Raw genomic sequence first — 144,179 nt, 5'->3', positions numbered from 1 at the left:
ACCCTCAGGGGCCCTTCTCCCACCCCTCCTCCCACCCCCCACCAAGGCTCAGCCTGCTCCCACTTGGGGGGGCCATTTCATGGCCTCCCCAAGTAGGTGCTCTAATCTCTACCACTGACAGCTGGGGGAGGCTTGTGTTGCCAGGGGTGGCATTTTGCATGCAAAATGCCCCCCAACCCTCTGGGGCCCTTCTCCCACCCCTCCTCCCACCCCCCACCAAGGCTCAGCCTGCTCCCACTTGGGGGGGCCATTTCATGGCCTCCCCAAGTAGGTGCTCTAATCTCTACCACTGACAGCTGGGGGAGGCTTGTGTTGCCAGGGGTGGCATTTTGCATGCAAAATGCCCCCCAGCCCTCTGGGGCCCTTCTCCCACCCTTCCTCCCACCCCACACCAAGGCTCAGACTGCTCCCACTTGGGGGGGCCATTTCATGGCCTCCCCAAGTAGGTCCTCTCAGCCCCTAAAGTCCACCCCTTACAGCCCCACACAAACCCAATTCCCCCCCAGCTGCCGCACACAGACCCAAATCCCCACATTAGCCCCTCACAGACCCAAATCCACCCCCACCTGCCCCACACCCATAACCCCAGGAACAGGCTGGCAAAGGCCAGCCCTCTCCCTTTGTTCCCTATGCTGGGAACTTCTAAACTCTCTTTCCCTGGGCAATTCTGCACAGCCCAGGGGTGCCACAATGGTGGGCACACTTCTGAGTGCCAGCTGGTCCCTGTGAAAGAACACCTGAACCACAGACACCCTCCCTCAAATTCCCCCACCACCTACAGAGATAGCTGGCCAGCCAGCCCCATTGTTCCCTATGATGGGAACCAACTGCACAACAAAGAATAAAACAAGAACAACACAAAATAAAGTTTTTAAAAAATTATTTTCTCCCTTCCAAAGTACAAGTAGGCAAAGCATTATGACACATTACACCAGCAGTCCCCCACACAGAAAAATAACACAACTCACTTAACATCAGAGAATCACAAAAGCACAATTCCTGACAAAAACACTTTATTTCTTGAACAGCTTTAGGCTACACAGCAGGGGGGGGACACCAAAGGGCATGGAAGCAGTATCTTACACAAAAATAACACAACTCACTTAACATCAGAGAATCACAAAAACACAATTCCTGGCAAAAACACTTTATTTCTTGAACAGCTTTAGGTTACACAGCAGGGGGGGAACACCAAAGGGCATGGAAGCAGTATCTTACACAAAAATAACACAACTCACTTAACATCAGAGAATCACAAAAACACAATTCCTGGCAAAAACACTTTATTTCTTGAACAGCTTTAGGTTACACAGTAGGAGGGCACAAAAGGGCATGATAGCAATGTACTACAAAAAATAATACAACCCACTTCACCGTTTTTGACAGCAATTGTGTTTGTGTGATTCTCTGATGTGAAGTGAGTTGTGTTATTTTTGTGTAGTACACTGCTTTCCTGCTCTGTGGTGCCTTCCTACTGTGTAACCTAAAGCAGTTACAGAAATAAAGTGCTTTTGACAGCAATTTTTTGGGGTGATTCTTTAATGTGAAGTGAGTTGTGTTATTTTTGTGTAAGATACTGCTTCCATGCCCTTTGGTGTCCCCCCCCCCTGCTGTGTAGCCTAAAGCTGTTCAAGAAATAAAGTGTTTTTGACAGGAATTGTGCTTTTGTGATTCTCTGATGTTAAGTGAGTTGTGTTATTTTTGTGTAAGATACTGCTGCCATGCCCTTTGGTGTTCCCCCCCTGCTGTGTAGCCTAAAGCTGTTCAAGAAATAAAGTGTTTTTGACAGGAATCGTGCTTTGTGATTCTCTGATGTTAAGTGAGTTGTGTTATTTTTCTGTGTGGGGGACTGCTGGTGTTATGTGTCATAATGCTTTGCCTACTTGTACTTTGGAAGGGAGAAAATAATTTTTTAAAAACTTTATTTTGTGTTGTTCTTGTTTTATTCTTTGTTGTGCAGTTGGTTCCCATCATAGGGAACAATGGGGCTGGCTGGCCAGCCATCTCTGTAGGTGGTGGGGGAATTTGAGGGAGGGTGTCTGTGGTTCAGGTGCTCTTTCACAGGGACCAGCTGGCACTCAGAAGTGTGCCCACCATTGTGGCACCCCTGGGCTGTGCAGAATTGCCCAGGGAAAGAGAGTTTAGAAGTTCCCAGCATAGGGAACAAAGGGAGAGGGCTGGCCTTTGCCAGCCTGTTCCTGGGGTTATGGGTGTGGGGCAGGTGGGGGTGGATTTGGGTCTGTGAGGGGCTAATGTGGGGATTTGGGTCTGTGTGTGGCAGCTGGGGGGAATTGGGTTTGTGTGGAGCTGTAAGGGGTGGAATTTAGGGGCTGAGAGGACCTACTTGGGGAGGCCATGAAATGGCCCCCCCAAGTGGGAGCAGGCTGAGCCTTGGTGGGGGGTGGGAGGAGGGGTGGGAGAAGGGCCCCAGAGGGTTGGGGGGCATTTTGCATGCAAAATGCCACCCCTGGCAACACAAGCCTCCCCCAGCTGTCAGTGGTAGAGATTAGAGCACCTACTTGGGGAGGCCATGAAATGGCCCCCCCAAGTGGGAGCAGGCTGAGCCTTGGTGGGGGGTGGGAGGAGGGGTGGGAGAAGGGCCCCTGAGGGTAAGGGGGCATTTTGCATGCAAAATGCCACCCCTGGCAAAGGAAGCCTGCTTCTTCATTTTTTCCCCATAGGAAATAATGAAGAAGATGCTCCTTTATGGGAGGATGGGGGGACCTGCTTTGGGGGGCCATAACATGGCCCCCCAAAGTCCAATCTGTCTGAAACTTGGGTGGTTGTTAGAGAAGGGTTAGAGGAAGGTCCCCACCAATTTTGGGCTTATTCGGTGGGAAGATGCCTCCCCCAGACGTCCGGGAAGACGGAGGCATTTTCCCATTGAAAAGCCGAATGAAAGACGAAAGAATCCCAAAACGTTTCGGCTTTTTTCTTTCGGCTACCCGAAACGTTTCGGGATTCCCCGAAACGTTTCGGCATTCCCTGAAAGAAGCCGAAACACTTTTGTTTCGGCATTCTTTCGGCATTCTGAATGCCGAAACGCACATCCCTATTCAGAAGTTTATATAGCACATTTGCTTTGATTTGTGTATTTGACAATCTGCCAAAGGGATTCTCTATGGAAAGAGAGTGAGGTGTTTCGTGAAGGCTGTTTTTCTGTTTTATCCTGCTACTGCCTATATAAATGTAGTTTTATTTTAAAGGCCTGTCAAGAAAAGCCACAGGATGTCTCTTACACTACTATTCCTTTCCTACACATTCTTTAATTTACAGCTCATTCTGTTGAAATTTTTGCCTATCCCTTGTTGACAAAACAAGCAAATATTGTTTATTAACTGCGTTAGAGAAAGGTCATTGTTTAATTCAGTATGGGCTACTGGCTTTGTCATACTGAGGGATAATATAATTTCTTTCATACTTGTGACAGTTTCTGCATTTTTTGTTCTGAAATGTTAGCAATGTACTCTCCCTGATATTCCCAAATTTGCCAAATCTATACCATATTGGATAATCCCATCCTTTTATGACTGATTGCAAAATGTGCCCTTTAATGGTTTCATTAGAAGAAAACAGTGAACAAGTAAATACATTGTTTGAAGTCCTGCTGCATTAAACTCCAGCTAAGCTTGACAAAATGGAAGTTGTTGTGCTTTCCCCTGCTGTTATTTTCTGGCAGTCATGAATGAACCTGGCCTGGGTGCTGGTTTCTGTTTATTAAATCATAATCAGGGTAATGATTCCCTTTTGAAAATCTGTTACAAATTAAAACCAGAATAGATTTTTCTTTGCTCTGCTATTAAGCAGCAGCTATTGCAGTATTGATAGAGCTGCATAGAAAAGAGCACAGCACTAAATTAATCCCCTTTGCTATCAAGCTGCCTTCATAGCCTGCTTCTTGGGTAAACAAAGCTTGGAAATACACCTTCTGTGTAGTTTAATATCCATTACTGCTTTTCAGCTGCCAACATCACTAACCACATCAGTATTGCAGAAATATAGAAGAAGGCGTAGCTTGCTCCAGTGTGTGGTTTTCTGGTCCTGTTTCCCCAGACAGTTGGCAGTTATGGGCAGCCTTTCCAGAGGGGCAAAGCAGTCCTATGATCCAACTACATCCATGGAATAATGTTGTACTGCCATTGCTACCATGTTATATCAGATAGAATCCTAATACCAATATATCTAGGGGAGTGTTAGGACAAAGGTAACAAACACTCTAAACAGAATAACCAACCATAGGATGATACTATGAGCTCCTTCTTTGGAAGAAAGTGTCCTGAAGACATGATGTCTTCAGAATAATCAGGTTTTCCAAATGTACATGTTAAGTATGTTGGAAGTGAAGTACAGTGTAACATCTCTTTGCAGCAAGCACACAAGTACTGGAGGAGGGAGGCAGATGTCAAGGTAGACAAGTCAAATCCTTCTGTCTGTTTTCCTCATCTGCCCTGCCACGATCCCTTTGTTACTTACACTGCCTTTCTCTTTCTCCAGCCTCCAAGAAGGCAACATGTGCTCTCCGCCTCTTCCTATCCCAATATGGGTTTCTTCTTCAATACTGTCAGGCAGGCAAGCCAGCCTGCCTGCCATACCTGTGAATGTATTTCTGCTGGGGGGATGGGTAGTAGGGTAGCTTTCCTCCTTCACTGTATCTTGGCTTTGTTTTGCTTGGGCGGAGTGGTGTCATCGGTGCAGCTGGAGCAGCATGTCTGGGAACAGACCTTGGGAACAGACCCTGGGAATTTCAGCTCTGCATCTCTTTCAGGACTTTTGTGCCAACTTCAACTGACTCTTGTTTGGACAAGAGTGAGGGGACTGGAGGTATCATGTATGCCAGCATACCTGCCATGATTGCATTCTGCATTTTATGCTGGTCAATGCTGTTTGCCAGAATTATATGCTGTATTCTGTGTAGATCTGTGTAGATCATCTGAGAGTGTCTTAACTTCTGATATTAATTGCAGGAGAGCCAGTGGGCCCCTCCATCATCTGTTGAAAATATGGATGTTCACTTCTTCCAGCAAGTGTCCTTGAGGAGAGCTGCTAGCAGCGAACATTGTAACTTTCCCAGAGACTGGGATATTTTCCATTGTACTTCATGTAGTCTAAACTAATCTGTTCCCATGCAACCTCTTTGGGGTTTCGCGCCAGTATGTCAACAGACCCCGGAGGGCAGGAAATTTCCCTATAATTAGTAATGCCTTTGTTTGAATTGTCACTTCTTGCTATCAAAACTCTTTTGTACGTGGTCCTGTTCTTCGGCTTCGTTTCATTTTGTTTGGGACCACCCCCTCTTGGATTTGCTCTTGAATTGTCACTTCTGCCAATTGCCACCTTCGGGTGAACACCTGTACTGTATGGATCTCAATAAAGCTACTTCAGCTGGAACACCTGCGTGTTAACTGTTGAGGGCTTGAGGGACCTAACTGCCAGGGACTGACATTAAGTATGACCTCTCGGAGAAGACTTGGCTTTGGCATTCCAGGCAATTACTCTGTACTTGTGTACTACTAGGGTGCATTTTCTAATAAAGACCTTTAACTCATACAACCATGGTTGATGAAGTGGAGAGTCTGAGAGAATCCCCTAGCCGGGCCTGACAAATACACAATATCTTTTCTTTTCTTAAAGCAACAAACCTCATGTAGGCTAAAGCAGCCTCCCCTCCACTTGCACGCAGCCAGCTTGAGCTAGCAAAATAAGTGTTAGAGGGAGTAAGAGGCAGTATTAGGTCAACTATACCATCAATACCATGCAATAAAAAGCCTATTCCTTCATCCCTAAAAAAGCAAACAAACAAAAGCAAAAAAACCCTGTTGGTCCCTCTGCCAGCTCAGACGACTAGTCTCAGCCATGAGAGGTGGTTGTGATGCAAGGTATATCGAAGATGCTTGGAACAATGGGTTTCTTGTTAAATCCAGTTATCCATTCATGTTATTATGATAACTTTGCTGGATTCAACTAATGGCCTCTCTAGTCCAGTATCTTGTCTCACACAGTGTCCAAGCAGATGTTCCAGAAAGCCTACAGCAGGGGCCAAAACTTCTCCTTGCTGTTGTTCCTGATCACCTGGCAATCAGAAGTATCAAGTCTTTTTTTCTGGGGAAAGAGGTGGGGAACTCTCACCCAGGGCAACTCCCGGGAGGAGGTGGTGCAGCTCTCAATACATGCTCCTGGGACTGCATTATGACATAACTTCCGGGAAGTGATGTCATCATGCAGGTGTGACTGCCCCCTGGTAGCGATCCTGTGCTCTGGGGGGGGGGTTTCCAATTCGGACCGGAATGGACCACTCCACCGCAGGGGAGCACTCCCCTGCCCAGCAGTGGCCGGATCTGGGCCATTTCGGGCACAAAATGGGCCAAATGGGCCCAAAATGGCCCAGAGCAGCCTGTTCCAGGCTGTGGCCACACAGGAGAACACTCCCCCGCAGGCCAGCAGCCTGATCCTAGCCAGGATCAGGCAGGGAAGTGTTTCCTCACATGGCAGAGGCCCAATCCTGTGCTCCGGGGGTGAGGTTTCCAATTCGAATGGGAACAGACTGCTCCACTGTATGAGAGCACTCCCCTGCCCAGCAGTGGCCGCATCTGGGCCATTTCGGGCCCAAATTGGGCCCAAACAGGCCCAAAATGTCCCGGATCAGCCTAGAACGGGCTGCTGCCACATGGGCAGGGAAGTGTTCCCTCACCTGGCAGAGGCCCAATTCTGACCATTTCAGGCCCAATCCTGGCCATTTAGGGCCCAAATTGGGCCCAAAATGGCAAAAAAAGCTCAAAATGGCCAAGACTGGGCCACTGCACAGGTGAGGGAGTGTTCCCCCACCCATCAAAGACCCAATCCTGGCAGGTTCGGGCCTGATCCTGGCCATTTCGGGCCTGAATTGGGCTCCAAATAGCCAAATTGGGCTCAAAATGGCAAGGATCAGGCCACTGCCGGGTGGGGGAGTGTTCCCCTGCCTGGCAGAGGCCCAATCCTGGCCATTTTGTGCCCAAATCCTGGGTATTTTAAAGAGCTGCTGGAACGCCATTCCGGGGAGTTCTGGCTCAAAAAAGCCCTGAGAAGTATACAGGACCCTTTTTTATGTCCAAAATAAGAACCAGACCACATCAAAGCCCAAGAGAGAATCACTCTGCCACACTGAAATAAGGTATGAACTTCAATTGGACAACATTTCTAAAGAATGTGACACTTTGTCATGGGTATAGGCAGAAATATAGTGGAACTGTTGCTGTATTTGACCAAAAAGATTGTAGAGGATATGTCTGCATGGAGGAATAGGACTAGACTGGCCTAGAGTTGCCAGGTCCCCTTACTCTCCCAGTACAAGGGAGGGGACGTGGTGCTTACCTTTTTGTTGCTCCCAGCATTTGCATGTGTGGGGCTCCACACGAACATGATGATGTCACTTCTGGGAAGTGACATCATCCCACACGTGTGGGAGCGCTCTAGGGGCTGGGAGATGACATCAGTGATGTTGTCGTGCTGGGCCCAGAAGTGTGCTCTGAAAGCCTATTCCCTGCCTTTCCCCCTGGCCAGGTAAGCAGTGGTGGAGCAGAGAATCCCCTGCCCACACTGGAGAATGGGATCCCTAGCCTGGCCCCACAGCTAGACATGTCAGAAAGAGAGCCTAGAGGCCCAAAATAGAAGAACCTTGGATTAGGGCATGAAACAAGGGAGTAAAACAATTGTATGGCCTTGTCTAGATTAGAAGAGCCATCTAACACATATCAATAGATACTATGTGTTGAGGCCCAGGTGCAGAAAGGCAGGAATGTCTAACTTCACAGTGATAAACATGTGATTCAAGGATGAGTGTATTGGTTGAGGGACAAAAGATTTATAATCATTCTTTTTATATTTGTTAAGATAAAATGTAGCAAGAATGAACGAAACATTTTCATATAATTTAAAATATTTCACATATCGATAAACTTTAAAGTTATAACTAGTTAGCCAAGAATGTGTGACTTTTTCAAGAAGGACAGTTAGCTGTTGGCCATTTCCACATGTCCTTAAATGGACAGCCCACTTACCGAATGCTGACAGCTTTTCCCCTTTACTCTACATATCCCCGATGTCAAAACAGTACCAGGCTGTTTGGCTTCCATTTTTTCAGTGCCTTTTCTGAGAATGCACTTTCCCACAGACCCCCAAAAGGCACTGACAAAACAGAAGCCAAACGGCCATTGTTAGGAGAGCTGATGCTTAAATCCTATAAATATGTGAAGATGCTTTGACAGTAAGCTTCTTTTTAGAAGGGGCTCCTTGCCTGTGATATGATTTTCAGTTGATTTAACTAATATTAAAAATGCTCAATAATAATCTTTTACTAAAGGCTTAGAAAGGAACCAGAGATTCTGTAATAGTATTTACTTGTGTTCTATATCCGGTAATGAACCTAAAATGTTCTTGAGATGTACCTCTTGCCTGGAGTGAAATGATCTGATATAGGAAAGCTAATAGACATTTAGGGTTTCTTAAGTGCACACCTGAGGAGCCCCGTGGCACAGAGTGGTAAGCTGCAGTACTGCAGACCAAGCTCTGCTCACGACCTGAGTTTGATCCTGGCGGAAGCCGGGTTCAGATAGCCAGCTCAAGGTTGACTCAGCCTTCCATCCTTCCAAGGTCGGTAAAATAAGTACCCAGTTTCCTGGGGGTAAAGTGTAGATGACTGGAGAAGGCAATGGCAAACCACCCCGTAAAAGTCTGCCAAGAAAACGTCATGATGCGATGTCCCCCCATGCAGGGCCGGCGCCAGAGGTTTCAGCGCCTGCGGCGGCGGGCGCGCACGCGCCCCACGGGAGGCGTGATGACGTCATCGCAGACGTCATCACGCACCACAGGGGGGCTGGGCTGCGCGCGGACCGCCGAGCACAGAAGCTGCGGGCTGCTGTTGGAGCAGCGCGTGGAGGCTGCTCCGTGCGCTGCCCCAGCAGCAGCTCACAGCTTCTGCGTTCAGCTGGGGCGGAGGAGCGCGCAGCTGAGCTGGCGTGGCTGGCTGCAGCAGTAGCTGTAGCCAGCCAGGCAGCCTCGTGCCGCCGCCGCCACATGCCCCAGCCGAGTGCAGAAGCTGCGGGCTGCTGCTGTAGCGGCGCGCGGAGGCTGCTCCGTGCACCGCCCCAGCAGCAGCTCACGGCTTCTGCGCCCGGCTGGGGCGGAGGAGCGCGCAGCTGAACTGGCGTGGCTGGCTACAGCTGCTGCTGCAGCCAGCCAGCTCCGTGCTGCCGCCGCCGCGCGCCCCAGCTGGGCGCAGAAGCCGCGAGCTGCTGCTCGAACGGCACACAGAGGCTGCGCCCGGCTGAGGTGTGTGGCGGCGGCGGCGGCAGCAAGGGGCTGGCTGGCTGGCTGGCTGGCTGCAGCAGTAGCTACAGGCAGCCCTGCCCCCAACACCCCCTCCAGCGCCCCTCCAGTGCCCGCGCGCCCGAGGCCACCGCCTACCTGGCCTCCATGGGCGCGCCGGCCCTGCCCCATGGGTCAGTAATGACTCGGTGCTTGCACAGGGGACTACCTTTACCTTTACCTTAAGTGCACACCTATATCTGAATCAGGCATAACCAGAGTCATGCAGAACAATATAATTATGACAAAGAATGAAATAAATTGTGAAGAACTTGGTATGTTTTTAAAATATAATACTTATATGATTTTATTTCTGTTTTAAAGTGTATATATTTTCATGTTTTATATTGTATGCAATCTGCCCTGAGCCTGCTATAGCGGGGAGGGCGGAATATAAATCGAATCAATCAAACAAACAAACAAACAAATAAATAAAAGTGCTTTGTTTGCCATGAAGAACATACCCAATATCTATATTGTAGAAATACAGATTATTAGAGGAAAGTGGTCATCTACTGATTTTCTTAATTGCAGATTGGCAAGTAAGATTTAAAATTATAATCAGAGTTGGCCTTCAGCTTCAGCTCCAAACAAATCACAATCAGATTTCCTGAAATAATCATTTCTGCACCTTTCAATCTGAACATCCTATGTTTTGAACAAAATCTCTTTACGTTAGAAAATGATCTTCAATGGAATATCATTTTTTTAACTTAAACTGTTTTTTGAGTCCTATATGCAAAGTATCTCTTTAGTATGTCTTTCAGAAAGATAAAACTATAGAATATGACCTGTTCACTGGGATAAATAAGGAGCAAATATTCCTAAGAAAATTAGAAAATCTGTGACTATTTTGAACAGGATAGACAAGAAAGAAAGAATCTGAGTTGTATTTTTGCATCAACCTTCATACCATTTCTTTTTTGTAAAATAAATCATGGGCAGTAGCATCTTTCATTCCCCTGTGCAGTATGTTAGCTTCTACAAGGACGACAGCATGAAAATGTTCCTTTTCAATTTGTTCTATCCTTTTTCTCTGTTGAGCACACACTTGAGTCACTATCAGAAAGAGATGATTTGTCCAGACTATAAGGTAATATATTACAATAAGAAAAGAGGAAGAATAAGTTATTTAAAAATAAATCATGTGCACTTTTTTAAAAACCACATATCTTCACCCACACATGGAAAATATGCCATCTTTTCCATTATTGTTCTCTCTGTATTGGCTAATGGAAATTTTTGTGTGTGTTTGTAATTGATCAATAGCCCTTTTAGGCAAGGAGACATTTATGCAGATCTTCTGCGATGTTTCCAATGTTGATTCATTGTTTAGTGTATTGATACTAAATAGTTAGCTGCTGAATGATGGTTCAGAATGAACAGCTAATTTTTCTCAATGGCCTCTAGCTTGTAGGGTTCCCAGATGTCTCCTACTGTTGGGCAAACTCCTGGTAGTTTGCCCTGGTGCCCACCAATTGCTGGGAGTTGGTGGGAGGTGACAAGCCACCCAGCAGTCACTTGCCATCAGCAGGCAACCTGAGCAAGCATGCAGTGGGTGCACTCCCAGCAGGGTGCAATGATGTCGCTTCCTGAAGTGATGTCACTTCCTGAAGTTGCACTGACCACAGGAGTGCTCCCATGCTTTGCAGGGGCCGGTTTTGACCTCTGACTCTGAAAGAACTGGCCTCACAAGAAGCACAGGAGCAGTCATGCAGCTCGCACAATTATGTTACTTCCAGAATCATCTTGTAGGGCTCCAGAGGGTACAATCTTATCTCCCATGTTATTCAGCCTCTATGTAAAGCCTTTGGAAGAAATCATTCGTAGCTATGGAATTATATGTCATCAGTATGCAGATGACACCTAGCTCTATATTTCTCTATCCAAATCCTCTGGTGATGCAGTAGAGGTCCTAAGTCACTGCCTGACAGCTGTGGTCAAATAGCTGAAAGCAAACAAATTGAAACGGAACCCAGACAAGATAGAAGTGATGCTAGTTGGGAAGGCAGAGATCTTGAAAGACATTGTGCTTTCTTCTTTCAATGGAGTTCAGTTGATCCTTGCAGACTGAGTCAAGACCAGAGCCTAGGCTGAGGTTTTACTGGATCCAGCACTGCTGCTAGAGAAGCAAATACATACAACTGCAAAAAAAGCCTTCTCCCACTCAAGTGCCTGTATAATGACCCCTTGCCTTGACACTGCTGATCTGGCTACCTGGATTCATGACACAGTAATATTGAACTACTGTAGTGCAGTCTACATAAGTCTCCCCTCAAAGTCAGTTTGGAGAGTCCAACTGTTTCCAAACTCCACAGCTTAATTATTATCAGGAGCTAGGCAGGGCATACATATTATTCCCATTCTGCAGTCATTCCATCAGTTACCAGGCTCAGTTCAAGGTTTTCGCTATCACATACAAAGCCTTTCACGACCATGGCCCCTCATATCTGAGGGATTGCCTCTCTCTCTATGCTCCACCATGGCAGCTTTGTTCATCTACACAGGGCCTTTTGCAGATAGTACCCTGCAAATGGGCAAAATCTACAGATGATTGTACATGTGGATTCTCTGTGGAAGCCCCCACTTTACGGAATGGTCTGCCTGAAGAAGTCAGGTAAACTTCTGCTCTCTTGACTTTCCACAAACTATGCAAAACTGAGTTATTCTGGAGAGCTCTTAACTCAGGAAATAGGCCTGTCCTGTAAGAAATGGATCTAGCAGATATCTTGGTAAAGTGACAGGGCCTTTAGACTAATACTACTACCAGTATTAGTATTACCCAGTACTACTGGGTACTAATACTACTGAGAGCCAGTTTGGTGTAGTAGTTATGAGCGTGGGACTCTAATCTGGAGAGCTGGGTTTGATTCTCCACTCCTTCACTTGAAGCCAGCTGGGTGACCTTGGGCTAGTCACAGTTCTCTGGAGCTCTCTCAGGGCCAAGCTACAAGTGACGAATAACACTTGAACGGCAAGTGGATCATGTGGAGCACAAGTGGAGGGCAAGTGAACAGGGAGAAATACACTTGCCGTTCAAGTGTCATTCGTCACTTGTAGCTTGGCCGTCTGTCCCACCCACCTCACAGGGTGTTTTGTCGTGGGGATAATAATGACATACTTTGTAAACCGCTCTGAGTGGACATTAAGTTGTCCTGAAGGGCAGTATATGAGTCAAATGTTGTTATCACTATTATTATTATTACTATCTGTTGGTGTAGATATGCTCCTACTGAGAGTTCATGTCAAATTAGTTATGTTTAGTTTCTGCAGTGTTTCATATCTGCATTCAATTCTGTGCTTGTTTTCAAATTTCTGCAATAGAAACCTCAATGTATTGTTTGTTTAATGTACCAGCCATTGATCATATTGATTTATACTGTGTAATCTGCCTTGAGTATCAGAGAGAAAGGAGGATTATAAATAACATAAATAATAAATAAACCTGCATGACTCATCCAGGATTGGCTGCTTGCTACTGTTCAACAGCAGCCACCCCACAAAAGCCAATGTGGTGTAGTGCTTAGCTTTTCAGACTAAAATCTGGGAGACCCAGGTTTGAATCACTACTCTGTCGAGGAAATTCACAGCGTGAGCTTGGCCCAATTATACATACATATATGTATATTCCAGATCAGATTCAAGGTTCTGGTTATGACCCTGACCTGAGTGGACAGGGACCAGCATACCTGCTGGACCACCTCTTGCCATATGTACCTCGGAGAGCACTTAGATCTGCTGACAAACAATTACTGGGGGTCCCTGGCCCCAGGAAGGTTTGACAGGCCTCAACCAGAGCCAGGGCCTTTTCAGTCCTGGCTCCAACTTGGTGGAACTCTCTGTCTGTAAACACTCGGGCCTGCCAAGACCTTCTATCTTTTTGGTGGGCCTGTAAGACAGAGATGTTCTTCCAGGCATATGATTGAGGCCGTTCTGTGTTATCTGGTGAGCCTCCCTACCAGTCTCCTGTTGGGAGGGGGCTGTATTATCATCCTGGCCCCCCATAAAGAAGAAAACAGGGACAGGTGAGGATAAGAAGTTTGCCAGGAGGAAGGAAAGAGGAAACAATGTGATGAAAGGGATTGTCCTTGAAGACTCCCCATAGGGATTTCAATTCATGCTTGGGATATAACTGGAGATTTGGGGGTGGAGCCTGGAGGAGGTGGGGTTGGGGGAGGGTTGGGACATCTGCAGGTATAAAGCTACAGAATCCACCCTCCAAAGCAGCCAGTTTCACCAGGCAAACTGATCTCTGTCAGCTGGAAATCATTTGTAATTCTGGAAGATCTCCAGTCCTAGTTTTCCGCTGTGCAGCTGGGCCCTTAAAGGTGGCTTGTACTGTGTAACTGGCACATCATTTTCATAGGTGGAGGCTGCTAGGGGGAGGGAAAGCAGAAGATGGGGAGGCAGATAAAGTAAGTTGGCTGGGGAGTGAGAAGGGGAGAAGCAGGAAAAGGGGAGGGGCTATGAAGGCTTTTAGGGACGAGAAAAAGGAAATAGCGAGAGAGGGAAAATAAGATGTCCCCGAAAATCCCTGCAGATCACCCAATTGTAGCATTATATTCCCAAGTCAAGTCTCAGGATCTCTGACTTTATACCTAAAAATATACTACACTATTCATATTTTTCATACATACCTTTGATAGCTACCTGTCAGATAAGGCAAGCAGATAGCGAGTCTTTAATAAAAGCGGTAATCAGTTATTTGGGAACCAAACGAAACAGAACACCAGGGGGAGCAAAGTTATCAGTATGGCAGAATTTATTTGTAGATTAGTTTTCTCTATAAACTGAGGGGCAAGATTACTTTTTGCTAGGCAGAAAGATTTGCTTGTGTATTTACATTTCATTTATGCACATTTTGGCAAAGGATTCAAAAGTATTCATTTGATTAAAAATATAGGGGAGAATTTATAGAAGGACATAGGTTGAGTACTGTTTCCATAGCAACAGCATCATCTTGTACTTGGTAAGAAAAATAGCTTTCAAGTCAGATGGTCAAACTAATCTATGTTGTATTAGCTGGCAAATTATTAGGATATTAGCAGAATCCCATAAGGATTTAATATTTATTTAGATAGTCATACCTCACATTGCTTCTGAATAGGGACTCAAAGTGTCTTACAACAGCATTCCAACAACAGTCCTGGAGGTAGATGAGGCTGTAACTGGGCCGAAACAGAGTGTGGGTTCAAACCCAGTTCTTCCAGAACCACTGCACCAATAACGGTCCTCTCAGTGCTCACCTAGTCAACCCAGGGTCAATCCCAAGACTTCAATGATTTCTGCCAGACTTATTCAGGTATTCTAAAATGTCTTGAGACATGGATGGGGATATATTATCGAGGATGAGGATACACTACTGTGAATCATAGAAAGGGAAAGAACACAAGCCCACAATCGCTACAAATTTGCCTAATTTGCTTAGAAAAAATTGACGGGCTGCTGGTTATCTTTGCTGGGGAAAAAAAGGCTGCCAAGAGTGGTGGTGGTCATGGTGGCTTCCCATGTCTGATTCTACTGATTAAAAACACACAACCCATACTTATAGAAGAGCAGATGAATATTAGATTGTACATACTATTGTTCGCCACACTTCATCGCTTACAAGAGTACTGATACAGAGAATCAAGTACCTTGAGTTTAGTCTGTTCAAAAGTCTGCCTCCAAACCTAAATTGGAAATGATTGTCTAGGAGACAGAGCTATTAGCCTGTAAGTCCCGGGTTCAAATCTTGCCTCTAACATGAAGTCACAATGTGGCCTTAAGCACAGTACTAGGTTTTTTTTACTTAAAATATGAGGCCAATAATATTTAAATATCACAGACACAAAAGTGCTGCTGTGACAGACTACACTTTTTAAAAGCTTAGAAGTGCTGTACAAACAGTGAATGGACTGTAAAGGCTTAATTCTTCACAGAAACAGAGAGCATTGAGTGGCAGGCTACTCCAAGGAATCTGATTGGGTAGCATGCGCTGAACAGAAAAAAGACTTCTGAACTGGATGCTGGTGGAGAAGGGAGCCTGATTTCAGTCCTAGCTGAGAGGAGTCGAGTACTGACAGTCTGGAGATTCAGCCTTGACTGAGAGCAGTTTAACACAGACAGGAGAACTGGAGGGGAAGTTGGCAAGGAAGTTTGGGGAAGTAGGCAAAGACAAAGTAGGCAAAGAGAATTTCCCTATCCTGATAAACAGGGAATTAGTTCTGAAGAGTGAAATCCATGATCTAGTGTAGTTAGAAACTGCCTTTGGAGACCTTAAGAATCAGTTAAAAACTCAAGATGTGAATTGGTGTTTCAAGAGAAGGGGTTTGAGTACTGGAAAGAGTGTACCAGCCATCTTGAAACCAAAAGAGTAAGAGAATACTCAAAGAAAGTGTACTAGAGTGTTTGGGAAAACACTGGGAAAAAAGACTCTCATAAAGATTTAAGTATCTGTGAAGAGCTTAAGAAACTGTCATTAGTCTGAAACATAAGAACTAAATTCTGTGCATGTACTGATTTTACCTCAGAGTTATCTATATTGTGTTACCACAGAAATTTTTAACCTCTGATTTCTCCTAACCTTTCCCCTCTATGCTAAATATTAATTTTGAATTTAGAAACACCTCTAGTGCCATTTTAGTTTACGTTAAAAAGGGGAGGGGCATCATATATAAATGCTAAACACTATTAAGCATTAGTTTAGTTCAATATTCAGTGGAGCAAATTTCAGAATTCTCTTACAAATTTACTAGAAATTGAGCAAGCAGGTTTTACTCAAGGCTGCTCAACTCTAGACCATTGTTTAGTCCTAGATTATCTTATCTACAAATATGCAAAGGCTCCCAGGAGCAATCTATATGCAGCATTTGTGGACCTTAGGGCAGCCTTTAACACTATTTTTCATGGAAGGTTATGGGCAAAGCTGAGAGGTACCGCCATTGACAAAAGGTTGTTACATTTGATGATTAAACTGCATGAGAACAATAGTCTTCAGATAAGATATATAAGGTAAATTATCCCAAAAAAATTCTGGTACAAAAGGGAGTCAGACAAGGCTGTCTCCTTGCACCCTTCCTATTTAACATCTATGTGAATACTTTGATCCGGTATCTACAGATGTTCACACTCCTCACCTCTCAGGAGGGAAAAAGGTGCCAGTTTTGATGTATGCAGATGATGCTGTACTTCTGACACAAACTAAAATTGGCCTAAAGTGTGCTCTTAAAAAATTTAGTGATCGATGTGATCTAGAATTGCTAACAATTAATTATTCGAAAACGAAAATCTTACATTTTAGCAGACACTTTAGGAGGGTTAATTGGAAAATCAATGGCAATACCATTGATCAGATTAAGACATTCCAATACCTAGGAGTTAATTTTACACATAATGATAATTTTATGGCACACATGGTTTCATCAGCCAATGCTGCCGAAAAGAGTGCTAACGCTATTCTTACATTTTTTGGGAAAGAGGGCTCAGGCTTTATACCTATGGCACTAAAGCTTTTTCAAGCAAAATCTTTACCTCAACTTTTATATGAATTAGACATGAGCACGAACAGAAAAAAAAATGAACATGGTGTTCGTTGTTCATTGCCATCCACGAACAACAAACAATGAACATTGACGAACCTGACCTCTAATGTTGGCCTTAGGCAAGAAGTTGGTTTACCCAGAGTAGAACTAAAAATTTGGGAATATGCAACTTGTTATTAGCTAAAGGCACATCTTAACACAAAGGATCTAATTCCCCTTCTTTTAGCTTCTGACCCCCCATATGGTCCACAAGGATAGCTGATAAAATTAGAATGATTGGTTTGAATCCAGATTTTTTTTTTTATTAAATAAGGCAAAAACTCTGATTTTACAAAGATTGACTGATATAGTCTCTCAAAATGATGAAGCAATACTTCCCATAAATTATAATAGTTTAAAAATGTGGCCAAATTATGCAGCAGCCTCATATCTTTCAGATATTATGTACGAGAGATACAGATAGGCCTTCTCAAGAGCACACTTTGATGCACTTCCTGCTGCAGTATTCCATGGCACATTCCTTCAGCTGTATTGCAGCAACGTTGTTGTCCCTGCTCTGAAAAAGCAATTGAGTCAGTTCAAATTCTGTTGCGTTGTGAATTATATCAAGAAGAAAGGTCTTGGTTGTTGGGGGTTTTCCGGGCTGTATTGCCGTGGTCTTGGCATTGTAGTTCCTGACGTTTCGCCAGCAGCTATGGCTGGCATCTTCAGAGGTGTAGCACCAAAAGACAGAGATCTCTCAGTGTCACAGTGTGGAAAAGATGTAGGTCATTTGTATCTACTCAGGAGGGGTGGGGTTGAGCTGAGTCATTCTGTAAGAGTTTCCCAGGGTGTGGAATGCTAATGGCGGGAGGCTTCACTGAGTCATTCTGTAAGAGTTTCCCAGGGTGTGGAATGCTAATGGAGGGAGGCTTCACTATATCCTGAGGAGGTTCTTTTGCATATGGATTGGTGCTTGATGTGCTAATCTTCTCTGCAGGGCTATTGTCGGGTGTGGAGTGTTTTGTTGGCCTGGTGTTTTTCAGAACTGGAGCCCATGCTCTGTTCATTCTTAAGGTTTCTTCTTTCCTGTTGAAGTTTTGCTTATGCTTGTGAATTTCAATGGCTTCCCTGTGCAGTCTGACAAAGTAGTTGGAAGTGTTGTCCAGTATTTTGGTGTCCTGGAATAAGATACTGTGCCCTGTTTGAGTTAGGCTATGTTCAGCCACTGCTGATTTTCCAGGCTGTCCAAGTCTGCAGTGTCTTTCATGTTCTTTTATTCTTGTCTGGATGCTACGCTTTGTGGTCCCGATGTAAACTTGTCCACAGCTGCAGGGTATACGGTATACTCCTGCAGAGGTGAGGGGGTCTCTGCTGTCTTTTGCTGATCGTAGCATCTGTTGTATTTTTCGGGTGGGTCTGAATACTGCTTGAAGGTTATGCTTTTTCATAAGCTTTCCCATCTGATCAGTAATTCCTTTGATATATGGCAAAAACACTTTTCCTGTAGGTGACTGTTTTTCCTTGGTTGTTTGATTCATCCTGGGTTTGATTGCTCTTCGGATTTCACTTCTGGAGTAGCCATTTGCCTGAAGTGCGTGGTTTAGATGATTAATTTCCTCATTGAGAAAGCGCGGCTCACATATCCGTCTTGCACGATCCACTAATGTTTTCATTATGCCTCTTTTCTGTCGGGGGTGGTGATTGGAGTTTTTGTGTAAGTACCGATCAGTGTGAGTTGGTTTCCTGTAGACCTTGTGACCTAACTGAGAGTTTGCTTTGCGGATGACCAAGGTATCCAGGAATGAGAGTTTTCCCTCACTTTCTTTCTCCATTGTGAATTGTATGTTCAGGTGGATGTTGTTGAGATGATTCAAAAACTCCATCAATTCTTCCTCCCCATGGCTCCAAATGATGAATGTATCATCCACAAACCGGAACCATACACTGGGTTTGTGGGGTGCTGATTCTAGAGCTGTTTTTTCAAAATGTTCCATGTAGAAGTTTGCTATAACTGGGCTGAGTGGGCTCCCCATGGCCACCCCATCCATCTGTTCATAGAATTCGTTGTCCCATTGGAAGTAACTGGTTGTCAGACAATGATGGAATAAGGCTGTTACATCCTCTGGGAAAATCTGATTAATCAGTGCAATAGTGTCTTTTACTGGAACCTTGGTAAACAGGGATACAACATCAAAACTGACAAGTATGTCTTGTGGATTGAGTTTCAGAGAACTGATTTTGTTGATGAAATCTGCTGAATCTTTGATGTAAGACGAGGTTTTCCCGATGTGGTCCTGCAGGAGATCTGCCAGATGTCTAGCTAATTCATATGTCGGTGAACCAATGGCACTCACAATGGGTCGGAGTGGGACTGAATCTTTATGTATTTTGGGGAGTCCATATAGTCTAGGTGGCTGTGCTTCAGTCTTGGTTGTGGATCCTTCCCTCTGGAATGAATTACAGAAAAGACTCACTCTCTCTGGGATTTGTTGAAATTCTGGAGGGTTTGCAAAGTAGAGATGTTTTGTCTGGCATTTGGATGCTGATATTGATATTGTCATTGGCTTGACTGCACATGATTGATCTGTTATCGACAATGGGCATGGGTATGATATAGTGATGGCACTGTTTTTTGTGATTTATGGGTTTTAATGTTTGTACTATTGTATTATTATAGGAGTCAATGTTTGTATTTATGCTATTTTAATATTGTATTGTTTATTGTATCTTAGACTATTTATTTTTAAGTATTGGTTATTTATATCTGATGTCTGCCTCAAGCACTAAACATGGTGGAGAGATGGTATAGAAGTCAAACAAACAGACCAAGTGGTGGCATATTCTTCTTGGGTACATTTGCAGCATCCTTGTTAATGCCACAAGGCTATCTTTGACTTTTCAAACAAGATCCCCCTTCGAGGAATAGATTACGTTTATTTGCTTGTTTGTTTATGAGGTTGTAGCTCAGAAGTTCATCAAGTAATTACGGAAAGTGATGGACGGAACTAGGGAAGCATGGGAACTCCTTTTTAAATTGTGAGCTTCTATTCCATTTTGCTCCTGCCTTTATCAAAAGCCCCCCTGCCTTCACTGATTGCTGCAGCCTGCAAGCACAGAGGAGGCTGCTAGTACAGATTGCTAGTATAAAGAGGTTAACTTCAGGCATAGGACTGCGGTCTTTGGTAAGATTTTATTTTTAAAAATGTTACTTCATTTCTTCCCAATTGGGACCCAAAGCAGCTCATATCTTTCTCCTCTCCTCCACACAACAACCCTAAGAGGCAGGTCAGTCTGACAGAATATTACTAGCCCAGGTCACCCAGTGAGCTTCCATGGCAGAGCGGAGTTTCGAACCTGCGTCTCTTAGATCCTACTCTGACACTCATGATACTGGTCCTCTCATGAGACATGCCACAGGGCTGCAGACAGCTGCACTGGGAACTACACTTTGTGTATATCTGTCTACAGAAGAGAAATTGGTTTAATTTATCAGAGGTAGCTTAAAGATTCTCTTGGAAGTTCAACTAAAGGGATAACAACCACATCCTCTTCACTGGATAGTGGCTTACACATTATGCCATGTTCTGTAATAAATTTGTAGCCTGTTTAATCATTGCAACTGGAGTCCTTATTTCATTCCCTTGCTACAACAAGCCCTATGAACTTTAAATGCTATATAAAACTCAGGAAGAAATCCGCATACGTACATGGGCATTCCTCTAAATTTGGTGTGTTTTCTTAATGAGTTTTTAACTCAATATATCAATGCGAAGGTTATGTGCACGTTGCGTAATTGTAGACCAGAAGCAAAGAAACCTTACAGAAAGTGCGTGGGTGGGTTTGTGCATAATATATAAAAATATTCCACCTATTAGCTTTCTTACCTTTCATTTTTTTTTGGTTTTTCCTTATTCATTCTACTCACTCTTTGTTCGTAGTGCCTTTAATTTTCTAATTAACAGAACGTTACTATTTTGGTTTTGGTGAAACTACATTAACTATGATTAGCCTGTGGTTCAACCTACACATGAAATATTCCATAACCCTAATATTCCATGACTCTAATTAGCCAGCATCTAAGTAGAAGGATGTGCAGAGACAGACTGCTTAACTCTTTCCTCTCTAGTCATTTTTCAGCTCAAAATTGGCCTCATCAAGCTGCTTTTTCATTAGGGATAGTCAGCGTTTTCCCCCTATGGTGAGAATGATTTTGAGGTGAAAAAGTGGGGATGTGGAGAAGCATAGCGCTCTCTTTCTCTCTCAGCATATCTTTCATCTGCTCAATTTTTTCCTACCAATGAGGCTTTGGATTTATGAAAATGGAGAAAATAATCACATAATTCCACACAACTTATAGCTTGAACCTGTTAAACAAGCTCCTCTCTGAAAATATACTGAGGTGAAAAGATTTATGGCTTGGCACACTATGTGTGTTAAAATTAACTTAGCAATGAGAGAAGAAAGAGACATTCTGATGACATGAGTTGGCTTGCTTTACATAGTGTTTTGTCTTCTCATTTTAATGGGCATGTCAGGGTAGGAGGAGGGTGCCTCTAAAATGTTCATGCTCCTTTCAAGCACAGGGCTACTAGGTTTCCTGTTATAGTGGGAGACTGACCAGTAACAGCCTGGACCTCACCACTATTCAGTCAGGCTGTGTGGTGATGTGAGTAAAAAATTGCTGTTGAGTCAACCATGCGACATTGATTCCAGGGGCAAACCTGGTAAAACCATAAAGCAGGGGTCCCCAACCTTTTCCAGCCTGCAGACACCTTTAGAATTCTGTTGGGGGCAAGGGATCTCCCACTCCCACCTTCCACCACCTGTCCTCGCTTACCTGGCTGGCAGGGGGGGAGGAATGCACCTCTTGGCCACTTGGCCATGTCTGCTTTCTAAAAACACTTGATGAGTGCCAGGAAAGGTGCAAGTGGATGCCATGGTGCCCATGGGCACCAAGTTAGGGATCCCTGCAGCACATTTTCCAATGAATGCTACAGCTTTTGTTAGACTTATGGACGAGGCCTAAAGATCAAATCTATAGGCTTTGATATAATCATGCTGCTCTGTAATCATGCTGCTCTGTAGAATTGATTTTTGTTGCACAGTAAGCAACCTTTGTTCTGAAAACGGGCCACGCCAAACAGTTGACGGATATTATTGACAGAAGACTTAGCCAAGCAGTTACTGTGACCTGGCAGAGAGTCATGGCCACAGTTGAAATGTGGAGTGGCTTGAATTTGCTTTGGTGGGTGGCCTGGAAGAACTTTGGCAGCTTAAAACTCCGAATAAAGTTCATGGTTTTTGAAAAACAGACCTTTACTTTAATAGGGTTCTGGAGGGACCCCTAATGATGGCTGAGGGGACTGGATTGAGAGAAAATGAGGACAATCTTAATAGTTTGCTTTTTTCCTCTCTGCAATCTTTAAGAGTCATACTTATCAAAGTTGCACAATCAATAAAATCTATTTCATCGGAAATCCCCAGTTTGTTTGCTGACACACATACACAGGAAGGGAGTGGAACAGCTAAATGAGCACTTATTATTGTTAGGAAAGTCCCAAAGTTATAAAGAGTATCTCTTTCTGTTAGGTTTGGGGTCCTTTCTTTGCACAAAGAAAAGCTCTTTAGTCCAAACTCATAATAGAAAGAGCCCAGTTCCTTTTTCAGGTTGCTAAACTTCACTTAGAATTAAAGGAATCAGTTAGTTATAGAGTCATGATGATCACTAATACAAGTTATAAGCGCAACCATTCACTTACACATATATATATATCAATATAGAATCATATAGTAACCATATATCCAAGTATATTCATACTTACCTATAAGCTACCAAGATAGCAGTTATATAGTAGATGTAGTTATATGAATAGATGGAGTTATGATAGGATGTTATTCACACAGTCACATTTAAAGTCATTTAAAGTAGGGGCATATGTTCAGGATGCTGCAATGGAGCATAGTTGGCTTGAGGAATGGGTCAAATCAACCCAGAGAATTCATTGATGTATTTGAGATGAGTTGTCATAATTTGAGCACCAACAGCAAATTCTGAGATACCCAAAGTTACCCAAAGAAGAGAAGTGGCCTAAATCCCAGAACAGGGGAAACCCAGAGAAGGTCATACAGTTGTTTTGCAAATTTTGTTGATTACAGGACTCTTCCTGCTAAAGATGAGATAGAATCCAGGAGATCTGATTGGTTGAGAGAGGTGGGCAGATGTGCCCCAAAAAGTATAAAGATGGACATGAAACCTGATGGAAGTAAGAAGGGGGAAGGAAGGAAACTACTTTCCTCACTACTTCACCTCTATTTTGTAGGTATGCTGTCCAGAAGGAAAAGGTGAAACTCTCCCTCTCTTCAATAAAGACTTCTTGGATTGGTGAGACCCTGCTACGCTATGACAGTATATATTTTAAGTATTGCTACATTTGCTTCTGCTGCTCTTTTATTAATAGAAATAAACTGAGTCCTAGGTTTCTACTCTATGTAATTCACATTTTTCCACGTTACAATCTGGTCTCTTAGAGCTCTGTATTACGATTTTTGAAGAGGCTTGGTCTGAATAAATTTTTTAACCTTACGAGTTGGCTGTTTGATTTCTTTCTTTCTCCTCGGAGGTTATCTTGCCAGAACAAACTAGTAAAAGATTCTCTCTTGCAGGCAAGGCTTAACTTGGTCATAGAAGGCCAGTTAACACTTTGCATCAGTGACATGAACATCACGTCCAGGTTCACACTTGGAAATGATCCCTTCAACATGCTGGCACTCCCCCGCTCAGGTTCCCCTGCCCCCCATCTGATAACTCTATTCAAGCATCAACCAAGGACCTGCCAGGTCTTTGCCAGCCATGGCACTCTGGGTGGAGCATCACCCCTTGGCATTCCATCTTTGCACAAGACAAACTGACCTGACAGGAAGAAGGAAAAATGTGGAGCACAGGCATGGCTTATTGCATATTATTAAGGCTAAAGAGGGAGTCAGCTACAGAGGAGACTTTCTGAATCCTGATCTATGTGACACCAGTTGAAAACAGAGAATAGGAAGGTCTATGTAATATGAACCCCCTCCAAGTCTGAGGCCAAGGAGCCTGACAGATAAGTCCATCTAGCAGACCACAGCTCATAGAGAACTGGGGCCCCTTCCAGACAGCAGGGTAAAAAACACTTCACATATAAATGCATTGCCCTCTCTTGTGCTCTCTCTCTCCATCAACTTCATACAAGCTCAGATATGATTGGCATCGTGATAATATCCCATTCATTGTGTGATCTAAATACATAGAATTATACAGTCAACCATGGGTGCATGAAACACCAATTTTTCTGGTGTTGCTGTCCGTTCCAACAGGACTCTGAAAGATCATTCTGGGGGTTGTGATACTCACACAGAGGAACAGTTGAGTTGGTCAAGGTGCTGCAGGGAGGAGAGAAAAGGGATTAATATTGCTCGTCTTCTGCAAATGGAGCTCCAGTGATGGAAGAGCAAGGAAAGTGATTTCACCCCCTATCCCTTCCTTACTGCAACAGCTTTGATTGAATCCAAAATGCCTGGCACAATTATCTGAAGACCATCCACTACCTAGTTGAATCAGTGCCATTTTGTAGCACCCCTGGCTGGAAAACATTCAGGCTCCACATGTTTTCTTCTAAAGTATCTGAAGAAGGGTCTTTGACTCTCAAAAGCTTATACCCTGAAAATCTTGTTTATCTCTAAGGAGCCACTGATCTCAAATCCTGCATATTTTCCTTCTATATGCCCACCTGCTTGCTCCTTTAACTTGTAAGTAGCGCAAAATTGCATTTGGGGATCAGAGTGAGTGATAATAGGCCAACAAGTTGGGAATTCACATGAGGACTGAAACAGAAGATGCCACAAAATGGAGTCCTTGTAAGGAGTTCATGGTAACACCAGTGCCTTCCAGTTTTCTTTGACCATCCCAGACAACCTATCAGGCCTCTCAGCTTCTCCCCCTGCCCCCCTCCAAATACAGAAAAACTTGGTAGTTTGGTACAAAGAGAACAGAAATGCTGAACTTGACCCAGAGCTATTGAAATCATGGGATTAAGTTTAACGGAAATATTTCCCAAGCCAGTACTATTTGATCTACTCATTTCAACCTATGAGATTAGATGGGCACGCTTTCTACGCGTGCATAACTAAAGCATCTGAAAAATGCCTGTCGCTATAGTATTCGTCCTCTGATGCAAAGAAATCAAAGAGCTGGGTCTGGTTTTTCTCATTGCACAGCCTAAGATCTGGTAGGTAGAATGACACACTTGGGGCTACTTCAAAGATACAGAAATGGCTTGCTCACATTTTACTGAAAACACAGTGCATTAAGAAGAGTTCTACTTCCATCCAGTTTATTTCATAGTTATTCTGTGCAGAGTAATTTTTGTACTTGTACAAGCATGTATAATCTCATCGTGACAAAAAAAATAAGTACAACTATTTGCAAAGTGAAAATTAAATTTAAAAAAAATGCAAGGAGCATGAATATGTGTGTTGAGAGAATGCTGTGATGTTTTGCAAAAGCTTTCAATGTAGAATGGTAAAATATTTGTTAATGAACTGACTGTGGTTCCTTGTTTCAAATGTTGTTCAAATTACCTGTTTTATTTCACTTAGATTCTACTAAGAGAAAAATATAAACAGCTTGTAATGAAAAAGAAGTCCATATTCAATAAATATATTTCCAGTGCTAGGACAAATCAGATGTATTCTTACAAACTGCCCTCTAAAGGTAAGTAATATATCCCTAGTTTATTATATTTTTCACAGCTATGGCACTGTAACTCATACAATGTACTTAGGAATTACTTTTCGATATGAACACTTAGAACAGACATCATAAGTACCTGCAGCCAGGTGAAGAGAGAGAGAGAAAGAGAGAGAGAGAGAGAAATTTAAGGATTAAAAATATCAATCCTGCTGTCTGTCTCTGAAGATCAAATCATTAAGTCCTGGCTCACAGAAAATTCTTATTAAACGCTAATGTACCTCTGGAGTGAACAATAAATTCTACATTCTATTCTAGTAATGTGCTATATTAAACTATCCTAGATTTATTTTTTCTGATGTAAGAGTCTAATATGTGGCTCTTAGATTTAGCAGGTGGAACAAAGTATCAACGTGTAAAACTGCATATTTTATTGACTTTTAGGGGGCTAATGCATTGCTAGGGTTACCAACCTCTAGATGGAGGCTGGAGATCTCCCAGAATTACACCTGATCTCCAGACTACAGAGGTCAGTTCAACTAGAGGAAATGACTGCTTTGAAGGGTGAACTTTACGGCATTATACTCCTCTGAGATACTTCTCCTACCCAAGCCCCACCCTCCCCAAGCTTTACCCCCAAATCTCCTGGAATTTTGCAACCCAGAGCTGGCAATGCTATCCATTACACACCTTTTGAACAAAATCCACCTTGAACTTTTCTTGTACAAGATTAATTGAAGTGAAGAGGCTCTCTGCAAATGAACTTACAAGGGCAGATGATCTCATTTGAAGCCACTGGTGCAATTCCCACTGTAAAATTCAAATAACTTTTCTATAATTTTGAAAAGACATATTATTAATCTCTTAAAAAGTAAACTTGCTCACATCCATAAAGTGGAGAAGTGCTCATGTAGTGACCAACAAAGTAGCTCTTTAACTCAACAGGAATTCCTCCACAACCTTTTAGGATTCTTTCAAACATTACTCAATGGTAGCAACATTCAGTTTCTTTTCTGCAGTATGCTCCCCCCCTTTACTCCCTTCTCTTTTCTCCCGATTTTTAAAAAATTCTGTTCTATGTATAGTGTCAGAAATGTTTCCTTGAACTGTCTGCCAAAACCTAGCCCTGGTTCTCACAATAAGGAGATAAACATTTTCTTGATTCTGCTGACTACAGGGAAGGAAATACACGAGTACTCCTGCATACCAAACCAGTACCTTGCATGTTACAGGAGCCAGCAGGAGACTAGACATGGGCACGAACCAAAAAAATTTAATGAACCAGTGTTTTGTGGTTCGGTGTCAATGACGAACCTGAACCAGCGAACTGAAATGAACATTTCCTGCTGACGAACCGGTTTAAGGTTTGTGGTTCGTGGGCATCAGAACAGCCCCCGTTGGACTTAGAGAGCCCATATTCCCAGGGAGTGTTTAGCAGGCTCTCCTCCAGCCAGCAACCAAGTTTGGTCAAGATTGCAATAGGGATCTTGGAGTTATACCCTCTCCAATTCAAGGCCCCCAGGAAACTCCCATTCAATACCATTAAGAGCCACCAGTTGACATTAGCCCAGTGTACAAGGGGTTGGTCATCAGAACTGCCTATCAGGGTTTGCAGGGATGAGATTGGAGTGCCCATGGCTACAGAACAACCCCCTCCCCCTCTCTCCCCCTGGGTGTCTTCTCCCATGTAACCAATTGTAACCAATTTGCAGCTCCATGGTTGGAAGGAAGACCCGCCGATCAAGGTAAGCTGGGCTTCAATTTGAGTTTCCAGGGCGACAGAAGGAGTGCAGACAGAGTTCAGGCATTCCCCCAGCTCCGTTTCCAAGGAAATTGATTGATGGTGCCTGACTGTCTGGCTTCATGAACCGTGGGCGAATGCAACGAACTGGGCTTCCAACGAATGCTGGTTCATTGGCCATGGACCTTCATGAATCGCCGGTTCGCGGACAGAAAATCGGGCGGTTCATGGGTTTTTTTGGTTTGTAATGCGGTTTGTGGCCATGTCTACAGGAGACCTCCTATCCTGCCCCCCCCCCATTCCCTGCTTTTGCTCGAGAGGCTGGCAGGGGGGAAATGGGAGACTCTTTCACATTGCACTAACATGTGACATCACTTCCAGTGCAAAGCCAGAGGTGATGTCATTGAGCAAGGGTAATACTCTAGGATTTACCCAAATCTCTATGGTTTAATCATAGAGATGGGTGAATTTTGAAGTGTCATCTCAATACGTCATGGTCTGGTGCTGTAAGTGCTGTTGCTTGTCAGTGCAATGCCAAAGAAAGTCTCCACCCTCCAAATGTTCCCAATAACAACCCTATTACATGTAGAAAACTAAATGTCATGGAGGAAGATTCCAGCTTTGCTTTCTGCATGCTATACTAGTATGCTTTGTACAGGAGAAAACTATGAATATGGAAAAATATGCAGCCATGTGAGTCCCTACCTGCAGCATGAAGTGGTACTCTTCAGAAACAGTCTCACCTCTTCAACTGTTGTTTAGTAGGCCCAATTTAGGCATGACACACATGGGCAAGAAATATCCATGAGACTTAGTACACTCGCAAACTAGGCTGGTAGGCTGGAATCCTACCTCATATGCAACATTAGCAAGCTAATACGCCATGCACTCTGACACTGCACACTGTGTATGGCCACGGCTCAGTGGAAGAGCATCTGCTTTGCATGCAGAAGGTCCCAGGTTCTATCCACAGCATCTCCAGTTAAAAATATCAGGTAGTAGGTGATGGGAAAGATCCCTGGAGAGCTTCTGCCAGTCAGGTTAGACAACATTGACCTTGAGAGACTAGTGACTCAAGTATTAGGCAGATTCATATGTTCACACACCATAGTCAAGGGTTTAGCTTAAATAAGACGTGTGCATATCAGTTCTTGCCCATCAGCATTTTATTTCACTCGGGCCTGAGCTTTAGGACTTTATCATTGTCAGAAAAGAAATAAGACTGTTTGGGAATGTACAGATATTGGGAGGAAAATCAAACTTGGAGACTTATAGTCAACAATGAACTTAACTAAAAGATTCATGAAACAATAAACAATGCAAACTGTATGCATATAGTTGCAAGAAGGAAAAGCATGTTAATTATCTATCGCAATCCTAAACAGAGATACATACAGGACTTTTTTTCAGGTGGAACGTGGTGGAACGGAGTTCCATCACCTCTTGAAAATGATAGCATGGCCTGTGGCCCTGCCCCCCAATCTCCAGACAGAGGGGAGTTGAGATTGCCCTCTGTGCCAGCAGTGTGGAGGGAAATCTAAACTCTCCTATGTCTGGAGATCAGGGGGTGGGGCCACCAGCCATGTGACCATTTTCACTGAGGGCAATTTAAACTTTAAAATACTCTCCCCTTGTTCCAGCAGACCCAAAGTGACGTCATTGTGCAGTCCTGAGTTCCACCACTGAGTTCCACCACCTCGTTACCCAGAAAAAAGCCCTGGATACATTCATCTAAGCCCAGTAACTTCAATGAACGTAGACAGGTGTAACTGTGCTTAGACTGGCACTTTAAGTAAATCTACAGGCTATTCATCCATATACTTTTAATAATTCTTCCCCATGTCCTTACCTGAAAAGTCAAGGTGGTTTCTACCAACAAAGAGCTAAAATTAAGGGGCTTATATATGTTTCATTGTAACAGGAACAACACTTAGTAAGTCACAATAACAAAATCACACATTTTGAATTTGCTTACATTTTTTAAAAATTGTTCAAAATTCTGTACTTTTCCAGTGAGTTTTTTGGACCAAACATATATTTGTTCTTTTCTCTTTAAACATTTAATTTGCTATATTTTCTCATTAATTATTATAATTATTACATTTTGGGTCAAAAACTATGGAAATGTGAGTTTAAAAGGTTAGACAATCAAAATAAGCATTTTTGTTTGGAATAGGCTTTTAGAGGTGCAGCTGCCAGATACTTAGCCCTAAGTAAAAATAATTTTAAATAGTTGGGAAATTAATGGTTTTTCTAATTAGAACTGCAACTAATGGTGTGATAAGCCATGGTTTGAAAACCCATTAATGAGAACCATCTCTTTTACGCTAGCACTGTTCTTTAGATATCTGCGAGCTGACATATGAAACAAAAGAATTAAAACCACTTAAAAGACCATTTTTGTTCATTATGCCCTCCCCCCACTCAGCAGATGATCAGATTGGATTGCCACAATGAAAAACAATCTTCATTTTCTCTTTTAAAATTAGAAGTTTTATTTCCATCACTTTCTAAGTTAGTGAAGATTTTCACAGGATGCAAAGCTTTTCACAGGATGCAAAGAATTACTCTGTATTATGGATCATATGTGTGAAATTTTAACTAAGGAGAGAAAATTATTTCTGATTTCAAATTAGGTTCTAGGAGACTTCCTAAGCAATCCTATAAAATCCTGTACAATCCTACACAGAAGAGTTACTCCAGCCAAGTCCGGTAATTTCAATGGATTTTGACTAGAGTAACTCCATATTGAACTGTGCTGTAAACCGACCACACAATACCAGATAATGCTCATCTTAGAATGGATTGAATGGAGTAGAGTGGTATGGAGCCCTGTGGCACAGAGTGGAGCCCTGTGGCGTGGAGCAGTAAGCCACAGTACTGCAGCCCAAACTCTGCTCATGACCTGAGTTCGATCCCGGAAGAAGCTGGGTTTAAGTTGCTGGCTCAAGGTTGACTCAGCCTTCCATCCTTCCGAGGTCGGTAAAATGAGTACCCAAAGTGTAGATGACTGAGGAAGGCAATGGTAAACCACCCCATAACAAAAGTCTACCAAGAAAACATCATGATGCGACGTCCCCCCATGGGTCAGTAACGATTCAGTGCTTGCACAGGGGACTACCTTTATCTAGAATGGATTGATGTAACTTTTTCCCCAGCCTGAGTGTACAGAATAATAGCTTGTGCTGAAGCCTAGCCTACTTGAGATGTTTCTGAACGTGTATCATTGAGAATTATCTGGATGTAGTATGTTAGACAAGAACTGAGGAGGCTCACCTTCAAATTCTCACCTGGGCACAAAGTAACCTTGGGTTTGTCAGTCTTTCTCAGAGTTTTTATGAGTGTAAAATGGAAAAGATAACAATCATGTATGCTGCCGAGCTCCTTGAAAAAGGAAGCATTTTAAAAGTGTCCACAAAACTATAGTGAGATCCATGGGGACTGCACTTTCAAAACAACATTTTCATTGTTTTGGACCCTAGAATTTCCAGGGGCAGTATGGAGGAGAGGATTTTTTACCAATTCTCCGATGCTTCTGATTCCCACCTGTCACAGCTGCTGGTGCCCAGGGTAGCTGTCTGTAGGCCGCCACCACTCTGGTACAGGTTTCCGAAAGAAGGGCCCAGAGCACCCCACTAACACCTTTTGTTGATTCTTTCTCAGTAGGTTTGATTTAGTACATGACCAAATGAGGCATGAGGACCCAGGCAGAATAATAAAGAATTTTATTTAAAAGGTTTATTAATAACGGTTCTTAAACTTGGTAGATTAAAGAACATAGTAAAGGTTGGTGAACAAACAAAAATAAAATACCCTAATGCGTCTAACTAGACTGCTCTTAACTGTCCTCTGGTTACTGGCTTCCAACTGTCTCACCCCTTCTGGATGAGGGAACACTCCGTCTGCAGCAGCCTCTCCTCAACTGTGCTCCCTAGAAGTGAACACCCTCCCCCTGTGATGAGACCTTTTATCTCTTCTCTCAGGAACCATCTCCCTCCTTTCCTATTGGTGCAATTTTCCCCTCAGAATCCCCTCTTACCCAATCACAGGGGCCAAAGGGAACCTGGGAAATGTAGGCCTTGCAGTAACTTGAGTGCAGGCTTCCCCAGAGCCACTAGGCCTCACTAGGCCGAGGCTCATAACGCCACCAAAGATATTCCTCAGGGTCTTCTGTTCTCTAGGAGCAGCATTTCAGTGGACATTTGGGACTGCTGCAGGAGGGAAGAATCAGCATAAATCACCCCTCCTTATTGCATCTGTGGAAATTCTACGTGGGACTGAAGACAATGTCTGTACATAGCATATGGTCAGAACTCAGTAGCTGACTATAGAGACAAAGGCCCTGGTTAAAGTTCTAATCAGACTCACCCCTCCATAGGAAGACAGCACAAAGCTCTCTTATTGGTCAATAGGTGCTAAGTGGAGGTTGGCTGAGTCTGAAAAAACTTCCAGAGCTGCTCATAGAAACAGAAAAGGACAACTGTCACACAAAAATTTGAGTTTCTGATATTCAAATGAAAACTACCATTTGATGTATTGTCGAAGGCTTTCACGGCCGGAGAACGATGGTTGTTGTGGGTTTTCCGGGCTGTATTGCCGTGGTCTTGGCATTGTAGTTCCTGACGTTTCGCCAGCAGCTGTGGCTGGCATCTTCAGAGGTGTAGCACCAAAAGACAGAGATCTCTCAGTGTCACAGTGTGGAAAAGATGTTGGCAGGTCATACAGGATGACTCTTACAGGATGACTCAGCTCAACCCCACCCCTCCTGAGTAGATATAAATGACCTGCCAATATGCTTTCCACACTGTGACACTGAGAGATCTCTGTCTTTTGGTGCTACACCTCTGAAGATGCCAGCCACAGCTGCTGATGAAACGTCAGGAACTACAATGCCAAGACCACGGCAATACAGCCCGGAAAACCCACAACAACCAACTACCATTTGGTCTATCTCCATGGTGAAATCCTTGCATTGAAAAATTGAAAGAAAATTAGTTCATGTTTGTATCTGAAGTAGGATGACTGTGACTGTACCTCCTTTGTGCTACTCAGCCAATCAGAGATGCTAGGGCTCAGCCATTGGATCCTGGTAACCAATTAGCATGCTTTCTGACTAGTGTTCTATGGTAATTTAGAAGCTGTGGGAGAAGCTATTTTTGTCCCTTGAGATGCACAGTCCCTGTCTCCATTCCTAGAAAACTGAAGTGGCTCCATTGTCATGTTGTCCAACTGGGTGTGAACAACAAGTCCATACAAAGACTTCTGCAAGTCCATACAAAGAACTTGAACACCTCCTGGACTACTGGGGTGGTGGGGAGGGGGAGTCCATGGATGCTCATTTAAGAAATGCTGTCGTGGGGCGTGGCGTCGGCTCCGACAGGGATGGACGCTTGAAGCGCGGGCTCCCTCTCAGCTCCACCTTGAAGCCTCTTTAACCTTCCATGGTTTGCGTTCCTAACATCTTAATATGAAGGGTAAGCACGATCAGAATATTAAAAAACAGAATTTAAAAGCTACAAAGTGCTTACAAAGCTTTTTCACAGCGTCACAGCAATCGGCTCTTACGGGAGAGGCAGAGGAAGCAGCAGATAACATGGCGGCCGCGGGAAGCGCGGCAGCTGCTCAAGAAGTCCTCGCCTTTGATCCAGCATTAAAAGTTATGCTGAAGGATTTAGAAAAGAGCATTTTGGATAAAATATCAGTTATGTTAAACCCCTTAACTGAACAAATAAACGAGCTTACTATGGCAATGAATACTGTTATCCAAAAAACGGACTGTGCGTTAGATCAATCCGTGGCATTACAAGAAGATATACGAGTGCTACAAAAAGAAAGTGACAGTGCTCAGTCCACGATTTTGTATCTTGAACTCCAGGTCCGGAGCCAGAATTTGAAGTTCAGGGGTTTGGATGAATCTATTACTGCAAAGTTCGATCTCTCCCATTTTCTATCTACTTGGCTGGCGGAATTGCTGCAGCTGGAGGAGGGTGCAGTTCCAGTCATATCTAAGGCTTACAGGGTTGGTCCTGTGAAGTCAGAAAAACGAAAAGGCCCTAGGGATATAATAGCGGTTTTTACTGACTGGAGGTTAAGGAAGAAAATCTTGGAGATGGCAAGGACACAGAAATCGTTAACATACAAGGAAATGAGAGTGTCTGTGTATACTGATTTACCCAAGGAAGTTTTAGAAAAAAGGAAAAGACTTAAACAAATAACTGATGAGCTGCAAAAAGCCCATATGGAATATCGCTGGGTGAATCTTTGTAATCTCCGTGTCAAGTTTAATGGCAAGATATTTTATGCTTCTGATCTGGATTCAGGTTTTCTTCTCTTACAACAAGTTGGAATATCACCTGCAATGGAACTGGAACTTACATCTCAAAAAAGAAAAAGGAGCCAGCCTTTAACCCCTCAGAAGGGTAGTAAAATTCCAGTTCTTAATAACTAATACTTACTATTGATGTCTGTGGATATAAGAATGTATATGGAACGTGACTCTTTTAATTTGCTTTGTATGATCATGAGGCTTGTGGGTGGAGTTGAGATGTTTAAGCCTGCCTAATAGCCTCTGAAGAGACAGTCCTTTTTGTTAGGTTTTTATACGATAACTTCAGTGAGAAGACCTTCTTGCTGGGTTATTAAGGGCTGTTTAGTATTTTCTTTAGATTTCATAACTATATACACGAATTGATAATATTGTTATTTAATAAGTAATTAATATATAGTAGTTTATTAGCTTGTTATATTTAGAATTTATAAGGTAGTTAAGTTGTATTCTTAAGATTAGGTGTAAATCCTTTAGATAAGTTTTTTTTTCTTTTTTGTTTGTTTGTTTGTTAAGATTTTCCAAATTGTAGCTTTGTTAAATTGTAATAGTTTACACACATTAGGAGTAGTATTTCCACTTTTAAGAAGTTTTTCAGAGTAACATAGACAAATTTAACTTAAGGGGGGAAGAAAGGGGGGGAAACTTTACTGTTAAGAATTTTGGTTATAACATATTTGGAATAAGTGTTGTCATATCAGATTAAGGATTTTGTTTATTAAAGACTTTTTTGGTGTTGTTAATTCACGATTGCTGAATTAAATTTGTTCATTTAAAACCCTAAAAAAGAGAGAGAGAGAGAGAGAGAGAGAGAGAGAGAGAGAGAGAGAAGCGAGGAGTAAGGGGGAGAAGAAAGGTCAATTGGCTAGAGACAGTGTGTAGTTGATATAACAAGGAAAGCATTTGATTTGCCTTATATCAGGGTCTGAATACATAGGAATGGCTACTATTTCGAATCTAAATATTATTTCTCAGAATGTTCGTGGTTTAAATAATTTAGTTAAGAGAAAACGTATTATGTCCAATCTGTCAAAAATTAATACGGATATAGTTTTCTTACAAGAAACTCATCTTCATGCGACAAATGAAGCAGAACTTAAAGCTGCATGGTTGCAATATCAATATCACGCTAAAGGATCCTCAAAGTCTAGGGGAGTTGCAATCTTGTTGTCTAAAAATATTCAATTTTTCCATAAAGCTACATTAAAGGACACGAGAGGGCGATATTTATTTGTCAAAGGACAGATCAATGGTCATTTATACACCTTAGTATCGATGTATGCACCCAATGATAACCAATTGGCATTTATAGAGGATACATTTCAAAAATTAAAAAAATTTCAGGAGGGTTCTGTCATAGTGGGTGGAGACCTTAACTATATAGCAAACTATACTATGGATAAATCTCATTTCAAAAATAGGAAATTTAAAAATTCTAAACAAGACACACGACTACCTGCAATATTTAATCAATTTCATTTAGTAGACATTTGGAGGGAACAAAACAAATTAGAAAAAGATTTCACTTATTTTTCGCCTCGCCATAATATTTACACTAGATTTTTTGAATGAAACATAGTATTATATCGGTAGTAATTGTATCAATCTATAGTGTTGTATTGGAAATTTTATCACCACCACTGTTTAGCTATATGATCTTTGTTATGATAACACTGTACGGTAAAGCGATCATTTCTTTATTTATTGTATTTTTTTTCCTTAATAAAAATTAAAATTAAAAAAAAAAAGGATGGTATAGCACCACAAATGTCTGTTGTTTCTAACAATAAAGCAGGAATTTGAAGGGGGAAAAAAAAAAGAAATGCTGTCGTAGACTATTCAAATGAACGACATTACCTTGTCTTTAAAATATTAAACATTTAAATGCTTATAGTTAAAAATGAGCTTATAAATACATTTCAGGCAAATTAGACATACTCCCCAATCAGGCATTTCAAAGATGTCCCATGCGTCTCTAATTTAATTGAAATGAGTGAGAGGTTAAACGCAGCAGATCTGAAAGGATTGTATTATTTAGTTACCTACTTACTAAATTGATTTATAGGACATCAGTGTGCTTTCTAGATGCACCCCCTCCAATACAAAACAGAAGAAAAATCAACGGGACTCCAGTCCTCTGTATTTTCATTCTGACAGCATCCACATTTGGCAGGTAGTGGTGCTTCTCTTTTAATTCCTAAACAATTATTTGGTAGCCTTGCTGCTACCAAATTTAATGGAGAGTCTTGTTTTCCATTTATTGCAATGACTCAACTGCCATTGCTTTTTTCTCTTTGATTTTGTGATAATCAAAGCCACCTGAGACAACGGAGTGAATGAAAAATAGGACTTGCTGGCAAATTGATGGGTTGACAGGATTTACCCATTTATAAAAATCTGTTAATCAAGGTGGGGAGAAAAAGACAAAAACATGGCCTTCCTAGGTAGGGTTCCCAGTTGCCCACTGGTGGTGGGCAATCTCCCAGTGGTTTACTCTATTGCTTACTGATTGCTGACAATTGGCAGGAGGTAGCAAAGTGCCTGGTGACTGACCACCATCAGCTGGCAACCCAGGCAAGCCTGCAGCAGGTGTCCTCCTAGCGGGGTACATCAATGGGCTAAATTGGCCCTGTGCAAAGCATCCGAGCATGCCTGCTGCCAGTGTAGTGATATCACTTCTAGAAGATCATTGTCAGGATGAGTGCCTACCGAGTCCACCCCTGCCCCCAGCCAGGAAGTTATAGGGACCTGACAATCCTATTCCTAGGGCACATGGAGCCAGTGAAAAGGACTGACACACACACACACACCCCAGCTGTGGCTTCCATTGGTAAAAACAGGGTCAACCTCCTTTTCCCTACGGCTGCCAAGCCCCCATTGGGCCCCCATTGTCTGCCATCTCTCGGAGCAGTGGGAGGAGAAAAATAAAAGAAATGCAATATTGTGTGTGGCATCATGTCACTTCCAGTAAGAAAACAGAAGTGACACGGGCAGCTCTAGGAATCATTAGAAGCCTTATGGTAAAATTTATGAATAGCTCTAGGAATCACTGGGTAAAACCATAGAGATTCTGACAATTGCTAGAGCAAGCTGTCGCTTCTAGTTTGTTTTTACCAGAGGTGATGTGACACTGCAGCCAGAGTTGCAGGCCCCGTATCCTTCCCACAGCCCTCCTGCTGGTTACCAGGCAGTGCCTGAGAACCTCGTCTCCCCCTTCATGGCACCAAGCGAATGAGCGCCATTTAAGATGAGGTCCCCGGTTACAAGTATGGTTGTTCACTTGTTATTTGAGCCCTTGGTTGGTATCTTAAGGCTCTCCAGCCTGGGTTCTCCCCTAGCATGTGTGTAACGTTATTCTAGCAAGAAACCCTGGTGCAAATATCAATCCACTGAATAAAAGAAACATATTGCAATGGAATTTCTCCCAACCATCTCCACAGACATAGTAACAGTTGTCTTTTCCTGAGGGGAGGAGGGAGAGGAGAAAGAAAAGGAGGGAAAACTGAAACTAGAGGTCTGAAGAACTACGGCCAGGGACAGGCCTGTGAGAGCTGGGAGGACATCAGTAGAAACTGAAGGAAAAAACTTTTCTGAGTCTGGCTACCAGACTGAAGCTGAAAGTGGCTTTATCGACTGTGTTAAGAGAGCCCGGGGAAGAAGGGCCTGCAACCAATGCATTCCTACTGCTTACCAGCAAGCACGAAAGGCCTTGTTAGAGCCTTGGAACCCAGTTATTATTTGTTAGAGCCTTGGAACCCAGAAGCGGAAGCTTCCCTGTTTACTTACTTCATTAATTTTCATATTGCTATTAACTGCATATCACTACAGTTGTTGGAATCCACCAGGATGGACAATAGAAGTGCCAGCCCTGACGTGCCTTTAGCACATGCCTCAGTCCTTATTACTAGAGGCACTCTACTCATTTGTACTGATAATACAATTTGACTGCTGATAGCAACTAGCAAACAGAGTGTTAGCCAATCCAGTAGGTGATCAAGCATCCCCCCCCCCCAGGAACTTTTGTTGTTTCATCACATTGAGGTGGATCTAACCATCCTCTGAGAAGTTTCCTCCAGCTTATGCAGTTTTTCTTCCAATGGAAGAGACACTTAACATTGGAGGAAGAGTCTTTAGACTGGAGGAAGGAAAGCTCCCACTCTCCTGGCTTTTCACAAACAATGCAAAACTGATTTATTCAAGAGGGCATTTTAATTTGGAGGGATGTCAGATAAGGAAGCAGTTTTCAAAAGTTGCATCAGTAAAGGGATAATGAGTGACTATAAATGTTACTAATACTGCTGTAAATAGCATGGACTGTAGACTTTACTACTATTGCTCTAAGCAGGGCTTTTTTCTGGGAAAAGAGGTGGTAGAACTCAGTGGGTTGCCAGCACAGGACCACACAATGACATCACTTTGGGTCATCTGGAATAAGGGGAGTGTTTTTTAAAGTTTAAATAAAAAATGGTCGCATGGCTGGAGGCTCCGCCCCCTGATCTCCAGACAGAGGGGAGTTTAGATTGCCCACCGCGCTGCTTGGCACAGAGGGCAATCTAAACTCCCCTCTGTCTGGAGATCAGGGGGTGGGGCCACCAGCCATGTGACCATTTTCAAGAGGTTCCGGAACTCTGTTCCACCGCGTTCCAGCTGAAAAATAGCCCTGGCTCTAAGTATGATCTTACAGGGTAGTTCCTATATTCTTTAATATGTCAGAATTGCTTATACTTTCTTTCAGCATTTCTTGAACTCTGTAGTGGATTTCTGCTGGTTTAAATCTGAAAATTTGCATTTATATACCTTATTACATGTGTATTGAAATATCTTTGGAATTGACTGTACTGACTCACACTGTGTAATCTGCCTTGAGTCTCAGTGAGAAAGGTGAACTATAAATAATGTAAATAAATAAAAATGAATACAATAAAACTTGAGCCAAAAGGAAACATGAGGTATAAGTTTTTTAATTACAAAAATATGTAAATAAACTTTGCTCACTGGACTGGGAGGATAGGGTTGGGATCTATTCCACTGTCTCTGCATTTCAGTTCTTTCGATGGTTTCTTGCAAATGTTTTATGTTTTTATTTACTCCAGTCCTGATATAAAATTCTATCTTGTTCCCAGGGTGTTTGATATGGGATGTGAAATGAAAGAGAAATCCTGTTCTTAAAAGAGAAAAAATTGAACGGGAGTAATCAATGGCTGTATCTAAAAAAGTGAATTTAGGAAAAACAAATTCCCCACCCCATAACAACCCTAACCTGCAGTCAGAGCTGAGGACACAGCAGCAGCAGTCTGAAGGTGTGGCTGGAAGTCAGGACCAGGCAGAGAGAAGCCTTGTTCAATGAAAGATCTAGGCAAAGGTTTAAGCTGGAGGAAGCAGTCCTGATAGAAGAGCTGTATCAAGCTGTTTATATTGGAAAGGAAAAAGATGTTCTCCAAGAATCTATGGGCCAAGCTACAAGTGAAAAATGACACAGGTCAGCTTCCCTCAAGTTTTGATGGGAAATGTAGGCATCCTGGTCTTGCAGCTTGGCTCTCCGACTGCTGTCCAATGGACTTTTCAACTGTCACTTTTCCAACATTCCGCCAAGCTGCCTACATTTCCCATCAAAATGTGAAGGAAGCTGACAAGTGTCATTTGTCACTTGTAGTTTGGCCCTATGTTGATACAAGAAATGGAGAACTGAAAGCCATCGAGAACAAATAATGAGTGAAACGAAGGGATAGGGATCCCAGTTGTGCTATGTGTGTTCATGGGGTTCCTTCTGCTGGCAGGCAATATCCCAGCGATTTACCTGCTTGCCCATATGTTACTGGAGACCGACAGGAGGTTCTGGGCCGCCTAGGATTTTTTTTTCCAAAATCTACTTTTTAAGATACAGCCATTGATTTCTCCTGTTCATTTTTTTTCTTCTAAGAGAAGGATTTCTCTTTAATTTCTTTTCAAAGAGAAATTAAGGCACCTTTTGTAACCTCAAGGAAGGTTTGCAAGTTCACTTTCCTTGTAAGAAGTACTACTAGAAATGTACGGTTTTTTGTAATATGTTTATCTGCCAATACATACAGGGAGAAATATCTTGCTTACAATTTGCAGTGTTAGTTTTAAAGCATCGTTAAAAGCTGCTGCATATCTTTGAACAAAATTCCCAAGCTGTTTTGTCCTCAACTAATTTCAAACTTTATTTTTTTCCCTGTAACATTCAAAACGTAGCTCTTTTCCAACACACAATGTACTTCTCTGGGACAATTTACTTTGCCAGATCAGGCATGTTACTTTGTCCTTTGAGAAATGTATTGTAAGCAGATAAAAAATGTTGAATTAGATGGAGGGTATACAAGAAATCACACTTTAATTATTATTTCAACTCTAGGGAGTCTTTCCAACTGTTCCCTCTTTAAGCAAATTTTTAATGTTTTTTTATCGGGTCAAAGATTTTAGGTCATATCTATCTTGAGGCAGAACAGCATTTTAAAAATGTTCTTTTTCAAATGTTTACTCTTTGACTTTGTCATGCTCCCTCATCTCTCCAACTCACTGGCTCACTTCCAACTACTCATAACTGGCTCCTTGTTCCTGTCCACCTTTATAGGCCCCCCTTGGCACCCTCCCCCAGTCAAGGAGATGTTCTTGGGGACACAGGAATATTCTTTTGAAGGAAAGGACAGAGACAGTCTATGAGAAGAGGTAAATCATGGGAGGAAGAAGATGTTCTTCGGAGAGACAGGATATTCTTGGAGAGGAAAAGAAAAAGGCAATCCATGAGTGGAGGTTAATCCTGGGGCGAAGCAGACCTTGGGGGAACAGCATTCCATTCCATAATGAGGAGCCCCTAAGCTTGGCAGTCGCAGAGGGGCTGGGCTGGGGTCGAAGCCATGATAACCCCAGACAGCTGTTGGGGCCGTTAACTTCCAATGTGGAGGAACCTGGATCTTCTATCCCCAAGGTGTGGTAAGGGGTAGCCCAACAAGGGGAGGTTGAACTTTATGAAGGCTGATTGATCCACCAGGGCCGGGTCCAGATGTGAGCAGCGGGCACCAAGCAAGTCTCCTAGGTGGGAGAATACTCACTCTGGTCACGGGGGGGGGGGCAAGAGAGAAAGTTCATGGCCACAGATGACAAGTCAGGCCAGATGTCAGCTTTGTGTGCCCAGTATTCCAGGGGATCGGAGTTGGGGGGCTGGTGGAGTTTGGCAAGGTACTTTTGCACCATCACTTCCACTGAGTCATCTGCAAGGGCACGCATGGGCTCCCTGATGCCACCAACCCCCCAGCTCACCACCAAGGACCAGTAGGAGGTTGTTGGGTGGGCCCTCATGGCCTGGGGCACTGGGCTGATCAGCCTCCTCAGCTGCTGCCAACAGTACCTCTTCCATGCCCTCTTCCCTCTGGCCAGATCCTTTTGCCTAGAAACTGCACACCTCTTTGCAGAGCTCCTGCATTCATAGCTGGATCTCAGAACTGCAGAAGGTGATGCTGCCCTTTATATGGGGATTGCACATGCAGGCTAGTCTGTACACCCCATCTTGGCAAAGAGGATGTAAGCAGACAGCCACACCTGCCTGCTATCTCCTCCCTGACCCTGAAGAGAAGGGCTTCTCCCTACTCCAGTTCTTTGGTCAGCGCCTGGTCCAGTAATCTTTCTTTTTCTTTCTTTCTTCACTGATGTAATTATATCCATTATATAGTCTCAAGCTACTAGTTGTCACTATTATTAAGACCATGAATGAATTGTCTATTCAATTAATCTGCTTAGATACAGATTTTAAAAACAGCTCTTTTTCCTTCCACAGTTCATGTCTAGCTTTTCCCTGCATTGACAACCCATCGGCCAGTAAACCGAATGCTGTTTCAGTCATCTTTCTTTCTTCATGCATCTGTGGACCATCAGTTTTTTATCATTTTAAAGTGTAGCACAAATATTCATTCATTTGATCCTTTTGTTTAGTGCTTTTCAAAAACATTGAGAATCAGTTATTAAAAATGCATCTTTATATGGGTCAGCCAATCTGCATAACCATCTTCTGATGAAAATAGAAAAAAACCCAAGTAATACTAGTGTCCTCTGGTTAATTCTGAAGTAAAGACTATATATTTGTTCAAAATTCATTGGATAGGCTTCCCCAGTAGCCTCACCATTCAGATTATTCTTGTTGCTTCACAGCCTGGGACTTCTGTACAATTCTATATTTAGTAGTTATTTTGGGCTATGAATTACTATGCCTTGACCTGGATAGCCCAGGCAAACCCAACCTTGCTAGATCTTGGAAGCAAAGCAGGATTGACCTTGGTTAGTGATGGATGGCAGACCTCCAATGAAGATCAAGGTTGCAGAGGGAGGCAATGGCATAGCACCTCTGTTAGTCCCTTGCCATGGAAACTCCTCCAGGGGTCGCCATAAGTCAGCTATGACTTGATGGTTCTCTCTACCACCACTACCAACAAAAATCGAATGTTATTATGTTATTATTATGTTATAACAACACCATGCCTTACTACAGTTCTTTCCATACTTTATTTCTGAATCCTAAAATCAATACAGTTATATTTACATCTGGAATTATTTTACAAACATAGTTAATCAAATATTGATAAAGCAAAGTTAATTAACCATTGATTAAAATGCAAATGCATATTCATCAATTCATTAACTTGGTTAGCAATTCTAAGTAAATGATCTATGTATACCATTATACTAACTATCTTGTTTCATTAAATCACCATTCCTTTTGATTGATAAACTTCGTAACTCAATAATCAATTCAGTTTTATTTCTTGTTCATTAGTAAAAATGTTTGTGAATGTAATTACAATAAATTCTGATGAAGTCTCCTATATCTCTCCCACATTGTTCAGCCTGTAATTCATTTCTTATTCCATTACATTTTAATCCTTAATATATAACTTAATGAGCTAGTTCATTAAACAAAGTCTCAAACAACATATTTACTAAGTAAATTGTTTAACAGTCTTTGAAATTAATAGATCATCCTAATATTTAATGAAAAACAAGTATGTTACACAGATGGACAACACTTTATAGGATGCAATTAGCAGATTTGCAAAGTTTATTTTTCTATTTACTACTTTTAATGCATATTTCAGACATTTCAGATAAAAGGATTAGAGTCACCTTTTCTTCAAACCAAAACTAAAAAAATGAAAATAGTGAAGTTCTTGTCTTTTTGCGTCTTAATTAAAGAGAGCACAACCCTTACATATTAACACCAAGACACAGTAGCTGGAACCCACTAAAAATCTCCATGAATGGAAGGATTTCAGAGTGTGAATGTTCTGCCTTCCCCCCTTCTTGTTGCAGCTCAAAATACTCCTGAAATGTTGCTTCTGGGGGACAGGGACCCCCAGGAACAGCCATGGAAGGGGGTATCAATGAAAATCACCTACACACACACACACACGGTAATGATAGATGGGATCCAACCCAGTATGCTAGGAGATTTCCACAGAAGAGCACGTGCAAAGAACTGCAGCAGTGGAGCTGCCTTCTCTACTAAAACGAATACGTGTGTGGTGGCATGGATGTGTTTCTGTTTCTTCAGGATTCTTAAACTAATTGTTGGATCATGGTGTTCTAAGATAAGAAGTAAGATTACTTTCTTGTTGGTTTCCAAGGATTATGGTAATAAATTGACAGTCTGTTGTTAAACTAGCCAGAGAGAAGGTGATGGAGTTAAGTCCTTACCTTAAAGGATTTATTGTAAAACTGCTGAGGTATGAATATACTTTGAGCACATAGGGAAGTGCTTAGGGTTGCCAGCTCTAGGGTGTGAAATTCCTGGAGATGTAGGGATGGAGCCTGGAAAGGGCAGAAGCTCAGCAAGGATGTGATATCATGGAGTCCACCCTGCCATCTTCTCCAAGGGGACTGATCCCTGTAGTTTGGGTATCAGTTATAACAAGTGGAAGAACCGCAATGATTTGCAAGGGGGGGCATTTCATTTCCCCCTCCTCCACCATGTCCTCTTTCCCTTCCATGCCCCCCATAGCCTCTCCCCCCTTTTCCTGCTTCCTTCTCTCCTTCTCAACCACCTTTGTCTACCCCCCCTGACTTCATCTCCCCTATGGCCAAGTTGTGTGGTGCTAGCTGAGCCTGGCCCAGTTGCACCATAGGGAACCTCCAAGGACTTGCTGGGGAGCATTTCACATTCCCTTGTATCCCCTTCCCCACGCTATTTCCTCTTTCTCACCTCCTGGCAACCACCATATGCTCACCTTTGCCTTCGTCCTTCTCTCCTTCAAACCAAATAGACAACTTACCTTTCACCTTCCCCCATCTTTACTTATATATTTTTTTAGTTTACTACCTCATTTATATACTGCTTTTCTCCCCAAAGCAGCTTATATCATTCTCCTTGCATCTGTTTTATCCTCAAAACCACCTTGAGAGGTAGGTTACACTGAAAGTGTGTGGCTGGATCAAAGGTTGCCTAGCAACAGCCAGTGAGGGCATCTGATTAAAGCTATAGGTGCTCCTTATATAATTTGGGCCTTTTAAAAACCCTGTATTTTTTTTTAGATTTTAAATTTTTCTATATTTTTCAGGTGTGTAGAAATTCCCTTGTATCCCCTTCCCCACAGTATTTCTTCTTTCCCACCTGTCTTGTCTGTTCATGGCTTCAGTCTCCAGATTTATGTATCCACAAATCAGAGCCACTTGGCTATTAATATATAAGATTACAGGACAACTCCAGGCCCCCACCTGTAGGTTGGTAATGCTAGAAGTGCTACATAAATATTAGTATGGATTGTTTACACATATGGCATGTGTTTTAAAAAGTGATATTCAGGTCAGCCTTTAGCTTCCTTTCATTTTGATCCTTGCATTCTTTGACACAGGGGAGGTATCTCTTGCAAGAGTTACACCTAAATCCCACAGAGGGCAGAGAGACGATAAGCAGCCAAACTGCGCACAGAATCATAGCCCAAATATCTTGCTGTGATCTTATCCTTTCCTAGGGCCAGTGCGTACATCCTTCAGATCTTGTCCAACATTTGTTTCTCTGATGAATTGCCGCAGCTTTGCCTGCCTGGGTCCAAATTTTCCCCAGTATTTTCAGCCAGCAAATACGACTATCATTCCAGTCTTTAATATGGCAATCTGTCAGAGACAGAGACATTGTCTCTTCATGAAACCCCCCTTTAGATGTATTCCATCTTGTGCTGGCTGGCTGCAAAACTATTCTGTCTTCCTTTAGCACTTCAGCTGGGTAATTGTTGCCATTTAAAGCTGTCTGATGCCCTGGAAATGTATTTTAGGACTCATGTCCTTTAAATTATTACCCAAGATCAGCTTATTTTGCAGAATGGCTGGTTTTTTAACCAGGATTACCTTATCAGTAGCAGAAACCTGCTACATACCTGTTTATCTGTTGGCATCATCCATATGTTCCTATGACATTGCATTCACTAGTTTTCATGACTGCAGAATAATTACAAGGAGTATATATGAAGTGCACTCACACCTGATATTTAGGATACTTCGAGTGGCTTGTGTATCACACACATTGTAACAGTTGATATATATCGATTAGGATTGCCAGGCTCCATTGCAGGCTGAGGATCCCCAGCCCCCAGTTGCTGTCCCTCGCCATTGCTCAGCTGGCCAGCAGGGGAGAAATAGATGGTGAAATGTGAGCAATTGACTGGGTCCTTACTGGTGACATTGGCCGATTCCACATGGCTTACTTGAAGCCGGGACGTTGCGCTACGTTGCAAATCATGTCGGGAAAAACGTGAAATATCGCGTTTTCTTGCGCGAGTTTTGCATGACGTCACGCAAAACTCATGTGAGAAAATGTGATATTTCGCGTTTTTTCTGGCATGATCTGCAACGTAGTGCAACGTCCCGGCTTCAGGTAAGCCGTGCGGAATCAGCCATTGTCTACGTGAGGCTGCCCCTGAAGACAACCGGAAAACTACAAATGAGAGAGCAAACCAGGCAACACTCCATCGTTATTATACCAACTGGGTGACATGAGACTGACTGGATAAAAGTTGCATTTGATGTTCTGCTAGTTTATGAGCCTTTGATAAAGTTTAATTACAAAATGGGAAGTAAATGCTGGCAATGCCCATTAGGCTCCGTCTATCAACAGCTATGAATTAATCATCAGATTTTTCATCTTGGAGAACCTCTGGGAATTATCCTTGTTGTTTGAGCAACATCCTTGTACCTGAAAAGAAGAAAAAAACCAGTGAACAAAGATTTGGGATTAGTTACTTACCTTCATAGATTCTTCTGGAACTTTTCTTCACCAACTGGACTTGTATCTAGTTGTGTTTCTGAACAGTATATATTTTGTACTGAAGTATTTATTGATGATAAGGACCTTTATAAAAGTTTGTATTTCAATCTGTATTTATTGTATTTGTAATATTTATTGAACTTAGCACTTACAGCACATCGCACTTTTCAAATTTAAAAAGATATTTATAAAAATAAATAAAACAATATATTTAGACATAGTGAAACTGTTTTCAACCCTCCAGCAGGTTGTTCCTTCTTTTGTTAGTAATTGGAAAACTACAGCAATCCCAAATGCAGCAGCCCAAATACTGTCAGGGCTAGCTGCCAGGAATATATGTTACCCGTCTTGAAACAGCAACATTGGCTTCCAGTTTGTTTATGAGTTCAAGTCAAGGTGCTGGTCATGACCTTTAAAGCCCTTTATGACCTGGGACACACATGTTTGAAAGATTGTTTTCTTCCATACGTCCCAGGGTGCCAACTACAATCCTTAGGCAGCCATTTTGGGGCTGTGTCTGAGTGGTCCCTCTGGCATCGACTGGAGGCCAGGACTTTTCCACCATGTGGAATGGGCTCCCTGAGGACATGGGGGAGCCCCCTCCTTGGAGACATTCAGGATGCACTGCAAGGCTTGCTTATTTGTCGTGGCATTTGAGGGGTGTGTGAAGGGCAGGTGTCGTTTAAGGGGGAGGGAAAGATTTTTCTTGGTTTTAATTTGGAAAAAAAATCATTTTGGAGTATAAACACTTAACTAACGAACTAACTAACTAACCAACCAACCAACCAACCAACCAACTAACTAAATAAATAAATATTCATTTGCACCCAGAAGGGACATCATCATGTCAGCAGTGAAGCCACAGTTTGGGTGCAAAACCCAGACACTCTCTTCCCCCAAACCAGAGCAGTTCCTTCCAGCATGGCGATGGTGTGATGACATCATCTCCAGAAGTAGTGTTATGTTGCCAGCAAGGGCCTGTGGCAGCAGGTAAATCCCATCCCCTGCCCTGCATGTTTCCCCCCATCAGTTTCCAGGGGGTACTCTTCCCTAGTCCATCACTAGCCCAGGGCAAGCCATCAAGCCACTGCCCACTCTTTGTCAAAGAGGTCTGAGCCAGCCTGCTACTCAGGCAACTCAGTCATCCCGCCCAGTTGCCCCCTTTTTGCCTCACCTAGCATGCCCATATTTGGTGCCCAAATATCCTCTTCCTGAGTTCAGCACCCCAAATTTAAATGTACCAATGGGAAACCAGACCATGCACCATCAATCCTATCGCATTGTGGAATGTAATTCCCTTGCTGAAGTCTAGCTACTTCAAATCCTATTAAAAAAGCATCTCAAGCTTTGTAGTTGGCTCTGCACCTGAACCTTCTTCACCAAATTTGCAGTTGTTTTGCTTCCTGGATCTTTGCCATCGTTGCTGGATCACTGAATCCCCTTCTTTTGGCTCCTGGACTTTCATTTCTCCTGTGATACCCAACTTTGTTGCTGATTTGTACCCAAGCCTGCTCCTCAACTTCACATTTGGCTTGTTTTCCAGACTTTCACCTCATTTTGGATCCCCCGTTTAGCTGGTTTCTGTTTGGATTTTTCCTTCACTCCAGACTGGCTTCCTTTCTCTTCTGCCCTGGATCACAGACCTATGGACTCTTCAGGACAAAAGCAGCATATGTTTTCTTTTCACCCTTTTCTTTCCCTTTATATTCCCTATTCCTCTCAATCAATCAACCAACCACAAAGGGAGCATTTCTAGAATTGCATTACTACAATGCAATGTTTCATGTTTTTGCTTTTCCTTGCATTTAATCTTTCTAACCTTGTATCTTGTTTGGGGAATTAAGATAATTTACTTTTGAGATTCTCTTTCTGTCTCGTTTCCCCTTAATAACCAGAGAGCTGTGCTAAATTGGGATTCACGTATACACCAGACTGTTTAACCCCAAAATAGTTGCCACCAGTTATGTGGCCCAACCCTGTATGTGTGAACTGTGTTTTGCACATTATGAGCCTGACATGCAGACCTATTTGGGTAACATCTTGAATATAAAATGATTCAGTCTCTCTGCTTTGCAGAGTTTATAATACATGCAGGATTTGCACAATTGTTCCTATTTATTCCAGTTCATCAATACATTTGATTCAGTTTGCCACCAAAAGTGCTTTGAGGCAGGATTGTGACAAAGCCAGGCTCTTGGGATTATGTCAGGCCAAACCTAAAGTGAAATACATTAATAGACAGCAGTAACAAGGTGGAATGTATAAAATTGTATAAAATGGAATGTATAAAAATTGACATCCACAAAGCCACCTTAATGTGGCATGTATTTATTTACTTAGCACATTTTCCCTATATCCCACCTTTTTCCAGACACAAGCAGGACCCAAGATAGGAGACAATAAATAAAATACAAAAATATTAGTATTATTAATTAATAATATAGTTAAAATGGGTAATGAAAAAGATAACTTAAAAACTAGTTAAGCCTAGAGCCCATTCAAGCTGCCCCGTAAGTTCTTTTAAATAATTTCATGTTTAGATAATTCTGCAAACTTATTAACACCAGTGTTGCATCCATGTTGAGTATGTCCTAACAAAAAGCATGATTGTCACATGGAGATTCAGGAACCAAATTTGCTTTTTTGGCAAATACTCGGCTTCATCAATGGAATTTCTGGAGTTTCCTTCAATGTAGAAATGTAGGCAGGTCAGCAGGAACGTTGACAGTGCCATCCTTAACAGAAGTGAGCTGTGACTTATGAAAGCTCATACTTTACCACAAATTTTGTTAGTCTTACAGGCAGGGCTTTTTTTCTGGGAAAACAGATGGTGGAACTCAATGGGTTGCCCTAGGAGAAAATGGTCACATGGCTGGTGGCCCCGCCCCCTGATCTCCAGACAGAGGGGAGTTTAGATTGCAGCAGCGCGGAGGGCAATCAAAACTCCCCTCTGTCTGGAGATCAGGGGGCGGGGCCATCAGCCATGTGACCATTTTCAAGAGGTTCCGGAACTCCGTTCCACCTCGTTCCTGCTGAAAAAAAGCCCTGCTTACAGGTGTTACTCGACTGTTGTTCTTTTCTACTGCTACAGAGAACTAACATGGCTAGCCATCTTGATCCTAAACAGAGTAATTCCATTCTAAACCCACTAATTTCAGTGGTCTTAGGCTGGAGTAACTTTGCATAGCATTGTGTGGTGAGCCCATTAATGCATCAGCTAGCATATGAATTTTATAGCACTATTAAAAGTGAACAGATTAATCCTCTATTAAAAAGGAATATAAGTTTAATGGCTAAAGAGAAGGTCATTTAGCATCTCTTTGTACAGCAGGAGAGGTACAATATTTGCTGGCTTCTGCACACAGAGCTATGAAAACCAAAAGGACTAAAATAAATGGACTACATTGGTTAGTTCTTTAATTACCTCGTGAAACAATTTTAATTAATATTTATCATTTTGGTTAGTTCTTTAATTACCTCATGAAACAATTTTAATTAATATTTATCATTTTAAAGGATCTGATATCATTGACTTTTGCTTTAGGACATAGAAGTATTTTTAGAGACAAAGCTCGTCCTGCAAGTAGAACATTTCATGATTGATCCTTAAATATTTATAAATACTAATTAACACCATCACTGTATATTTAAAACTATGAGGCGTTTCCTATTCTGTTCTGATTTTGTAATTATATGAAACTAAGTCAGTGAGTATTACTGCTTTCTCCTCACTGAGAAGTAGCCAGGTGACCTTCCCCATATCCATGAAATATTCTTCTTTTTTAATGGAGTATTAACTTTCAGTGTTAACAATGGTATAAAAACCACATGCTAGCAGAAGTGGTAATGAGTAAAAGCTCCTAAATAACGACTTTTGGAAGAATGTTCTCAGGAATTTTACCTAAGAGAATAGGACATAGATATTCTTTCCACAGAGAAAGAACAAAACAAAACATTGATAAGAGGCATGACTGACTACTAAAAAAACCTCCATATTTACCAGAATACATGCTGCATATATTGAAGTAATGTGGTCAGGTGGCATTCTTGTTTTCTGCAACATGATACCCCAGTACTTGGTTGGAGAGGACTCAACCTCATAAAGGCAAACTCATGCAAACAATTTGGCGTATAGAAGGCAGTTCATATAAAATCTGGAACATAATGTAGCAATCATGTGGTTTCTTCATAGTATGAGGACATAGGAGATTCCGGACTCATACAATCTTAGTACAGGGTGGCGCTCCATCAGATCCTCTACGAAAGGTGGAGGTTGGTTGATTCTTCCCATGTATTATGTGCAGGGCTTTTTTTTCTGGGAAAAGAGGTGGTGGAACTCAGTGGGTTGCCCTCGGAGAAAATGGTCACATGGCTGGTGGCCCCACCCCCTGATCTCCAGACAGAGGGGAGTTTAGATTGCTCTCCGCACCGCCGAGCGGTGCGGAGAGCAATCTAAGCTCCCCTCTGTCTGGAGATCAGGGAGTGGGGCCACCAGCCATGTGACCATTTTCAAGAGGTGCCGGGACTCCGTTCCCCCACGTTCCCCCTGAAAAAAAGCCCTGATTATGTGCCTCAAACACTGATCCTACTACTTGCTGATGGGCAAGGAGATGATGCTTGCATAGAAAAAAATTAAGAACATTTAGAAAAAGTGACAACTAAGGGAACATGATAGAAGTTTTATTAAGTTACACATGGTGTGAATAAAAGTGATAAAAAACTCCCTCTCCCATAAAACTAGGAGCATCCATTAGTCAATGACTCATTAGTCAATTAGACCATCTGCTGCCAGTAGATGTAAAGGGAAGGATGACGGATAAGTCCCACAATGACTACTAGCCATGGCGTCTAAAGGAAAACTTCATTGTCAGAGGCAGCAAACCTCTAAATACCAGTTCTATGAAGCAATGTTATGGAAGGCCATGGCCTCTGTGCCCTGTTTGTCCTTCAGGGCAATTGGTTGGCCACTGCTTGAAACAGGATATTGGACTAGATGGACCACAAGTCTGATCCAGCAGGGCTCTTTTTACATTGTTATGACGTCACTGGTTAGTTAGCACTTCTTTGCATGTGCTTACATAAGTGGATCATAAATAAATGTTTGTTACCTCACATAGAAAATACTTACCCAGATGAATTCCTATCATGACTAACAGTGTGAATAAAGGCAAGTGAATGGATAATGATTTGAAGGGCTGAATAGATGATGTAACACTTTAAAAGTCCCCTACATGGTTTTGATTCATATACAGAATACTTAAAATGCTCAATTTCTAAAAAAGATCTTGCCTAGATAGGTGCATTTCTGATGCCTCAGACAGAGTTTGCCCTGCAGCCAGCTGACAGGACTTTTGATTTCCTTTCCTTTTGTACAAAAGTGCTTCTATTTCTCAAACAAATGTATAAAACAGGAGATTTGCAGGCTCTATGATATGAAAACACTGGGTGAGCAGGCCTTCCATGCCGAACAGGTTTTTGTATTCTTTGGTTAGGTTTCACACCTTGGAGAGCAAAAAGAGATGCTCGTGCTAGATTCTAAAAGCAGTGTATCTAGCATAACTTGCATTTGCTTTTATTTCTCACTAGTTAAGTAACCAACACCATAATACAAACTATTTCTCATAAAAGTGAATGAAAAGTGACTCTAGCAGACACTTATCAGCCAGGAGAGATATTTCCCTCACCTCAGCAGCCCACCCCCAATAGCAGCCTGGTCAGATTATTATGTAAAAATCAATGGTTGCTATAAGATAAAGAGATGCATCTGGAGATACCATTGGAAGGCAAACCTACTTTCTAACCCAGAAACAGGTAATCCTCATACCACAGTAGCTGTCCGCTTATATTAGAGGCAACTATTGTATGCTCATGACCTGAGTTCAATCCTTACACAGGAGGCAAAGTTTGCCTCAGTTTGTCTCTCTCACATTTTAGAAGATTAGGGTGCAGGTCACTTTGGCCCTACATTGAGGAGAGAATGTCAACAATTTCCCTTGTTTTCACTTCGTAATCAAGTATAAGCCTTGGAAAAGCAGTCTCCCAGGAAAGTTGTATACCCATAACAAAATTATGGCTCCAGACATTTCCATGTTTATACTACAGTGAGATTTGATTGTCCCGTCAATCAGGCCTGTTGGGTGCCATGTATCCTGGGGAATGTAATTCTGAAGAAGTATTTGTATTAACCTTTTGATCGTTCATTCTGTAAACAATTAGCAGTAAGGGTATTTAAGATTGATGGTTGTTGTGGATTTTCCAGGCTGTATAGTATCACTGTGACACTGAGAGATCTCTGCCTTTTGGTGCTACACTCTGAAGATGCCAGCCACAGCTGCTGTTGAAACGTCAGGAACTACAACACCAAGACCACGGCTATACAGCCCGGAAAATCCACAACAACCATCGTTCTCTGGCTGTGAAAGCCTTCGACAGTATTTAAGATTCTCTGATTGACTGGTTTTTACACATATGTGTCTAAAGAGAGGTGATATGTGTCTGGGCTTATTTAATAACAATAAACCCATATTTCTTTGAAGATCACTGCTTTTGGTGTCTTGATGATGTGTGAAGTTATTTGGCTGAAAGGGGTTCTTGAAATGCAGAGTGCTTTAAAATAAATTCCCTTTCAATAATCATTAAATGGACACAGCTACCTCCATGATTACATACAATCCTTCCCTCCTCTCTATTATAGCTCCTTACATTTCTTCTTTTAGAAGTTATAACTACTCTGCAACTCATTGCCACACAAGTATATTAACCTCCCACGCCAGCCCCATCCTTATTATGCTGCACTTGTAGTATAAATATAGGCATTTGAGAACAGATGTGGAGAGCGCAGTAGTAAAACGAATTAGAACAAATTGGGTTATTTCTAAAACAGGAATCCAGTGGTACTTGATAGGCCAACAAAATTTATTCTAGTGTAAGCTTTCATGCATCAAAGCTCACTTTAATGCATCTGATGAAGTTAGCTTTGACTCAGGAAAGCTGTTGCTTGGATAAATTTTGTCAGTCTTTAAGGTGCTACTGGACTCTTATCTTGCTGCTTCTAACATGACTACCCCCGTTATTTGTGGCTATAGTACATGATGTCATAGCTTTATATGTTTTGATGGTATGGATGAAGCATTTAGGTGAACTGGTGGGCCATTCTAACATTCAGGCTTCCTTGTTTTTGATGTGCATTATTTTATTTTATTTTATTTTATGGGTTTAAGATTTGATTACAGGTGCATTTGATTTTTTCTCCTGTACCACTGAGGCACAATTACAGTTTGATTTCAGTAATGAAAATGGTGGTGGCCATGTCCTTTTGACCAGCACTAGGGCGTGAGATATTGATGAAGTATGTTTATTTAACATAAACATTGCCCTGCCAGATTCACATCCTGGTACACTGCCTTGTAGTCAACACTGTGTTTGATTTCTCACTGGAAGGATCAATACCGTACTGTTGAACTGCGCTATTTCTTAAATACAGTAATTATTTTACCATTATGTGCCTTGGTTCCTAGAGTGAATTATATTTGTGCCTTATAATGCACTTTGTCCTCCAGAGATACCCTTTTGAATATTAAAAACCCAGCCATTTTATTGGAGAATGGAGAACTTTTCCACATGTTAAATGTCAGGGTCCAATGCTGTTGGGAAGGGGGAGTTTTTTCCTCCCCCCCCCTCATTGTGCACCTTCCAGGTTCTTCCTTCAAATCCCAAATCTTTCCTAAAATTGAATTATCATTGTATCATTATGATATATAACCATGTGTCCTCCAGCTTCCTTTTTAAAAAAGGCAGGTCTCTAGTTCTTTTCATTGCAGAGATATGACATTGTCCTTCTATCTCTGCATCTGACCTGGATGGCTTTTATGTAGCCTTGTCATATCAGATCGGAAGCTAAGCAAGGTCAGCCCTGGTTAGTGCTTAGATGGTAGCCCATCAAGGAAGTCATGATGCAGAGACAGTCAATGGCAAACCACCTCTGACTCTTGCCTTGAAAACCCTACAGGGTGCCATGACTTGGTTGTAAATTGACAGCACTTTATCTGCACAAAAGGCCTAGAGACTTACTTAAAAAAGGAAAGCTGGAAATTCAGATAACTGGATTTACATATTAATAGCAGTATAACTATTTAGGTAAAGGTAAAGATAGTCCCCCTGTGCAAGCACTGAGTCATTACTGACCCATGGGGGAACGTTGCATCATGACATTTTCTTGGTAGACTTTTTATGGGGTGGTTTGCCATTGCCTTCCCCAGTCATCTGCACTTTACCCCCAGGAAACTGGGTATTCATTTTACCAACCTTGGAAGGATAGAAGGCTGAGTCAACCTTGAGCCAGCCACCTGAACCCTGCTTCCACCAGGATCAAACTCAGGTCATGAGCAGAGCTTGGACTGCAGTACTGCAGCTTACCACACTGCACCACAGGGCTCCCTCTATAACTATTTAAGTGCTGATTTGTTTTTTTTAAAGAACAACCCCAACCCCAAACCCCAAACTAACTGCCCACGCCCTAATCAGGGGCTGACTTTACCTACTGCCCTCTCTTGGGCGTGCGTCCTACTGGAGTTCCCTCTTCTTTCCAAGCGGGTCGAGCCATTCCTCGCTCCAAGCGCCAAAAGGCTTAGGCCAGTTCTTGAACGGTTATCCTTTCAGTCCTCCCTGAAGGGAGAAGCCCAGAAAGCGCAAGCCAGAGGGGAAGGGAGTCTATCGCCACCTGTTGCGTTGCCCAGCGAGCAACGGCCAGGCGCTCTTGCAAGCGACAATTTCTTCCCGGCGGTGCCTCCCGGGTAGGGAAGGAAGCCGGGGGGGTGGGGCGGGGGGAGACAGAAAAGACCTCCGGGTAGCATCTTGGTTCCCCCGCGTGCTCTTGGGTTGCATTGGCGTCGCTTCTATCGATTAGATCGTTGCCTAGTTATCTCCCCATTGAAGTAGATGGGGGCACTGATACCTGGAGAAAACAGAGGAAAGAAATAGGGGTGCAAATGGGGTGGGGAGGGTGGTTCGGCGGGCACGAAAGGAATGCTTCCATTCGCAGGTATGAGAGGCAGATGCCTCCTGACAGGTTCTCCCCTCCCACCCCCGCATTCAAAAACGGTGAGAGGGGAATTGAGCTGCGCACACACGATTCCCGAGTGAGCTTGAAAGATAAAAGATGCATCACCGGCAATGAGACTGCTGGATCGACGGGGGGAGGGGGGAGACGTTGCAGAGGTGTGGCTGCTGCCGGCTTAGTGTTCCAAAATGGACAACGAGGCAAAATCGCATCTCCTCTTCCAGGGCTGGCACGTTCAGCCCAAAGGGGACGTTGGGGGATTTCCTAAGTGGCAGAAGCACAAGCCGGTGAGCGAGAGCAACAGGAGCAGGAGTTTGCTGGGCGTCACGAAGAACTGCATCAAAGCTGGAAAAGGGCTGGGCTGGCACGAGCAGGTGAACGGCGCAGTCCTAAACAGAGTTGCCCCTTCTGAATCCAGTGGATTGAGAAAAGTGCAACTCCGTTTGGGATTGCACTGTACAGACAAGCAAAACAAAGGTGGCAGCGACGGGTGGGTGGCCGGCCGGGGTGGGGGTAGGATTCGAAACCCTGCAAGCAAATCCCTCACAAGGCTGCAGCACGTTTAGAAAGAACGCCAGATTTAGTCGAGGAGAGACTCGGAGGGAAACACATGGGCACCGCAGGGAACGTCTTCTTGAAAGAGGCGTTTGGAGGACTCGCAGGGCGGAGCAGAGCCCACGGGGAGAGAAGAGACGCCAGCTAACCCGATGACCTTTCCGGGGCGGAATCCTGGGATGCCCGTTTAGGGGGGGAGGCTGTGGCTGCGCTCGGCCTCCTCTCCGCCTGCAGTCGCTTCCAGCGTGGGGACAGGAGCGCGCCCAGCAGCTGCTCGGAGCCGGCGTCTCTTTTCCCTGCACGTCTAATAAACGGCAACTACCCCTCCAACGCGAGGCAGCTCCCTCTCGGGCAGAGGCTGCGTGCGCGCCTCGCCAGCCCGCGGGGAAGCAGCTTAAGGCTTCTCGCTGCTCCCCTCCCTCCCGCCTCCCGCGGAATGCCAAGTCCCCCGGGGCGGGCAGGAGAGGGCGGGGGCTGCAACAGCCAGAAGCCCCTCCCCGATCGCCGCCGCGGCAGCACCTGTGGAGCACGAGGCCATCGGGGCCCCGCCGCCTCCCTGGCGCAGAGCGGAGCCGAGGCGTCCCCGGGTTCGGCAGGCGTCTCTCGCGCCGAGGCGCCGCTTTTCCTTCGGTGCCACGCCCGGGTTTGCAGGGCGCCGCCGAGCTGCTGATCAGCATTCGAGGGGCGAGAGGAGCGAAGGGCCGGAGCGACTGGGACGTGCCCGCCGGCTGGCAGCGCAACATGAGGCGAAGAGCGGACGAGCTGCCGAGCCGAGCGGCGGGGAGTGCCTCGGATCGCTTGCGGATCTCTCCGCACTGAAAGACTGGGGACCCTGCTCGGTTGCTACGGCGCGGCTCCCGAGACTCGCCGGGATGGGGCGGAAAGGCTCTTCCTAAATGTCTCGCTTACGGCTTCCCCGAGCAGGCGAGCAACAAATGGCAGCCGGGGCTGGGATCCGGGCTGCAGTCGCAGCGGCGGCGACTCCCAGGTGAGGCTCCGAGGCTCCGGGGTCCAAGCCGCAGCTCTTCATGCGCCTCGCCTCCCCGCTGCACCTGGTAAGGCTCTCGCAACTCGTTCCCTGTCACGCGCGGGGGTGCGTGGGGTGGGCTTGGTGCCTTCGCTGGGCTTCCCGGTACGCATAGAGCCCTCGGGCAACTTCAGACCCCCGGGCTCTCTTCGTGGATCGGTCACATTTCGGCAAGCCTCCTGTCCCTCTTTGGGAAGAGGCTCCAGGATGTAGCAAGGGTGAGGAGTTCGTGTCGAGATCCGACGGTGATGCAGGAAAAAATTATATGTACAAGGCGGTGGGATGCCCTGATCGGATACTGGCCGCGACCTTAAAACGTGAGGCTGAGATGAGCAATTTCATGGCTCGTCTGGAGTGGTGTAGAGAGCCTCAGGAAGTGCTGCTAACTGGCAATTTGTGCCTCTGTGTGCATTTCTCTGTATGGACTGGGTAGGGTGGTACCACCACCCTAGCATCTTTTTAGCAAATGAAATTCCACATCCTTTTTAAAACACTGGTGCATGTGCAAGTGAATATAATGGATTCTCACATGGTCTTTGGAGACAATTGGAAAATATCACACCAAATCAAATGTTTGAATTGGTCCAGTGCTTAACTCAGAGGGAAACGATGGCCAAACAATATAAGGAAATTGGCATGTTCTGGAGCGGGAGGGGAAAGGTTCTAGGAAATACTCCCAAGGGAAAGAGCGTGGTAGGAAAGCTTGGAATGGAACACATTCTGGTGTCAGGTGCGTGGCGAAGATGTTCTTCGTGATAGGACGTTCACAGCCTTAACTTTTGCTTATGACTTCATGGTGGGACTGTAAATAACAGGTGCAGAATGAGCATGTGGTTTGATATCAAAGTTTAGAATATATAAGCAGTATTATAAATTGAGTCTCCAGTACCTTTTCCATGCTCAACAGAGTATCAGTTTCTGATATCCCAGGGTTAGGTTTAATTTACTAGTATTCTGGCTCAGAGTGTCAGAACAATTGTAGGAATAATTGGATGTGTTCTGCAGCCCTTGGTGCTCTAAATAAGCCCTGATGTCATTGAAAAGATTTGTGTAAATAAGTTTTGCTTACAGGCTTGGCCTCTTAAAGTGGTAATGGAACAGAGGTGGGATCCATTAATGTAAATGGGAGATTTGCCACTGACTGACTTGCATCCAAAATTAAATTTGGAACCAGCCCTCCTGACATTTCTGAAGTTGGTGAGAAATATCGCCTTTGACCACCAATAGGAAAAAAAAGGTCAGATCCAAATCCAAGTTAAATTTCCATTGCCTTTGTACTACTGATAGGTTCTTAGGAATCATTTAGCAGTTTGTGGTTCTTGGGGCCTTTAGGAATCTTGCATTGGCTATTGCAGGAAAAATCGTTGCTTCTAGATGCGGAGAAAGATGGTTACTGGTAAGCTGCATGTGCTGGGAAGATAATGAACATAAAGACTTTGTTCGAAGCCCTTTTGAAAAGGAAACTGGTCTTGGACCAGTTTGTACCTCTCTTGCTTGTATGCTAAGGCAGCCTCTTCACATCCAGCATCTGAAACCACTTTGGAAAGCAAGGCCTTGTTTACATGCTCAGTTATCGAAGGATAACAGCCCATTCACTCACTTCAGCTCCTGGTTTGTTTATCCATTCAAGGGATGAAGTGGAGGATGAAGTGAGTTGAAACCCTAGAGTCAGGCACTGTTGACCCTCCTTTCTTTTAACTCAGGGGTAAGTGATCATTTAAACAACAGCAGGGTCCTTATCTTGGCTAGGCAAATGGGTGGAGTTATGTGTTTCATGCAAACACTCTGGTGATGTATGTGTAATATGAGATGTTTTGCGAAAACATCCCGGATTTCCGTGTCGTTGCTTCAGGATGATAGTCCCAAGTCAACGCTGTCAGAAAGCCCTGTGGTACGTTCTGAGAATGTCACCAGAGAGCTGGAGTTAAACAGAGGGCAAGAAATAATTGTAGGAATTGGCAAAATTGTGAAAATCCTACTAAGAAACTAAATTGGTCACATTTCTCTTTGGGGGGAAAATAGGATACTTAAGTGGTTTGCCCACTTTTGGATTCACATCATTGTGCTTTGTCTTATTTTTGAAAAAATATGCATTGATTGTAGTGGAATTAGTTGTGTCGACAAAGCAAGGAGGATGGAGCATCTCACCATTCATTTTCTGAAAGCTGGTATATTCTTGGATTTAAATGCTGTTTTAAGCCAAATGGTTCATATTTGCTGAACTGGATGCCCAAGCCATCCCCAAATGGTGCTGTTTTAGATTTCACTAGTTTCAATGGAAGAGTTGAAATCAAAGGGAATTAAAAGTGCTTAGCTTGGCTGGATAATGCCTTTGGATAGTAGCAGGGTGCAGAAAGGGAATGAATAACTTTTTAGAGGTGTAAAAGCTCTTTTAATGGAAGAACAGGATAAAAATGTGTTCGATAGATAAAATGCCTGTTTAGAAGGGGTGGCCTGGCCAAGAATCCAACTTCATTGGTTCTAGAACTCATTGGTTCTTGAATCCAACTTCATTGGTTCTAGATCAATACAAAACCTTGTTTTTAACCTTTGCAAAATTGTAACCTTTTAAATCTAAGACAAGGCCTAAATAAAGAGAGAATAATTGGTAGGCAGTTTTTAAAAATATAAAACCAATTAGAACAATTTCTGATGCAAATGCATCTGGAAAGCTTCGGCAAGACTTTTTAAAGTCGTTAATAAAAAGCAATTTATCTTAATTTAATGAGGAAACATACTTTTGTGCTCATCCTTCTCAACCTGCTGTTTGGGGGAGGGGGGAGGGGGAGAAAGAGCACGTAAACATATTCAGCACCAAGGGAACCCACGCAGCACTTGTGAGCTACCTACAGAGGGATACAAATTGTTTGCACACACTGTTAGCACTTGCTAGAGATGTATTAGTGACCAGCAGTCTAACAGAGAACTAGGGGCTCCCAACACAAGCTTCTTAAGAGATCAAGCTTCATGGAAACAGACATGAAGAGTAAGTAGACAAGTGGAGATTGTAAGACAAGGAGCTTCCCAACAAAGGTACAATTTTCATAAGCCTGAGAGAACATAAGGAGAGTCCTGTGGATCCAGTATCTTGTTTTCTGCAGTGGCCAGCCAGGTACCTCAGAAGGTCTCCAACCAGAGCACAGAATCCAGATCCTTTTTCTGTTGCTGTTCCCTGGAACGAGATGGATTAATATGAAAGTACCATTTAGTCATAATGGCTGAATAATAGCCAAATAGCCAGTAATTACTTGCATAAATAGTTTTTAAAGGCACTACACTTGCAGCTATTACTACATCCTGTAGCAGTGATTCCCATAAGTAACTTAATGTGTTGTTTGAAGAAGTATTTTTGTTGTTGTCATGAATCAACTGCTGAATTGGTTCCACCCCCCCCCCCCCAGTTCTAGTACTTTGTGACAAGAGAAGAAATATCACTTTATTTTCTCTTCACTGTATATAACTCTATAAATCTCTGGCCATTTCCACACAGCTTACCTTCTCTCGGAACGACCTGGAACATCGCGCAAAAACTATGAAAGATCGTGTTTTCTTGAGCGAGATAACGTGATCTTCTGGGTTTTTTGCTCAATGTTCCGGGTTGTTCCGAGGGAAGGTAAGCCATGTGGAAACGGCCTCTGTCATGTCCCTTATAATTTTTTTCTTAAAGTCAAAAGCCCTAAATTCTTTAACCTTTTCCAGCTGGAAAGGTACTCTAAGATGTCGAACATGTAGTTTGCTCCCCCCCCCCCGCCTTTTTTCTGGTTCGACAATGTCCTTTTTGAGATAAGCTGGCCGCTACTCAGAACTGAACGTGGCATCCAACTGAGGTGCCTCTGTAGGTTTATAGAAGGGCATTGTGGTGTTTGCTGTTTTATTTTCAGTCCCTTTCCTAATCATCTCTGGAATCGGCCCTTTTCACCACTGTCCCACAGAGCAACCCTGAGCAGGTCTATTCAGAATTCAGTTCAGGTCTATTCAGTGGGGCTTGCTTCCAGAAAAGTGTTGTTAGGTTTGCAGTTAGTTGTTACTTTCACCAAGGCCATCACCGTGACCCCAAGATCTCTTCCCTGGTCAGCCACTACAGTTTTAGACCCCTTCAGTGATTATATAAAGGGTTTATTGAGTGACATTCTTGTGGGTGAAGAAGAAATGCAAATTATATTTCAAAACTATAAAATTATATTTCAAAACATCCCTTGCTCAGTTGGCAGTACAGCTGTGCTATACGCAGCATGCGTCAGCAAGAGTTATGGGTTCTTTCCGTAGCCTGATAAAGTGTACCTTCTCCAGGTTGGTTATGGGAAACCGTCCCTCAATGATGTTCATGTTACAAAGAGTTGTGTGTTCAGCTCATGATTAAGAGAAGTTTTGACATGTTCATTGAGACACAATGTCAAGTAACAAGTTCCTCTTTGAAAAGCACAGGGCTGAGTTTTTAAACATCCCATTTTGCTGAGTCATTAGGAGCTATTTTGCCAAAGTGAAGCCCATAGCCTGTAGTTATATAAAGCGTTTTACATTATGCTGTCCTTGATATGACATAATGGTATACTAATTCTTTTCTATGCACAGCAGCTTAACCACCTGTTTTGGGAGGAAACCCATAACCCCAGGCAACCCCATTCCCTGGAATGTGATCAGAGTTGACAGAACCATTTGTTCAGCAGGAGAGATCCTTGTACACTGCAGCATGTGTTCATAGCATTTTTGTGTATGAGGATCTATAGATTGGGGCTATTGCATTCAGAGACACAACATGGCGGAAGAAAAAAATGGAAGAGTGGTTTCATGATATGATTTCAGTGAATTGTGGACGTTTCTACATAATTATCTGCAAATTAAAAAATATATATTTTAAAGTAGTGCTATTACATGTGCAGAGTGGAGGAGCTGCAAACCATGTACACTGCCTCAAGCACCTTGGAGGAAGGATGCGATAAAAATGTGACTGACAGAAAGAACGACCAAGCAGAACTGCCTCTCTTTCTAACAATATGGTCCTATTCTGGAATGTTCTAATTTCAGTCTATTTCCTTTGAAATCTCCATTAAGCCCCCTTCCTGTTAATGTTTTAGTTTCCTCTTATTTGTGGAATTTTTACTGGTGTGAAAAAAGGTTACATTTTCGGCAGCAATTGCCTCATCTTGTGTTTTATTGCAGTCCTTGCTTTAGAGAGCTGCCAAGCCCAAAGCTTGTTAACTTGTTTAACAACAACTAAGGGAATAGGTCTTAATGTTCATACAAAAGTTGTTTCTGATTATGGTGAGTGTCTTGGTTTGGAGTTCCATAGCTGAGCTGGACCACAAACGTCCACCTTTGATTGTACTGGAACAGCCGTGCATGGGATAGGTGTGGGTATTTTTGGCTCTCAAACATACAAATTTTATTTATTTATATTCCTCCTACTTCTGGCTTTACCTGTTGTTAACACTATGTGGTATCCAACAATATCTGCTCATGGAAGAGGTAAATTCTGCTTTTCCCTTCCACTCCAGTATCCCAAGCCTGTGGAATTTTGTTCCTGGTCTCACTGGAGCTTCAGGTATCGCATAGGCGGCAAAGGGGGGGGGTCTCCAGTGAGGGGCAAATGGAGTGAAATTGCCTCTCCCTTTTTCAAAGGCAGATCTTTCAGAATTGTATGGCTGGCACACTGAGATGTGTTCCTTCCGTAACTCCAAACAGTTGAATTCTCCCCACCAAGGGAGAAGCAGTGGTCCTCAGACTGCTCTTCAGAATGGGTAGCGAAATAGAAAGGGATATGCTGGGGGACTATTGGACTCACAAGGGAGGGAAATCCTATCCCCTCACACTGGTCCCACTCTGTTCCTCCCAGGCTTTTCTTCTCCCTTGTTTCCCCCCTCTCCCTATTCTTATCTCTACTTCCTCTCCCATTTTACACTCATACACTCTCTCCCACCCAGCTGTTCTCCTTCTTCCCTATTTTCCACTCTATCTCTCCCTTTCTCCAAGGCTTAGCTCCACTTTCTTTCCTCCTCTGTTTTCCTCTGTCTCTCTCTCTCCCCTTTCTATTCCCAGCCTTTACTGTCTTCCACTCCCTATTTTACACACACTTCCTCTGTCTTCACTGCTTTTGCCCGACAGCCTGTCCTTTCGGAATTGCTTAGGCCCAGGCTGCAGTGCCTTGGTTCCTTTGCCTCCTCACAGGTCTGATGTGATTTCACCAGTTCTCACTAGCATTTTCCACTCTAAGGGAATTTTAATGGCTTCTTTTTAAAAAAAATGTTTTGGATTTTCCTGGAAACCTGGAGATTCCCCCAGATGTTATGCAATGTCCCCTCTGTCTGAACATGGTCCCATTGCTCAGATTTTTTGGTCTTCATTTTTGAGCTATCGTCAGAATTAAATGTATGGATGAAAAAAATTAGAGGCATATCAAGGATAGAGAAAATACTGGCTAGGCAAGCAAGCAAGAAGGAAGTGTGGCATGATACATTGCATCCTTTATTGTTCTTTGGTGCCAGGTTTAGGAAATCCTAGTGTGATTGAATCTGTTTCTGCCAGATCATGACAGGGCGTTAGAAAACGTCATAGTATTTTTGATTGACTTGACTCCTGTGTCCTTTGGTCAAAAGAGAGGGAGACATGTTCAGCATTTGTGCCGGGGTTTACCCTCTGTACCTGTCTTTAATCTCCAGGATTGGCTATGGAGACATGTGGGTCTTTGTGTCTGTTTTCATTCACTGGGAGTTTCATGCAAGTCTTCCCGATGATGTTTTCCTGGCCAAGCTGAGCCCCAGCATCTCTCTGTTTAGAAATACAAGGCAATGTTTGCAATATTTATTCATGTTGCAGCTCTCTTCTAACAGATGGCCTATCCTTCAGGCCTGCTGTGGCAGAGCAGTGGAATGTTCTGCTATTGTGGCACAAGCCATGTTCTGATTTGCACTTCCTGGGGGTTGGCTTTGTTGCACTGGCATTGCTGAACATGCCGAAAGGTACCTTTGATTTGATTTGTTTTTCTTGAGGTGCATGATAGTCAAAGATATTTTAAAAGAAAGATATGATTTTGAAGATATCAACAACCTGAGCCCCGAATCCACAAAATCTTTGGGGGGTTGAGGGGGTAGGGAATGCACAGGCTTCGAGCTGCTGATTTATTCATTAGTCTTAGGGCAACACAGAGCCTTATACACATTTGGCTTACCAAATCAAATACAGCCCACCAGCCATGACCCATGGATTACTGAGTTCCTGACATAGTATTCATCTCAGTTGGTCAGTGCCCATGTTACGTAAACTTGGTTTTAAAGTACTCATCTAAAAATGTTATGTATGCCAGTGACCAAAGTGCCAGTTGTTGTGTTAATTCAGTCACTTATGGACACTTTGGGTGGGGGATATGTTATAAGACTTGCAAAGGCATTTCAAGCTGGGACAGAAATGGCATGTGTATATATATATTCCTTAGAGTTATTTTTGAAGGCAGTAATGAAACATATGACTAGAAGCATACAGTTGTTTGAAAAGCTAATAAAGCATCACTTTCTGTTTTATAATAAGAACTAGATTGTGCTTCCTGCTAAGCCTTCAAATGGTTGTAAATTCTGTATTCTGTGGCAGATATCATATGGTCTTTAAAGATGTATAGATTTTCAGCATTCAATATATACAGTTTCACTAATTGTCACAGTGAGATTTGGTGGGCTAAAATCGGTAGCTTCATATGACATATTACCATAGTGGTGGAGATTGAGTTTGGCAAGTGTAAGAGCCTAGATTCATGGCTGTGGTGAGATTGGAATTCCTAGGGGCACAGATGAAAGTCTATTTATACTGTAAAACTACTACAAAGTAGTTAATTAGCCGTTCACTGATTCTGTGTAAATTGCTTGTAAGTTTCTATAGAACCAAAAGCAGCATTAAAATCAAAACTTATTGCCTTGCCTTGAATATAGGATTTGAAAATCTTGCTTGGAGAAGTAAGCAAAGAATATACCATTATTGCATTTATGATATCCTTGTGAGACACATGACTCCCCCCCCCCCCCCTATTTTCTCCTCAATTCATTGAACACTTTCAGGGCTTTTGCAGCATGCTGCAATTTTGTGTTGTTTTGTGATGTTGACAAGCAGGAAACTGCTGCTTTCAGAACTAGAAATCTTTTGTTACACTTTGCCACGAACTGTTACTTTAGGTTCCTAAGAGTGCAGTCTTAAGGACAGCTACACCCTTCTTCTAAGCTCACTGACCTCAGTGGACTTAGACGGGTGCTACTCCGTTTAGGGTGGCGCTGTAAGGCTTCTGATCATGGCAGCAGTAATGAAACAAATGACTAGAAGCATACAGCTGTTTTTTTCTTCCCAAGTTCAAATTCTACGTTGCCGGGCCTCAGGAGACCACTGTCTTGTTTGTCTTCTGAGTTTGTCTGTAAGCCCAGGAAGAGTTGTTTCCAGAATTACTGCTTTTTTAATGCTATCCGGGTCTGCTCCTAAGTTCTGGCGTGCTATCACACTGCTCTTGTCCCTAGAGCTCTGTTTATCTCTTTCCACTTCCTCATTATATTCTCATCAGCTATGCCTTACTTGCTAATTGGTCTCCAGGTGCAACCACATCTAACAGAAGAGTTCCAGTGAGGACTGGGATAGAGATGTAGGAGAATCTTTCCTCAGTATATGTTCTCCTGGATAACTCATCACGCCAGACAGAGGAGGTCATAGATGCATTGGCACCAATATTTGATTTTTCTAAGGGGTATGATGGGGGCCTTTAAATAAGGATGATTAAGATCATGCTGATGAATCCACAGAGTTATGACAGGAAGAGAGAATCACTGAATGAAGAAAGAGGCTGAAACTTGAACACATTTATGAGCTGCAAAGTAGACTAGTGTTAAGCTTATCTGTAATGGGCGTAAGTACTTTTCAGTTCCATTAACATCAGTTGGAGAGCTAAGAATATACTGAAATCTTCCATACTGAAATCAGCAGGGCTGAAAGGGGCTGAAATTTGGCTAGACCCTGCACAATATGTTTTATATCCATTGTTAAATAATAGAGAGGATAGAGTGGAAGACAAATATAGTGTAAAGAAAAAATTGTAGAGTAAAATGGGAAGCATTAAGCAATATGGCCATAAGTTTAGATCCCACAGAGAATTTTAGAGCATTGGTGCATTGCATAATGCTCCTTGTAGGATAAACATCTTTAGGTGCCTCATGTTAGCCAGGCTGTATTCCCACTCCCTCTTTCTAGTCAGGTTGTCCAATGGGAAAAAATTCTTCTGCACCCAAATACAGAAAACAGCAACTTGCATGAAAATGCTGTAACAAACTCTGGGTTATGAACCTGGCAATCTTTACAATTGTCTTCACAATCCACCTAGGTATTTTGCTTCTCCAAGATAAAGCCATAATGTTTTCTCTGTGACCTTAGGCATATGATGGCTTCCCATACATTTTTCATTCTCCTGTGAGAAATTTTATTTTAGTCACTTGGTGCAATGATGCCATGTTGGCCTAAGAACAGCTCATGGCTCAACATGCATTCTTAGTTGAGTGTTGAGCTAAACTTAGGTTGGTCATTGTTTTGAACATGCAATGAAACAATTTCAAGATTAGAATAGGGATAGAATCTCACTGTGAAGTGACTACCAGCAGTTACAACATAGGGAACATGGTGGTCAGTACATCCATACCAACATGACCTGCACAGGCCTTGTGGAATGACCATAGTTGAATTGTTTCTGTATAGGTGCAAAATGAATTGCATTTTGGATTGTGGTGAAGGTGTTGGGAGTTACGTGAAAACATTTGCTCCTTTGGCATCCAACATTTTGTCTGTTGATGGGTATCTTTTTTTTTTTTTTAGGAAGGACTGCTTATTTTTTTAGAATATTTTAAGATTAGTATTTTGCAAATCTTTCAGGGTTACAGAGATTAACAGCACAGTGCTAAACACTCTCTCTGAACAGCATAAGATACTAACTAAACCCTGTACCAGCATAGCACCAACATATGGTGGCGCCCTTCAAAGGTGTGCCAGTGTATGTGGAGATACACTGGTGGCATGTTGGAATGTTGGTGCCACGTCAGTGCTGTGCTGGTGTAAACCTAGTGCTGGGACTGGATGGTTAGAATCAGGGGTGTTTCAGGAGAAGAGTGGGGCTTAGTTGGTATCCTGAATACTCTTGACTGCTTCCCAGTCTGTTATCCCAGTGCCAACTCCAGAACACCCGCCCCTTCCTCAGCCTTGCGTGACACAGCTTCAAACCATGGCACAACTTATTATACTGACTAGGCTTGCAGTCAGTCACAGCTCTCCGAAGTGCTATATAAACTTCAGCCATAATGCCTGTATCTCAGATATAAAAGGTAGAGGTGGCGCAGCATGGGGCTTCATCTCTGTAGACTTACACGGGGGAGACCATGGTGATGGAAACCTCCCAGAACAGGCATTGTTGCTCAAAAAGGGGAAACGCTTTGCACAAAAAAACAAGGAAGATAACAAACAACACAGCCAACTGTTGCATGTGACTGCTGTGCCAGTCCTCTTGTTCTAGCCTGGATCCTGCACCTTTGCAGGCTCTTTAACAGACCATTGTTGACCAGCCTAGTTGTCTCTCTTATGGGTGTGCAGCGGCAGGATCTAACTCTGTCAGTGTGGCTTTTAAAAGCACAAGGCTCATACTGGAACCCAAAAAAGGGCCATTCTCGTTGCTTTCAGTACTCCATGTCTGGTGCTGCTCAGTAAATAGGTTGATTTGTGCCGCAGCTGTGTCTCTGTTTGATAGGAGCTTGGTAAGGACAGATTGGTTTCCACTCCCCTGTATTCCCTATTGTCCTCAGCCATCCTCAGTACAGAATTCACACTTGGAGGGGGCATCCTCCACTGTTTGTTGAGCAGTACAAAGGGGAGAGGAAGTCTCTAATTCCCTTGATCACTGCTGGTGTCATGTAAGACATGCAGTTTGTATGATGGGGCTAAAGAAGGGGGAGAGATGCAGTAAACGAGTTTCTGGGATGGCTAGAAGCAGGTGGCTGAAACAAACCCCTTGAATGCAACAGAGGGATGGTGCATGGGGGATTGCCGGCTAAAAATATTGGCATGAGAACTCCAGTCAGCACAATCCGAATGTTTGTGTTTGATGGCACAAATCCTCTGATGTGCCTGGATTTCTTTCCAGGGCTGTCCAATAGCTAGTTCCATGTGGCCCTTGAACCGTGGACCCTGGATATTCTGTAGCTGGGCAATTGCACTTTGCGATGCCTTTTTCTACAACCCTTCTTGGTGTGGTATGGTTAGTTTCAACATCACAGCTGCATGCTGATTCCTGATGATCTATGCAGTGTGTTGGGCATATAATTAGAGAACTGTTCTTGCATGTGTATGTGGTGTGAGTTTATTTATTTACTTCACCTTCAAGGTGGATTACAATTTTTTTTAAAAATTATATAATAAAAACACTACAATAAATATGATAGTAACTAACTACTCATAAATAGAATAAAAACCACCTAGAAAATTTCCACAAACATCAAGACTACACAATATATTCTTTATTAAATGCTATTCTTAATAATTCTGGACAATAGGAGTGTGGGAGCCCCCTCAGGCAGGGCATTCCAACAGAGTGGGGGAGGTCACAGAAGAGAATGCTCCGGTATGGTCAGCTGTTGAGCTTTCCTATTTGTTGGGTGGTTTTTCAAAAGGCCTCACACAGACGAGTGAAGCTTTTGGAGGAGAACATATCAAGAGAGGCAGTCCTGCAGATATATGAGTCCAATTCATTAAGAAAATGTAGAAAATAACCAGCACCTTGAACTGCACCCAGAAACTAATTGGCAACCCATGGAGAAACTGCCGAATAGGTGTAACTTGCCCCACCTAGCTCCTGCTAGTAATGGAGCAGCGATGTTGTATATCAGCTGAGGTTTTTGAGTTGTTTTCAAGGGCAGTCCCATATACAGTGCGCTGATATAGCTTCAGAGTTATTGTGGTATGAATCCATGTGGCCAGATGAGCTGCAGAGGTCTTGGGCATTCTGCCAAGTGAGCTACAGAGGTTCGTGTGTGATGAGGTCAAAACATTTCCTTCAGTGTGTGTTTGTCTGGCAAAAGGAAGCATGGTTGCTGGAGTTGACTCAGAGCCAAGCTACAAGTGACGAATGACACTTGAACAGCAAGTGAACAGACTCACGTGATCAAGTGGAGTGCAAGTGAACAGGGAGGAATACACGTGAGTCTGTTCACTTGCTGTTCAAGTGTCATTCGTCACTTGTAGCTTGGCCCTCAGCCTGCTTCTGCAGAGTTCCCTGGAGTGTGTTCATTCCAGGACTCCTACTGGCCACGCTACAGACCTCCTGATGACAGAAGATGCTGCATTCCCTTTGCTTCCTCCGTTATTTGTGTTCTATGGGTGGGTGGCAGTGGGTTAACATCAGGGAGGCATGCCAGCATTAGCGTGCTTTGGTGGACTACTTCCACATATGGGTGACGTGGGCATTGCTGGCAGGCTGCTTCATGATTAGTGGGTTGTGACAGGGTTGCTATTGACGCTGTTGCAAATACTGTGTTCTTGACACGGTTGATTCTTTTTTTTTATTGCTGAATAAGCAGAGGATATCCATTGCCTGTGCATGCCCCAGTGTCCTCTCTGAGCCCAGCAAGCTTTGCAAGAAGACAAAAAGAGGGACAGATTCCTGCAGCTGCTCCTCCAGTGTCCTCAAACCGAGGCATGCCAGTAGCATCAGTTGTGCCGCTGCCTTGTGCTACCAACGTCTCCTGTTAAAGTCAAGTCGTTGTTAAGGCAAAGAAAGTGAGGCAGAGAGCGTGCATCATACTCTAAAATGGCACTGGCCGCTCTCAGCCCCTCATCCCAGGCAAGAGAGGAGCAAGGTTAGAAGACTGCTCTGTTGCCTTCAAGAAAATATTTTTTAAAAGATCACGAATTTTAAGATGTTACTGAAGACACTTGGTGCCAGAACAGTTTCCTTGATACTTTTTTTGCTTCCTGCTTTCAAGTGAGGTGCAAAGTTTGTTGTAAGCAGAAACATTTTCAGCCCAAAGGTAATGGTAGTTCGCTGTGAGATGACATGTACGTGGATCTTATCGGGCACAAGCAGAGCTGTGTTACATGAACAGCAAAAGTGGCACCTTTCCACCCCCCTGCCTCCGCAGTCCTTTTTTAACCTCCAGAGTTGTTGGATTCCCAGGAACACCATGCGGGTCAATGTGTGGAGCTGTAGTGAGGGAGGAATCAGCAAAGTCACCCTCCCCCTCTTATATGAGCAGAAATAATGAGTGCAAATGGAAAGGGAGCTTAAGAACCAAGCCAACATGTCTGTTGAACACGATCAAACATTTTATACACATTGTGTAGTGATTATTATACAATTGCTTATATTACAGTAAGTATATGTGCTTCAAAGTTGCTGCAGATTGTAGATTCCTGCAGCATATATCTTGAGCAAATTGATACGGACATTCTTCCCAAAAGATGATCTATGGTACATTTTTCTACATGGTTTTTTTTCCCTACATGGGATTGATCTGATTAGGAAAAGTCACTTGTAAAATGTCCTTGTAGACCGCCTTTTCCTACCAATTCTGTTACAGTATCTGATACTAAAACTACAGAGAACATGTACAAGGTGGTTTATGAAGTGGATTGTATTGGAGTTTATGGACTGAAGAGGTTATTACCCAGTTCATAAAGATTTTAAAATTGCCGTGCTATTTGAATATTGGTTCTGAAGAGTCTAATTGTATTGGAGTGTGTGTGTGTGTGTGGGGGGGAGTTTTTAGTACAACTACTAGGTGTTTAAAATGCAACAACTGTATTAATGTAGTGAACTATCTGACTGATTATATGATTCTCAGATGAATCAGGAGCTGTTCTAGAGAAAACAGCTCCATCCACACAGCCATTCTCTTAACCACAGACGTGTAGTTTTCCAGTGTACGTGTTGATTATGATTAAACTTAAACAGGGTTTTCCATAAACCAATGCCTGGTGATAGGATTTTGTAATTATTTCTGTGTACTCTAAATGTTTAAGGGCTAGTTAGATTTTAGGTTGCCATAAAAGTAAAAGTTGTATGCAGGCACCACTAATGTGTTTTTAAATGAAATTGTGAGCTTTTAAAACCATAGCAGATGAGGTAATTGCTTCAGACACAGTATGAAAATCTCAGTCTGAAAATGTATGAAAATTCATCCCAGTATGAAAACGTATGAAATATGACCTTTCATAGATTTCTTTGAAAACCCCCATTTCAGTGTTAATGAAGATGAGCTATCCATTTCATCAGAAGGTTCGAAATCTTGTGTAAAGAAAGATACCATTACCCTTTAAAGGAGCATCCACTTTCTGTTGTAGAGCAATCTTTGTTTAAACAAATCTTGCTTGCATTTCCGTTGATCATGATATATAATTGGATAGTTAAATAGGGGTCAAATTTGGGTGGTGTCCTTGATTGTTCCTGTGGTGGATTCTGTCAGCAAAGCTGCTTTTAATTAGCGGCCACAAGGTTACTCGAAGAGGTCCTTTGGAGGCTGACAGGCATTGAGATACAAATCACTGTGTTTGGGTTGTAAAGTTAGTTCTTCAGCTCTTGTGCATCCAGAATCTACTTGACTAAGTTTAATTTTGAGGGTCTAATACAAAGAAAAGTCACAACTAGAAATATAAAATGGGTATATATGTATTGTACATTTATTGTTAAAATACTCGATTGTGGTTTAGGATTTGGACAGATTGAAAAAATGTTCATGAAAAGCAGGGGTAGGGCAGGAAAGAGGGGAAAAAGCAAGTGACAGTGTAAAGATGAAACATATAAACCCAGCTTCAGCTAGAGGGACTGTTGTCTCCCAATCCATCATCTGTTTGGTAGCTTCAGAAATTGAAACCCTTGCTCTTCCCTTTAAAGCCCATTGTGTAGATTTGAGGGGGTGGGGAAAATTGGAAAAAATGGAAATGGAAGAAACCCTTTCTTCTTTTTATTTCCCCCATTTTTAATTTTTTTCATTGGAAATATTCCGGAGCGCTTTTAAAAAGGCAATGAAATGTTTTCTCTTTCAGAATGTGTGAAATGCTTTTAAAGACAAGGTGTTACTCACCCAACGTAGGTGGTATGAAGTTTTTTTTAAATGTAAGACAATCTACAACATTAGGTAATAATTACTATGTATACTGTAGACATGTACAGCATATGTTGAAAGCTATGTTAATTGTTTAAATGCTCACAGTTAATATGCTGTAATGTGTGTGATGATGAGACAACCTATTACTACACTGTGTTTTCAATGTAATAAAATTTAATTTGACATTCAAACACACCACTATTGTGACTGTATGAAATTGTTTTCTTTCAAAATCATACACTTTCTTTTATTTGCTATGAAAGTTGTTTCCTATTTTAGCGTTTGTCTTTTACTGACCCTCAGACGGCAAAAGCTAAGATACGTGAGCTAAGGCAGCACAGAGTGCAGCAGTCTGCAGCTCTGTCTCACGTATTGGGTATAGTCATATTGCTTATAGAACATGAAGATCTTTTTACTTTTAAATTACATAAATATGCCACATGGCTAAGTAAGTAATAAATGATTAATTGTATGCAGTTCAAGTAATTTAAGCTTATGTTCCATAAGGAAGTATTACATAAAGTTCAGTTTCCCTCCCAAATTTCTGAGTTTTTTCCTTTTTAAAAAAACTCATTTTCTTCATAGCTTCAACATTTCTAGAAAGATTACATCTCTAGCCCATTTACAAAAGTAACAATATAAAAGGATCTCATTCTGTTAGGAACAGAACATACTTCTCTTTCTTACTGGCTACCTGGAATTGAAGGCATTTGTTGTTAGACATCTTTAACAGAATTACAGCCCTTTTAAGTCATATATGTAGGAGTGTATAACGCTGCTTAGGGTGGCACCATCAATCCACTGTAATTTCTTTTAAATGCTTGGGTCCTTTTTTCCTTTTAGTTTACATGCTGTAATTTTGAAGACACCACCAAGGCAATAAAAAGAATCCAGCTCTCTGAATCAAAATTGTATTCTTCAGTTGCATAGCAATCCTGTTCAGACAACAAGGCTATGATGGAAGGTGATGAAGTGAAGCAAAGGTTATATTAAGATGCAGCATACCAAAACTGCTGGTATCAGCATCAGCCATTTTTTATCTACCGTACATTTGAATGACATCCAAAATGCCGTTCCTTTATAAATTCCCTTTCTCTTCACCCCAACTCCGGCTGAATAAATTTATAGCAAACTAATTTTTATCAATTTTTTTGTTAAAGTTGCTGAGCAGGGGAATAAATTTTAGAAGTTAGGAGTAAATTATTTGTATTTTCAGTTTTTAATCATCAGTGCGGAACAGCATGTGAAGAAAGTTAGATGAACTCAAACTGCTGTACTGCTGTTAGTGTTTTAACAGACATTTGCATGTGTGAAAAGTTTGGTTTAGCCTAAGATAAAATGTGTTACTTATTTTGAGGGGTTGAAGAATTTTATTTTTAAGATGGAAGGTTTGGTTGCTGTTTCAGATTACTTTGAACCAGTTTATATTCCATTTTACCATTTTGTTTAAAAATTCATAGTGGTTTCTATTTCGTTGCTTTGGAGATACCCCTCCCCAACATGTTCAGCTCAGAGTGTTGGCAGTGTTTTCTAAATAAAAGATCTGGTGCATGCAAAAGCAGTCTTCAGGATTGTGATGAGTAGATGGAGAATATCTTAAATGGGTGAAAGGATATATCACTCCCTTTCTGCAGATACTCTATTAATTCCTGATCAGTTCCTGATCAGTTACCAGATTCACTTAAAAGTTCTATCACCTACAAAGCCCTTAAAAGCATTTGACCCACATACCTGCGAGACCACCTTTCTTTCTGTGTTCCACTGTGACAGCTTAGCTCATCCTGTAAGGTCTTCTTAAGGTACTCCCCTACAGACAGGGAAAATTGGCAGCTGCCTATTCACATACTATCTTTGTGATGGCTCCTAGATGTGGAATGGTCGATCTGCGGCTATTAGGAAGGCCTCTACACTTCTATTATTTTGCAAAATGTGCCAAATAGAGTTGTTCAGGAGGGCATTATTGTAGAGGGAATAAAGCTATGATGTAATGGAGCAGTTCAGGAGGTGAGTTCTATTATGCATATTTTTTTCCTACGCTGATTGTCCTGTTGTCTTAAATAGACATCTTTGCTCATATTGCTCTTGTTCCCCCACCCCCATCCTGTTGTACAATCCCAGCCCAGCTACATTTTTTTTTACTAAGAACCTTTGCTGTTAGATTCAAATATTGTCATCATATCTTGTAATCCACTTCCTGATTGACTGATGTTATCATATTTTGTAATCCATTTACTCATGGACTGAAAAGTTTTATCATACTTGTAATCTACCTTGAGTCTCAGTGAGAAAAGCAGACTATAAATAAAAATAATACAGCAATAGCAATAATAACAATAAAGCTTATGTATTTGGGAGGCAGTACATACTTTGAACACAATAGTAGAAGTCACCGATGCTTGAGCAAGCAGCATTTGGTAAGGAAATATAAAGAATTGCTATAACCTACATGTTACTACATAGTCTCTATTAATGTCCTCTGAGGTAAATGGAATAATGCATTAGGTGCACCTGTATGTAAATAGCTTCCCCAGAGCTTTGGTATGGGTCACATCAATATACTTTCACTACGAAATATAGAAGCAGTTTAGATTTTTGTTGATTCTACTTGGTTTGGTGTAGTGGTTAAGACTACACTTGGGCACGAACCAGAAAAAAACCAAACCATGGGGTTTGTGGTTCGTGGGGTTTCCACGAACCATGAACTGGCACGGAACTGGTCCAGTTACTAACCAGTTCGTGGTTTGTAGGTTTTAAATGCCCCTTTCAGGCAGGGAAAGGGGCATTTAATCGTTTAAAGGTCCCTTTCCTGCCGCTTGCAAGGGGCAGGACATACTTTGTAAATCCTCTGAGTGGGTGTTAAGTGGTCCTGAAGGGTAGTATATACATCAAATGTTATTATTTATTATTATTGAAGTTAATAATGTGTCTCTAAAATTATAGTGTTGTGATACATTGCAAAAAAAGGAAAGAAAAAAAAGCCCAAATCCTTTGGAGATAGTCTGTAAAATTTTATGAAATTTGGAAGTTTTCCTAACTTTGCTTCAGACAACTAATGGTGAAATCCTAAGCAGAGTTACTCCAGTCTAAGCCCATTGATTGCAGTGGGTTTAGACTAGAATAACTCTGCTTAGGATTTCACTGTAAAAGATTAAAGAAATATTTCATACAATATTTTTTCTAGTTATGAACTCTGTCTTGATTCTGAGAATTAAAGAGTGATACCTGGAGTACAAAGAAGTTCCTAAATTATCATTCTTTTTATATATTCCAGAGATGTTCTAATAGGAAGGAGTTTGAACAGCAAAGGTTACTTATGTGGGCTCTTGCAACCAGCATGTACTCAGAAATAATTATAGTAAATGTGCTGGCAGGTTCAAATACTCAGAACTTGCAGTTGTTTAAGGTTTGCGTACCCTACAATCCTAAAGAGATAATCTTCCTATCTCTTAGCATATGTTTATCTAAACCTGTCTTTTGTGAGCTTCATTACAAATAATGCTGTAATAAATAAAATTATTCAACAAGAGAATTTGAGTAAAATGAATTAGAAATTTTTAAACAAATTAAATTTAAAATTCTCTGGATTTTGTTTAATTGTTTGCCTGATTTTATTCTTTTTGTAGACAGTTTCTTACTTAATACAGAAAGATGCCTACAAGTGATAATTTTCCTGGTAATTTGATTAATCTGTTTTTAAAATTTGAAGTAAATAAAGTTTATTTAAAAACTTAAACTCTGGAATTAGCTGTTTATTTAAATGTGAGGCATGAGGGGGGAAATGAACAGAACAGAATGTGACAACAGTGTTCAAAATATACATAGATCTCTCAAATTCCATCTTTAAGCCACTTGACACGTTTTAAAGGTATGGTCCTAAGTGACATACCAGTGTGACAAAGACTGCAGACTTAAGCACTCTTATTAGGGAATATGCTCCATTGAATTCAGTAGGCTTCTAAGTAAACATGTTTAGGATTGCACTGAAATTTATGTCTTGTATAGGCACACTCTTATAGAGTACATAGATATTGTCATCTAGATCTGGGTCCCCACCCTTTTTGAGCCTGTGAGCACCTTTGGAATTCTGACTGGGTGGTAAGTGCAACTATAAAATGGCTCTGCAGGAGGCAGAGTCAGCCATAAAAAGTCTGTGTGAGGTGGAGCCTCACACATAGAGGAAGCTCAAGTGCAGGGGAAAAGAGGGGTAATTAAAAAGTACACTGGGAAAGAGGGGTGGTAGAATAAAATAAACACTGTAGTGGCAGCTGCCACTGAAACGATGTTATTTTAATCTGGATATCTGATCAGATCTTCAGTGGCCAATCAGAAGCACTGTTGTGCAAGAGCCCCACCTGGCCCCACCCATTTTCTAAAAACATTTGATGGGTACCAAGAATAGTGTCGGTGGGCCTCATGGCACCAACAGTCACCCTTTTGGGGACCCCTGGTCTAGAGAAACACTCCGTTGAATGTATGTCTGATGGCAAACCTGAAATTGCTTCTGTGTAATGTGTGAAATATCACTTACTCAAAAGTTACCTAAGTAAAGTAAACATGAGCCTTTTCCCTCCAGTTATAATTTATGAGTTAAGCATCGAATACTTGGATTATTGCTTTTAATTAATCCCTTGAGAATTATGTGACAGTGATGAAAATACCAGATGAATGGTCTAATTCAGAATATACCGTGAGATTTATACTTAGCCAAGAGGAAATTCACTGAGTCACTGTTGGATGGTTTAGCTAATTCTAGTGATTTAGTCAAAATAATTCACCTTCTGTCTAGCAGAGAGAAATGTGTTGCTTTCAAGATTGTAAGATTTGCTCTAGTTGCACAGAAAACGAAAACAGAATTTATTGCAACAAATACTGTAAACTCTAAATATGTACATATATATTAAGATACGCCTTTAAATATGAAATACCAGCATGCACTTTGCTTCTTTTTCCTTGCTTGTTTTTTTTAACCTTTAACTCGGCTTTATCTAATCCTTGATTTTATTTGCATTCATTGAGGCTGAAGTCTTGCAATAACTTAATTGGTTGCATTTTTGACTGACAAATCAGAATGGCAGGATGATGTAGAATGTGATGGGCCAGAAAAGATTCAATACATTCATGTCAAACTGTCAAATAGCTGTGTGGTTTCTTGAATATAGGTTACAGCAATCTGTTAATAACATGAACAAAGGATGGACAGGGAAGGAACCTTACTGATTTAATAACTCAAAAGGCCTTGACCCAAGTTATAATCAGTTCCAGTCCTTCATTGGAAGATATTTTGTATCAGAGACATGAAAAGACTTCTTTAGTTTTTAATATCTTCTGGCCAGAAGCAGGCTGAATAGGGGTGGGAAGGGGCCTGGAACATTTTTTAAAGCTGCTCGTAGACAAAGGACAATCATCACACAGCTGAATTTCAGCTGGTGTTCAGCTGAAAACTATCATTGGCTATTTTTGTCTGCGTATGCAGAGAGGCATCTTTCTATGGGGAAATCTTTTGCATTAGAAAACACAGTGAAAACCAGTATAATTATATACTTGAAATAACTATGATTGTATTAGGATGGTACCTTCTTAGTGCCACACAGACAGTTATAATCCCTAGGGCTGAACTATAGGTCCTAGATCTGCAACAAATCAGTGCATTTTCTGTCTAGTGCTGTAAAGTGAGCCTCTGGAACTAGGGTTGCCAGGTCTCTTGCTGTGGCAGGAAATTCCCTGCCGGCAACACCTACTGCCCGCCACCACTTCATTAGCTGATGGAATAAAAAGACATTTAAAAATGGCCATTTAAGCAATGGCATTACATCACTCCTAGGGAAAACCTGGAAGTGATGTCACATCACTCTTGGAATTGCCATAGAGTTTCCATCAGTTCCTAGAATGGCAGTAGTCTGGTACATACTTTACTTTCTTTTGAGCACAAGGCCAAATCACTTCTTTTCTCTAGGCTTTTAATTAGAGGCTTTATCTTACCAGCTTTTTAAATGGCCTGCTTCTGTTTTATGAATAATTTTTTGCTGTTTATATCCAATGGCTTGTTTTTAATGACTTGTTTTTATATTAATATGCTGCTTTAATTGTAACTGATACACTGTACACTGATCTAACCACTAGGTACAACATTACACTGCATGTCAGCACAAATTCCATGAATCTAAGATCACGGTAGTGGATATGATCCAGGAACCTTATACTTCAGATAGCCCCAGAAAGTTGCTCCAACTAGAAACGAACTGGATATTCAAATTAAAGAGTTTGGCACCATATGGACTCAATAATGAGATTGATTATTCCTGTTTCTTAGGGTAGTAAGTCCTAGTGGTTAGATCAGTGTATTTTGCCTTTTCTCATTATGGCTATACTACAGAGGATGTTTAGCTATGCAAATTGATTCAATAATATGATTGTTTATTCTGTTGCTTAAGACAGTAAGTCCTAGTGGTTAGATCAGTGTGTTTTGCCTTTTCTCTTAATGGCTATATCACAGAGAGTATCTAGTTATGTAAATTGAGCCCTTGTTGTATGTTTGCATATTGATGCTTGTTGGATGATGGATGTAATTGTATCTTTAAAAGATGTTATGTCCTAAATGGAACTAATTAGTTAATTACGTCAGCTTCTGTATATATATTGGAGTCCTCTCTCGCTGTAACAAATGTCTGTTGCGCTGAAATGGTGGTTCATGCCAGTAATGAAAATATCATGTGGTGAGCTGTTCTAATTGAAGACCGTTAGGAAGGTGTACAGTGAGTTATATATTTTCTAATATGAGATGCAATTTCTAATCTTCTACATGTGATAATATACATTTAATACACATTGACTTTATGTCCACAGTCCAATAACTGTGCCCAGGAAGAAGTTGTGTATACGAAACGGGAATGGTATAATATGCAAGCATAATCCCGTCGGCACATCAATATTTTCATTTGATCTGGATTGTGGTCACCCTTCCCTGTGGGACTTTCTGCCTACATTCCTAAGAAGGCTCTACTTCAGCTCTCACCCAGACGTTTCTCTATGAATATTACAAAAACACGGACAAACAACTGTTACCTTGTATAATTGTTACCTTGTATTTATTATATATTTATTACTTGTATGAAATTGTATTTATTGTTGACACTTTGCACTTTTGCACACTTTGCACCAATATATTGTTATAAAAATCAAAAATTCCTTTGACTGTATATCCCCAGTATTGTTTCTTGTAGCCTTTGACTACCCAGGGTTTCCCTGCTTTGTTTAGGTCTCTTGCTGTGGCAGGAAATTCCCTGCTGGCAACACCTACTGCTCGCCACCACTTCGTTAGCTGATGGGATAAAAAGACATTTAAAAATGGCTGTTTAAGCAATGGCATTACATCACTCCTAGGGAAAACCTGGAAGTGATGTCACATCACTCTTGGAATTGCCATAGAGTTTCCATCAGTTCCTAGAATGGCAGTAGTCTGGTACATACTTTACTTTTGAGCACAAGGCCAAATCACTTCTTTTCTCCAGGCTTTTAATTAGAGGTTTTATCTTGCCAGCTTTTTAAATGGCCTGCTTCTGTTTTATGAATAATTTTTTGCTGTTTATATCCAATGGCTTGTTTTTAATGACTTGTTTTTATATTAATATGTTGCTTTAATTGTAACCTGCCTCAATCAGAACTCTGAAAAGGTGGCGTAGAACTATCCTAGATAAATAAATAATTAAATAAATAAATAAATAAATAAATAAATAAATAGTCTAGAAGCTAGGTGACTGCAGGTCACAACAGCTCTACAGGTTTACACCATTTGAAAGAATGGGGAGCCAATTTTTCTCTAGGGCAGAGTCCCTTCCTCCATTTCTACAAAGCAGATAGGATTCCGTTTTCACAGTAACTGGAGGAGTATTAGAAGGATATGCCCACTGCCCTTTCAAAGGGTTTGTAGACCTGCAGGAGTTCTGGGCTTCCATTTGAGAAATACTGGTGTATGCCAAGAATGTTTGCAAAATGTAGTGAATGTGTTAAAAATAAAATCCTCAGAGACAGATTTTGGAATTTGATAACATAGTTGTTTCTAATCCTGAGAATTATGTTCTGTGGAAGCTTTGGGACTTAACATTAGTCAGGACTAACTTGTCCCATTAACTTCAATATGGGTGTCTAAGACTTAGTTCTTGCTGAGGTGGGATATATAAAAATGTGTTTGTGTTTATATCTGTATATCAACACATTTTGATAATTAAAGTATCCTTTTCTGTTCTTAAGAAAACCTGGCAGTTTAAAAATACTTGGCCACTGTTAGATACTCTAGAACCATAATTTGACCACTCAGGTAACCAAATCCATTGGGGGGAGTGCTTCTAATAATTCCCAACCCTAACTCTGTCAATCTACCTACTTGCTTACTGTTACTATGCCCTTTCAATCCTCTCGTCGCCAAGTTTGGAAAAGTTAATAATTCTTGGATGTCTATTGCATGAAATGGCTACCCACTTTCCCCTCATACTTCTGAACTGTACATGAAGTGGCTATCCCACTTACCTTCCTTTCTGAATTGTACTTTGCTGACTTTCTCCCACTGGTAGAAGAGGAGCAGAAGACAGTGATAAGAGATGAAAATAGCTTGGGCAGCTGTAGGGTTGCCATTCCCCTGCTGGAGGCAGGGGATGCCCCGCTCCCACTCTCCACCCCCCGCCCCCGCTTACCTGGCTGGTTGGGGAGGCACGGGCCTCAACGGTGTGCTCCTGGGCTGCGTGTCACGCTTCTGTGGGCCCCAAACAGCTTGGATCGGGCCCGAAACAGCCCAGGTCGGGCTGCTGCAGCATGGGAGAGCGCTCCCCCACGCGGCAGCAGCCCATTCCAGGCTGCTTAGGACCCAATGCAGGCCATTTCAGGAGTGCTCCCCCATGCCGCCCATTCCAGGCTGATTCAGACCTGATCTGGGCTGAATTTGTCCTGATTCAGGCCGAATCGGGCCCGAATTGGACCCTTCATGGAGCGCAGGTGCGCTCCAGGAGTGACCATGGCCTGTATGATGATATCACTTCCCGAAAGTGATGTCATTATGCAGGCCCGGGGGCATGCACACATTTTGCACGCATTAAGGAAAGAACCAAAAGGTAGGTGCCAGGGCCCCTACCTTCTGCTGGGAGAACAGAGACCTGGCAGAGGAGCAAAACTGACTGAACTAGTGTTTGACCAACAAGCTTATCTTTGACCGACAAGCTTCACATTTAGTGGCAAAACTGGGTTTACACTGAAACTGAAGAATGTGTTAAGGTTTCTTTTTAGATTAGCCCAAACAATGCATGGTGCAGATATATCACCGAAGCTACACTTGTCTCAATGTAGATCAACAGGTTTTGGTTGGGACGTCCTTCTGCACTATGTAATGGGGTTTGATATGATTGCAACAAACATACAAATCCTCTAAATACTTACAGTTTGCCATGTGTGCCACTGCAGAACTTAATATGTTTATTTGGGAAGAGGTCCTCTGGAAATTGGTGAAACTTAAATTTTCTTGGGTTTTGGTTTATTTGTTCCTGTTAGACAGTTGGTTTTTACTAGGGTTAGAATACTGGTCATAGCCTTCGACATGATAGTAATGTTCCAAGAATAGGAGCGTCACCCTGCTCTATTGTATCACCATGTTCTTGGCTGTAGATCAGTTTTTAATTCACTGGAGTCTCCTGAAAGGCTTATTGTTACTTACTGGTAGTAATTCACATCTGCTGTAGTCTTGTACTTTGGGGTCATGTTTCTTTGGTTCAGTGAGAGAGACGCTTTGAATGAACGTTGTCTGCTGCTGTGACCTTTGTTGTGTAATGTTCGCATGATACGAAGTGTCCTTTCCTTAATTTTTAATAGGCCAAATGGTTCTGCAGTAAAGCTATGATAAATCTTTAAAGAAGCATTAAGCCATTTGATACATAAAGCTAGAGTTTGCCTTGAGTTCTGTTTTTGTCATTGGCAGTAGCATGTTGAAGACAGGAGCTAGGCCCAGTTGGTTATAGGCATGGTTATTCATGTTTGCAACATGGTTAGCTCCCCACCCAGGAGTGCCATATTGCCCCAAATTTACTGCAGATAGAAATCATTTAATGAAAAGGAAACAAATCATACTGATTTTCCAGGGTGATTATTTCTTTAATACTGAGACTCAGTATGGTATAGTAGTAACAGACTAGGATATGGTAGACCCAGGTTTGAATCCTTGCTCTGCCATGCAAGCTTAGTGAGTGAACTTGGGCCAGTCACATACTCTCAGCCTAACCTAGCTCAAAGTGTAGTGAGGATAAAATGGAGAAGAAAAGAATGACATAAGCTACTTTGGATGCCTATGGGGAGAAAAATAGGGGTATAAATGAAAAAAAAGTTTACGTTTGCCTCCTCTATGTATAACTAACTACAGTTTTAAAAAAAACATCAGTATACCTTAAAACCATAGGATTGGATCCAACGTTTTCTTCCACTTGTGAAAGTACTATCAGAGAAGGAAAGTCCTCGGTCCCCCCTCCCCCCGCAGACATTGATGGGCCACACTTCAATTTCCACCCTGAAGTTACATTGAGGGAAAGAAGGGGCAGGGAGGCTGGATGGGGCACCACTTGAAACATTTGCGGGGATGTGGGAGAGGACATTCTGACAGGGAGTTGAGAGGGTGGCTACTGGAAATGTCAGGCAGGCATGCAAAAACAGAAGTTTGTTTTTTTTCAACTCGTTTTATTAAACTGGAAAAAGTTCCAATGTCCCTTGGCTGGAAAGGGAGCCAAGGCATTTTGCGCCGCCCTCGTTCTGCACTCCAAGGGGTGAGGCTGAGATGCGGACTGCCTTGAGATATTGCTCCTCTTCGCCGCCAAGCCTCACCTGAAAAGGCTAGCAGTCAGGTGAGTTCAGGTGATGGAGCAGCCAGCACAAATCAGTGAGCCGCTCCTTCTTACCTGTAAGTGCTGCCTCGCTCCTTACTGAGATGGAACTTCAGAGTCAGATAACCTGCAAGGAAATTTGAGTGCTTATTGTTAGTTAGTCAGACATTCTGGACTTTGCCCTTCTTCTCTTGAGCGGGTGCAAAGTCCTCCCAGTTTTCTTGCCTCCCAGTTCACTCACTGCCTGCCACCGTGAGTACCCTCTCTCCCACCTTGTGCTCAAAGTACCCATGGCAGAAGGCTGACGGGCAGTGCTTTCGGCCGTGTGCTCACTTACCTGAGGTCATGAGCAGTGCAGCCGGACTTTTGTAGGGTGCGTCTGCAGGTGATTGGGTGCGGGAAGGGGGGCTTGCCCACCCTGGAAGTGGACATGGATTGGCTCCCGTGGTAGTTCCCATCCTATGCTCCTTTGGGCCGTGGGGGGCGGGGCTGGATGCCGAGAGAGGGGCTCGAGTTTTCCCATTCAATGGGCACCTGTGGGCTGCGCCTCCTTTTTTATGGCGTAACTTTCCGCCGCTGGAGGGGGTGTTCCCAGGGCTGGAGTGGGTTTGGAAGAGGACTAACTCATGCCCCTCCTCCCACCCTGCCCCCTCCCACACCAGCATGGGGACTTGCGCCAGACTTGTGACTCCGCCTGGCCGCCAAGCATGCCCGCCTGCTGCGGTCCATCTGTGGTACTGTGCCTTGGGCGGGTGCTGGCGGAGAGGGGTTGTACTACCAAATGAATTTGGTAATACCAAATTAATTTACCAAATTTTATTCGGTAAAATTCGACAAGCGCTGTAGCGCTGTTCCTTGCTGTTTCTTTGCTAAGGAACAGCAAAGAAGCACTGCTTCCTGCTTTTTTTACCAGATGGGAGGGGGGAGATAGGAGGGGGAGTGAGTCAGAGGCAGAAGGGGGAGGAGGAGTGTGAGTGGCCAATCCTTGCAGCAGCTCGCCTTCTCTGACTACTTGGATTCACAAGAAGGAAAGTGCCTTTTTTAAACTGATGCAAGAAGTTAAATTAGGAGGCTTGGCTCAATCAGCCTCCAGTTTGCTCTGGCCTGGAGATTGAGAGAGACTGCCTGCTTGCTGCTAATGGCTGTTGTCTTTCTCTCTGGACTGCTTTGGATTGCGACTGGATTCTGCTGCCCAGTGAGTGGAGTGCATTCCTGGCTGCTGTCTGGTTTGAAAGTTGTAGATTCACTGGGTTTTTTTCTTGGGGGGGGGTAGGGGGTTGGCCTGGTGTCTTGGAGGGATAGGGATGGGGGGATAAGAAAGGGGTTTTTTTAGTTTGCTTTTTAAAAACTTTTTTGCTGTGTGTGGCGAGGCTTTAGTTGGGCTTTTGTGTAGAAGGGGCTTTGATTTCTTGCCTTTGAAATTGATTATATTTATTGTTCATTTTGCTGCTTGATTTTCCGGGAAGGGTTGTTTTATCCTGTTGTGGGTCATTTGTTTTGAGTTTATAGTTTCTGTTAATTTTATTAAATTCACTTGATTTTCGGGCAGGGGGCTATTTCCCCCTGTTGGACTTCCTTTACATAAGTTTGGTTGGTGATTTTTTGCTGGGTTCTATTTTCTGTTGGCAGAGAAGTTTGGTTTGGTCAATTGTTGTTGGCTGTTCTTCTGGAGGGAGTGTTAGGGAGCTTGGTTCAGTTTGTTAACTTAACTTAGTGGTGTTTGAGTGTACTTTCGGGGTATTCTGAGAGATCTGTGAAGTGTGAACTTTTAAAAAGAGTTTTTAAGGTAGGCTAGTTGTAGGTTTTCCTCATAAGGAATAATGGAGATTGGAGGTGGCTGGGGGCACCTTCTTTGGGGTGCCATAAAATGATCCCCATGGTCCAATTTTCATGAAACTTGGGGGGTCATTAGAGAACAGTTAGGAGTAGGTCTGCTGCAAATTTCATTGATTTTGCTTGCAGAATGTCACCCCACCTGCCTGGATAGCCCCCAGGTAGTTTTTCCCATAGGGAATAATGGAGATTGGAGATGGCTGGGGGCACCTTCTTTGGGGGGAGGGAATAAAATGGCCTCTGGAGATCCAGTCTTCATGAAACTTGGGGGTAGTTAGAGGAGAGTAAGGAGTAAGTCACTTGCAAATTTGGTGAAATTTGATCCAAAATGACCCCCCCCCCAAGCCACTAGAAATTTCCGAATTGAGTTTCCCATAGGAAACAGTGGCCGAATTTGCTCTGTATTACTGAACTGGAGAATGAATTTGATATTCTCTGAATTCCAATCCCCCCCCTCCAGTTCAGTATTACTGAACTGAATCGACTGAATTTTTTCCCTGTGCACTCCCCCAGTCTTAACTCTATTAGAATGGGGCCTTTGTGTTAAATTGGTTTTTTCCATAAACAAAAAGCAAGAGGGACCATGTATGCTTTTTAAGATCAAATATTAGCTATGCGGCACAAAAGCTGATGAGCTCTATTTATTCTTTTTATCTGTGATTGCAAATGTGTTTGTTGTTAAATATGGATAATAACAATGTTAATAAAAACCTTGGTTTGCAAACTCGTCTCAGTTCATGGTTTCACATCTTGATTTGTGGCTTAACCATATTATAGATATTCATAGCTTTATATCTGCATTACTCCAGAAAAGAGAGAGGAAGAAGATGGGATTCTTGTATTCTACTGGCTTTTTATGAAAAACACTGAGGAAATGTGGGCTTGTATCCACAAACGAGAGATCCAAAATGTCCATGACAGATCTTATTTTGTGCTATATACTCCTGGGCATGGTATGCATGTTTATGTGTTTGCTCTCTAAATTGCTTTCCCAGAGGTGTAATTTTTTGAACTGGTTTTTCATTCACTGATGTGCTTACCTTGCTCTGAGAATACAGTGTGGTCTATTATTCAGCAAACTGACTGATGACTCATTCCTTTGCTTTGCTGAGTTTTTGTAGCTGAGTCGATCAGCTAATGTACCTAAGGTCTAATAAGTATCTAATGAGATGGTAACAGCATCCAAGGGTAGATCTTGTGCTGCCACAAAGTGATTTCTTTTCCCTGGAATGACACCAAGTAGATTGCTCTCTGGCCTTTTACAATATATCTGTGGTTGTGTGTGCTTTAGAGATCATTGTGACCGACCTGAGGGTCATGGCTGTGGAACTGGGAGGGCTAAACCCACTGGCGATCAGTCCTAACACATGAGCAATAGCTACCCTGCTGCAACTTGAAAAGTCCGTGCAGATTCTTTATTTCCTTTGTTCCCTCCCAAAGTAACCGTGCATCCCAAAGTAACCGTAGGGCCACTAACTAGCCCTACCCATCCAAGTGGTGCAGGGCCAGACTTGACCAATCAGACAGCCTTGGCACTTCCTCACTGCTCTAACCCTGGGCTGTCTTTCCTCCTGAGGGGACTGTCAGGCCAGCAGAAATCCACCACAATTGTAGTCAAAAGACTTCATAAGCATCAGTGCCAAACTCGAAGTTATGTGCAGATGGATTTCGCATGCCTCTGGATGCCCTTATTTCTGTCAGAAAGAGTAGCTAGATGGGAAGCAGATTGAAGTGAGAAAAATTAGAGAGATGCTTAACTCTTTCCCAGAGTACCACCTCATCTGCTTTTGCCTCCATGAGGATAAATTAAATATGCACGTTTAAACCAGCTGGTCTGTCCAAATCCCACACCCCTTGCCTGCTTGATTATTTCCACATAGCCTCTTCCCTCAAGGTGTTTTTCTTCCAGCCAGGTTCACTGGGTATTGGAGCCAGTATGGGAAGGGGGAATATTTGATGATGCTGAGTCAATTATGTGTGATGAAGTTCTGTGCCACGTTCCCCACCCCCAGCCCATGTTTTATACATGACTACCTGATTGACATTTGACATCGTGTCTTAATTTGGCCTGGTGAGTCTAAAATTGCAGCTGTATAATTCAGTCCTATGTGAGTTGACTCTGAAATGAGGCCCATTGTCTTCAGTGGGGCCTACTCCCTGGTAAGTGTGCATAGGGCTTCATCCTTGTCATAAGTTCTTTCATTATAAAGAGTATGCAAAGCTGTATGGATCTCTGTTCTTCATGGACAAAGAAGAGTTTGATGGCCTAGTTGTCCTCCCAGCTGCTATTTGCATGAAAAGTAATTTTACGCTTCATTACTTAAATTCAAAAATATGACCTTATTTATTTTGTAAAGCCATGCATGGATAAACCATGTAAAGGAATATTTTTGTTAATACTGTACTAGCTTAGTTTCTGCTTTTTGATGTATAGAGTCACAACCAAATGGGTATTTTTCCAGAAATATTTTGGAAGGAACTTAATTGAAGGATCATGGTAATTCAGATTACTTGCTTCAATACGTTTTAATTTTGTTTCTTTGGTTGATACTCTTCTTTAGTGTTGAAAATATCACTGTGGGGGTTTTCTGTTTGTTTCCTTGTTTAAAAGCTTTTACACTTTTCCCCAAGTGTCAGATGATCAAGCTTGCTTGGAGGGATGCCGGTAGACTAGAGGGAAAAAGTCCTGTCCCTTTAAGAGAGGCTTGATGTGATGTTATTTTCGAGGCGATGTTATTTACTGCTAAGCCATGAAAAGCATCATCTGCCCATTTCCGCACATTAAGCCTTTATTAAAGGAACAGGACATTTTTTCTACAGGCTTGTGTTGTATCCATGTAAACTGCTTGCTGTGATGATTGGCTACCCAGATCGTAAACACTTGCTGTGCCCACACCATTTTTCTTTTTGGTTCTTTGGGCACAGTAAAAAACAAAACAAAAACAAAGCTGAAAGAGGAAAACTTTCCTGTTCTGCATTAGCATGAAAACAGCAATGAAAAAGAAAGTGGGAGTGGCAGTTCTCTGAGGCTGAGACACTCTGTGCTTTATACAGCAAAATACTCTGCATTCATTCAGCACTACAGACTCCCTAAGTAGGGCACTCAGTACATGCTGCTTTGTTTTTTACACATCTCCAGAGGCTGCCCCTGGCATCAAAAGAAGCATGGTTTTGAGAAAATTCTCCTGGTTCCCCAGCTTCTCCCTGAAATCTCAAAATCCACTTCTTTTTTTCTTTTTAGGAATTTGGAGTCAGTTTCTAATCCATTCTGTTTTGCTCAAAGAGAAATTTGAATAGAGGAGGATCATGAAGGGAGGTTCAGCAAAATTTCAGAATGTTACTCTGTTGATACTCAGAGGCAAGCATTGTCTTCCCGAACATTCATACCCTTCTCCTAGAGCACCACCCTGTAATTGCTATAGAGGGCTTTTGGTGGTGGAAAGTACCATCAAGTTGTAGCAGTCTTATGACGACCCCTTCTGGGATTTTCAAGGCAAGAGTCTGACAGAGGTAGTTTGCCATTGCCTTCATCTGCATAGCAACCCTGATCTTTCTTGGAGTTTCCCCATCAAGTTACTAACCAAGACTGACCCAGCTTCTGTTCTATGATCTGACAAGATCCGGCTTTTGGGTATCTTAAAATTCTGAATCCCTTTTATTGTAAAATTTCTCACTCTCACTCCCTGTTCCTCACTTGAATCTAACCAGTTGAGTTGGATCCATCCAGTTTTTCCAGTAGTGAAAAAAGGAGGGAGGGACCCCGATGATAACCAAGAAGGGTGTTTGGGGGATCATAGGATCTGCATAGACAAAGGCCATAGGGAAAGTAGCTGTAATAAGGAGGGGAATAGGTTGAGATTGGGCTGCAAACATAACTGGATCCAACCTATTGTTGTATCGATTGTATATAATGACTGCAACTGTGTGATGTTTACTTCCTTGGGAAATTGGTATGCATTTTAACACATAACATTGGGCATGCTGCATCAGATGAAATGTAACACTGCATGTCTGGCCATATCCCTGCACACCAGCAAGCCCATGGTATGCCTGCTGAAATATGTGCTCTCAAGTGCTCCTGGACTTAAGCCTTAGATGACAGTGGCGTGGGAAATCTCCCTATAATATTCTGCTCATACTGCTCAATTGTGCACTTGAAGAAATTCTATGGCTGAGTGTAATATGGCCAATGTGGTGTAGTGGTTAGGATCTGGAAGACCCAGGTTCAAGTCCCTATTTTGCTGAGAAGCATTCTGGGTGACCTTGGCCAGTCACACACACTCAGCCTAACCTACCTCACAGGGTTGTTCTGAGGATAAAATGGAGGAGAGGAGAATGATGTATGCTGCTGTGGGTCCCCACTGGAGGAAAAGGCAGAGTAAAAAATAAAATAAAAATAATAATAAGCCTTAATGAATGACTGCCAGATATATTGTGAATATTCATTGTCTATAAATATATGATACAGGCTGCATTTGTCTCCTTTTACAGCAGAATTTTTTAGAGAGGTCTTGAAGAGAATAAGCATGCACTTCCAGTCACCTTGCAAAGTCTGCAGAATCTCTTGTAACATGAACATTTAATAGGCTGCTGACTTTAATTTTCCTATTATACATGATGATTTGAATGACAATATGATAGATTTACACATTGTCCATCAAAGCTTTAAAAAGAATATGCTGTAGTACGGTGGTTAAGTAGTTTGACTGCAAATCAGCACTCTACTGGTTTGAATCCCACTACTGCCATGAGCTCACTAGGCGGTCTTGGGTAAGCCACTCCTCACAGCTCCAGCTCCCAAGCTGTATTGTGGGGATAATAAGAACACTAACTTGTTCACCGCTCTGGGTGAGGCACTAATCTGTCTAGAAGAGCGGTATATAAGCACTGTTGTTGTTGTTGTTGTTGTTGTTTAACAAGTATGGAAAAAATTAACAATGACACACAGACTGGAAACATTTGATCTGTATTCCAGTTCTGGAAAAAAAAGACATCAAAGATTGCAGCAACTGTTGGTCCATCACATTAATTCCCCATGCAAGCAAAGTGATGCTCAGATTTTTATAACAAAGACACTCACCATATATGGAACAAAAAATACCAGATGTTCAAGTGGGATTCCAAAAAGAAAGAGGTACTAGAGATCATATTGCCAATTGATGTTGATTACTAGAGCATACCAAAGAATTTCAGAAAATAATCAGTGTGTGTTTTATAGGTTACAGCAAAGCTTTCAATTGTATGGATCATGAAAAGCTAAGGACCTTTGAAAAGAAATGAGTGTGCCACACCATCTAATAGTTTTCATGCACAACCTGTACATGAGGCTACTGTTAGGACAGAATATAAGGAAACAGAATGGTTTCCAGTTGGAAAGGTGTCAGACAAGAATGTATATTATCTTCTTATCAGTTCCGTCTATATGCAGATTAGATTTAGATGTGAAAGTTGGTGGAAAGAACATTAACAATTTGAGAAATGCAAATGATACCAAATTAGAAAATAGTGAGGACTTGAAATGAATGCTGATGAATGTTAAAGTATCAGCACAGGATTACAGCTGAATATCACAAAGACAAAAGTAATGAAAAATGAGTACTGAAGTATCACTCAACTTTAAGGTAGACAATTAAGAAATTGAAATTGTTCTATTCCTTGGTTCAATCATCAATCAAATGGGAGACTGTAATCAAGAAATCAGAAGGAGACTGAGCCTTGGAAGAGCAGCCATGAAGGAACTAGAAAAGATCCTTAAGTGTAAGGAAGTATCTCTGGAGACCAAAATCAATTATCACACTGTGATAGTTCCTATTATTATGTATGGATATGAATGTTGGACAATGAAGAAAGCTGACCGGAAGAAAGTTGATTCATTTGAAATGTGATGTTGGAGGAGAGTTTTATGGATACAGTTGACAGTCAAAAAGACAAGTAAGTGGGATCTAGATCAAATCAAGCCTGAGTTCTCCCTAGAAACGAAAAGACAAAACTGAAACTATCGTACTTTGGTCACATTATGCTAAGACAAGATTCACTGGAAAAGACCATAAATGTTGGCAGTAGGAAAAGAGGAAGACCTGACATGAGATGAATTGACTCAGTAAAGGAAGCCACGGCCTTCAGTTTACAAGATCTGAGCAAAGCTGTTAATAATAGGATGTTTGGGAAGTCATTAATTCGTTCATGTTGTCTTTGTAGTTATGTGGTTTCAAACAACCTCATTAAAAAAGAAGCTATAAATATATGGGCAGTGAAGTCTTGAGTGGTGCCATGGTGGAGGTGGCCATATGCCTGCATAGGCATCCGTAGGGCCAGTGGATGAACCCAGCCAGGCAAAGGCAGCAAGGGAAACACTCCAGTCTCCATAGAATGCTGACAGCATTATCCACCAATCACATAATAGTTGCCATGGACAGCTCTGTGAGCGGTAGCTACAAGCACAGATAATCTCTAATAATGAATGTAGCTGCTGCCACTCAATGCTACTCCCTCAAAGAGCCAACAGACAGGGTGGAAGGACCCCACAACTGCAGCTCCTTGGCAGTGGACTTTGCTTGAGAGGTCCAATCCCCAGCCTGGAGGGGACACTCACCCCAGTGGCTGACAGGGTGCCCACCTCATTGCTGGTAATGGCCAGACTGGCAGCAAAATTACCAAAATTACAAAATCACCACAACCCCCCTTGCCCTGGAAAAGTAAAAAGAGAAAGGCAAAAAGACCTAGACCAGTCTTGAACTCACATCTCCTGAGGACCAGCCCCCTAAACCCAGGGCTTGGAAAGGAGGTTCCCAAGAGACATACCATAGACACCCTCACTGCAGCATGAGTCCAGCCAGAGAATATCAGACAGATCAGTGTGGCTCAGTGGAAAGGCACTGGGATAGCATGACTTGGACTAAAGCTAAAGCTCTGAGTCTGACTCCCCCTTCCCCCTGCAAACAGTAAAAAGGAGTGCAGGATGGACTAGGTGATGGGGCATCCCAAAGATCCATCATTTTGACCAGGATGTGGCTCCACAACTCCTCCTCTGCTGCAACTATGGCAGCAGTCCCCTAGCATCCACCTTGCATCCCCCCTAATGGGCATGGCTTATCAGACACCAGCAGTGCTGTAGGAGAGTGTGGAGCCACTCAGAGACACCCCCCCCCCTCCAGAGCGGCCACACACTGTCTTGGAAAACCTTTCAAATTGCACCCAGCAACCTGCAGTATGTGTGTGTAGGGTGGGGGGTACAGACCTAAATGTGGGCTCAGCCTCCAGTGTGCCACTGGAGCACTGCATTGTGTAGCAGAACAAAACAGAGGCCCAGTGACACCTGGAAAACCTGCTGGACCCACTTCAGCATTACCACCCTTGAGCCACAGCCCACCCTCTAGGCTGTGTGAAGGGGCAGCTCTACAGGGAAGGGACAGGTGGGGGAGGAGTTGGGGCAGGAAGGGGTATGGGACGAGTATCATCTGCACACAAGCAAACAAACAGGGAGAGGGTTGTGGAACAACTCAGACTTTATTAAACTGCAAATCAGGAACAGGGGGCCCAGTATGCAAGTTGCCAACTGCAGGAGACAGGCTGAGCCAGAGAATGAGTCCCAGAGTTGCTTGGCTGCCTTATCAAGGGGGTACAGAGGGGCAGCTTGCAGCCACCCCAACCCACGTTGTTACCTGCCCTCTGCCCAAAGTGATGGAGGAAGTCCAGTTGGAGGAGTCTGTTCAGGGCTGCAAGCATCCCCCTCCCCTCTGTCCAGGGCAGCTCTCCCGAGTATGCTTTCCTGGGAGCCTGCCCCCATAGTGCCTGGAGGGCCTAGCTCAGGCCACTGGCTTTGGTTGTGGAAGCCAGAATTTGTGGGGGGGGGGGGAGCCAGCAACATGCAAGCGGAATGGGAAAGATGGATACAGACAGCTAAGGCACGGCAGCTGGCTCGCCAGCTCTTTCTTACCTGTCCATGCATCCTTGCCCCTTCGAGCAGAACCTCTGGACACGGGGTACCTGTTAGGGGTCTGCAATGAGAAAAGTTATCCAAACATTCTGGACTTTGCTCTCCGCCAGGGTGTAATTGCTAAGTGCTAGCCCAATTTTGCGAAGTATCCACTCTGTGCTTTTCCCACCACCCAGGTGCCTCCTACTCTAAACCCACATGGCAGGGAGCTCTGAGATAGAAACCCATGCTGCACACCTACTTACTGAGTTTAGGGGCATCCTGGCCAGGGTTTATGTAGGGTGGAGGGCTGTGATTGTGTGCTGCAGAGGGGACTTGGCTGGGGCATGAGGGGATGGTTGTGGGTGAAGTTGGCATCCTGTGCTGCTCTGGGCCATTCTGGTAGAGCCGCGCAGTTGGGGTGGCAGTTGAGTTTTCCCTTTGCATAAGTGCCTGTGCGCTATACTGTCTTGTGGCGTAGCTGCCCATGGCTGTTTGGGGGTGTTACCATGCCTGGAGTGGCTTAGTTTTTTTTTATATATAAATTTTTTTTATTTTCATAACTACAAAACACTACACCAGACTATCACAAGGAAAGGGGAGAGGGAGGGGACAAAGGGGGGTGGAAAAAGAAAGGGGGGGGAATGAACTACAAACACTAAACACTACACTTCAATGTTTCCCTTCATACTGTCATAATACAAAAATAGCTCCATAGAATAATGATGGAGTGGTTAATCATACAGAGAATAAACATTTCAAATTCTGTTTAAACTTTCCTCCCCCTTCTAGGTCCCGGACGCAATTCTCTCTGTGCAACTGCTGTTGCGATGCTCTCCTCCTCCTCCCCCCCCTCCGGCTCCTCCTTTTCTTCGTTCTCGGTGCAGCAGAGTTCTGGGTTTTTATTCTCAAAATCCTTTAGTTGATCTTCTGATAATATCTTATAGGCCTGATCTTTATATCTGAACCATATTCCTTCCGGGAATAACCATTTGTACTTTATTCCATGGTCCCTCAGAAGAGCTGCAAACTTTTTATATTTAAAACGCCGTTTCCGGACTAGAAATGGAACGTCCTTCAAAATCTTGACTTTCAAACCCATAAAGTCCAAATCCGCATTGTATGAGTTATATAGGATGGTGTCCCGAATCTTTTTAGATGAAAGGCAATAATGATCTCACGAGGCAACTGTCGCTTTGTTGCATATTTTGAAGAAGCCCGACGGACCTCCAAAATGGCGCTTTTAACCTCTTCTTTAGTCGTCCTCGCGGGTGTCGCCAGTAGTTCCGAGACCAAATCCCACAGATCCTCATTTTCCTCCTCTTTCACATTTTGGAGACGCAAAATTGTCTGCGTTCGTTCCACCTGTAGCCCGATCAGCTGGTTCTCCACCAACTTCAGCTCCTTTTTTGTAGCCTTCACAAGTGACGCACTTTCCAGAGCAGACTTTTCTGCCCCCCCCCCGCTGCTGCCTTAATGGTTTTCACCTCGCTTTCAATTAAGCCCACCCTTTGATCAGTTTCGTTCAGCTTGTCAACAAAGGGTTTTATGGCTTCCACCACCGCCCTGCGCACCAACTCTTCGAGCGACTCCCCCTTCAAAGTAGCCGAGATTGACTTACCGAGAGCGGGACTTTGCTTCTTTGCTGCCATTTGGGGGGGGGCGCCAACAAAATTCTGGAACTCAACGAAGGGGAAGAGCGAGTCTTCTTCAGATCAACCTCTCCTTCACAAACGCTTGTAAAACAGAAGGGATTCGCTTATTTACAGGCTTCCGCCTGTTTCTTTTACTTGCCGTTTCTCGTTGCCCGGCGGCACTCGAGGCGCCGCGCACATCTGCCGGCCTCCATAGGGACAAACGGGCAATTCCCCCCCCCGCATTGATTTCGGGGAGTTCTTCCCGCCGCGTCCCGGACCCTGGCTCCCTCCCTGGGAGTCCTGGGGGCTAATCCTTGTGGATCAGCCGCCCGGTCAGGGTGCCCGGTCGTTTCCTCCCGGACCAGCCGAGAGGAGCGTCCGGCATGGCTGAGAAAACGAAACCGAATCGCCTGGAGTGGCTTAGGAAGCAGACAGACTCCCAGTCCACCCGCTGGCCTGCCCATTCACCTGTAAGCACAGGGGTTTACCCCTGAAGCCCACTGGCAGCCAGCTGTGGTAGGGCATAACTGGTGGCTGAGTCTGGTGGGGTTCTACTGGAGTGCTTCTCCAGAGGAACTCAAGCTCATGTGTGTATGTGCTGTCAAGTTGCAACGACTTATGACAACCTCAGCAAGGAGCTGTCGAAGCCTTGAGAAGCAGAGGTGGCTTTCTGGTGCTTTCCTCTGCAGAGTCTTAATTTTGGTTGCCATCCAAGTACTGACCCTACTTAGCTTCTGAGAGCTGACAAGATCAGGCTATACCATGCCATCTTCCCTCGGGCTTACATCAACATAATTGTGAGACTGTCAGCATAAGGTTTACCCCCCCCTCCAGTGCACTGTCACTGTAATAACATTTCAGATGTTCTATTGATGAGAGAATTTTAACACCTGATTGTGGATTTTTCCCATGTAGAATATCAACCCATCCTTTAAGTGTAAGCATGCTCTTTTTTATTGTCCTCTGTTTTTCCCTAAGGAACGGCAGCTAGGACTCATTTTTATAACAGTTCGGAGGAAAGCATTTTATTGCTACCTACTAATTCCACCACCACATTAACTTTATAGTAATACAATAGCATAGTACATTTTGTGCTTCTACTTTTTGTTATTTCTTTCATATTTCAGAATCAGTGTTTGCTCAGAAATATGGAGAGAATTTGATGAAGTCTTTTCTATGACAGAAGCTCATGCTGCAATAAATGTGTCAGCCTTTAAAGGTACCATAGATCTGCCCCATGGTAGATAGCCTGAACAATAATCGGCCTGGTGGCTTGGGATTTACACAAAAGATATAGTTACCCTTTATTGCTGGGCACTGGGTTTCCTTATTCATACAGTGCATTCCTATCTTCTGTTGGCATGAAGATGTGCTGTGCTTTTTGGCAAGTAAGATCTGAAACTCAGTCTAGATAAGACCGAGATGTTGGTTATCCCTAAGGCTAATTATAGAGTGAGGAATTGTCCTGTTTAGGATAGGATCACATTCCCCTTGGAGGAACAGGCTTCAGCTTAGGTAAGCCAGGAGACCTGAGGAAGGTGGAGGTCTCTTTTTGTGTGGCCTCCTGGAAGCATCTTTAGTCAGCTTTGGTTAGGATGCCAGCTGTGGCATTCCTATGAGATGTGATCTGGACCATTTTCTCTTGTCACATCCAGGGTGGATTATTGCAATGCAGTCTGCATTGGGCTGTCTTTGAGCACCATTAGGAAGTTCAGTTAATGCAAAATATTGTTATTTGCTGATACAAATGATAGAAGACATGTGCCCCTGGTCTGTAATACCAGTTCAGCACACAATTCAATGTGCCGGTTCTCATTCCTTAAGTCCTTAACAGTCTGGAACCAGGGCACCTCAAGGTCTCCCTTTCCCAAATTAACTTGCCCATCCATTAACATTTGTTGTTGAGGCTTTGTTGTCTGGACCCCAACCTTCTGAAGAGAACAGTGGGAACAAGGTCTTCTCTGTTATGGCACCCTGATCACAAAACTCTCCCTAAATCATTTCCCCAGGTGCCTAGTGTTTGTTGTTTTTGTAGCGGTTCATAGCAATTACTAAAGAAGCAGGCAATTTTTCAGTATAAAGAAGTTTCATTGTGGTATCATGGATCCCCCTGAAAGTAGTCTGTGGTCCATTAATGATTCCTGGGTTACTGTTCAAGAGCCACTGGTTTTGAGGACCGCTAGACATAAAACTACAAATCTACACATGTATCTACATATGTTTCTACACATAAACTCTACTGAATCCAGTATTTTACAGGAAGTGTGCATAGAATCGCAGCATTATGCACCAGGCATGTGCCAACTTTGTGAATATAAGCAAAACCTGAAAAGTAATAAGGTCCCAGAGTTGTGGTATTTGGATGTAGTGGTGCCAGCACAAATACTTTTAGCAACTTGACAACAGACTTCATTTTGTTTTCTGTGTATTAGTTTGAACTCTCCAATGGCTGTGAATTCTCAGGTGATTTGGGAAGCCATCTTTCATGAATGATTTGTGCTACCACATTGAGCTAGTTTTCATAGGCACTACTAATGTGTTCCATGCTGAAAATATCCCTCAGGTGTTTATATCTTTTCCACCTTGCCAACTTTATTGTCAACAGATCTTCCTCAACCTAATTACAGTGGCACTTTCTCCAGTCTTTCCTGTTCGGAATTACTGCTATGTGCAACTCATTCATTATTCTATCCAAACTGTCTCACTGTATAAAACTTGTGCTAATTAGGGCAGGGTTGCAGGTGTTTGAAGTGTAAAGTTCTCTCATTACATTGCTGGGTTTGCTTATATATGCTTTTTCCCTGCCACCCCCCCCCCCCCCCAGTTTAGATGAGTAGTTAATGCAATTTACGGTATTCTTTGGGTAGAATTTACCTCAGACATTTTTAGTGAGCTTTAAAGGATGAGACATCTCATTGTTTTCCAACCTCCCAGTCTGTAGTTCTCCCAATGTTATGTGTAGCTTGGACTAATATAATTGTGTGACATTTCAAAAAAACAGTGAGGTAGATTTGAAAATATCCAGGTAAGAAAGGAAACTGACTTGTGCAGAAAGGCAAGTTCTGAAGCAGTCATATCGTGATGGAAAAACCTGGATGTGGATATTTTAATTAACAAAATTCTCAGATACTATGTCTTCTTATTAACCTAATAGGAAGAGACAGGGTTGTTATTTGGGACTGGCAGTACATGCATTAATATAATGGATTTTGTTAAAGATTTGCTCATTACAGTTTCATGAAGTTACTGATAGGATGAAATTGTAGAGAATCTGGGCTTCTTCCTAATGCCCTTTTCCATAGGGCTGTGAAAATACGTACACTACATCATGTGTTCAGTCTTTCTGAAAGCATCCACCTTACTCTGTGACGTGGTGATTTGATTTTAAATGTGATAGTGGTAAGGCAAAAAGGATGTTCAGCATCTTGTTTAAAACTGTACTTGCAACCCATGAAAAGCAACTGTGCATGCTTACTTTGCATGCCAAAGATCTGCAGCCTTTGTGGGTGTTGTGCGGGTGCATTAATTAATGCCACTCTATCTCACCTCTCAATGGGCTAGGAGGGTGGGATTTATGGGAAGCTTTCTGCAAGAGGAGGTATCTGTCTGTCTCAGTGCTGGGTGTGTGAGCTCACTGGTGTGTGTATGGGGGGGGGGAGGCTTAAAAGGCTCATGCTCACCCTCTTTGCATGCCGGAGATCTGTAACCTTTTTAGGTGTTGTTCTGGTGTGCTAACTAAGCATACATAGCTGTTTAGTGCTGGTTACATCATTACATTAAACTCAGAGTTCCACAGGGAGGCTTTTAGCCTCGCCACTGTCTTGTTTAAATCAGGCCTAATTAAAACATAGTCTGGAAACCTGTTAAGCACTAAAGAGCTTATTGTAGTTTTAGCATAAGCAACAAAGTGATTTCACCGTAAAGGTTTTACTTGCCTGGAACTTTTGTGTTAACCTGCTGCCAAGCCACAATTGGGCAATACAATGAAGGCTGATGTAAACCAGAGATCTCTTCTTTTTCTCAGTCTGTGGTAGTTCTCTAGCTTGTGGCAAACGGACTACCTGGCTTGTTTGCCACAAACAAAAGCTTTAATTTTGAATATCTCAGCTGCCTTTTCCGGCATAGTAGGGTGCAAAATTAAAACCTGTGTTTGTGGCAAACATAATCTGGAACAATTGATTTCATATAATGTTGACCCTATTCTGGGAGACAAAATGTATAATAAATTTGATGTCCAATTATATCTATGTCTCTGTGAAAACGAGAGCTAGAGACTACAAAATAAAAGCCAAATTTTTAGCATGCTATTGTGGTTGGTGGTCATACAAAATATTTTAACAGTGCAATCCTAAAGAGAGTTATTCCAGACTAAGTCCATTGCATAGTCTCGTCAGCAGATTGGCCATCTATCCGAGCACAGAGTGGGCTACATATTTGTAGGGTTAGCAGTTTCTCAGGAAAATTAATAGTTGAAAGTTTTAACAATAGAAAAGGGATTTCCTGAAGCATGGAGTCCTGTTACTGTGCCATCCTAAGCAGAGACACCCTTTTAAGTCCAGCAAATTCAGTGAGTTTAGAAGGCTTTAGCACAGTTTAGGATTGCACTGTTAGACTTTTTCATTCCAATTATGTTGGAAAATTTCATCTAAACTGGAAGAGCACAGTACAAGACTCAGGACCTCAGCTTTCTGCTTTCTAAGCTCACATGTAAACTATGGAAGAGGTTTCCGTTAAAAACAAAATCAACAGTTTTAATCTGCTGTCAAGGGAAAAGATTACTTAGCAATGTTTTCAAGGACTGGAGTAGAAGTAGCTGCAGATCGATAAGAGTGGGACTGTAGCAAACATTTGGTGAGGGATTTGACCTATTATGTGACTGGTATGCAATGCTGTCAAAGCACTATGAAGCGAAACTTGCCTTTATGGCCAGCAAGTTAAAAGTTGTCCCCCACTGGCCACCTCATGTATCTAAGCAACTCCAATGAAGTACAGGACAAAGAAAATTCAGGGGAGACAAGCAGCTGTTTAGTCTGCTACGAACATTTCCAAGACATTTGCTTGAGGCAATTGGACATAAACCTGAATTTTATTTTATTTGCTTTCCAAATTTAAAATGTGACTTTCTGTCTGTATCATCATAGTGATTCATAAGCACCATATTTTGCCATACGTATAAGGTAATAAGGAGCAAGAGATATTTAAAGGCAAGTATTCCATGCCACGTAGTGAGGTGGATTGGTGTGCAGTGTCCTAACAGTTTATGGGGTGGATCCAGCCTCTTTCCCTGGTGGTAAAGGGAGAAATGGGTGCCTGCTGTCCACCACAAAGGCTGTGTTGGGGAGTATGGGGCCTGCATGGACAGAAGCCACAAGGAATGGGGGCTGTAATAAGGAGGAGAATTCTCAGATTCCCTTACATCCATTTACAGGCCCTGTCTTCACTGTTCCTAGTGATTCTGATTTGTAATGTTACTGTTTTACTCAATGTTTCACTCAAATGGAAGGGCTGTATTGTAGGGATGGGGTCTCAGATGTTTTGCTAATGAGTTAGGAACCATAGACTTCATCACTATATTGCCTTACCTATTATCTCTTGCTTTAAATATGTACTCCTGTGCTCCATGTTGTCTAATGTCAGTCCTAGAATTGATTATGTTCTGTTTCAGTATTTTTTCTACTCCGTATTGGATTCTTGCTAATACTGTGTCTTTTACACTTGTATCTGTTTACCCTATGGCATTGTTTATGGAAATGTCCTTTATACTGTATTGAAATGTATTTGATACTAATTGTATAAATCTCATACTGTGTAAGCCACCTTGAGTCTCAGTGAGAAAGGCGGACGATGGATGGATGGATGGATGGATGGATGGATGGATGGATGGATGGATGGATGGATGGTTGGATGGATATGGATGGATGGATATGGATGGATGGATGGATGGATGGATGGAGTGAATTCAGCGCTAGAAGCCTCATTCCTGGTGCAGTCATGAACTTGCAGATTGTCTTTATACTTCATTTTCTAGTGCATAAACCACAAAAGATTTAAAGAAGAAATGGTAAAAAGGGAGGCAACTTAGACAATGAAATGACAGTGGCAGATAATATTCTCCCTCTCCTTCATGATCTTGGTAAGGGAAGATTCATAAATTTTATCCTGTATGCTTTTAATGACTTACCTGTATGTAAACTGTGCTTTTTCTTACCTCCATGTTTTTATTTAATTGGCACTTTGAAGGACAAAAATATCAGTCAATTATTAAGTAATATTTATACAAGAACGTATAACTGGAGAAATGGAGGAAGAAAAGAAGTAAAGTCTCATGGGTGTTTAATGTGAAGTGAACCCATCAATTGGAAAGTGCTGATTCACTTGCACACAAAGTATAACTAGGAAAATCTTTAATCTGTAATGACAAGCAATGTATTCAGCAATCATGCAAAGTATAATCATAGCTTTGAATGTTCACGTAGGCTCCCTTAACCATTTTATAATTCTGTAGTTGTTAATGTTAACAGGTCACAGGATGAGGTCATTAACTCTTTCCAACCAGTTTTGCTTGAGAAACAATCCTAAATTAAAGGAAGGCTTACAGTAGAAGCTTTAGACAATGGCGAAAAAGTTCTAAACCTAAAGTCTCTTTTTAAATTGTGATCCTGATGTTGTCTTTCATTAGACAATGATGGCTTTGTTATATAATTGAAGGCGAGTCTTGCTGATTAATGATGACATCTCTGTTATTCATTGAATCAGTGATCTCTTGATCTTACTCCTTCCTGGCTAATCTGCTGTTCACTTTTGAAAAATTATTTTTTCCCTGTTTCATTAGTGCTTTGTCCTTCAAGGTGCTATGGCCCTTCATTAGGAACTGATGGCATTCTATAGTTCGCAAAGTGCCATTCAGAACTGAGACGCTATTGAGTGCTTGCCTTTGATCTGAGCCTCACAAATCATATCAGATTGGTGTGTGGGGGAGGGGGGGTTAGTAATGGTGAGTCTACACATTCTGGTCCTTATATACAGTAGAACCAAGGGTTGCTGTTTCCCCTAGACTGCCCCACTTGGAGCTGAAGGTGTGGTAGGACCCCGTGGAAAAATGGCACAAAGGATAATAGCATATTAGTCAAAAGGCCAGAGTGACAATATTCTGGATTGGATTCTATATTTTCCACTTGTGCTCCCTTTCTTGTATTGTAGAGTTGGTCCTCCACTGTGGAGCATATTCATCTTGCACTAGACCCTTTTTGGCTCCCTAAAATACTTTTATCCTGCATGATTGAAAGTGCCTAATACCAGAGGAGTGCCTGTTCTGTAGCAAAGGACCACCTCTGCAGTGGTTCAAGAGCATCACAAGCAAAAAAAGATACAGGATCTAAGCCTCTGGTTTTGATTTTTTCATTCCATAGCACTATTTCTCCATCCTCAGATATAGATGGTTGTTGACCCAGATTGTATGTTCATTTTTTTGGTTTATAAGAGACAGATTGGGCATAATGCTAGTGTACTTCTCCGGTGGTCCTAGGAGTGGAGCAGTCCTTACTTTTGTGATATAGCTCCTCCTCTCCAAAGGCAGGGTCAGTCAGCTGATTTTGATCCTGGAGGGGAGGGGCATGTCCCTGGAATCACCAGTCTTTCTGGCCCTGCCATCCAAGCAGGACGTCTTCAGCAATGCTCTGCAGAGCGCAAAGATCCCAGTGAAGAAGAAACTGCCAGAGATGAGCCGGGTGTGGTGACGCACGCCTGTAATTCCAGTACTCAGGGAGGCCAAGGCCACAGGCAGTGCAGAGCTCACAGGGGAAAAGAAAGGCCCTACTGCCTACCCCACCCCCGTTTCGCTTGGAGCGATGGCGAGCATTAGAGCCGATGGCCCTAGGTTGCTCCTAGGTTCCACAGCCACAACCGCAAAACTCCACCGAGGTTACCCACGTTTGGGTTGGGAAGAACCCCCCCCCCCGCCAGATGGCCAGAGGGTGCGGTATTTGAGTCTGCGGTAGCCTGTTCTAGAGACCGATATTATCAGGAACTCCCTTAGGCTTGGAAGGAGCAGCCTCCAGCAGCAGCAGAGGACCTGCTCCAACCCCAGTAGCCCCAACTGAACCGCGGTAAGACTGATCATGTGGGTAATGGGGGCAGCGAAAGAAAGGAGGGAGGAGAAAAGAGTAGCAGAAGCCTCAGAGTCAGCTCGCTCTAAATAAAAGGGAGCCCTCCTTTATTTCTCTTTCCTTTCAGCCGGGACTTGTGAGGTGCACTTTCACTTTCATTTCTCCTTTTGGCGGGAAAAATTTCTGTTGGCAGAATGTCAGCAAAGGCAGGCCTAGCGACCTCAGCCCCTTCTAGGCCTTTCAACAGGCCAGTGAAAGAGAAATGTCCAAGGGCCCGGATAGCAGAATTCAGCAAAGGCAGGCCTAGCTGCCTCCCAGGCCTCAAAGAGCATATGCCTGCGGCCTAGATTTTCCAAACTCCCAGGCCTCCCACAGGTTACTGAGAGGATCAAGCTGCCATTGATGGATGATCTGGTAACCAGCCTGCTGTCTAATCCTGTGCTGCCCATTGACAATGACCGACTACCTAGGATTCCAGCATCAAGTGGTTTGAACTGGCTATGCGCAGAAAATTGGAAGTTTCCGCTACATCCTTCAGAGCATTGGTGACAGCTCCACTCCTTCCTAGAGTCACATTCTCTTGGGTCTCAGACCTGGTTACAGTGAGCAGTAAACTCCTGCCAAAGAGCAAAACTAAGAAAATAGCCCCAGCAATATGCTATGCTGTGGTCAACAAGGACCATGGTTTTCAGGCAACCAGGCACAACACTTAGTTTAGAAGTTGGAACATAGACTATTTGCCCCAAAGCCAAAGTAACTGCAGTTCCTTTCAAAGATATCAACCTGTCTGGAGAAACTCTAAATAAAGGAAAGCAGACCAAACATTGAGAAGAGGGTAGTACCTTCTCCCTCAACAAATCCAATCAGAATACTAAAGGGCCAAAGAAGGGAACTCAATGTGTCTACACCAAGGCAGCAGGCGCGATGGTGTTTGGGGGATGCTTACAATGTTTGGCAAACCCTTGGCAGCTAATAATAAGAAACAGGCAGGTGTTGGATACTGTGATTGGTGGAATTCAATTCTGTGCCACCTGGTCCCTTTCCCCCTAGATCCAAAGGAATTTGGATAAATAAAATAGACGCCTAGGAACAAGAAGGTTGGAATGGAAAGGCTAAAATTTGTCATGACTGCCATTCAGAAGGGAGATTGTCTGGCTTCCATCAACCTTTCAGAGGCATTTCCAACATTGGGCCCTTTCCTTTGAGCTGAAAATGCCACCTATGGTGTTCATCAGAATCCTAGTATCACTGATAGCATGGCTAGGCCACAGAGAGTGGCTCCTTTCCCATATCCAAACAACATCTTGATCTGTGCACTTCAGAAATGCCTGTTGCCATACCATGGGGCATTAGATCACAAGAAGTCCAAGATAGTTGAATTGTCAGAGATCCTCAAACAGGAAAACAACCAGTGGCTGTACCTCATTCAGTCCTACGATGGTGTCCCACTCAAGGAATCAGAGAGAACAATGATGACCATGGACATGTCTTTGGAGATGGGGATCCCACACCCAAGGAAGAATGGCATAGATCATCTGGCTGAAGGACAAATAATCAACAGGGTAAACCTTTTGGAACTCGGAGCCATCAGACACGGTATGGTGGAATCTCAGAATCTTTCCACAGGTCACTATATGTTTATACAGAGGACAACTCTGAGGCAGACTGGCTAAGCCAAAGAGTGATGAACCAAGCTGAATGGATGCTATTTGGAGAGATTCCCCAACTGGTCTACCACAGTTTTCAACAAGGCGCAAGGAGAAGAAACCCTCAAACCATAGGGATAGATGATGTGAGCAGCAAGCTGCCTTCACACGTCCTGTATGTCTTCCACAGTACAGCTATTTCACAGAGTTGTTCAGAAGATCACACAGTAAAGTGCAGAAGTGATATTAATAGCAACCTTCAGGTCCAGAAAGACATGGTCTCAAAACCTGAAGAATCTTTCAAGCATGGATCCCTGGCACCTCCACTGCAAGAGGGCCCATTGATGCAGGCATCAATACGACACCCCTGACCAGCTCTGACAAGCCTCATAGTGTGGAGGTCGAACACAAACAGCTAATAGGGTTGGACTAAACAGAAGGCATGATTGGTACTATGCTAGCCTCCAGGAAGAGTTCCACAGAGTCTATAAAAATTCCTGCCAAGTTCCCAGAAGAGTGTATGGATAGAGTCATGTAATCTTTTGGGGCTAATTAGGGAGTTACTATCCTTTCTTCAAGAGGGGTTGAAGAAAAGTCTTAATACCAACACCCTTAGACAACAAGTAGTGACCATCCCAAAAATTAGGGGTTCTAGCAAGGGACATTCCCTTATATACCACCTTCATGGCAATGGATTCTAATAGGGGGCCTCATTGTAGAATCTTCCAAGGATTCGCTGGTTTTTCCCCACGTGAAATCTTAATCTGGTATTGAGAGCATTATACAAAAAATGCCTTGAGCCTATGACCTCGTGTCCCCTAAAGAAACTGACCTTTAAAGCCATCTTTCAGATGAGAATAAAATCAGCTAGACAAGTGTCAGAATGGCAGGCACTAGCAGTATATAGAGAGCCATGCCCTTTCCTCCAAGATGCTAGAGCAAATTACGAACAAAGACAACTTTCTTCCAAAGGTGAACTTCAGGTTTTCATAGGACAGGAGAGATAGTACTTCCCTCCTTCTACTCTAGTTCAAAGCACGGGAAGAAAATAAATAAATAAATCTCACTACCTTAATATATGTAGAAATGTGAGATTCCACTTGGGCAGAACTAAACAGTGTTTCAGAAGTCTGGGACGCTAGTTGTGTGTTTGCAGGAGGTCCTTCTTGGGACCCAGAGTGTCCTTTTCTTGGCTAAGTAGGTAAAGCAGAGGGTACATAATTCTGGCATGTCAAGCCAGAGCTCTGGAGCTGCCCATAGATGTCAGGGTGCACTCACTAAGGGAAACAGCGACACAGGCAGCCTATAAATCCTTTAGTTGTTAGAAACGATTGATAAGGTGGTCACATGGAAATCAGTATATTCTCTCATCAAGAAATATAGGATAGATAAGTTGTCTTCCCCAGAGACAACATTTAGCAAGAGGGTACTACTACACACCCTCAAGGTCTGCAAGCTGGACTACCCACCCTGGAGTACACTGCTCTTGTATGTCCCAAAGGTAATTCCTAGTCTGATGTTAGATATCCCCATGATTGTTCTGAGGGATTCAGGCTATGATCCATAGCCACCACGAGTCTGCCCAAGGTTGTTATGGACCCAACAACAACAACAACAACAACAACAACAACAACATTAGATGTATATACCACCCTTCAGGATGACTGAACAGAGCGGTTTACAAAGTATGTTATTATTATCCCCACAACAGTAATCACTCTGTGAGGTGGGTGGGGTTGAGAGAGCACCTAGAAGCTGTGACTGACCCAAGGTCACCCAGCTGGCTTCAAGTGGAGGAGTGGGGAATCAAACCCGGTTCTCCAGATAAGAGTCCTGCACTCTTAACCACTATACCAAACTGGCTCTCATGAAAAGAACCGTATCTTGGATTCCCATCTTTCATTATCTAATGAGGAGGGTGGAGATAAAACCTGTGCCGTGGTCAGACGGGTAGTTGAAGCGCCTGCTTTCTACCTCAAGCAGATTAATATAGATGTTTGGAGACTGATGGACCATTTGGATTCCAGAATGCTTTTCAGGATTCTGGGCGTCTAAGCAGTTACTGTTTAAATTCTTTGGAAGGAGCCTGGAATGCTAAGCTCCTTGGAACAATAGACAATGAACTTGCTACCCAGTATTCCCTTTCACCTTTCACCCTTGGATAGGAATCACACGGTTTATTGTGGCGGTAAATGCAAACAAGTAGCCTCGTTAGTCTGTTGTAGCAAAATGAAACGAAAGTTCTCTGGCACGAACAATATTTATTCGAATATGAACTTTTGTGAGTCGTGGCTCACTTCTTTAGATATCAAAGATTGCAAAGGAGGGAAGAGAAATTAAGGCAGGGGTTATGTGTGAAATCTGTCTCAACTGTTTCAGGTATAAATTCCCTACCTACCGGGGGACGGGGGGCAGGGCAGGGTTGAGGTAGAAAAGTAGGTATGAATCATCATGATGACTCTGTCAAATGTGAATTCACTATGTAAGTAAACAGAAAAGTTAGCAATTACAAACAAATGAACAAAGTGATGAAGTCTACTCAGGGAGTAGTCTGAAGTTTAAGTCCAATTTAACCAATATTGGTTCAAAGTTATAGTGTGATAAGAATAGCCATCTAAAATGTATTAAAAGTGGATCCTGTAGAGATTGTAGTGAATAAAGAAATCCGAGTTTCTTTTTAAGCCAGGACAACATGTAGTGTTTAATTACTTGGTGAGTTTGAATTCAGCACTTTCAGATTGTATATTCCCTTTGAAGTTATTGTGTATAGTGACTGTCAGGTCCTTGATGGAGACTAAACTGTTCCCCTGCTGGTTTCTGGTTGTCATGATTTCTTGTGTTTGATCTGTGGTTATTGCTTCACATGGAAATCAACACATTTGTCCAGCGAAGATAGTAGAAGGGCATTGTTGGTACGCAATTACATATATTAAACGGGATGATACAAATTGATGACCTCTGGATGGCATAGCTGGTGTTATTAGGTTCTGTAACCTAAGTGCCCAAATGTATATAGAGGTGGGACAATTGAAGATGGTTGAAGACATATGAAGTACCACTGGCAGAAATTTTGGGCTGAATCTGACAGCACACTATGGAGCATGTTGGAAAGCCTATGTCATAGTGATAGCAGCAAAGGAACAATAATTTTCTGTTGCATCAACTGAATCTCATCCAGCTCAGTGATTAATCAGGTATTAAAACCTTCAAGAATGCAGTCTCAAAATTATTAACTGAGATGTTTTTGCATAGATTTGCATTGGTTGTGCTAGTGGACAATCACTTTTTGCAGGTTGGTCTGTGGTGGGGGAGTGCCTTGTTATTAATTTTGCAGTGTTTGGGGGTATGGTATAATAATCTGTCACACTTTTAAATGCCTGTATAACTCCACTGAATGAGATCACACAGAGCTTTAGAGTGTCATCAATATGCTAATCACACTCAGCTATACATCTCTAACCTCTATACATCTCCCATAGCAGTTGTCTATGTTGTAGGCCACTGTTACTCAAAGTGATGGTCCGTGGACCAGTGATGGTCCATGAGCCCTAAGCTGCCAGTCTGCAGTGAGTTCAGGAAAGAGAGAAACAATAGAATGATTTCAAAATCACACCGGAATTCCTCCAAGAATGATTATCAGTTGATAAAGTTGGTAGTATTAAATAACATGTTTTCAGCTGAACGTAATATAATATTAACCAGTTGAAGTTTGTGTAAATATTATCCTAGCTCATTTTATCACTGAGATGTTGATGTTAAGGTTTGGTTTTTAGAAATTTTGTTTCTTTTAAAACTTTTAGTGTGAGACATCACCATCAGGTATCTGGAGAGGTAGCATTGGCAAATGATAAAATCAATCAATAAATAATAGTATACTTCTGAATGGCAGCTTAATAAAATGAAGGGACTAGTTAAGCTTCCTCACTACCAGTACTAAGATTTTGAATGCAACAATGTTAATTATATCTGGATGAATGTTGAATAGCTTGTTCATAGTTAATGTTTTATTTGTTATTGTATTAATGTTTTATTTGTTAATGTATTATTCAAAAAACTAAATAAATACTTTAAAAATGAATGGCAGCTTAACATAGACTACATTAGTAATCAAATATAAAGGTTGCTTTAGAAAAGAGTGCAAGTTCTCTTCAAGAAAAGGCATGTTTCAGCTGGGTACTCATATTGGTCGGCAGTCAAAGAGCAAGATCTGGGATCAGTAGCACCTTAGGGCCAAACTACAAGTGACAAATGACACTTGAACGGCAAGTGCATTTCTCCCTGTTCACTTGCCCTCCATTTGCGCTCCATTCAATCCACTTGCCATTCAAGTGTCATTTGTCCCTTGTAGCTTGGCCCTTAGACACCAACTAGACTTCCAAGATACGAGCTTTTGAGAATTAAAGCTCAGTTTTCACTCTTTCTCTGCCCCTGGCGGCCTCTCCCTGACTGAGTTGTACAGTGCCAGGCTCAGTTGCACCGTGGGGAATCTGCAAGGACTGGGTAGGTCATCTAATTTTCCCATGTCCTTTCCCCCTCTCTGTTTCCTCTCTCCCCCCTGTGGCAGTCCCCATATCCTCACTTTTCCTTCTCTCCTTCCCAGCCACCAATCAACATTTTAGCTGCCCCTTATCTTCAGCTATAATTATTTATTTACTACATTTATACTCTACTTTTCTCCACAATGGGGACCCAGAGCAACTTACAACATTCAGTTCCATTTTATCTTAACAATTCTATGAGAATGGCTGAAAGTGTGCAACTGACCCAAGGTTACCCAGCAAGGTTACATAGGTGAGTGGGGATTTGAAACCAGGTCTGCCAGATGCTAGACTGAAACTCTAACCCCTACACCACACTGGCTTCTATGTGGTAGCTGCTGTTGAACACTAGTGAGCTGTGAGACCTGGGTGAGTCATGTAAGTCAGGTGGTATCATCACCCTGTCCCAATTAGTCTGCCCTCAAAGGCCAAAACAGTTCTCTGCCTTTACATTTTACAGAAAGAAACCAAGGCTGCTATGCTGGCAATACTATTGTGGTTGCCAAGCAACTGCTACTGAAGACGTTTCTTAAAGCTACAGCACTGCTTCTATTATTTTGGTGGGTTTTAATCCCCCAACTTTTTTTTTAAGATTTCAGATTCCACCCCCCCCCTGAAAACCTGGGGCTTTTCTCAGGTTTGTAGAAAGATATGAATTGTCCATCCTTGGCCTCAGTTTCTGCATTTAAGTATTCACAGAATGAGACTACGTTGAGAATTTTATATATCTGTATCTATATATAAAACCTCACATGTGCACATATATAATTATCTGGTTGATTAATATAAGCCAAAAATTACAGACCCAGATTATAAATTACTAACTCAGTACAGGTATTGATTATTTGTTTTGTGTTTCTCAAATAACTGTGCCTCCTGTCCGTGCTGCATGGATAACCACTTTTGGAATGGGGGTTCAATCTAATTAATTTTTTTTAAGAGCACCAAGGTGTGTTTTTTACTCCCACAAAGTCTGCAAGATGCAGAAATTTGGATTCTTGGCTTTGTAACTTGAACTGAGCGTATGACTGAGTCCCATGTTGACCACACCAGCATTATGTAGCACCTTAAGTGTAGTCCCTGTATGTCCAAGACCACTAGCCCAATACGCTAGCCTACTCCTAGGATGTAATTGAAAGAATGGAAAGCTTGTAATAGTAAATGAGTTGCACTGTAATCCAAACAAGAATTGCAGTATAAGTTATCTACTATTTTTCTGTTCTGCTGTGTTGTCATTCCATCCAGAGGATAATGGAAGATTGCTTGGCAGGGTGTGTTCATGTTTTGTGCCTTCCTAGTGAATTGGGCTTCATATGCTGAGAGCCATTACTGCAACAGTATGTAGGTCCTTGGTGACTACTTGAGCAGTCTGTATTCGTGGCCTTGCTATCTTCTGCTGACTCTTTATAATAAGTGGTAACATGAAGTCACAGTCTATGGAATTGGGATTATGATCAGTGAAGCCTTTGTTTCTGTGTAATGAAAGTAAAGCTATGGTGTGGGGTATTTGGCAGTTCGCTCATAGGTTAGATTTTGATGTAGTGGGTTGCTTGAGTAGACTGCGGTCTAGCTTTCACTGTTTCCTCTGCACAAGGTCCTTGTGGGCTTTTTCTGGACACGGAAGACTGTCACATTATTATGCATGTCCATTTGCCCACAGATCATTACAATTCAAATCATTTCTCCCCTTGTAAACAGTAGCCCAGGCAATAACACAGTCAAGTTGTTATTCTCCAGTTGATAACTGCCAAATGCTTTGCAGTTCATAAAGTTAAGTCCCTGATTTTAGTGAACACGCTTGGTACTACAGATACTCATCCATTCTATACAGAAGTATATCTTGGACACTTTTCAGTGCCGCATCCTAAATATGCTGTATATGCATTAAAACAACCTCACATTGAACCCTGGGAAAAAACATGACCTGCTTTGTTGATGTGTGATTAATCATGTAAAACCCTCACTGGTCTAATGAACGAGGGTTATGGCATGATTCTAGGAGCCACTACAGTGTGTATAATGTTAGCACTGGCACAAGGGGGCAGCTCCCTCACCAGCCTGATTTTTCTTCCCATTTGGCCCCATTGAGCCCCTGTTGCTTCCATTTTAAACTAATAACAACAACAACATTCGATTTATATACCGCCCTTCAGGATGACTTAACAGAGTGGTTTACAAAGTATGTCATTATTATCCCCACAACAGCAAACACCCTGTGAGGTGGGTGGGGCTGAGAGAGCTCCTAGAAGCTGTGACTGACCCAAGGTCACCCACCTGGCTTCAAGTGGAGGGGTGGGGAATCAAAACCAGTTCTCCAGATTAGAATCCCACGTTCTTAACCACTACACCAAACTGCCTCTACACCAAACCAGAAGTGATGTCAGTGGAGTGCACACAAAGAAGCAGGAGCAGCACCCACCCCACCAGCACCCTCCCATCCCCGGGTTAACAACTACAGCTGCAATTCAATACAATAACTGTTGGTTAAATACTTAATAGGACTTACTTCTGAGCAAATATGCATAGTTTCGGCTATAAATTTAACATTCTTCAAAGGAGGAAGAAATTGCCGGCATCCTTGTTGGACTTTAGAGGAAAAAAATCTGCTCCTCTTGCATTATAGCAACCTCATAATTCTGTTCAGTTTCTGATTTATTGACAGGGTTAATCTGAAGCCAAAGCAAATTGAACTTCTCAAAAATTGCATTACTTTTAACGTCCTCTGTTTCTTCTTAATGGTAGACAACTGTATGCACAATAGTTTCATGTCATAGTTTCATGTTTGGAAAAACAGGCAGTGTTTAGACCTGAGAATATATATGTAAGTGGCTGAGAAATCCCTTTTTATGTCTTGCAGTGTATCCAAAAAAACTCTTGAACAGTCAAAGTAAAGTTCTTTTGTACACATCTTGCTGACAAGCCATACATATGGGTTACTTAGGAAGCACTGGTAAGCAGGTCTACTCAGAAGTAAATATCCTGTTATTCAGTAGGATTATTCCAAGAAAAATATCCATAGAAGTTTGGAAGAACATAGAAGGTGGCTGATATCTCATCCTAGTAGTACGTTTATCACTTTCAGTTTTCTCAGACTGCATTACCTTTTAAAAAGAGTCCAGTAGCACCTTTTAAGACTAACCAATTTTATTGTAGCATAAGCTTTCGAGAATCAAGTTCTCTTCATCTGACCTTATATGAATAGTCCTTTATTTTTATTCCACGAATTTCCTCATCTTGACGTATTTGTATCATCCGAATCTCCAATACTAGAATGAACAACATTGGAGATAACGGGCAGCCTTGTCTTGTTCCTTTACTTATCGTCAATTTCTTGGTCAATTCATCATTCACCACGATTGCTGCAGTCTGGTCTCTGTAAATTTCCTTAATTGCTCTGATGAATCTTTCTCCCAATTGTAGCTTTTCCATAGTGGCAAACATAAAGTCCCAGTTTAAATTGTCAACCGCTTTTTCAGCGTCTACAAAGAAGAAACCAACCTCTTTGTCACAACGCTTGTCATAATATTCAATAGCATTGATCACTGTCCTTAAATTGTCTCTTATTTGTCTGTCTGGCAAAAAGCCTGCTTGTTCCTCCTCTATAACTTCCGAGAGCCACCCCTTCAATCTCTCTGCCAATATCTTCGCAAAAATTTTATAGTCATTATTGAGTAGCGATATAGGTCTATAATTTTTCACGTTAGTCAGGTCTTGGCCCTCTTTTGGGATCAATGATATGTTCGCTTCACTCCAAGTGTCTGGAATCCTTTGATCCCTTAAAACCCCATTCATCACCTCTTTTAGGAATGGTGCCAGTTCATTAGCCATTGTCTTATAAAATTTAGCCGTAAGTCCATCTGGCCCTGGCGCCTTTCCTAGATTTGCAGATTGTATTGCCTTACTTATTTCCTCGTCAGTTACTTCACTGTTCAACTTATTTCTCCAAGCTTCCGAGATTTCTGGAAGTTTGGTTTTCTCCAAATATGACGCTATTGATTCTTTGTTTACTTCTTTTTTATTATACAGCTTAGCGTAGAATTTATAAAAGGCTCTACTAATGGTAGTCTGCTCCAAATACGTTTTGTTGTCTTCACAAATTTTATTTATTATTTTCTTTTCCCTTTTCTTCTTCAATTGCCATGCCAGGTACTTCCCAGGTTTATTAGCGCCCTCAAATGCTTTTTGATTCAGTCTTTTAAGATTCCACTCCAATTCTTTATTGCTCATTGCTGTTAGCTGTTCTTGAAGTATTTTAATTTCCTGGTATACTTTCTTTTTCCCTGGTCTCTTTTTTAGCTGTATTTCTTTGGCTTTTATTTTCTCCTCAATATCTTGTCTTTTCTCCTCTTTCTTCTTTCTTGCTCTACCATTTAAGTCCATTAGTATGCCCCTTATAACCGCCTTGTAAGCATCCCAAACTTTATTGGTTGGTACTTCTTTATTCACGTTGTATTGTATAAAAAACTTTGTCTCTCTTCTCAATATTTCCATATTCTCTCTTTCCTGTAACAAGTCCTCATTTATTCTCCATGCTTTCCTTTTTCTCCTTTTTCCAAATTTCCACATAATTGGGTTGTGATCTGAGCCTACCATCGGCATTATTTCTACCTCCTTAGTCCATAACGCTAAGTCTTTTGAGGCCCAGATCATATCAATTCTTGATAATGTAGAATGCCTTGCAGAATAAAAAGTAAACTGTCTGCTTTTAGGATATTCTCTCCTCCATACATCTTCGAGAGTCTCTTGTTGAATCAACTCAAAAAAAAAGCTTTGGTAATAGTCCTCTTTTCTTTTGTGCCGTTGTAGTCTTTTTATCTAGTTCCAAGTCTGTCACTCCATTGAAGTCTCCAGCAAGAATTATCTGGTCATATGCAAAATCGTCTAAATGCTTCCTCAAGTCCTCAAAGAAGCTTTCTTTTGCACCGTTAGGTGCATAAAGTCCGACTACCAACACTCTCTTTAAATTCCAAATACATTCCACTGCTACAAATCTAGCTTCCACATCTCTCATAACAAATTTTGGCTGTAGCTCCTCTTTTATGTACAGCACCACTCCTCTTTTTTTCTTATTAGAGGCCGCTACAAATTCTTTGCCCAGTTTTCCAGATTTTAAATATTTTACATCCTGTTTTCTAATATGGGTCTCTTGCAAACAAACAATGTCACATTTTTGTTTTAGTAGCCAGTGAAAAATGTTTTTCCTCTTATTCGGTGAGTTTAATCCATTTACATTCCAAGATAATACTTTACACTCCATACTCATAATCTTGTTGGTAAGTCTTTTTCATTGTCCTTAATAAATCGCTCCATCTCTCGCTCAGATCTAATGCGTTTTTTGGCCCCTCCAAACTCAAAGGACACTCCTTCTGGTAGCTCCCATCTGTACCTGATTTTCATGTCCTTCAAAATCTGAATTAGCACTTTGTATTTTTTCCGATCTAATAACACTGATCTGGGCAGTTCCTTCATTATAATAATCGTCTTGCCATCAATCTCCAATGGATCTTGAAACTGTTTTGTCACAATCCTCTCTTTCATATTTCGTGTTGTAAACTGCACAATCACATCTCTTGGTAATTTCCTCTGGGTTGCAATTCTCGAATTCACACGGTATGCCACATCTAGGATAGCCACAACTTCCTCCTCCTCCTTCCCCAGGTATTCAGCCAACACCTCAGTCATCTGTTCTTGCGCTGACTTTCCTTCCACTTCTGGCAAGCCACGAAAACGTAGCTGCTTCTCCATATGTTTAGTTTCTGCAACTGACATTCTCCCCTTCACCAATCTCATCTCTGTTTGTTGCGTGTCTGCTAAATTCTCCATCGCGTCTTCTACTGTTTTAACTCTCTGCTGCGTTCCTTGTAATTCACTTCGTATTGTTTCCATACCTTTTTTCACTTCTGACAGCTCCGATTTTACTGTCTGTGTAACCTCTTTAACCTCTTTTATCAGCTCCAATTTCGTGTCCTTAAGTTCTTTAATCATATCTAAAAGTTTTTTGTCCAGGTTTTTATCCAGGTTTTCTATTGCCGATTGCCACTCTTTTTTTGACATCGTGGGGCTTGCTTTAGCTCGCTCCCACGAATCCGCTCTCTTCCTTAACTCCGTGGCGTAAAATTTAACGTTTTTCTGTTTTAAATGTCCCGGTCTTCTTGCAAAAATTAAATTTTAAAGAGTCCAAAATGTCGGGCGTCTTTTCTCTATGGTTTCTCTATGATTTTGTAATCCAAGATGGCCTACTTCCTTTTCCGCTGAAGCCGCGACCCTTCCCCTTTCAAAAATGGTGATTCCCTACTTCCTGCCCTCCAGCAAGGGCCGCTTCTCTCCAGCCGCTCTATTGTTATTACACACTTCCTGTCTCCCGTCTTCCCACAGCAGATCTCGCGATGGTGTCTTTTTCTCACAGCTCCAAAGCCACAGGTATTCAAAACAATAGTCCGATTTCTTTAATAACTTCTTTAAACTTAGTCTCTTTTCAAATACAATTCCTGCCGAGTCTTCCCCTCCTTTTCGCTAGTCTGTTGCAGTTTAAAAATCTACTTTTTTTCCTCTCTGTTTTTATCAATCTGTCCCGTATCAGAAGATAATGATCTTTACCTTTTCTTCACTTTTCTCGGGTTGTAATCGCTGTTTCGATTTTAAGTTCTCCTCTCAGCTTCTTCCCCCAATCGAAGCTTGGGTATGTAGGTCTTATGCCAGCCGAATTGGCCCCAAAACTGCCGCAGAGATTATAGCCGACCCGTCGCAAGGTGGGACCTCAAGGATCGGGAGGGGACCCGTTGTGTAGAGCCCCCCCTCGTCCGAGATCTAACTCACCCTAGGGTCTTGAGCGTTCTTTGCCTGCTCCCCGCCTGAGAGCAGTCGGCCGCGGGCTATTTTCACCCCACCGGCCGGTTAAAACGGCAGTCCGGTCAGCTCCGCAAGTGGAGCTACGTTAGACCTCCATGAATCCCAAACCGGAAGTCGCTCCACAGGGGTCTTAAATGGGCCCGATCCGCACCAAAATGGACCCGATCCATGCCAAAATGGGTGCAGATTGGGCCCGTTTTGGCATGGATTGGGCCCGTTGTGGGCCCCTGCAGAGCACAGGAACACTCCTGTCCTCCGCAGGGGCCCACAACGGGCCCGATCTGCGCCCAAACAGGGTGTGTGGTGATGTCACTACATGACGTCATCGCGCTTGCAGGAGCAGAGCACGCACGCGCACCCCCTCCCCCTCAGGTAAGAGCCAGGCCCCAATCTCCCGCTGGGAGATCAAGGGGGCCTGGCAACCCTAGATCCAGCGCTGTACATTTCCTCAGGTTTCAGAGGGGGACAAACCAAAGAGAAAGATAGAGAGGTCAGGGCACTCTGTTTACTGTTTACTGTTCTGACTATCCTTTGATATATAGATTGCTATTCTCAGGATTTCCTTCTCCTGACTTCCTCCCTCTCACTTATTCTCTTCCTGGCATTGTTCCAGGCAACACCTCTCTCCTTCTCCTCCCTCCATTTTGGAAGCATGGATCCAGGACCTGTACTGCCATCCATGCCCATCCTTAGACTAGATAGGTAGTTAGGATCTGTCTCTCCTCCTTTCCTACAGAGTATGGGGTTCCTACAATAAAGAACTCTTATTTCTTTTCTAAATAGAAAAGCAAGTGTATGATTTGTTATTTTGTCTCCTGCACACACACCAGCCAGCAGAACCAGCTCGCAACCACCTATAACCACGTTTCCTCTGCTAAACAATAGACTCTGTTAACGGCCCAAACATGGAATCCTTTAATTAGGTATCTGGGACCAACATACAATTTATTTATCAACATATTCCTAAACTGTTATATTTCTTTACTGACTGTGCAATCCTAAATGGAGTTACACCTTTCTAAATTCATTGAGGTGTAACATGGTTTAAGATTACATTTACAGTGAAATCCTAAGTGGAGTTACTTCAGTCTAAACTCTTCGAAATCAAGGGGTTTAGACCAGCGTAACTCTGCTTAGGATTTCACCATGAATCACTTAGCATATTTCTGTAAGTTATTCTTAGGAGCTAGTTTGTTTCAAAATATTTTGCTTCATATGAATCAACTATTCCCATTATTAGCATGTGTATATGTTCCAGTGATTATTTTAATTTCAGTCAATTTTCGTGATGCTACATAACAAGGTGCTTAATTTAATCATTTCTTGTGGTTGCATATATGCATTCTAGTAAGTACGATAGTCCTTAATTTCCTCCAGCCTTTATTTTCTCTCTTGTGATACCTTTCAGTCAGGGAGTTCCTACATAATTAGTATTTTGTTACCTCAAAATGTAAATTGTTATATGCAGGGAGAGGTGGCAGTTTTTAACATAGCATAAAAAATTCTGCAACCCAGAAAGATAAATTAGACCAGTTAATAGAAGCAGAATAAATGTATGCAAATAGGCAGGTACTTCACTGTAATCGAATGTGCTTTATTAACAGAAATTTCCCTTGGTAAAGCATAAGCCATTCTGAGATAGTAGTGCCCAGGATACATTCCTTGCCTAAATATTTGGCAATGGCCTTTTTGTAAGAATTTTCCATTTGGAAATAACAATGTCAAGTATGAAGCGGCCCACAGAAGATCCTGTCATGATAGACTTGAGCATCCTTTATGAAACCTGGCCAGTTTCTTGTCTTCATGTACATTATTACTAGTCACAATGACTACAAATATAATTTTCTTATCCAGTTTTTTCATATCACTATTCAAAATGGCCCCCAAGTCTTTCCCCTTGACTAACCCATTCTGTGCCTGGGGCCTGATTATCCTGGGGCTACTTTCCATATGCTTGGTGGGAGTGGTTGAAGAATATACATAAGCAACCATAGCTCTCTGCACATGGTATTGGACTGTACAGGGGGAGGGGGCGCAAGCACACTGGCCCCACCTTGTGAGCATGGTGATTACATACATAGGAAGTGTCCATACATAGGCTCCCTTCCCTGTGAAAACAGTTGAAAAAGCAGCATTCTAGTACACAGGGAATGGAGCCTGGAAGGTGACGGTTGCACATAAGCAAGAGGCAGGGTCATTGTATTCATGCTCACTCCTGCTCTACGCATGTGCACATTTTCTATAGTGTCATCTTAGAAGCCCTGTGTCCTTTAACTTGGATGAATTTTTGTAAAGTCACTTTTGTCCTATAATGGTCTTATGAATCTTCCCTGTGTAACAAGCGGGACACATGGCCTATGTGTATCTTTGCGCTTTTCTTCAGAAAAGCATTTGACTGCTGAGCTGTAAGTTAGTGGAGATATATATAGCATCTCAGAGTCTTGTTTAAATGTCTTATTTCAGAAACCCAGGTGTTTGGATACCAGATGCTTCAATGTTTGCTTCTGGTGCTTGCTAAAAATATCTTATTCTTTTTCTTCTTTTTATATACGGTAAGTAAAATTGGTAAAGGTTTTGATAACTTTGTAGATATCTTGTTGGAAAAGCTTCTCAACAGGAATTAATTTGGGACGTATTGCTGAGATCCCAGTAATTATGCAAACAGACCCTGTGGAAGGTGGTTTGATATACTCCCAAGAGCCAGGATCTAAGGAAGCTTTTACAGATCATATTGCCATGAGATTGTCATCTTGGTTTACAAAGGTGGTGAAACACATACATTGGATAAGAAAACATCTGTTTTTACTAGAAGGAAATCTGTATGGTAGTTTCCCTGCCCCAGTCCCCCAGTAGTGGCCACCCTCCTCCCCTAAGCCAGCAGGGCTTTTGCAATTCTTTTTAAAATTGGCACCAGAATATCATCATATAGCTATATCAGTTTCTGTGAATGGCCAGCTTTCTTTTTTCCTTTTTTAACAAAAAGTGTCTTCCATTGTGAAGATACGTCTTTTCCCTTATATCTCTGCAAGGGCAGGGACTACAGATTTACTTTTTAAAAAATGAGAATGCAAAGTACCTGTCACACCTATTGTTGCAATGATATATCGATATAACAATATTCTAATGCTATTTAAAAAATAAATAAAAAGTAGCAGGGGAGGAAACGGCAGCTGCAGGAACAGGGTCAGGGAAAATAGCTGCCATGTGGCCAAGAAAATCTGGATTATTTCACCCAAAGAGCAACCATCTAGGTTTTACTGAGATCTGCCCCAAAATTCTGGAACAAAGCAAGTTTGAGAAAAGTCAAAGAAAAGTCTGTAGAGGTACATAAATGTACCACAATGCTATGGGGAAGCAGGAAAAAAATCCACTTCCCAGCAGCATTGAAGCGGAGGCAGATCACCTGTGTAGAACTGGACAAAATAATTTAAAACCAGCTTTCACTTTGTCCAAAGGAATATTGATCCTGTGTGTCCCCCCACCCCATGTAAATAGTCCCTTTGGATTTTTGGGGTGCGTGTATTAAAGTAGAACAGGGGTCATTTCGTAGAAAAAGAGCTGCAGGAACTCACTAGCATATGCCACACCCCTTGCCATCACCAGAAGTGTGTCATTAGCATAATTGATTTGATCGGGCCCGAAATGGCCGGGATTTGGCTGCTGCCAGATGGGGGAGTGTTTGCCCACCTTTTGGGGGAACAGTGTTCCGGCGCATTCCCCCTCCAAATGAGCCCTGAAGTAGAACCATTCCACCCTTCATTATTAACACTGGGGTTTGGGATCAGTTGACTTAGTTTGTGGTTTTCTTTTTGTTTGTTTTTGGCTCATTGCTGTGTTAACTTCCAGACTATGAAAAGGACAAGAAGGAACAATAGTAATAATAACTTTAAAAGGCCAACTTTGCAGCACCTCCTCAACCATCCTTTTCTTTCTTTTTAAGACCTCTCACCCATAAGATATGAGATGACAACATGTGATTCATTCAGCAAGATCGCTTTCTACCTCTGTGGCAGCAAAAAGGAGCATCCTGTGAGGAGATCAGCAGCAGATAGGAGGCTTCCTGGCAACCTCTAAGGCTCCTCACCGACACATCAAAGCTGCGATAAGTTGACAGGTTCTTCCGTTTCTACTTCCCACAGTGTCTCTGAATTGACCTAACTCTGCCTTCCAGATTGTATAGGTGATATGCTTGCCAACTTCTAAGAGCTCAGATCAAAAAAAATTCCTTCCTTTTATGAAAATCAGTACTTAGAAACTAGTGCCACATGCATATATCACTAATTTTATGTTATTTTATCACATTTCTCTTCCTTGAAGGAGATCAAGGCATGTTACTTGATTTCTGTTTTAGCCTCACAATACCCTAGAGCAGTTAGTTATGTTTGAGAGTCTGAGACATCATGAATTCCCCAAAATGTACCAGTGAACTTCATAGCTAAATCCATGCTCACAGCTCCATACTAGCGCTCATTCTGTGTTAGAAATTGTATCTCAACTAGGACACGATTCTATATTTGTACAAGAGCTCAGAAACTCCTTAATTGCTGTTTTTAACCCTCTGTTGCTAGAGGATTGCCTCTAGCTTAGTTCTGCTTTAACATCAAACATGAAACTCTGATTTGTACAAGTGCGATTATTTGTTGGTCTAGATAGAAGTATTCAGAGCCGCAGCTATTTGTGAGCACTAGCCATGACATCCCAAGAACTATATTCATTGTGAATATTCTACAGAATTATTTTGGCCTGAATAATCGATATTCTTGTGTCACCTAGTTCAGCTCTGCGTATTTTTTTAGCAGAAGACACTATCATCCAGAGATTTTTACACAAAGTCCTACAGCTGCTTTCTTAGAAGTGTAGTGTAATTGTTATAAAAACCAATGAAAGCACGAGAATTCTTAGGACCCAAAGTGGGTATGGCATTCCCTGTTTCTTTTCTCTGTTTGTTTTGTAATGAAATGAGTAGAAGAGTAGCAGGTAGAGGAGCTATTTTAATTCCTGCCACTGGTATATAATGAATCAGCCCAGATGTTTTACACCTTTGTAAGAGAAGAGAAACAGAGTGCCTGCATCTTTTCCCATTCATCTGAAAAAGCAGCTCTGAGTGAGGAAGGGGAGGCAGAGGCGGATGGGAAAGGGCATATCTTCCGCTCCTGATCATAAGATTCCAATACTGCTTTTCCTTTTTTCCATAAAAAAGTGAAAAGTGACATGGAATTCCATATGCACATCTGTTTTGGCTGCTGTGACCTGGATGGTCCAGGCTAGCCAAATCTTTGAAGCTAAGCAGGGTCAGCCCCAGTTAGTGCTTGGATGGGAGACCACCAAGGAAGTCCAGGGTTGCCACACAGAGGCAGGCAAGGCAAACCACTTTGGGTTGTCTCTTAGCATGAAAACCCTGTGGGGTTGTCTGTGACTTGATGGCATTTTACACATACAAATGGCTAGTTCTAACATGCCATTGTACTCCCCTGGTGAACATTTGAAATGTCAGTCTGAAAGCTTTACCACTTTCTAATTTATCAGTTGAATAGCTTTACATTCTTGATGTCAGCGATTGTATTTTAATTCTACTGGGATGCTTCAGCATTGAATGTAAACATTATACAAAGCATATTCATTTTCCTTGTCATTGTGCTTCTTCTAACGTAGCTTGGCTCTGAGAGTTCAAAATTTAGCTTTTCTACTCGGGACTAGAGATGGGCATGAACATGATGTTCATTGTTCATTGCCATCCACGAAGAGGGACTCACAAACAACCACGAACATGACCCTGTTCATGAACATGTTCGTGGTTGGCTGTTCGTGGGGGCCGGCAGGCTCTCCTCCAGCCATCATCCAAGTTTGGTCAAGATCCCTACTGCACCACTCCCAGAAACCTGACCTGGCTAGGCAGCAGGAAAGGTACCAATAGTAAATAATAGCTTGGCCGGAGAGCCTGGCAGCAGCCCTGGAACCTGAAGGGGTAGATCCATATCTCACCACACACAAAGAAAATTCAAGCTCCAATGCACTCTCCCTGTCTCTCTATCAAAATGCCAACAGCAGCTGTCTCTCCCTCTCCAAAGACTAGCCAGATCTGGGAGCCCCCCTCCCCCCGGTCTTTGCTCTCTTGTAACAAATTTGGAGCTCCACACTTGGAAGGAAGATCTGCCTATCAAGATAAATTGGGCTTAGATTGGGGTTTTTAGGGCAACAGCAGGAGTTCAGACAGTCCCTGCCTACGTTGCCAAGGGAATTGATTGCAGGTGCCAGACTGTCTGGCTTGACAAACAGCTGACGAACGCAACAAACAAGGCTTGCAACAACCACTTGTTTGTTTAGAATGGGGCCTCACAAACAGCTTGTTCTCAAACAGCAGATTGGGCTGTTCGTGGCTTTTTTTTGTTCGTATTGCTGTTTGTGCCCATCTCTACTCGGGACAAAGTACTCAGTGCTATACCACTCAGTCAGTACTATACTTGGTACTAAATTGCCTTGCACACAATGTTAGGGTGGAAAGGCAGCATAAAATGTTTTAAATAAAATACATTTTAAAATAAATAATATAGCACTCTCAGTGTGTAGGTTATTTTTCATTCCTGAAGTTACAAAACTGCCTCTGAAGACAGACCTTTGTTGTTCTAGTTTTATATGGCAGACTCAGGCTGAAATGTTTTGACTTTTCCAAGCTAAGTTCTGAAAGCCTGAGGTTCAGCTTGGAGCTCTCCAATAAATCCCTGGTTTGTTACCCACTATATTCCCACCAGTTCTCACATAAGAGAATAGATGATGTTTGAATTCCACAAAACACACTGATGTGCACAAAAGTGGCAGTGATGCAGATTTCTCTGTGGAATTTCACACATTATAAGAATTCAATTAGCAGTAACTTCTTTATATTAAAATAAGATTGATTTATATGTAAATACAGCTTGGAAGGTGTGCAAATTTATGAGCTTCTGCAGTGAAAGAAATGGAATGCAAAGATAAATGGACCTGCCATCATTATAAAACTGAACTATAGTTCATAATAAAGAAGAAAAAGAATGAAATTGTTTTGCAGAATCTTGTATATTAGCATTTTACAGTCTGTCTGTACAATCTTTGTACGTTCCAAGTTAATTGGGGCAGAGCTATTTGGATATTTAAATTTCTTGTTAAATTCTTTTAAAGACAAAAGTAAATTCAGTTTGTTTTGTGTTCCATGTGGCTACTCTAAAATTTTAGAGAGTGTTTTTTCTTTATTGAATATGATGTTTGCAATAAGGTATTCCAATTTTTGAGTGCTATTGCTGGGGGATTTGAAATGAAATAATAAAAATGTTTTATGAAATTTTGTTTCCCAAGCTCCTGCCCCCAACATGTACAAAAAAATCTAATTGCAGTATAAGTTGATAAAAATTTCTAAAGCAAAAGGCGATTGGGGAGGAATTAAAGAATGAGTCACATTTCTGTCATGAGATCTAGCAATATTTGGCTTTCTTATTAGTGCCTGCCTGCAACACAAATGCCTCTAACTGTTAAATAGTCTAATTTGGGTTTAAAGAGATACAGAATCCTTTGTTGCAAGGTCATTAACCACAATAATGCTTGCCTAATTTGTTACTGCTGCTGGAGTATTACTGTAAATCTTATTAATGTTTTTGCTACTGTAAAAGGAAGAAAGTAATTAAGTTTTATTACCATTGTTCTAGAAATGCAGTGTTAAAAAAGAAACCGTGTCTCACAAGAATTGTGATGTTAGAACTGTATTAGTCTCTTCTCTTAAAGTGATACATATGGCTCTCCTACTGATGCTAACTGGAAACTGCCAAAAATTTCACTCTATACTAATAAAATAATGGTCCTTTCTATTGTGCATTCCAGTTAAGCTGCATTTATGCATATATTTAATCAGACTTTTTTTTAATTTTCAGGATTTTTTTTTAAACGAACACTGACCATGAGGAATTCATGCATTCTCAAATGACACCACTGAAGAGAATGAAGTTGTGATTTTGTTGCTCAAAATCTTTTGCCTCCATTGTTGAGTAAATGAGAAGCGGTCGTGTGATTATGCTGACATCCCAGCATGCATTTGGTAGACCTGTGGTTAACTCGTTCCCTCTCCATGTGTCTGCTGCTACAAAGTTTTGTCCTCATGATACTGTGCTTTCATTCTGCCAGTATGTGTCCCAAAGGTTGCCTTTGTTCCCATTCTGGAGGTTTAAATGTCAGTTGCAGCAACGCAAACCTCAAGGAAATACCCAGAGATCTTCCTCCTGAAACGGTCTTACTTTATTTAGACTCCAATCAGATCACATCCATCCCAAATGAAATTTTCAAGGATCTGCACCAGTTGAAAGTCCTAAACTTATCCAGAAACATTATTGAATTTATAGACGAACATTCGTTCAAAGGAGTAGCCGAAACCTTGCAGATGCTGGACTTGTCAGACAACCGGATTAAAAGTGTGCACAAGAATGCTTTCAACAACTTAAAGGCTCGAGCCAGAATTGCAAACAATCCTTGGCACTGTGACTGCACTTTGCAGCAGGTCCTGAGGAGCATGGCCTCCAACCATGAAACAGCCAATAGTGTCATCTGTAAGACTTCAGATTTAGACGAACATGCCGGGAGGCCATTCCTTAATGCTGCCGATGCTGACCTCTGTAACCTTCCTAAAAAGACTACTGATTATGCCATGCTGGTCACCATGTTTGGCTGGTTCACCATGGTGATATCCTACGTTGTTTATTATGTGCGGCAAAATCAAGAGGATGCACGCAGGCACCTTGAGTACTTGAAATCCCTGCCAAGCAGGCAAAAGAAACCTGATGAAGCGGACGATATTAGCACTGTGGTATAGGGCCAGTAATTCAATGACTAGCTTTGACAGAAGGGTTAGCACGAATGCCAGATGTTTACTTCTAACATTCGTTGTAAACGTATAAGACTTTTCCCCCCAATTAAACTGAATTACACTGCTGTCAAAACTTTCTAACAAAAGATTTCTGTTTGGGGGTGATTCCAGTACACCTTTATTGTTTCTTTGGTGGTATTCTAAACCAAGTAAACTAATATGTAAACATTAGTTTAGACCCATTCCACTCTTTAATAATGAAATTTATTTTTTTAGTTTAAAAAAAACCAAATAAAAGCTTAACTTTGAACCATGTAAATACAGACTAATTTATTGAACAGAAGCCTCCCTGTTGAGTTAACACTGCCTGTGTGTGTATGAGAGAGACAGAGTATTGGGCAATAGTCAAGTAGTCTAGAAATACAGGGTAGGATCCTGCCAGCATTTTCACTCAGTCTTGCCTAGATCCTCTGTACCACAGCCCCCATCCCACATTACTTTTGTTACATGTTGGTCCTAGACTTTTTTGCTGGTCAAAGGGAATCCATCTGTCCTTTTTCACCAGCAGAAAAGCTGGTTGGATCCAACCCATGGTTTAGAATAAAAAAATAGTACAGAAGTTATTAATGCTTCAAAATGCTAACATTTTGAGCTTATTTGTTTCTGGAAGAACAAGCTTCCAGCTCTCATGACTGTGAAGAAAAATTGAAACCACACCGCAGAGGGCTTCCAGTAATGAGTATCTGCGGGAGTTATTAAGAACCTCACCGTCCTTCTTCCTGGTTTCCAGAGAGCCCACTTGCTAACAATAAAATGAAACTGGAGTTCATATTGTTGTGCTGGTCCATGTAAGCCTATGGAATCAGAGCCACATTTGGTATTTGTCACTCTGGTATGGGTAGCTGTATACAAATTGCATAAACACTGCATTATTTCAAAAAGGCATTATTCATGTATTATTCACAACACTCCCTTTCAAAATACTCAAAAGCAGTGCCTCAGACCTTTCTTGGCTGCTACTTCGAAGTATTTTAGGAAGCACGCATCAAATCATGCGTGAATGGTGCTCTTCACAACTAAAGTGATGCTTATGAATTTTGCATGTAGGTACCCTGCAATGGAATATAAAGTGTCATCTAAGAAGTGTCCCATATTTGAAATGTTATATCTGCATTATGGTTTCTTCACTGTGTACTACACTGAGTTTCTTGTGCATGAGCTCCACTGAAAAGAGCATTGACTGAGCATGTATGGCACTCTAAAAGCTCCCAAATTCAAGTAAATTTGAGAGGAGGTGCTTTTATGCCTAGCTGAGATTCTGTCCTGTTTCTAGACCCTATCCATGTCATATATCTTCCTTCACCACATTCTGGCTTTAAAATCCCGTAACCACATTTTGAGTGAGTCTAATATACCTGTTACATAAAACGGGGTCTAAATACATCTGAGTATAGAACCATGGGACACCTTGATTGGGAATCAGAGTACATACTACATACAGCTGTGTTTACATCTGTGAGATGCGTAGGCAGTGGTATAAAATCAACTCATAGGATATAAAATCAATGAACAGTTTGAAAACAAAATTAGGAATCTGTTCACACTTTAAATCTGTGGTGGTCCACATTCGAATCCCAAAACAAAGGCCATGCAATACCCTTTTTTAAAAACCAGTCAACATAATACAACATGGTATGCTAGCTTCTAAGTTCTCCAGAACTCTTCAATTTTTTTTACTTTTTAATGTCCAGCTTACTGAAGAGTTTTAGAGAACTCAAAATCTTGCTTATTACGTTGCAATTTTTTGGTTGAACTTAATAAAGATTGTATTGTCGAAGGCTTTCACGGCCAGAGAATGATGGTTGTTGTGGGTTTTCCGGGCTGTATTGCCGTGGTCTTGGCATTGTAGTTCCTGACGTTTCGCCAGCAGCTGTGGCTGGCATCTTCAGAGGTGTAGCACCAAAAGACAGAGATCTCTTAGATCTCTCAGAACTGAGAGATCTCTGTCTTTTGGTGCTACACCTCTGAAGATGCCAGCCACAGCTGCTGGCGAAACGTCAGGAACTACAATGCCAAGACCACGGCAATACAGCCCGGAAAACCCACAACAACCATTAATAAAGATTATTACATGGTTTTTGTTTTTGGACTTTAAAATCTGTTTTTATTAGGCGTAGTATTTTTCAGTCACCATTTTCAAAGTCTATAAAAAGATCCATTGCAATAGCAAACTGACAGCCAACAGTAGGCATCATTAAGCCTCTCGTATCTTTTATTTCAAGGTGAAATAAAAGATCTTCCACCTGAGCTTCTAAACCATTAAACTGCCAGCATAATGTAGAATGGCATGTTCTGTCAATCTCACCTTCTGGCCAATCAAGAGGTACCTAGTCTTTGCTAGGATAGAGAAACAGGGAGGAGCTCTCACCCACTCGTGCAAAAGCTTCCTTTCTGAAAGCTGTGGATGCAATGGCTGTTGTGCCACGCCATTGATTCTGTGATATACTAAGCATGCTCCAATGTTTATTTACCTTAAAAGTTTCCTCCTCTTGGCTTTTTCAAAACTCCCAGAAGTCGTTCCAGTCTCAATTTCAATAGATACAGTATTAACTTCTAAATTCTTGATAGAAGCTACAGCAGTGAATTGGGCCGTTGTTGACTGCTCAAATGCCCTGATTCATTAAGGTTGATAAGCATGCAGAAGCAGGCTTTCATCCTCACATTTCTGGTTGATCAAGACCCAACTCCACAATGGTGAACTATACGTACCATTTTCAGTTCAGAGGCTCTGAATTATCCTCCCAAATGGCATGCCCAGTCATTTAACCAGTAATTTGAAATGTGGGAGACTGAATCCAGCTTCTCCAAAGCAGAGAAGACATTGCTGAAATTTGGGAAGCTAGCAATTTGCCGAGAAATATACACAGTGTAATGCTGTTTTATATGTGGATCAAGTCATAGTCAATGACCTAGAAATTACATCCTCTTCAGTTTTGTGACCCCCTCTACCAAGCACTTAGCTATAGTATTACATGATTAATAAATGTTAAAGGGTTATTATGACCCCAGTACCCACAACTGTCATTCTGATAACCACATCTCAAGCGGGTTTTAAGAATTTTGGAACTTCTGAGTTATTGTTCAATAACAAAAGAATCTTAAACACAGGTTATGTTGGGTTCTTAAATCAATATTTAAGCACTTTAATAATAGCTTTGTGATGTTTCTTAGATGCAATTACTTTGAAATAATGCCATAAGTGTGAAAATTTAGGACGCTGTATGGTATTAAACTCTACTGATTGGTGACCTTGATTTCCAGACAATATGTTTATGAAATATTTTATCCATGTAACCCTGACTCAGTTGATGCTAATGAATTCCAGGATCAATAGTAATATGATGCCAGTCTTGGAAACAAAACGTTGCTCTTCTTGAATGTAAACTAAGCATTTTAAGGAGTGTTAGGTTTAAAGAATGTTTCTGTTTCAGATTGAATTAGCATTCCAAGATGCGATAGACATTAAAGTGCCTTCAAATCTATACCATTTGTTTATCGATCATATGTTTATCTTGCTTTTCAGGCCAAAATTTTCTCCCTAAGTGGCTTTCTACTATTAATATTTCATACGCAATGTCACTCACATTGTGATGTAAGTTTCACCGTTATTGGACAGAGATGGCTTACTGGCTATAGGTGATTTTCCTTTTGCCTAGGTACAAGAAGTGGAGTTCATTGCTAAGCAACCAGACCAGACAATGTGTTTTATGTCTCTTGGTCCCAAATGGTATCAGAGTCCAATGTAATCAACAGCTTACGTCTCTTTCCTGCTTTCAGATGTTATCATAGATGACAGTGCAATCTTATGCAATGGACAAATGGAGCCACTCTGCATAGGAATGCACTGTAAAAGACCTTTCCTGGGATGCCTCCCTTTTAAAATGAAGAGCATTAATAATGGGGCCACCTGTGCATTATGGCATTTGGAGGAAATCAGTATGTCCTACAAGAAGAAATATCTGCTACATTATAGGGTACTCTGATAATTCTAAAATAATACACAAATTAAAACCAGGAAATCCTCCTTTAAAAAAAGAAATAACTGCTAGTATATATATTTGGGTCTGCCTCACCACTCCATAAAGGAAGAAGCTTTTTACATACTTGCTGCTTTCATTGAAATACACAATAAAGGTATGTATGGCAACAAGCTGTGATATGAAAGGCTGATTTGAATGGGGTGAAAGACCTAGACACCTGTCAAAGGAAAGGCAGGTGTATTTCCCACCTGTGGTGTGTATATATAATGCGTATTTTGCAGTTCTTTGCAGTCCTTGTTCCACCGTGTTAAAACGGGAAATACAGCAACTTGCTTTGACAGAATAATTGCAGGAATTAATTATATTACCATCTGAAAGGACTTTCAGAACTTATTGAGATAACTGTCTGCACAGTAAATAAGATGGAGGATACAGGCAAGAGGATGTGTTTATAATGTGAGTGATCAGAATTTCAGAGCCAAATTTGTATAAAGATTTCAGAAACACAGTTCAATTATGATTGCAATCACATGTCTAAAACGGAAACCTAAGAGATCTCAGTGAGCTGAAATCTCTGTTGAAAACTGTCTTGAAAGCACATGGGTCTCAGTGCACAGGTGTTTGTGACTAGTCCCTTTGTTGAACATCACTGTATTACAAAACAAAGACTCGAAAGAACAGAGCACTTGTTTCTAAACATGGTTTTTATATATCAAACTTAGCTTTAAGTTAAATATGGATAATGAGAGACTCTCCTGAGCATCCCGGAATGGTGGTTTCTTGCAAAAATAGTTAAATCAACAAAGCCTGCACAGCACAACCAGAACAGGTATCATATTACACTAGAAACAATGCCCATTGTGTGAGCAAATACAACAGGCTCTAGAAAATGGATTCAGCGGGCCCCCTCCCAGTGGCAAGTGACCTCTCAGGCCAGGCCCTGTCATTGACCCTGTAGAGCAGCCTCACCCTCCCAAGGCCCTGCAGCAGCTGCCAAGATGAGGAGTTTCAAAGACTGACCGAGAGATGCACACTCTCGCGCGCTTCCCTCTGCTTCCCTCTGCTTCAGAGCTGTACTCATTGTGGATTTAGGGGAAAGCCTATTCCCAGGAGCAATCATTCTACTCTGTGACTTGTCATTCCAGTCTTCTGCTACTCCCAGGGGCTGTCATTCCATTGTGGGGCCTGTCATTCCAGTCCAAGAAAGCTACTACTACCAGTCGCAGAGTAGTCTATCTGGGCTCAGAAACCTTTATGGAAAATCCATTCCGCATTTTCTTTGCAACTGTTTTTGTGCTGTAATGCTTTTCAATGGAGCCCATGCAAGTAAAGTGGCATTCTGGGCTCCCATTTTCTCCAATGGGCCTTCAAGCTTCTCCCATTATTTTCAGTGGACAATCCTGTCATTCCTTTTAGTACATGCCCCGCCGACTCCTCCTGATGGCCTCTCTGTGTGCTGCTTTTGGAAGCCGCACCAGGTCTCCCCTCCCCCCCACCAGCTTTGATTAGCCTCTTCTCCTGGGACCCATTGGGATGCCTGCGGGGATGGACGAGGGCCGGGAGGGGCTGGGCTTCACTGAGATCTATGCAGCTGAATGCGGCTGTCCTGAGGGAGGGAGGGGCGAGAAGTCCAGGCGCTATGCTCCAGATGCTGGCTGGGGTGTCCTCGGCCCCAGGCCCTTCCCTCCCACTCTCCGCCCAGCCCTTGCCAGCTCAAGGTCCTGAAGTATAGCTGCAGCCATTGTGCCAGGCCTCCCTGAGCCTCTGGAGAGCCATGCTGGGCCTTCCCCAGACCAACCCCCACCCCCATTGCCTGCGGATCAGCTGGGCAGGGAGAAAGCGGGTTCAAATAGCTTTCTCACTGTTCAACTGAGTAGCCAGCAAGCAGGTGGACACCTCAGCAGCGGTGGGCAATAGTGGGCTCCTTGGTGCTGGGGGTGTGAGCTTCTCGGCGGTGGCAGGCAGTGGCAGTGGGCTCCTGGTCAGTGGGTTCCTCAGTGTCAGAAAGGCTCAGCACGGCAGCACTGGGTGTTCCTGTCACTTGGCCAGACCTTCCTCAGCCTCTGAAAGCCCTGAGACAGCAGGCCTTCCTGCTGCTGCGCTGGACCTTTCCAGGCCTGTGGAAACTCCAAAGAGGTGGCAGGGAGGCAAACCGTTTTGCCCCCGCTCGCTTCTTATCCCTGCACACTGTGTGTGCACCATATACTATGCTTGTGCGGGGATAGAAAGTAAGCCGTCGACAACACTGGCTTTTATGTTTTAGGATTGTATGAGCAAAGCATTGTTCACTTTGGTTATCAGTCAACTGTCCCACAAGGGCTACCATATTAAACATGGTCAACAGGTCCAGCTGTTGTTCTTAGTACATTTTTTCTCCATCTGTTTTCCAGTGGCTCTTCTTTACAATGGCAGTTCATGCCTGCTCCTTGTTCAATCAAAGTGAGCTCTTCAATCAAAAGCCTTCTTTAACCTTTCCAGTAGTAGTTGATAATATGTAAATTGCCAAAAGAAAGTACAAAGCTGAAATACGAACAAGCAAACATTTTGAAATTCATTTTCTCTGTCTGTGAATAAACTAAAAACCAGTCTGTAGAAAATGCAAATATGTACTAGTGAATATTGGACAATAGTTTGGTTTTCTCTTATTCTCTAACGACTAGCTTCTGAACTGATGATTCATCATTAGATTTTATACTTCCCCCTACAGAAATCTGAATTATATAAAACTTAAGATTTCTGTGATGGTGCTATGTTACCATGAGTGGCAGTGATATGAATGAGAGATCATATAAAAACTCAAAATGTGCAGATTTTGGCAAACAATTTCCCTGGACTGAAGGACAAATCTGATTCAAGGGTTGATTTTAGCTGTCTGTACTACATTTTTATTCCACACTTCATTCAAAGAACTCAGGGTGGACACATGGTTCTCTTGTCCCCATTTTACCTTCATGACAACCTTGAGAATTTTGTTAGGCTGAGAGAGAGGAATTGGTCCAATGTCACTCAGTGAACTTTCATGGCAGAGAGGGGATTCGAACCCAAGTCTCCCAGAATCTAGTCCAACACTAATCTCTACTTCATGGTGTCAATCTGCAGGCCCTCTTTAGCCTTTAAATGAGCACATCTGATGTCAAAGAAATCTGAAGTAGAGGATAGGGAAAGGATGGAGTCCGAAAGAAGGAAGGAATTGGGGCAAGAGAGTTGTAAGGGTGTTTAGAGTTAAAGAAAGAGCAGTGGCTGGAGAAAGGGAGGAAGCAGGGTGCAGAGGAAGGTAAGGGCAAGGGAAGGCACAGGAAAAGCTTGGGATTTGCATGATGCTTCCCCCCCTCCCATCAAGGCATCATAAAATGGCCTAAATCCAGGCCAGTATTGTACAGGATGCAAAGATGTAAGAAATGCAGAATTTCACCTGTGTCCCCTGCTTCCTTGCAGCCGTTTACACCACCTCCTCATCACTGCTATCAAACTGAGAAGTGCTTAATCCCTGAGGGGGAATGCCTGGGCTGTTGGTGGAAAGGGATGCAAACAAGGGGAAAAACAAATTCTGAATAAAATGATTGTTAAAAGAAACTGTTCTGTGAATTTGTTTGAGAGTATGGAGGATTGTTTTTTGAAACAACTGCTGCAAGCATATAAAACATTATGGAGAATAAAACAAAGCGTCAGATTAATTTACTTCTGCAAGCGAAGCTAGTATGCAGCAGAAGTCTTGGATTTCCTTATAATACATGTGTGATAAGGTGTGTTAAGTCTTTGGATATTGTTTTGTTTTAAGGCCATGTTGAATCAGTGCCATAGAATTGTAAACATAAAGTTGAGCACTGTCTTTGTGTTTATTCTAAAATGTAATGAAAAAGTCGATCTTTCAAGAAACATCAGGTACTGAACTCTTATTATTTAGACAGTGGTTTATAATAAGTCATTTTGGTCAGATACGCAACATTCCAAATTTTATATGCGATATTCCAAGTTTTATATTGTGGGTATATTTATACATTTCAAATAAGAGCTGTATGTATTTGCACAGAAATAAGCATCTTCAAAATCATTTCAAGATCAACATCATGTTCTGTGTTTTTGGGAAGGTAGTAAAACCATTTTCAGATTTTGAGGGATAATATATCCAGTGAAATCATATATTATATTCAATACCAAACCCCAGGATTTCTGAATCATATAAAATCACACAAAATATGATACAAATCTGCACAAGCAGACTGACACTTCCAAAATGTTTTATGCTTTTTAAGATTTTTGTTTTTGGTAAATCATTCCTCTTGGGGGAGGGAAAATCAAATGTTTAAATGAATGAATGAATACATATGTAAAAGCTCCTGCAATTTACAATAGTTGAGTAGCAGTGCAGAGGTGATTTCAGGAATGTCTTGTAGAGAAAAGATTACACCAGGATTAAATTACTGCAATATGCTCTACATGGGGCTGCCCTTTAAAAGTATCTGGAAACTTCAGTTGATATAGAATGTTGCAGCCCAAATGCTGACTGGAGTGGGTCATATGGAACATAACACTCCAGTCCTGGCCCATCTACACTGGCTTCTAATTTGTTTCTGAGCACAATTCAAGGTGCTGTTGCTGACAATTAAAGGTCTATATGGTTTGGGACAAACATACCTGAAGGACTGCCTACCCCTTTATGAACCTTCCTAACATGTCATCATGCCCTGCTGAAGATGCTCAAGGTAAGGGCTAGGTCCCTCCTTCCTGCTGTGATGTTAAGGGGACCTGGCAACCTTAGCTAGTGGGTGAAAACTTTGTTTTGGTTGGTATTCCCTCAGTAGAGAGAGACCCTGGGGAAGGCATGATCTATGTGTTTCTGCTGTAGTTGTCGGTTTTCCCCACAATAGGAACAAATGGAATGGCTGGGGGCACCTTCTTGTGGAGGGGCATAAAAATGACTCCCCAAGGTCCAATCTCTCTGAAACTTGGGTGGTCTTTAGAGGGCAGTTAGCAGTAGGTCCCCTGAAAATTTTGTAGATTTATTTTGCAAAATGCCACCCCCATGCCCTTGGATAGCCCCCATGGTTTTCCCCATAGGGAAAATGGAGATAGGAGGTGGCTGGAGACAAACAGGCAGGAAAGAGTTGATTCTGGCTGACAGCAAGAAATGCTGCCACAGCTCCCAAAGAGGGGATTACCCACCTCGCTTTGCATAGCTGAGCTACAAGATTTCAGCAGAGGTGTGGAAGCTCCGTTTTTAGCCCTCTCTCCCCAGGAAACCTGGCAGGTTTCTTTCCTTTGATATGTCCAATTGAGTAAACAAGTCTCCCTCTCAGAAAAGCAACAGAGGAAGGTTTGACCATGTGTGAAGAGCAGGTACATCACGGGATACCATCTCTTTGTCTGGGAATAATGGGTAAGAAACACATGCCAGTCCAAGCACAGGATCGAGAGCAGATTGAGTGCAGTGTGACCCTGGTGTGCGAGTGAACAGGAAAGCAACAGGGAAACGTGGAAGTGTGTTCATACACGTGTAATTTGTCGCGTGTAGTTTAGCTCTATGTGGCCTTAGAATGCTGTAAAGGGAGGCAGAGTCTGTGCCTGACACCCACCCAGCATCCAAAAAGGCACTACTCAAAAGTATAACCATCAACTGAGAAATTATTTTAAAGGGAACACATTAAAATAGTCATTGATCAGGTATTTGGGGGAAAAAAGATTACTTACTTCATTTATACCCTGCCTCCAGTGGGGATCCAAAGTGGTTTACATCATTTTCCTCTTCTCCATTTTATCCTCACCACAACCCTGTAAGGTAGTTTACAGCTAAGAGTGAGTGGCCCAACCTCACCCAGCTAGATTCCATGGCAGAGAATGGGTGTTCTAGCCTGTGTTTCCCAGAGCCTGGACTGACACGGTAAACACTAAACCACATTGGCTTTTACTGGACATAAAAGATGTGTTTTATGAAGCGCCCATTGATGCCCCAAAGTCGCAGTACTCCAGGAACAGGCAGAAAAGCTTATTTGAAATTCATTTGACATGCTTTTCTCCAATGTATCCTAACCATTGGCCAAACCCCATGTTATTTTCTATTCTGAGCTTAGTCATAGAGTAGTCATGCCTGCATCCATTCTGTCTTCAAGAGCAAGGGCATCAGTTGACTGGTGTGATTAACGCTGTTTTGTACAGCTATTGGCTTTTGGTTCTGGTTTTGTCTCTTTCAAGAGGCTTTTGCTGTTGTTTGGCTTTATGTAATTGCTATTATTAGTATTTATTGTTGTTATTTGCATTATGAACAGAGCATAGGAAAGAAGTGCCCTATCAGTTCAAGCCAGTGGCTCATGTAGTCTAGCATCACACAGTGGCCAACCTGTTGTCCTGGAGAGCCACAAAACGGGACACAGAGGCCAAGGCCTTCCTCTGATGATGCTCCTAACACTGGTATTCAGGGGTATCATGCCACTAGATACAGAGATTGGCTTTAGTCATCATGGCTTGCAACCATTGATGGACCTCTCCTCCATGAATCTGTCTAATCTTCTTTTAAAGCTTTCTGTGCTCATGGTTATCACATCCACTGGCAATGAATTCCTCAGTTTACAGTGAAATCCTGTGCAGAATCACTCCAGTCTAAGCCCATTAATTAGAATGGGCTTAGCATGGAGTAAGATTGCCCTGGTAATCATTCGTTAAGTGAAGTACTCCCTTTTTCCTGTCCTGAATCTGTCGCACATCAATTTATTGCTTCTTATTTTATTGGTTTGTTTTGAATTTTGTTAGCTCCTTAAAGCAAATGTTTTGATTTGAAAAAGCAGGCTAAAATGATTTCAACAGATAAAGAAATGCTCCCTTTTCTGGTTGGTCATGCACTACTGAGCCATGGGGCGCACCCCATTGTGCGGCTCAATTGACCAAGCCAGGTAAGTTCCTAGAGACATGCTGAAGGTTGATGAATCACTCGGATATAGCTCACATACTCATGACAGCAATCGCGGCACTGGAAGTGAGTGTATAGAGGGAGGAAACCCAGGCTCTTGTTTCTACTGTGCTGACAGAAATGACAGATGCACTGATCCATCCCTTTCTAATGCTCTTCTGCTGGCAGGCACTTCCCTGACTCCGCAGGATAAACAGCCACTGACCCAAAGAGGCTTCTTGTGGACAACTCCTATTTCTCCTATCATTAAAATACAGTGATTGGGGATATTAAACTTTCTGGATGTCTTGCTGATCCCATCACAAAGTCAATAAAGGTGGCACCTTTCAAAAGCAAGCTTGGCAATGCAAATTGTATAGTATTTTCCAAGCCTACCTTGGTAATTGCTGGAGAAGTCCTCCTCCAGAGTGCAATTTTTAAAAGTTTGAACCAAAATCTGGAACAGTTCCAGTTTAAGGTCAGCCATTGGTCCCTCACTTGCTATCAGCTGGATCTGTCCAGACAACAATGGGAATTTTTGATGGGTCTTGTTGCATCTTTTCAGTTTTTATTGGATCTGTTTCAACACAGCCTATCCATTTAAGCTGACTTCTGATGACTTCTTTGGATCATTATGGGTCTGGGAAGGACGCTCTTCCAGGGTTGGGGTAACTGAAGACCCGGTGATTGCTGGGGTCCCTACAAGAATCACATGCACTTTAATAGGACAGGTAACTAGGGAGGCTTTATGTAAGGAGGAGTGGGAAATAATAACTGGGATCCACCACGTGAACCTTTTAACTGGGGTTTGTGTTTGTGTGCGCGTGCGTGCACACATTCGGGCATGCGCTTGCCAGTTAAGTTGTAGGACTGTAGATGTCCCTTCCAGACCCATCTCCTCAGGACTCTCCTACCACAGTCAGTTTTAATTGAAGTCTCTAACTTTAGCTAGGTCCAGTCCGAGAGGAAGACTCCTTTGCTCCTGCTTCTACAGTCCCCACAAATACCCTTCCAGCACTAACAGGTTGGGCCTGGCTGCCGTTTTCTCTCAGACCTTTCTCTTTCCCTCCCTTCCCTTTCCCCCCGACCCTTTCAAGAAAAAGGTAACCATATCTTAAACCAGAGTTAAATCAGGCAGTTCAGAAATATAGTTCCTAACCTCAGAATTACCATTACCCAAGCATGCGCACGGATGATTATGTATGTGATTATGCATAGATGAAAATGTAATCTTGTTTTATATACATTCAAAACACGCCAGTAGGGGGTTCTTTCTAACAGTAGCAGCCCCTGTGTTACACAGATCAAATCTTGGCTTGGTTCAGGAGGCAGTTTAGCCATGCTGTCCAGTTTCCCTTTATCTCTGCTATATGCATTGCTCAATTTGCTGATTCTCAGAAATATGGAGCAAGTATCACACCTGCTTTTTTTGTACTGTAAAGCACTCGCTGTTCAGTTCTGAGGATTTCTGAACAGCAAACACTGTTCCTGTCATAGCCATACTTGTTGCAGGGATAGCTCTCTCTCTCTCTCTCTCTCTCTCTCTCTCTCTCTCTCTCACACACACACACACACACACACACACACACATACACACACACACACACATGTCATTCCGCTTCTTATTTTCTGTGTATGTTCCTGGTGTGCACTTGGTGACCTTCTCTCCATCCTGTATAAGTCCACGATATGACAGCTGGGCTGCCATCCCAGACTGAAATCTGAGAATCCAACATTCTGCTTTGGTAAAAAGCCGGAAGGGTGCATTTGCAGAACTAGGTTTCTAGGCCCAATGGCTGAGCAGCCACAATGAACAACAGTCCACCTGAAATGTGCAGCATTCTAAACAGGCAGCATCCTAGCATGCCACTGTCTCCTCTGACATTTGAAAATGAGTTTCTAGCAATAGGATCAGACCAAAACTAAGGAAATCTAGTTTGCCATTTAAAAGTGAAAATGGGAAACAAGGAGAAAAACTCTTTTTGTGCTAATGTCATCCTGTTCATGCTTCATTTTACAGATGTCTCTTCTTTTCCTGCTCTGAGATGCAAAGTAAATAACAAAAAGCTTTTCCCTTGAGTGTCCTCTGATTAAGTCAGTGTGTTAGACTCTTGACTTGAGGGAGTGCAGCAAAACAATGACTATAAAACAATACCAACAGCACTTCAAAAGTCATGCTTTCTCTACAAAGCAACCATGAAATTCACTTTTATATTGCCCCATTTACACTTGTACATGGGCCCATTACAACTCATGGGCAAATACCTGCCATAAAAGCAAATAAGTGCTCTCTTCTGGTGAAAGGTTTTGTGAGATGGATAAAGCAGAGTCGGCTGAAATTGAACCCTACAAAGACAGAGGTCCTGTATCTGGATTGAGGGATGATGGGTTCAGGAATATGGCTCCCAGCCCTAGATGGGGCATCACTGGCACCTATGCCAATAGTGAGGGCCCTGGGCGTGGTCCTGGATGCCTCTCTTTCAGTGGAGGCCCAGGTCATGGTGGTTGCCAGATCTGCAGTCTTCTATCTTTGTCAGATCAGGCAGCTTGTTCCCTACCTCTCAACTGGCAACCTAGCTACAGTGAGCCAAGCAACAGTCATCTCCACATTAGATTACTGTAACTCGCTCTTCACAGGGCTACCATTGAGACTGATCTGGAAGTTACAGCTGGTCTAGAATACAGAGGCACATATCCTTACTGGGACCCCAGTTAGGAAGCATATTCAACCTGTTTTGTGTCAGCTGCAGTGGCTCCCAGTCAAGTTCTGGGTCAAGTTTAAGGTACTAACTATGACATTTAAAGCCCTTAATGGACTGGGACCAACATACTTGCGGGGCTGCCTCTCACTATATGTTCCCCAGAGGGCACTTCATTCTTCCAACAAACACCTTCTGGTGATTCCTGGCCCAAGGACCTTCGCCTAGCCTAACCTAGCCTGGTGGAATTCTCACTCCATTGAGAGTAGGGTCCTGCGGGACTTGTCACAGTTCCACCAGGCCTGTAAGATGGAGATGTTCTGCCAGGCCTACAGTGGTGGTTGAGGCGTGGATGAACTGCCCGGTTGGCCTCTGCTGTGGCCTTTTGGTCTGCTTGTTTTACATTTTGCCAATTGGCCTCCCCAACCTACATGATACTGGTGTGTGGGATGTATTATAGTGAACCATCACATGTTGCATTTTAGATTGTGGTTTTAACTTTTGTACTGAATTATGAAATTATGTATTTTATCTTTTATTGTGTATCATTGTTTTAATTTATTGTATTACTATATAATGTTGTAACTCTCCCTGAGCCCACTCATAGGTAGGGTGGGCAAGAAATTTAAATTAAATTAAATTAAATTAAATTAAGGGGATGTATAGTAGTATGTGATGTTTTAGCATGGGATATTTGTTCCCTCGGGTCCCTCAAGATTCATATTGTGGTTGATTTGAGATGCAACTCTATATTTAAAAAATTCAATCACCCACAGTGAAGTTTTAAACAGTAGGGTATATTGTACAGATTTATCCCTGGATTATTAATTATGGCCATTTTCACACATCTTACCGGCTCTGGTACGTCGTGCAAAGCTCCCTCAAGGACAGTGTCTTCCTGGTGTGATTTCCCGGTTCTCGTGCAAAATCGTGCCAGGAAGATGCTGTCCTTGCAGGAGCTTTGTATGATGTACTGGAGCTGGTAAGATGTGTGAAAACGGCCCACATGTTTGGGGATTAAAAAGGATAGCCAAAGAACTCAAAATTTCGGATAAGTTCCTAAGGTATTTAGAAATACATAAAGCAAGAGGCTGAAATAAAGAAGGGAAAGAATATTTTCTTGAAATAAGAATGAAAACAGTTTTGAGTTCCCATAACTGAATATATAGTTTTCCTAGTAATATGCCACACTCAGATGCTATGAGATGCACCAGCAGTTAAATGTGTTTGAGGGACTACAACAATGTCATTGTGTGGGCAGAACAGCATTAATTAGAATTGCTCCATTTGTAATATGTACCATTGCCAGGTATGGGGCATTTGCCCAGTTTCTCCATAGCGCAGACTGGACGGCAAAAGAGAATGACAGCAACAGAGTAGGCTGGAGCAGGCCTGAGATAATCACACCCATATGGAGGGTTATGAAATCATTTTGGTCACTGTAGAGTCAGTTGTATCCATGTAACCATATGGACCTCATATTTGGCAGTAACCTTTTATGTTCTTTTATATAAGGATGGCAGCCAGCAGTATATTGGGGTAGACTTGACAGTTGACAGCACAGATGAGGATAAATCAGAAGAAATCATTGTGGCCACTGCAGGGTATCAACAGGTTCAGATGTTTTTGAGATGTTTTTGAGCTACTGCATTCTCTTGTTCCAGACAGTCTTTCTCACTATCATAGATATAAAATGAGCTTCAATGTCTGTGATCTGTATAGGTGCAGTCCCTGTAACCATTCCGATTATATCCCACCTTTACTCTAAGAGCATCAGTCAAAAATGGGGTGATCCCATATTTGAGGGGAAATGAATTTTTTATCTAGAATTACACAGATGCAATTGCCAGGCCACTATGAGGATTTTCTTCCAGCCAACCACACTGATTGCTGAGCATGGTCCTATCTGTCTACCATGGCTCCAGATCAAGTCAAGTGGAGTGGCCCTTGCCAAGATAAAAGTTAGTGCTCCAGGGCTATTCAATTAAGTGGCAACAACAATGGGCATTAGCTCACCCATTGCCTTCTTTCAGGAGGAGGCAGTTGGCAAGCTGGCCCCCGTTATCATTCCTACAGAAGGATCCCAGCCAGGCAGGCCCTAACGCACTGGCCAAGTTCCTGGGCCTTGCCTCTGCTTACTTTTCACCACCAGTAGCCTTTTAAGGCAGGAGTCCCCCAGGAAGAGAAATGGTCAGTCTGCCCCATCTTCTTACAGTGAACTCTAGGGATTGTCCACTGTTGCCCCCTCCACTATTTTAACTTTAGGGCTGAGAGAATTACCAGTGGCTGGACAGAGATTAGAACCAAGTTTTCCCCAATGCTATCTGTGCCATTAGCCGCTACCTCCAATGATGGCTCTGATATAGAATGCTCACAAATATCTAACTTCTGAAGAGGAGAAACAGCACAATTTGAGTCCAGTGGCACCTTAAAGACCAAAAAGATTTTCTTCAAATATTCCTTCCTCAGAGAGCTTTGACTCTTGAAAGCTTATACCCTAAAAATCTTCTTGGTCTTGAAGGTTCCTGCTGTTCTACTACAGACCAACACGGTTACCTACCTGAAACAGTGGAAGAGGAAAGGGTCAGTTATAGGGATGTGCGTTTCGGCATTCAGAATGCCGAAAGAATGCCGAAACAAAAGTGTTTCGGCTTCTTTAGGGGAATGCCGAAACGTTTCGGGGAATGCCGAAACGTTTCGGGTAGCCGAAAGAAAAAAGCCGAAACGTTTCGGGATTCTTTCGGCTTTCTTTCGGCTTTTCAATGGGAAAATGCCTCCGTCTTCCCGGACGTCTGGGGGAGGCATTTTCCCACCGACAAAGCCCAAAATTGGTGGGGACCTTCCTCTAACCCTTCTCTAACAACCACCCAAGTTTCAGACAGATTGGACTTTGGGGGGCCATGTTATGGCCCCCCAAAGCAGGTCCCCCCATCCTCCCATAAGAAAGCGAAGGAGCAGCATATTGTTAGCATGCTGCTGCTCATCTTTCTTCATTATTTCCTATGGGGAAAAAATGAAGAGGCAGGCTTCCTTTGCCAGGGGTGGCATTTTGCATGCAAAATGCCCCCTCACCCTCAGGGGCCCTTCTCCCACCCCTCCTCCCACCCCCCACCAAGGCTCAGCCTGATCCCACTTGGGGGGGCCATTTCATGGCCTCCCCAAGTAGGTGCTCTAATCTCTACCACTGACAGCTGGGGGAGGCTTGTGTTGCCAGGGGTGGCATTTTGCATGCATCCCCCCATCCCCCACCCAGGCTCAGACTGCTCCCACTTGGGGGGGGCATTTCATGGCCTCCCCAAGTAGGTGCTCTTTTCTCTACCACTGACAGCTGGGGAAGGCTTGTCTTGCCAGGGGTGGCATTTTGCATGCAAAATGCCCCCCAGCCCTCTGGGGCCCTTCTCCCACCCTTCCTCCCACCCCCCACCAAGGCTCAGACTGCTCCCACTTAGGGGGGGCATTTCATGGCCTCCCCAAGTAGGTCCTCTCAGCCCCTAAAGTCCACCCCTTACAGCCCCACACAAACCCAATTCCCCCCCAGCTGCCACACACAGACCCAAATCCCCACATTAGCCCCTCACAGACCCAAATCCACCCCCACCTGCCCCACACCCATAACCCCAGGAACAGGCTGGCAAAGGCCAGCCCTCTCCCTTTGTTCCCTATGCTGGGAACTTCTAAACTCTCTTTCCCTGGGCAATTCTGCACAGCCCAGGGGTGCCACAATGGTGGGCACACTTCTGAGTGCCAGCTGGTCCCTGTGAAAGAGCACCTGAACCACAGACACCCTCCCTCAAATTCCCCCACCACCTACAGAGATGGCTGGCCAGCCAGCCCCATTGTTCCCTATGATGGGAACCAACTGCACAACAAAGAATAAAACAAGAACAACACAAAATAAAGTTTTATTTTTTTTTCTCCCTTCCAAAGTACAAGTAGGCAAAGCATTATGACACATTACACCAGCAGTCCCCCACACAGAAAAATTAAAACAAAACTCACTTAACATCAGAGAATCACAAAGCACAATTCCTGTCAAAAACACTTTATTTCTTGAACAGCTTTAGGTTACACAGCAGGGGGGAACACCAAAGGGCATGGAAGCACTATCTTACACAAAAATAACACAACTCACTTAACATCAGAGAATCACAAAAGCACAATTCCTGTCAAAAACACTTTATTTCTTGAACAGCTTTAGGTTACACAGTAGGAGGGCACAACAGGACATGATAGCAATGTACTACAAAAAATAATACAACCCACTTCACCGTTTTTGACAGCAATTGTGTTTGTGTGATTCTCTGATGTGAAGTGAGTTGTGTTATTTTTGTGTAGTACACTGCTTTCCTGCTCTGTGGTGCCTTCCTACTGTGTAACCTAAAGCAGTTACAGAAATAAAGTGCTTTTGACAGCAATTTTTTGGGGCGATTCTTTAATGTGAAGTGAGTTGTGTTATTTTTGTGTAAGATAGTGCTGCCATGCCCTTTGGTGTTCCCCCCTGCTGTGTAACCTAAAGCTGTTCAAGAAATAAAGTGTTTTTGACAGGAATCATGCTTTGTGATTCTCTGATGTTAAGTGAGTTTTGTTTTAATTTTTCTGTGTGGGGGACTGCTGGTGTAATGTGTCATAATGCTTTGCCTACTTGTACTTTGGAAGGGAGAATATAATTTTTTTAAAACTTTATTTTGTGTTGTTCTTGTTTTATTCTTTGTTGTGCAGTTGGTTCCCATCATAGGGAACAATGGGGCTGGCTGGCCAGCCATCTCTGTAGGTGGTGGGGGAATTTGAGGGAGGGTGTCTGTGGTTCAGGTGCTCTTTCACAGGGACCAGCTGGCACTCAGAAGTGTGCCCACCATTGTGGCACCCCTGGGCTGTGCAGAATTGCCCAGGGAAAGAGAGTTTAGAAGTTCCCAGCATAGGGAACAAAGGGAGAGGGCTGGCCTTTGCCAGCCTGTTCCTGGGGTTATGGTGGGTGTGGGGCTGCTGGGGGTGGATTTGGGTCTGTGAGGGGCTAATGTGGGGATTTGGGTCTGTGTGTGGCAGCTGGGGGGGAATTGGGTTTGTGTGGGGCTGTAAGGGGTGGACTTTAGGGGCTGAGAGGACCTACTTGGGGAGGCCATGAAATGCCCCCCCCAAGTGGGAGCAGTCTGAGCCTTGGTGGGGGGTGGGAGGAAGGGTGGGAGAAGGGCCCCAGAGGGCTGGGGGGCATTTTGCATGCAAAATGCCACCCCTGGCAACACAAGCCTCCCCCAGCTGTCAGTGGTAGAGATGAGAGCAGAGCACCTACTTGGGGAGGCCATGAAATGCCCCCCCAAGTGGGAGCAGGCTGAGCCTTGGTGGGGGTGGGAGGAGGGGTGGGAGAAGGGCCCCAGAGGGTTGGGGGGCATTTTGCATGCAAAATGCCACCCCTGGCAACACAAGCCTCCCCCAGCTGTCAGTGGTAGAGATTAGAGCACCTACTTGGGGAGGCCATGAAATGGCCCCCCCAAGTGGGATCAGGCTGAGCCTTGGTGGGGGGTGGGAGGAGGGGTGGGAGAAGGGCCCCTGAGGGTAAGGGGGCATTTTGCATGCAAAATGCCACCCCTGGCAAAGGAAGCCTGCCTCTTCATTTTTTCCCCATAGGAAATAATGAAGAAAGATCAGCAGCAGCATGCTAACAATATGCTGCTCCTTCGCTTTCTTATGGGAGGATGGGGGGACCTGCTTTGGGGGGCCATAACATGGCCCCCCAAAGTCCAATCTGTCTGAAACTTGGGTGGTTGTTAGAGAAGGGTTAGAGGAAGGTCCCCACCAATTTTGGGCTTATTCGGTGGGAAAATGCCTCCCCCAGACGTCCGGGAAGACGGAGGCATTTTCCCTTAGAAAAAAGCCGAAAGAATGCCGAAATAATGCCGAAAGAATCCCGAAAGTCGAAAGCCGAAAGAGATTCTTGTTTCGGCTTTCGGCTTTAACGATAGAGAATCTTCTTTCGGCTTTCTACTTTCGGCTATAGCCGAAAATTTTTGGCTTGCACACCCCTAGTCAGTTATATAATCCTGATAAACAGAACGGCTTCCCTTCAAGAAATGTATTTCCCCAGGGGGACGCAGCATGCAGTGGATAAAATGAAAGTGGCACACAGAGTTTTAGAGTCCTGTGAATGTAGTTGTCGTTGTTCCATGGATTGTCTCTGAAAAACATTTCTGAACATGATCAGACAATTCAGCTTTGTCTGTGGGAAGAGAGCCAAATCTGGAAGAATCACTTGGAAAAATGACATCGGTAGAACTAGTTCAGTCACCTCTTCCTGTTGGCTCTTCTCTTATTAGTTTCCCAGAGCCAAGGGCAGGCTTTAGGGGAATGGCTTCTGTCTCAGTCCAGAAAGCAGGATTGTTTTCTTGCATTTGACACAATAGTTTGAAGCCTTGTTGCCTGTATGGCAACTGTCTGCCAGATGATTCAAGCTTCACTAAAACTCTAAAGCAATGCCTCGTCGTGCCCTTTCAGTTCAGCCTGCGCTGCTACTCTTCTCTCGGCACATTTGAAAGCTTTGCATTTAAATCTGATGAGATGGAGGACAGAGATACATCAAGACATTTGACACCAGCTCCAAAGGAAATCAGCTGCTAATTTTAGTGGTCCATTCTGACTCTCAAGCTGAAGAAGTGTCCCTACTATCTACTCTCCTTCCCTCATTTGGATCACCATAGAAGAGAAGCAAAATAAAAAATGAAGTTCAGAGGTGT

General features: G+C 42.6%; 1 protein-coding gene across 1 annotated transcript; it reads left to right on the top strand.

The window, feature by feature from the left end:
- Positions 1-56,126: 56,126 nt before the first annotated feature.
- On the top strand, positions 56,127-124,145 carry LRRC3B (leucine rich repeat containing 3B). The gene is made up of 3 exons (XM_054991738.1): positions 56,127-56,565; positions 118,952-119,125; positions 122,910-124,145. Exon 3 carries the CDS (start codon positions 123,065-123,067, stop codon positions 123,839-123,841), a length of 777 nt encoding a protein of 258 aa, XP_054847713.1. The 5' UTR covers positions 56,127-56,565; positions 118,952-119,125; positions 122,910-123,064; the 3' UTR covers positions 123,842-124,145.
- The last annotated feature ends 20,034 nt before the right edge of the window (positions 124,146-144,179 follow it).

The sequence above is a fragment of the Eublepharis macularius genome, chromosome 11, assembly GCF_028583425.1.
Source record: "Eublepharis macularius isolate TG4126 chromosome 11, MPM_Emac_v1.0, whole genome shotgun sequence".
NCBI lineage: Eukaryota > Metazoa > Chordata > Lepidosauria > Squamata > Eublepharidae > Eublepharis > Eublepharis macularius.
Note: the sequence above shows the minus strand (reverse complement) of the source record. Positions and strands in the feature narration are given on the sequence as shown.

Bases quoted from the DNA above. Each gene is read 5' to 3' on its own strand.
- LRRC3B (XM_054991738.1), top strand. From the start codon at position 123,065: ATGCATTTGGTAGACCTGTGGTTAACTCGTTCCCTCTCCATGTGTCTG.